The 144,179-nt window shown below is 39.6% G+C and overlaps 3 protein-coding genes across 3 annotated transcripts; all 3 read right to left on the bottom strand.

Annotated features, from left to right (window-relative positions):
* Positions 1-12,722: 12,722 nt before the first annotated feature.
* Positions 12,723-19,238, bottom strand: LOC127576147 (homeobox protein CDX-1-like). Its single transcript, XM_052026534.1, has 3 exons — positions 18,812-19,238; positions 14,054-14,199; positions 12,723-12,917 (listed from the first exon to the last, which is right to left on the bottom strand). The coding sequence occupies exons 1-3, from the start codon at positions 19,236-19,238 to the stop codon at positions 12,723-12,725; spliced, it is 768 nt and encodes a 255-aa protein (XP_051882494.1).
* A 19,419-nt stretch (positions 19,239-38,657) lies between these two features.
* urad (ureidoimidazoline (2-oxo-4-hydroxy-4-carboxy-5-) decarboxylase) lies at positions 38,658-49,278 on the bottom strand. The gene is made up of 2 exons (XM_052026627.1): positions 49,104-49,278; positions 38,658-39,010 (listed from the first exon to the last, which is right to left on the bottom strand). Exons 1-2 carry the CDS (start codon positions 49,276-49,278, stop codon positions 38,658-38,660), a joined length of 528 nt encoding a protein of 175 aa, XP_051882587.1.
* A 19,431-nt stretch (positions 49,279-68,709) lies between these two features.
* On the bottom strand, positions 68,710-142,744 carry flt3 (fms related receptor tyrosine kinase 3). Its single transcript, XM_052026213.1, has 25 exons — positions 142,630-142,744; positions 127,037-127,149; positions 125,150-125,240; positions 124,843-124,987; positions 122,041-122,156; positions 110,355-110,469; positions 109,286-109,446; positions 105,356-105,507; positions 105,111-105,258; positions 100,920-101,085; positions 96,278-96,384; positions 92,283-92,385; positions 87,773-87,957; positions 87,442-87,539; positions 85,000-85,132; positions 81,712-81,816; positions 80,098-80,208; positions 79,860-80,013; positions 77,092-77,222; positions 75,906-76,024; positions 75,695-75,817; positions 73,101-73,212; positions 72,916-73,015; positions 71,902-72,007; positions 68,710-70,645 (listed from the first exon to the last, which is right to left on the bottom strand). Exons 1-25 carry the CDS (start codon positions 142,679-142,681, stop codon positions 70,508-70,510), a joined length of 3,084 nt encoding a protein of 1,027 aa, XP_051882173.1. The 5' UTR covers positions 142,682-142,744; the 3' UTR covers positions 68,710-70,507.
* Positions 142,745-144,179: the final 1,435 nt, after the last annotated feature.

Genomic DNA, 144,179 nt, shown 5'->3' with positions numbered 1-144,179 from the left:
CAAAAAAAATTTTGCAAGTACAAATAGTGCAAAAAACGGTATATACAGAATACAAAATCAGTGCAGGGTTAGTGCAAAACCAAGTTGGATGAAGAAAATACAGAACTCAGTGTGTTGTACTAAATGTACAAACATGTTCAGCAGCAGTTGTGCACCGTTGTGCAAACCAGGACTTTTGACGCAGCATTTGTCTGAAACTGCTTCCAGGGTATTCAGGAGCCTGACAGGCTGGGGGAAAGAACGGCTGTACAATCTAGTAGTTCTGGCCCAGATGCTCCTGTACCGCTTGCCAGACAGCAGTGGGACAAATAGGTCATGGGAGGGATGAGAAGGGGTCATCTATGATTCTGCAGACCTTGTGTGTGCATCGTGTGTTGTAGATATCCAGGATGGAGGGAGGAGGTACTCCAATGGTCTTTCCAGCTGTATTTGCAATTCTCTGCAAAGTCTTACAGTTTGAGATGTTACAGTTACCGTACCAGATAGAGATGCAGCTGGTCAGGACACTCTCAATGGTACCCCTGTAGAATGTGGTGGGGGTGGAGTGAGGGCAGGTTTGCTCTCTTCAGCCGCCGTAAAAAGTGGAGACGCTGCGGTGCCTTCTAGGTGAGGGAGGAGGTGTTGGTTGACCAGGACAGGTCGACTGCTATATGTATTCCCAAGAACTTATAACAGCTGACTCTCTGTACAATGATGCCACTGATGCACAGGGGTGAGTGTTCAGCCTGGGCCTTTCTAAAATCAACAATCATCTCCCTTGTTTTGTCCACGTTCAAGGAGAGATTGTTGACTGAGCACCAATCCGCCAGCCTCTCCACCTCCTGTATGTAAGCTGTTTCATTGTTCCTGCTGATAAGGCCCACCACTGTTGTATCGTCAGCAAACTTGATGAATGGAATTGAACACTTTGCAAATCATCAACAAGTGTTCCCACTTCTGACCTTATGGTAGAAGGAGGGTCATCAATGAAGCAGCCAGAGATGATTGTATCTAAGATAATGTCCTGAGGCACTCCTGCAGTGATGTCCTAAGACAGAGATGGTTAATCTCTGACAACCACAACCATCTTCCTTTGTGCATGGTATGACTCCAACCATTGGAGCATTTTCCCTTTGATGCCCATTGACATCAGGGAGCCTTGGTGCCACAGTGGGTTGAATGCTACCTTGATGTCAAGGGCATTCACTTTCACCTCATCTCTGGAATTGAGCTCTTTGTCCTCACTTGGATGAAGACTGTGAAGAGGCCTAGAGCTGAGTTGTCTTGGTGAAACCCAATTTGGTCATCAGGTTGGAAGAGTAAGTGAAGATGACACCTTCGATCACTTAGCTGATGACTGAGAATAGACTGCTTCGTAATTAATCAGATTGGATTTGTGCTGCTTTTTGTGAACAGGATAATTTTTCTATTTAGTTGGGTGGCTGCCAGTATTGTGACAGCTTAGCTTGAGATAACGCAGGTTGTAGAGCACAGATTTTCAGTAATAAGGCTGGGATGTTGTCTTGAGCCATAACTTTTGTTGCAGCAGGTGAAATGAACCAAACTGACTGAAGAATGACTTGTGGGATTCTCAGGAAGATCATCCAATCAGGACTCCTGAGTGAACATTGCAATGAATACTCTTGCCTTGTCCTTAGCACTCAAATGCTGGGCCTTGCCATCACTGGAACCTCCTCCCATTCACTGTTCAATTGCCCACTACCAATCACAGCCAGTAGGACTTCAGAGCTGCAATCTGGTCCATTGGCTATAGAGTTACAGAGTCAAGGGTTGTGCCTCTTTTCTGACACCTTACAAAACTGAAATTACGGAAAAAATTTTAGGTCTTAATCCTTATCAGAAGGGCTTGATAGCAATAATCTATGATTGAATTATGAAAATACGTCCAGAATCACTGGACAAAATTAAGAATGAATGGGAAAGTGAACTCCAGACATCTTTACCTACAGAGACATGGAAGAAAATTCTTCATTTAGTTAATACATCTTCAATGTGTGCCAAACATCCTTTAATACAGTTTAAGGTAGTTCACAGGACCCATATGTCAAAAGATAAGCTGGCCTGTTTTTATCACCATATAAATCCTATATGTGACAGATGTAAATCAAATGTGGCTTCTCTGACACAAATGTTTTGGTCCTGTCCTCTTTTGGAAAAATATTGGAAAGACATTTTTAACATTATCCAACTGTATTGAATATTGATTTACAACCTCACCCTATTACTGCAATTTTTGGATTACCAAGGATAGAGTCTGGCCATTTATCTGCTTCCGCTTACCGTATGATTGCCTTTGCTACATTAATGGCCAAACGATCCATTTTGCTTAAATGGAAGGATCCAATACCCCCTACTACTTTTCAATGGTTCTCTCAAACTATATCATGTTTAAACTTGGAAAAAATTAGGAGTGGTACTGTTGATCCTTCACTTAAATTTGAAGCTATTTGGAGTCCATTTATTCAATATTTTCACATGATATAGATCCCTCTTCAATAATTTTCTAATTTAGAGGAACGGAGTTGACGACATAATATTGCTGTGTTTCTACTGAGAAATTTCAGTCCAGTCTTTTTTTTCTTTTTTTTGTTTGTCTTTTTTAAAAAAATTTCTGTTTAGCTTGGTTTGATATATTGTTCATAATTTTTCTTATTGATTTGGGGATTTTTTTTCTTTTCTTTTATATACATAATAAATCTTTTTCTTTCCTTTCTTTTATATTATATTCATTTACTAAGAGATTGTGGGATCTACAGTTTTTTTTTATATTTTGTTGTCCTTTATGATTATCTATGCCATGATTGTTCTCCTGATCTCTTTGTATTACATGTACAAACATCGATATTATATATTAATCTGTATTAATTAGGAAACTAATAAAAAGATTGAAAAAGAAAGAAAGAAAAGGGTTGTACAGCACAGAAGCAGGTTCTTTGGACCACCACAGCCATGCTGACCTTTTTGCCATCAATACTAATCCCATTTGCCTGCACTAGGTTGTGGGATAACTTTGCCCTGTCTATTACTTGCTTTGTTTGCTGTTTTGCGAGCATGTCGTCCTATCCTGCATCTTCACAAGTTGACGCATCTTTCTAGCTATTCCTCATGATGCAGCCAGCATGCCCTTCTGCACTCCTCTTTGGACCAGGGTTGATCCCCTGACTGGATGATAAGTGAGGGATGTGCTGGGACATGAAGTTATGCATTGTGGTCATCTACATTTCTGCTGCTGCTGTTGGACCACCTCATGAAGGCCCAGTGTTGATCTACCAGATGTGTTCTGAGTTTATTCCATTTGGCCCGGTTATAGAGTCGTACAATGTGATGGTTATAGTGTCCTTGGTGTGAAGGTGGGCCGTTTCATCCATAAAGAGTTCTGGTGGCAACATTTATCAATATTCTCAGGTAGGTTGATGACTATGAGTTTGATTGGTTCACACACTACTTGCTGCAGACAGAGTTAGGACTTGGCAGCCCTGCGCTTATCTTATGCATTAAAGGCCCGATACCCGGAGTACATTCTGCGCCTTTGCTACTTTCAATGTTTCTTCCGACTGTTGTTCAATTTAAAGACAGTGACCATCCACAGATCTCTGCGTGAAAGAATTCCCAAGATTCTGAATTATTTGAATAAAGAAATTCTTTTATCTCTCAGTCCCAAATTTACAAATATTTCCCGGTTCTCCGGGATTTCAGTTCAATATTTACAAACTGTATGACACCTGATATACATTTAATGGCTTGTCAAGAAATAAGACTTTCTTTAGTTGTGCTAATTTTAATTATTATGATTGAATGGTGCGAAATACCCTTTAACACCACACGCAGTAACTTGCATCGTCCCATACCGCCACCTGATGGTTAAAATTGATTTGGACAACTGGCGAGAAACTGGAAGCCTGAGAAATTCCCACCTGCGGTTACCTTGCTAGCAAAGCGTTCGGAACAATTTAATGCAACTGCGTAACAATATGAAGCATTTCTAACGCAATCCACACGGCCATGGGTGCACCTGATTTAACCTAAGGAACAAATCCCTTCGCCTAAAAATTGGTCATTACGAATTCTGCGCCCGAAATTTTGAGATTGTTGGGAGTTGCCGATTCAATGACATTTATGCCCTGGAATGTGCACAGAACGTAGCAGTGTCGTGTGTAATGTAACATGGGTGTGTGCAACAGAAGGAGTTGCTGCCTTGCTGATTCTGAGCCAGCTCATTCTCCGAGTCAGCTCCTCAAGAGGGAAACTAGACGCCAGCAACTGCTGACAGTTCGGGAAAAAGTGGAGACTCTTTAATCTCGTGGCGGTCCCTATGAGCAACTGACTTAATATTTTCTAAAATTCACTTCTTTCAGCAAAGAAAAAGTTGAATAGTTAAATGTCAGGGGTGGGAGACGGGACAACACCCATCTAATAACGTCAAAGGAAACGTTTCCTACCAAAACAGTTGCAAGACCTGGGAACACTGGAGACGCAGCACTGGTAAGACAGACATTGGCAAGAAGGACATGATTAGGAGTGGACCTGGGGCAATTTATTTGTAAAACACGAGTGACCTTTAACCAGGAGGTAAACAGAATATGAATTAGGAGATTATAGAGAATTTATGGGAGTTTGAAGAGTTCTGATCATTGTTCTTAAACTGTCAAAAGAGCCCTCTCCGAGGTCATCTTCCAAACAGTTGGTGAAATGTTAAGAAGTATCTTTACACTATCACGTACTTATAAAACTTCTCTCAATATAAAATGATTGTTAAGGATAGACTATAAATTTTGACCTTACCCGAGATGCCCAAATGCTGAAAAATGAATACATTGAAAATAATTACATCTGTGTGTCTACAAAAATATCAAAAAAATCTAATACGTCTTTCATAAACTAAAATATAAAGTAATTGTTTCTGTTTCTACCACAACTTTATTTTGCTTACATTAGAATTAAAATGAAAAAAACATCAAAAATTACAGAACATTCCAATTATTAAGATGGCAAGAACTGCTGCAGGACAGCACCATGTTAGATGAACTGAGGGGAAGGTACCTGTGGAGCTGGCTCACTATGTATTAACCTTTACACAAGTTTAGAAACACAAGTCATTTGAAGTTAAATATTTGATTTTGTTATATCAAATAAGGTATAACTGGTGGGACCATACCTTATAGTATGATGTGATTTTAGAGTCATAGAGTTATATAGAAGGGAAACAGGCCCTTCAGCCCAACTCATCCATGCTGACCAAGATGCCTACCTGAGGTCGTCCTATTTGCCTGCATTTGGCCCATATCCCGCTAAACCTTTCCTATCCATGTACCTGTCTGAATGCCTTTTAAGTGTTGTAATTGTAACTTTCTCTGCCACTTTCTCTGGAAGCTCATTCCACATACACTGCCCTCTGTGTGAAAAAGTTGGTCCCCACTCTGGTACTCAAAACCATGATCAATAAAGGCAAGCATGCCAAATGCCTTCTTCTTAACCCTGTCTATTTGTGTTGCCAGTTTCAGGGAACTGTTTTAAAGACCTTCATATATTTGCCTTCCTCGCAGGGCATTTTAAAGTTTTCTATGTCAAAACCCCCCAAAAAAAGACTCAATGCCTTCTCAAAATCCACATTATATGTCACTATGACAGGGTTTCCTACTCCTATTTGTGTCAACCCATTATTTGTGTCAACTGATTGTATTTTAAAGATTCAATTAATATATTTTCATTTATTGCACTAATAATGTGACCAATTATTAGACATTTCAGCTGCTTTCAGTACTTTAACTATTAGAGGTACTTTCAATGAAAACCTACAGATGTGGGTCAACATGAGCAGGAATAAAATAAAGCTAGAAAAATGCAAAAATAAGAGTTAATTAAAACACTAATCAAATAGACTTGTTTTTAATTATGTTCAAGTAAGTCTTAGTGTGATTCCTGGAAAATGACTTCCATCATGGCTATTCTTTGTTCAGTCTTTGTTATGATCAGTCTGAGGTCATGCCCTGGCTTCGATTGATTCCTGTATTTGCTCTTCAATTATGCCAGAGTTGGGAAAACAGATTCACACAAGCCTTTAAGAACACAAACATAAGGACATAAAAAAGGAGCAGGAGTAGGCCATCCAGCCCCTCAAGCCTGCCCCACCATTTAATATGATCATGGCTGATCTGTCCCAGGTCTCATCTCCTCTTCTGCTCCAGTTCCCCATAGCCCTTAAAAAATCAATCTTTCAAAAAATTATCTATTTCCTCTTTAAATATCCCCAATGAGAATTCCAGAGATTTACCCCTCTTCAGGAGTAGTTCCTATGCATATCAGTTTTAAATGACTAATCTTGTAACTATGTTCCTTGTTTGAGATTCTCCCACTAGTGCAAACATCTCAACCTCTACACTGCCCTGATGACTCCTTGGGATTCTATACGTTTCAATGAGATCACCACTCATTCTTCTACACTCTAAAGCATGTTGATCCAATTTCTTTAGTGAGTACGTATGTTCACAGATTTTTGTAGCCAAGCATGAGAAATCTTCCTGTTGAAAATAGGAAATTCAGGTCCCTGTCATTATCCTTGTTTCAAAAAAATATTGCTACCTGCATTACCTTGTATTGATAGCAATATTTCCATCACAGCCAGGCTTAAATCTAAGTTTCTGAGAATGTTGTCACCAGCAAGATTATTCTTACTCACTAATATTTAACAAGGTTTCCAAGAAGTTCTCCTGCCAACTGGTCACATGCTCCAGTGTATCAAGCTTTACATTATCACAAAAGAAATACAGTCAGAAAATACAGGGAATATGTCTCTCAGTACCAGCCTAGAATGCCAGAATTTCATACATGCTATAAACCATTGAAAGATGTCTTGGAGAGACACCTTTCCCTGCCTAGATTCCCTGCCTAGATTCCCTGCCTTGAATATTCATCTTCATGCACTAAATTTTCTGAAAATGTTCACCAAAGAAGCAGAAAGATCCCCACACTTTAGTCCATTCCAACTTGGCGACTGAGTCCACTCTGTAAATGTCCTTTCCTTTTATGGTCTTGTATGAGCAGTCACAGCAAATAAATTCCTCTTGATCATAGCCATCATTCACAAACCTTGCAAATACCATCAGCTGAGGCAGTCCTGATACTTCTGCTGATTCCTCCAATGAAGAGCAATTTTTCCACAATAACTTTCCAAATATCATGGCTCCCTGAATCCTTTTTGCGACTGTATCATTTGAGAAGGGGATGGAATCCTTTTCTCTGGCAGCTTCTTCACCCAGAATAGTTTTTGGATGTATTTTACACAAGGTTTGATAACATCTTCACTTGCAGTGTGGGGTTTCTTCTCCCTTGATATGCACAAACTAACCTGGTAAGATGTTTTTAAGGCTGACGGGTTTCCTTGGATTGCCTGAAAGAACAGATTACTTCATTATTAAAAGTAAAATAATATAATACAAGCCACAATATTCTGGTATAAGGATAATGAGGAAGTGCTATGTTGATACCACTAATCTGTATGGACTATAGTCGGAGGGTCATACAGCATGGAAACAGGCCATTCAGCCCACCACATCCATGCTGACCAATGGGTACCCATCCATATTAATTCCATATTCCAGCACTTGATCCATGGCCTTCTATGTCTTGGCAATTTAAATGCTTGTCTGGACACTTTTTAAATGCTGTCAATGACTCTGCTTCCACCACTCTCTCCAGCACTGCATTCCAAGTACTCACCACTCTCTGGGGTAGAAAGAACCCCCTCAGATCCCCTTTAAATCTCTTGCTCCTTAACCTAAATCTATATGCTTCTGGTTTATTTGCCTCTAATGAGGGGAAACATTTCCTGCAGTCTATTTCGATTCTAATGGGGGGGGGGGGGTCAATATTCTGTGTTTAGTTCCCATTTTATGAGGTGGTATTTCCAAATACCACCACAAACCAAAAATATAACTCTTTAATCTTAATGTTTCGCAGTCAGAGCACTGCTTTCAGAAGTTCACTGGGAGATTGTTGATAAGACCAAAGATTTTTCTTGATGCTTCATTGCCAAATAAAACCTCCGGTCAATTGTCTTTAAGCTTTCATTTGACAGCACATTACCCAAAACACACATTGTTGACCTCCTTCTGAATTATAAATTGCTTTTATGATGTAAATGTAAAAAATGTAAAAAAAATGTTCACTATACTTAAGCATAATTTTCACTAAACCCAGTATATGAAGCCAGTGGAGTGATTAGGTACTTGACCAAATTCAAACAATTATATTTGATGGTTAGACTTCAGCCAATCAGAGGGAACACAGCCTGTACTGTGACCAGACATACACACTCAATTGCAGACCAGGCTTCACCATCTTCCTCAGTCCTTCTCCCTTGAAGCCCCAACACCCTCAACTCCCTTCCCCTAACCTCACCCCTCCTTCAAACCCCTTCTTCAATATGCAGCCTCCCTCAGTCCCATTCTCCTAACCTCCTCATTCCCTCTAAACATCCTCTAAACTCTCACGCTCCCTCAATCTTCCTCCCCTCCCACCCACCCCCACTCCCTCATTTCCCCTTTCTCTCCCACTTATCCTCAACACCCCTTAGTCCCACTTTCCCACAATCCTCCTCCCCACCCCCACTCTCCCTTAGTCCCGTTCCCCACTTTCCTCTCTGTCCCCCTCCCCAACCCTCACGCTCTCTGTCACACTCCCCAACCCCACTCTCCCCATCCCCTTCCCCACCCCCACTCTCCTTGTCACAGTCCCCTTTCCCACTCTCCCCCAGTCCCTTCCCACCCCAACTCTCCCCAGTCCCTTGCCACACCTACTCCCCCAGACCCTCCCCTAACTCCAATCTCCTCAGTTACCCCTCCCACCCCACTCTCCCACTCCCCACCCCCACTCACCCTGTCCCTCCCCACCTCACTCTCCTCAGTCCCTCCCCCACCCCCACTCTCCCTCTTCCCAACTCCCACTCTCTCTCAGTCCCTTTCACATTCTCCCTCCCTCAGTTCTCTTACCCTAATTTCGATCGTCCTTCAGCCTCCGTCCCCCCAACTCCCGCCTTCCCGTAATCCCCTTCCCATAACCTATTCCCGCCTCCATCCCAGTCCCGCTAAACTCCTTTCATCCTCTCTCCCGCCCTGCCAATAGACCTCTCCACTCTCCCCCGGCCCTCTCCGACCCTGTTGTTCCATTTTCCCACTCCACCTTCCCTGTTCCCCGCCCCGCCGTGGAGTGAGACCGCGCTCCGACTGTCTGTTGTCTTGCCCCTTCCCTTCATCCCCCCTCCAGCAGCTGCGCCATCACCTTGTGTTCGTGGTCAAGATGACGGGACCTTCAGGATGTGTCCGCGCCCAAGATCCGGCAAAGTCGGTGACCCACCCCAAAGGTGCTGGTTAACTACTTTGGGTGCGACCCACAGTGAAGAATCAGTGTACAGACGTGGCTCTGAAGCTGCCGATAGCCAACTGGGCAGGAGCAGTTTTCATTGACTTTCATCATTTTGTCAAATTGTACGTCTCACTCCTGGATATTTCGGTCCCATTACCTATTTCATAGATTATTCAAAGCAATGACCTCTTGAGTATAGTTGTGTTGAGTAGCGTTTCGAATTTATTTGTAATCAATTATCTTGTCACATTCGTGTCATATTTCGAAGTGCAATGAATTTGCGCCCAACCTGTCTGTTGCTGTAAAATTCTAGTTTACATGTTTTTTTTCCCCATTGTAGCTTGTTTCCTTTTACAATGGAAAAAAAACATAATATTGAAAATGCTCACTGGGTGAGCCAACAAATGAGGAAGGGAGCTAACATTTCAGCTTGATAGCCTTTTTTTCAGTGCCTGACATTTTTAAAAGTTTCTCACTGCAGATGCTGCATGCCTTGCTGGCAATCTCCAGCATTTTGTTTTTGGCTCAGATTCCTGGCATCTGCAGCGTTTTAGTTTTGTATCGTTTTCTTTCACCTTTGGGGTGAACCTTAATATTTTCTTCTGCGTCGTATATGTCATGCAAGTACATCATGCCTATGTGTGGTGCCAAACCCCAGCACGGTATAGAGGCGCTTGCTCCAGCTACTGTCCTGTACAGGTAACTCCAGTGCAGCTCAGCCAGGGAAGCCGAGTTGGGCGATATCCTTTGGTTGGATGTAACCGGACTTGACCAAAGGAGAGCTTTATGCGCATCTATGAATATATACTGGCGCAGAATGCCTTACAACAGTTTTTTAAAAAGTGTAAACATTTAGAAAGTAACAGGAGAGTGGCCCTGTTTCAATGCTTGACCTGTCAAGATTCTTTAAAATACCGCATAGGTTCCAACTACTTGAAACAGCGCCTTAAGATGTTAACGCAGCAAACACATTACAGAATTAATTTTAATACGACTGTATAAAGGCACAGGTTGGAGACCCTTCTAAAGGACGCGTGCCACTGCTCACAAACGCTAACTCTAATCTTTCATTGTAGAGCAGTATGGCCCTTGCCACCAACCGTGTTGATGCATAGATTCCATTATTATGACAGTGTGCCGACATTTTTCGCTTCTTCACCATTTTGCCTGGACCTTGAAAATTGTGCGTCTATCATTCATTAGTAAAATGGGGAGCAATGGTTCAGAGTTCTCACTGTGTGTACGGCGTTAAAGCAGGGTCAGGCTTGGTCAGTACTTGGATGGAAAACAAACTGGAAATATCAAATCCAATAAGCTTGTTACCTTGGGGAAAATAGTGATCCCACCAGCAAACTTGATCCAGTGAGGATCTCGGTCGCATTGGGTACACTAAACATGAGTTAGGTTTGCGTGAATTCACTTACTGCATTCCATGGAATAGAACATTATGAGTGGAAGCCAAAACTGGAACAAGTTAAAGTTGTTAGAATTGGTTCCACTTGACCTCAAACCTGACCTATGTTGTACAACTACCCATAAATCTCAATTCATAGGAGATCATCGACAATATAAATGAAGTACAGAAAGACGGATAGAGTGAGTCTTTTTTAAGAAAAAGAAATATTGCCTTCCTTGGGCCTTGTTAAATGGTAATGAGCAATTTTAGGAAGATAAATTGCTCAGAAAAGGGAATCTTTCAATAAAATGTTTATTTCCAACACATTTTCTTTGACATTTGACAATTATGGTAAGTGGGCTTTATATACCACAGCTGCTTTGTATAACTTTCAGCGATCTTTATTGGTATTGTTTTTCTTTCACCTTATTATGCTGGTGTCTCATTACTCAATATGCGCACGACCTAATTGAAGGACTCTTGTGGCACGTTGGATTTCACGCTGTTTTTTTTCCAATTAGAAAGACACTAGCTTCATTGGCACATATTTTGTTGTCTCACTCTTTGCAAACTTTTAATCTCAATGCTGACTTTTGCCCTGAAACCATTGTACAAACAACCGTTCTGCCCGGGTTTGCCACCAAACACAGTTTATGGTCTGCCGTTTCACAGCAACGCATAGCAACCCCAGTAAACTCATGGGCAATAAGATCAATTATCTAGCTCTATTTATTCGATAGCATGTAGGAAGTATCAAAGTACGTTTCCAGCACAATGCACAATGTGATAATGTGACCTATTCCACTCTAGCAAACAATCGACGGATCTTCTCTTGCCAGTCGGCCCAACGGTTAAAGAGACTGAATGTCAGTTTGTATTTAATTATATTTCTCTTGTGGCATTTCGATTTATTCGGAACAGAATTAAAGCAAGAGACGTTGGATGCACACTTGCACATTGTTGATAAGTCCAGTCCTTCGCAATTTACTTTTTGCATTTAATAGAGATTAAGATTGGAGTGTAATATGGCCAAATAATACAGCAATTTGTAAAGTAGTCCCATATTCTAAACACACTGATAATTGCCAGTGCATTATAAATGCAGCTCTCAAAGGGTTCAATATGTGAATATCCTTGTGCAGTAAAGATGAAGTATTACCAGATCGTTAAGCAGTTGTTGGTGATCCCACTATTGTAAAACCAATCCATTAACTTCTGTGAAAGTGCTTTCCCCTCTTTCCAAATGCAACTAAAATAGATGATTTACTACTCAGTACCCTAGAGCATAATAACAGCTACAATCCGAGTCTCTTTCCCCTTCCCGTCAACAAAAAAACTGTGCTGAAAAATTACTATTGACTTCCCCACACTTAATGAGATAAATCAAATTCTGTGATTCGGAATAGAGGCTTCAAAATCTACATTGTAATAAACTAGCCAACTCACAACTAACCCAAAAGATTTACAGAAGTATCTCTAACGGGGAAAATACAGAAATTATTTACATCGAAAGGTGAAAAACAATTAAAATAAGTACAGTACAATTAGGTGCATTTCTGGGGAAGGGAATTCACATTTGAAATGTCAAAATGCATCTGGTAGTGTTTCACAGACTCCGATATAATCTAACTTTTGACAACTATATTAAAATATTTCACTAATATAAAGCCTGAAACACACAGGGGAAAAAAAATCCCAATTACAATTGGTTCACATTGTCAGTAGGTTCGCGGCAATCTTCAGTTTCCTTTAGTGTTGAGACCCTGAATGCTTGCTGCATGAAGTCTGAAACAAAATGCCCAAACAAAATGTTTGATTTAAAACGTCCAACGCTGCCATTATGAATTCGTGGAGTGCTGTAAAATGTCCTCTTGGACACGGAAGAGCCTGGAACTCCTTGCTTGAATAGGCGCCAGTTCAAGCTTTCCCTCCATCCCTTCGAGTATATGTAAACAGCTGTATGTGTTCACTGAGAGACGGTGCCAGGTAAAACCGCACTGCTGGCGGCCCCCATTACTCCGCCGTTGGTAACCGACAGAGAACCGGCTGTCCCGGGAGGAACCGGGCTTAGCTGGGCCGACGCCTGTTGAGACTGCTGTTGTAACTTCTTCTTCGTCATTTTTCGCTCCTTTGCCCTCCTGTTCTGAAACCAGATCTTCACCTAAACGTGAGGAAAAGGAAACCAACTGAATATAGTAGTATCACAAAAAAAGTTTCAATTCATTGTTAAAAGGGTCGTAGCCTCGGATTAGACCAAGTTTAGACTGCACAAATTAAAACAACTGAAAATAACTTAATAATGGGGGGGGGGCATTGCTGTGCATTTGTAAAATATGTTTTATATTTGTTTTCTTTAAGAACATGGCTTCCCCCGAATATCAGCCCAAAACACTCCTGTTAAAACTGATCTTTTACGCGATGGGGAAATATTTCAAACGAAACTGCCTCTGGTTGCTTGACGCTAGATTTCAACACACGTCTGCACAAATCTCTTCAGACACGGACGTTTTGTGAAGAAATCACATAATGAACATCGTCAACAACTCGATCGGAATGACCGAATAGGCTTTAGGAATGTGATACATCACAAATTCGATTATATTAGCTACAACATCTAACCGGAAGATTCTCATTTATTTTCGCGTCACACACATGATTAACCTCTCTCCTGGTAGTTTGACAAGCTGTTATTTGACATTTATTAGAGTCAACCACGAATATCACGGACTTAATTTTAGACTATTAAACGAAGTTTTAATAAAATAATCGTGCAATCAGTGCGGGAGATTACAAGCCACCCGATAGCCACATAGCATAGGATGTGTGATGAATGGAAGTTTAGAATCTCTCTGTCCTTATCTCCCAGTCCCTGGACCTCTCGTATTAAAACACTAACACCGACTCTCCCGATATATTTGGAATTGTAATGAGAATTGTAACTCATTTTATTTTTGAAGGATATTCTGATTTTAGAAGTTACATTTCATGAGTTGTTAACAGTTACAGAGACAGTTCGCTTCACGGCATGCGCCTTACTATGCAATTATCGGGGAACACATTGGTTGAAAGGTGCTCTTAAAACGTAAACCAATTTCGTGATTTATAAATCAATTTCCCCTCAGTCAGAGGTGGAAGAAGATATCGGATTAGATGTCACTGACACTGATTAGAAGTCGTGTGCGTGTCACTCTGCGGATATGCTGTGAGCGACCTAAGGGGCAGCTCTTAGATTTTGTTTAGAGTGTACCGGAGATTAGAGTGTGCCGGAGATGTGTGGTTTTAGCGCCGTCACCCTACCTGCCTCTCGGAAAGTCCCAGGTTGGCAGCCAGCTCGGCTTTTCGCCGAATGGTGATGTAGCGGCTGTAGTGGAACTCTTTCTCCAGTTCCAGTCTCTGGTGATCTGTGTACACCACCCGATATTTGTCCTTTGTTCTCGTTTTATCTATAAAAGAACAAGTAAGGGCGCATACAGTATAATAAAAGCGAATTACATTGTTATGATGTGCATTCTCTCGAATTCCTTAACCGAACGTTTGAAAGATGCAGGATGGAATGATTATTGAGCCACTTAGGTAGTTAAGTATCAGATAAATATTTTATTGAAAGCTCGGCGTTTCAGATTCTTGTCTTGCGGACCAGCTTTTTGAAAGTAATTCCTGTCAACTGTTAATGGTACGTAGACCTCCCGAAATATTTCCTGTCCGTGACATTAATATACAACACGGCAAGATGTACCGAAGTTGACACAAACATGCAGGCGATTTTAGTTTCTCCATGATAACAGAACGGATAAAGATGATTGATTTGGAGGACGTAAAACCACTAAAGACGTGTATTACAAAATTAGAATAAAAGGTTAAATGGGGTTAATCGATAGGTGAACTCAGATGTTTAATCAGGGTGGAAAAGCACAGGAAACGCCCCGTCGAACCTACAGAGTGCTGTAAAGCGACATTCCCCAGGGAACAACCAGAAGAATCTATCTTAAAAGCGTGGCCTGGTTTTATTATGCAATTATGATTATACATTTCCTAATGCTTCCCCACGCTTAGTATATTGTTAACGCTTTACAATTAACTCTCCAAATTTTACATTTCTTCTGCTCTCCAGTACTTCCTCTACATTTTTTTCTGTGATCAGATGAGGTTTCGAGGAGTTCCCAGATCATTGACCTTCCAGAATAAATGCCTCGTTTTCTGGAAGACTTGAAAGTGTTTTGCCTTCTAATCCCAGAAATCTGGGGTCAGAACTGAAACTCTGGACTCATCGCCAATAGATGCATCCTTCCGCCAAGACTTACTGGACAAGTGTAACGTGGCGACCTTTTTCGCGTCAATGGAGGCGAAAAATGTGTGGGAGAGCCTGAAGATTGAGTCAAAACGAGTAAATTTTCTAAGATCAGTTTGGAAAGAAGTTGATCAAAATCCCAATCATTCAGATATTTTTTAGTAACTTAATTTTACAATTACTATAATCTTATTCACTGACCAGCAGCGGAAACTTGGCAATAAGATTTAACTGCTGAAACTGTTTCTGTTAATCGATAATGAATATTCGGGGGGAATATCGATCCTTTGTGTCTTTTGTGGATAATTTAGGTCAAATACTGGCCAGGTTGAGTTTACACCAAGAGTTAATCGAAATAACTCACACAGATGCTGCTAAACTAATGCCAGGAGCTGCCAGTAAAAGGTTTGAAAATATTTAGTGCAAAATTAGTTTGGACGCACATCGAAAGTTTTATTGAGAAATGTAGCATCTGAGTATTTGGGAGTAATTACCATGTCGCAAAATAACACGTGTAAATGAAAACTGCTGGGAAACTGGGCACCTAGTCTCCCACTCATATACCACAAACAGGTGTATTGCATGACGTCCAGCTGTGTTCACGTCTAAGGATGGCAAATGCTTAAAAAATGCCACGCTGATGTAAACGGCGGAGTCAGATTTAATAACCTCGTTTATTTATATGTGCCCCGGAAGCATTTTTAAAGAATGCGGGCACTGTTGGTGCTTCGTGTCGAGAAACACTTCTCTTCCCCTGTATTTAGATGTTGAACGCCAGCAGGCCAACTTTGTTCAGGTAATTCGCTGCAAACCTCAACAAAAGCGCCCCACGTAGAAACAAGCATGATCCAGGGAAAATGTATACAGCTGCTTAAAGGCGAACACGTCTCGAACAATGCAGTACAAGGCGATCTTATCAAAGAGAATTTTTCAGTGGTGGAATAACAAGCGCATTCTGTTTGAATTGCCACTCATGAACAAATGGCGGCAGAACCTTTCATCACAAACCTCGGCACATTTACATTTAAAACCCCATTCCTAAAGACAGAAGAATGCTGAAGAATTTCAATGGGAAATGCTTCAAAGATGAAGTTTGGCTATTGGAGCGAGGGCACATGCGGACATTTTTAGGAGGCAAGAAAATGATCTGACAAATGTACTTAAAAAAACACATTAATCATCTAAAACACATGGCTTATCTCGGGCAGCAAGAATTACACAAATAATCCCCGGGTGCTGATTGGAAGGGTCAGCGAACTCATTGAGAACGGGATCAGATTTTTGATTATATTTTTCTCTTTGAGTTCATCCAAAACGTAACTCTGAATAAACTTGTTAAAGAAAAGGAAACAAAAGCACGCATTTTAAAATGATGTTCTCGCGAACTTCCACACATGCTAAATTGTTAATACTTGGTTCGGGTCATTACGAAAGGAACCTTTTTTTGCCCCCTTATTAAGTAGGATTTCTTTGTAAATGAAAAATACTTATACAAACATTTGCGCTTCCAACTTCTGCGGTTTTAAGACTTCTGTAGCAGATTGTGTTCGCTTTTAGTTATTACGTTGGATTTAGAACAGCGATGCGTTTAAAAATATAACCCTCGCAAGCATAAATTAAGTCACAATTTCACATAAATGTTTTCTTTTGGAGCTCATTGACATGTACGTATGTCACAGATAACACTTCGTTAGTTGGAATAAGTAATATTTATTGTTCCATGATGGCCTGGGAACCGAATGAAAAGGAAGAAAAAGGCGCTGAACGGGATCATGCAGAAACGTCAAAATTCTTTATTTGCTGCGAAACTCGCCACCTTTTCCGGGAGGTGGACGGAACAATGGACTGGGGCCGGTGGAAAAAGGTGTATATCAAAGCACTTCATGTTAAAAGGTCGTGACACATAAGAGACTGACTATCAGACGGAGGGGGGGGGGGGGGGTGATAAAATAAATTAAAAAGATTTGCGCTCCATATAAGTCTTCAATTTACATTACAACCACGGCCGGCGCCTGGTCGTGCTGCCTCTTTAGTTGACATTTTCTGTTGGTATTTCACCTCTACCAAGGGCTGTAATGAAAAGTTCACCTATTATCTTCCACTTCAAACTAAGGACACTGCAAACTTAATTCGTTGTCGTAGCGGCAAGATTTCATTTGTAGCCGCTCGAAGTAGATTTGAGAAATTGTGAACTGTGAGACATGTAAACTGTAGTTCAGGTCTTGTTTTTGTTTTATTTAAGGCCGAGGTACCCCTGATCACCCAGTGGACATTAATATCTACTGCGAAGCGTGCAGATTTGCGAAGTTTATCTATTTCCCAGTGTAGGTCAGACTTTACTTGGCCAGTTTGCTGTAAGGATTTTGAAATAGCGGTTAAAGAGTTATGAGAGAAACTAACTATTGTGTGCACAAAAAGGACTAAAGGAGGCGATCGTACTTCTCTAACTGAAGTGGGGGTATCTGGTGATGGTTAATGTTAGTGAAGGATTCAGAACGCTTGTATTATATCAGGATTTTCAATTGCGAACAGTTCTGGGTAAGCGGGGCGAGGACGTGGTGGAAGCTGACATTCCAAGTTACAGTATACGAGCGGTAAACCAATTTTCAGACTGGCTATTTATAAAAAGAATACAGTTGTTTAGTGCGTGGAAAATAGCGGGTACTAATAAAAGTATTTGCTTAATGACTCAGAAACAATTGTTAGTCGACACTGTTCAGTGATTTATATGGTCGAAATTGGTTATAAAATCTTCGAATGTCGATAACAGGGTTTGGAGTTATTGCAATTAAAGTATATTTCCACAATTCAAGAGGCTTATCAGGATACTAATGAATAAATTAAGGTGAAAAAAGCAAAATAAATAGCCGCCACAAACTGCGTTACCAATTTACTGTCATTCATTTATACATTAATTATGATGTTAGTAAGTTGCTTCATACTGACATTGTTCACATGAGAAGGTACTGACTAACAAGTACTCTAACCATACATGCATGGTAACGGTCTCTTAGACAGCAGTCTAGAAAGCATTCGGACACGGTATTACCTCCTCATTTACTATTATCTGAGCAGGATTTTCTGACAGATTTACAATAAATGAAACATAAATAGAGATTTGGTACATATATTAGGCTGCCACATTACTTCAGAGTTCTGGTGGCTGTCTGGTTAAAAGGAGCAATGGAGGTAAGAAAGTTTCGGTTATTTATACAATAATTTTAACGAAGACCAGATTATCAATTTTTACCTTCATTAAAAAGAATATTATGGTATCCTTTCGGTGTTAAATCTCAGTATTCAAAACATTATTTGCTTTGATTTTGACGAAGGAGAACCCTGAAATTTCAGGGGCCCTTAAAATAAAATCGTGACCAATTCCTCAAAGTAATATTGGGTTTATGGGCGCAATAATCTTTTTATTTTCAAAGTTGCTCCTTCTTCTGGATGAGACAACGAATTATTTTATATTCATATTTTATATACGTAGGGTAGGATGGAAACACCGGGATTATCCGGGAGAAAGCCTCTCTTTTGTCTTTAGTGTTCGGGCTATTCTCTATAGATAATTTACAGAGTGAGCAAACTTTACCACGGGCTACACTGAGGCACGGGAAACTTTGATATAGAAGTGCAATTGTAGTTGTATGAAAGTATTCGGTAGAGGTGGGAAAGCGATTTTGGTAGTAATGTGAAAATGGAGACTTGGCTGCAATCTCTCTATCATGTTCTGCTTTGGAGTGTTGAGGGGGTAACCATAACCTTACCTGTTGCTGTCAGCTGCTGGCTTGGCTTCCTCATCCATTGGTAAGGGTTGCGCCTTTGGCTATTGGGGGAATGCTGTTCCAAAAGATTATTGTTTAAAGGCTGTATCACACCAGATCCCGGGGTCTGAACGGAGTTATAATCTGCAGGGTTGTAAGACAGAGTCCCTGGTGAGGTGTTGATAGCGTGGACCGTGCTTGTAGGTGCTGCGTACGCACTCCAGTCGTCCCGGGGAGGCCCATAAGGTGAAGGCCAGGATCCTGAAGATTGAGGGTGATTGTCCAAGTTTACGCCGGGTACATGATAACCAGCATAGTCCGTGTACTGTGGTGGGTTGACGAAATTCTGAGCGCCCAGGTTGATGCCAGAATGCCGAACGGACCCTGGGTACATGCTCACGTCTTTATCCAGAAGATAGCTCACGTACATGTTGGCGGCTGGGCGCAATCGGCATGCTGCTTTGGAGAAATCCAGATTACTGTAGTTTCAAGACTTTCTTTTTCCTGGTTTGCCACTGTGTCTCCAAAGGCGATCAGGGCGATCCGCCCGTGTCCCACATGATTAACGATTGTTTACAAGCTTCTATTAGTAATGGCAAACTGAAGGCAGGTGACGTCAACTAATTCATACAGCCAAAGATTTGCATTTAAAAAGATAAGGAGACAGGAGCGACTCGATCAAGAGCTGCATATTCAACCAAGTATTGTTCGAAAAGCTTCCTCCCTTACTTCAACCTTCCGCACTTAACCTCGTCGCTCTCGAAAGTAAAATTATTCAGAAACTAAAAAAAAAGCAGATTTGGAAGGTTAACTGGTTCTGCGGGTAGCGAGGATGAGCCGAACAAGAATCGCGGAAGTGACCAGACACGCAAGGTTCAAAAGGCGGCAGATTCGCCCAGTTAGATATCACATCGTGGACACGTTGTCCAGTCTACGTTTTAAGGCAGAGCGAGAAAGAGCGAGCAAATGTCTGGTCCCATAACCGAATGAGCCTGAACACTTTACATCAGTTTTGTAAATTACAAACTCTGAGAACCCAAACTAAAACATCTTTCATACTAAAACCAAGTACTAACGAAATGTGTATGCGGTCTTTGAAAGTCACAATGTAGTTCCTTCTGACGTTTCAACATTCAAAGTGCAGGGGCCATGAATGAAAACTCCCCAGACAGAGGCTTTAAAAGAATGATTTGAGGGTGGGTGAGACGTTAGCCAAACTGTGCGAAGAGTGGGATATGTTAGGTTTACGTGTAGTGCAGAATAGAAATCGGCGTGAATTTATAGTTTGACGCATTTAATTTGTCAAATGCTAAACGTTTAATGGAGTGAAATCAAGTTTGAAGACAATAACAGATGAAAGTGTATTTTTAATGTACAGTTTAGGGGTCATTATTCTCATAACCCGACAGTTTACATCTGGAATATATTTGAGCTCAAACAAAACAAATATAAATGAATAAATAACATTCGTTGGTAATTTAAACCCAATAAACTTTTAAGGAAAATTCCCGGCTGAAAATTCTTAAATGTTGGAAATAATCTGAACGATAATAACTAAAATGTACACAAAAGTACACACATCCCTTCCCTGGGACCTGGCACAATAACTGTAGATTGACAAGTATTTTATAAAAATAGGATTTCGAGTTTCGTTGACTTTATAGTTTCATATGAAAGAAATGCCGTGGCATTTGATATCCAGCATCAGAAGGTGTATCTACAACAAAGGACTGACAAAGCATGAGATTATTACAAATAAGAGCATGCCAGAACACATGGAAATAATTGTCGAAAGGGGGAAAACTGAATATATTCTAAACACCTGGTGTTATACGGAAGGCCGCTTAGTGTATTGAAATCCAAATGGGGGAGGATATAATAAGTGTTTAGTTTTCAAATCGCCACATCTCCATAATCCGAGTCATCATTCTGAATGATGTTCAGACTCGGTGCAGTAAAATACAGGAATCGAACCTGAATATTCTTCACGTTTATAAATACAATCACACAAATAACATCGCAGTTCTTGACTCAACCTATCCAAAACATTTTGAGGATTCCTCGATGTGCGGCACGACGTAAAGTTTACATTTGTGTTTGTATACTGTTATTGTTTTTACCTGTACTACATCAATGCACTCTGTACTAACTCAATGTAACTGCACTGTGTAATGACTTGACCTGTACGATCGGTTTGTAAGACAAGCTTTTCACTGTACCTCGGTACAAGTGACAATAATAAACCAATACCAATATTGTTACTATTCAATACTAAAGCAATGGACGTGGAGTGTTTCCTTAAAAAAAACTTAATTACTATTCATTATTGAACTTGGTCGCATTTCAAAGCAAAGAAATATAAACACGATAATAAATGTCTTAATTACATATAATATTGAATCACACACATAATAATGATGTGCATCATTTTAAACGGAGGACGATGTTGGCAAAGCGATCCTGTATTACGTTACAAAGTATGGTCATATTGAACATTAACCTGCCAATTCCAGCCATATACCTATGGTATTACTCCAATAAATAGTGTTATATCGTTACTTTTCAAAGGGATGTCTGCACGGAACAGAACGGGTTGTGCACGGTGTGTAGTTATATACGGCCTGGCACCAGAAATAATTTGAAAGGGTAGTTTCGTTTCTTGCACGTTACCACCTTCCTAATCGCTAGTGCGTGAACGAATGATAATAGGAGCCGCGGTAATAATGTTCGGGCAATGCCAATAAATTGGCCAAAAAATACATTATACTGTTTTTTTAAATATCGGTGACAAGAGGAAAAAACCGTTTAATATTTTTGAAACTACAACACCCCATTTATTTAATCGCAACGGGCCAGATGCTCACACCTGGTTAGCCTTTAGCATCTATCCCGGAGCGATTCTGAGTGGGCAATCCTCCCCAGAATTGTATTCCCATTCATTCTGGGCTTCAGAAACCATCAAACCTTCTTTACCGGTTTTTGGTAAAGCTGCGACCAAGTCGAAGTCTCCACAACTCCCTTCTGGTCGATGTCAATGACATGTCAATGGCCAATTTTGAATCGCGAATTCGACGAAGCAATAAACTTAAAATACAATTTAAAAAGGCGATAAAACTGACAAAAGTTGCTGTAACTTGAATTATATTGCATAATTGCGCTTCATAAATTTCAACTCCGAGTTGTCTGCCCTGTAAATAGCTTTCAGATTAAGTAATCTCAAAGTGATATATGACCATTAACTAGACGAGTTATAATCATGGCTATTTATTAGACTAACGTGACTCTGGTCTCTGCAGCTTAATCTGCTGTAATTCATTTTGTCAAAACGATGAACGAGTTATATTCATCAAGTAAAGTTCTAAAAAGCGTATTTGAACGACGCTTCTGGGATTGAGTGTTGGCGGATGTCCGTTGTAGGTTAGTGAGATTTAATCAGATTCTGGCTATTTCTAAGAATTTTGTCGTGATTTTACAAAGTAAATCGAATTCCTGACCAAATCCAAAGGCATCTTCGAAAGGTCTTTATGTTCAATAAAGGATAACCACCGGCGCCAATAAAACGAGCATTCTAACATTTGAGAACACGGTAACGTCAATGCACAGATATATTTCCTATGAGTGTAAACCCTAATTAAAACCAACAAACGGAACAAGTTTTCGTCCCGCCACGCTTATTGTTAGTAGTTCACACCATTTATTCGATTGGCGACATTATATTCTGGACTCAAGTATCCCCACATTTCATTCAGAGCGCAATATGGTGTTGTGCCAGAGAATTTATCTCTTGTGTTTGATATTTCCGAAATCTCTAACAATCTCTCCTATTTCATTTGGTGGCCTGGGCTGCGTGGATGAGGGTATTCAAAAGGCGCAAGGGGTAGCTGACTTACGATCCTCGATGTTGATCTTATTCTCTGAATGTTATGAATCCCGCTGACTGGTCGTTGGATAATAGCGTCCCTATAATTCAGCCCGGCGAATATCTTCTTCTAAGAGCATTTACTCCATAACCTGTGGCCCTGGCTCGGACTGAGGACGGATAACACAGCTCGGCCTCTGCTCTCACTGGGGTTCGGGTAATACCTGGTCATGCCCGTCAGGTCAGCACGGAACGGCGGGGGTACCCTCACAGATACAGTTTTCAAAATGCACCTATTTCGACATTGATGGTAAATACTATTCGTTTCGCAGACCTAAGATCTTTCCCGCGAATTAAATCAATAAAGTACATGATACTTATTAATGGGATTCGTGTAAGATTAGTGTAAATGGGTGCGGACTCGGTGGTCGAAGGACTTTTCCGTGTTGTATGATTCTACGGCTGTCCATGACTTAAGCAATCTAAATACGTCACAGGTTTAACTTTAGCAATCAACGAAAACACAGAAAATTATTAGACACTATTGGAGCTCATCAAACTTTAAAAATAGATATAACATGTTCTAAGTAGTAAGAAGCTGGGGATGGGTATGGAAAGAGGGATCGTTAAACCTGATGGAAAGGTGCCGATGGATTACTATATTTTACTCATTATTTCAAAAGGTTTGGAATGCACGTGTATGTACAGTTGTAGAAGTCTCCAGTTGGGCTACATTTGGGCTACTGCTTTCAGTTCTGGACACTGTCCCTTGCATTGACCTTGGAGGTAATGCAGGCAAACTCACTCAGGTGGATTTGGAGCTAAACAGCGAACTATGAAGCTTGAACAGACCAGTCTTGTAATCCCTGGAGTGTATGAGATTAACGAGTGATCTATTTGAAGAGTAAAGCTGGGTAAATGATTTGATATGGTACATAGAAAAAATATTTCATTTAGTGACTGGAACAAAGGGCCATAACCTTAATACTGGAGATAGGCCTTTCAGTGATGAAGTTAGAAAGCACACAAATATTCTCATTAAAAAGTATTGGATATTTGAAAATCATTCCAGTAAAGAAAATACTGAGAGGAGATCAAATGAAACATTCAAAGTAGAAATTGATAGATCTTGGTAATAAAGGAGATAGAATGAAGCTGGTTGAATAACTTACAGGTTGGTCACAATCTAATTTACTGGGAGAACAGGGACACAGCATCCACTCATGTCCCCATGCTTCTACTTCTCCCTCTCTGCCTCTCCCCTTCTCTTTGTCTCCACCTCTCTTTCACGATCTTAGTCTGTCTGACTGTCTCTCTTTCTACCTCTCTGTCCCCCTCTCTCCATTTTTATCTCTTCCCCCCCCCCTCTCTCACTCTCACTCAAATCATTCCACAGCACAAAAGGAGTCTATTTATCTATCTTCCCAGTCCTTCATTTAAACCTATGACTTCTGGTTCACTACCAATTTGCTATGGAAATAATTTTTCCCTGCTTAATCAGTTAGATATAAGATTTGATCTTACGTGAAGGTCAAAAGATATCCTGGAGTCAATGATTCAACCTGTCACCAATATGATTAAGAGCAGCTTTTCCTTTACTAATCTTTATTTCACTATTCCAAAAACAGGGCATCTATGCATTTTTAGTTAGAATGTATTGTAGTCAAAATAAATTCTATATAACTCAATTGTAGGTATACAAATCCATATAGTTCTTTTAATTGCAACTAATTTGCAGAAACTATTTTGTTTATTATCACATTTCCCCAATATTCTATAGTAGTTTTAATTTTGATTCTTCTAAAAGATAATAATTTATTCAACTTTATCTTGATTGGTTCAATATCAGTTTCTCTGTGAAGAATGTGTGATTATTTAGCCAGCTGGCTCTCTGTGTTTAACAATTTCAGGTTGTTCTGTTAAATAACTTGCCTCCAGTTAGATCAGTTCAAAGGTGCAAATTTGCTATGCATTTCTGTATCCAAGCTGTATCAATTTTAACCAATCATAGCTTTCTTTTCCTTGTATAATTTTACAGGTGGCATAAAGTACATGGCATTTTAGGGCTTTCAGTTGACTTTAACCAATAAATCAGTGAGAGTTTTGGGATCTTTACTTATGTCTCCGTTTTCTAATGACAGGTAGTGATTAGGCTCTCAAAATTCAGTTTCCTTAAAGTGCACCTCAAAACACAAACATCTCCAAGAGAAAGTTCTTAGTTATTTATTTTACTGTGATCTCTTTGTGAATTCTACCCAGATAATAACACCCAATTCAAAAACAAATTTTGTAAACTTCCTATTTGGTAGTGTAATATCCTTGTTTATGTTCGAGGATATATAGTATGAATTATCATTTCATCAGGAGCTTTGGAAAAACTTTCATAATACTTAAAGTATTGCTCAGATGTTCCCAATCAGTTCAAGTTTCTTACAATTTTTTTGGTTATTTTGTGGTCATAGAGAGATGCATTTTATGTTACTGACGTATCCTGATATATTGTACTTTTGTACATTCTTTCATTTCAAAATTATCCTAAATCTAAACAGTGTTGGACTGCCAGATTTTGTCATAGTTCAGTTTTATTCACAACTAATAAACAGCAAACTCTCAGACTATCCTTTTCTTTTTTTCTGTTTCACTCAAGATTTCATCATTCATTTAAGCTTCAGCTACATTGTGTATTTTGTATTGGAAAATAACAAGAACGCCTGAACATATTAAGTCCAAGATTCTGACAGCCAAAGTCTTAAATTCAAATTATAACTTGATGCCTGTAAAACAGGTCTTAAATTTTCAAAGCAGTTAGTTCTTTTGCTTTACTCCATCAATGTTCCTGTGGATTTAAAAACTCGTTGTGATTTATTTAGACAAGATGACAAGAATCAATTGTGTGTCTATTTAAGGGCCCAAGAGCACAATTTAAATCTGCTTTTAAATTTACTGTGGGAAAGTGTTCACTTACAGTTAAGACTCTTAAGTTTCATAATATTAAGCATTATTAAAATTTTCATTCAATAGAAGTCCTGCAATGAACTTAAGAAGCTGTCTACAGAAAGGGTTAACTTCTTTGTCAGCTTATAAAATATCATTAGACGTGATTGGATTGTAAAGCATTAGTACATACTGTATATTCTCAATGACACAATCTATTTTTTTGTTGAAGGTGTTTATTTCCTACAGATCCCATTGAAAGAAGGGTTGTTTCCTATATCAGATGATATCCTGGGGTATGCAGGAGATAGTTCATCATAACATGATAAAGTGAGTTCCAAAAAAAATGCTTAATGGGATTGTATTACGAATAGACACATTAGGAACATGTTGGCCCATTGAGTACTATGCTCTGCGCAAAAGTGCTTCAGAAGGTTTATAATTCTTTCCACTACCTCTAATGACTGTACATAATATGGAAAATGGTGAGTTATTTTCAAATCACATTACATTTTATAGATCATTAAATGTTTTCTTGATGAAATTAGAACATTGTCCTTTAGCACTCTGCAACTCACTCAAATACAAGTCAAAGTTAAATATGTATTGACATGATATGTATATGATTATTGCTTTTAATCCATTGGTTTATTGTTACTGTTCCAAAGTCTTTGCATAAATTCTATCCTTAGGGATTGAAAATCTACAACATTAGTCAAAATTACACATGGTTATTGTTGAAATCAGATATTGACAATTTTAATTTAGACCAATGTACAATTAACAGGCAAGAAAATGAAAGAAAAAGTGAACAAGAGAGAGTGTGTGAGAAAGCTTGCAAGGGCTTTGTAAACAAACCCTGGAAAATCACATAAATCATGTTATATTTTCAAGTGTTTTTAGGCTGTGATCATAAAAATATGGAAAAACAAGCAGAAAAGTAACTGACACATTTCCAGAAGAGTTAAAGGAGAAGATGGAGTTTCTCTCAGCTTGTAGATTCTGAGACATTTACACAAGATGTCCTGAAAATAGAAAATAAGTCCTTCAATTTATAACTTTGAAAAGAATGGAATATTTCCTTTATCTCATTTTTTCCCTCTGTCACATTGATTTTCTTCCCTATTTGTCTATAATCTGATCCATTCCCACTCAACAAAATCTCAGAGTGTGGGCGTGGAAGGAGGTAATCAGGTCTCAACTTGTAGTAATCAACTTAAACAGAACTTCAGTCAATGTTTAAGCTAATATTAAACACCACCACTCATTTTAACTTAAACTGCATGAAACATAAATAATTTCTGCCCATAACCCAGTTAAAACAGAATACTTTGGAATGCTCATGAAAAAAATTGCAGAAGATGGAAATCTAAAATAAATATAAAAAATACTGGAAACACTCAGAAATCATAGAGAAAGAGAGTTAATGCTTCAGTTCTTCAAAGGGTCTTCAACCTGGAACATTAACTTTGTTTCTCCTTCCACAGATGCTGTCTGGCTGCCTGAGTTTTTCCAGCATTCTCTATTCTTACTTTGAAATGCTCATTTCATTTGAGACCACATGAAATCTTGTAACTATGATTCTTGATCCAAATATTTAACTTCAAACCTTCTCTTTGAAAAATAGTCCTTTTCTCTGGAATGCAATTAGTCTCCATCAAAATAAGATCCATACTAATGTCTTTAACTTAGAATGTGTGCACATGTCTCTGGGTGCACACACTTAAACAATGAATGACTATTTTCACTTTCATCTGCCTTGGAAACATTGATCTCTAATTGGTTAGGAACTTAAAAGTCTGCTAACTTTCAAGGCATATTCTGGGCTTGTAGGTCCATGAAAAATACATACTTGTTAAATCAGTTCAAAACCAAAAACAAGACTGAAGTATTTCCAACAAATAACATATGTGCATAAATGCAGACTTACCATTTGCAATGATAGAGATTACTGAAGGTCAAATGACTTTTAATTTCTGTGAACAGAACTGTGACTGATACACTTTCAAATAAGGAATTTTGCAACATTTTCGCCTTTCATGGTCAAATTTTCAGACATACTCGCATACAGTGTGAAGTTCCTGTAGCTACTAAAATTAGTTCCACTCACATATTCTTCATGTCTCATCTTTTTCAGTTTCATTGCAGCTTCCAACTTTTTCTATTGCCTTTTGTTTCATGTTTCCTACCAGGCCACTGAAAAGTTATACTAACTCGATCATGTTATCCCGACCTATCTGATCTCCTTCAGTAATACCTGCAATGTCTGCATTTATCACTGCATTCTGCCCTTGCAACATTCCATGAATTGTATTCATTCAGTGTGGTGCACCTCTTTGTAGTTTATCATTTCTCTTAAATTACTTCTTGTGAGTTACAAATTCATTTCTTCATTCTACAATTTCTTGTTTTCTTTTTTTCCTGAGCTCTGTCATCAGTGCAATGGTGTAATGTTATTTCTTAACTGTACTTGTAACATAAAACAAAGATTTTATTCCTTTTTAATATGCCTTGCATCTCGTCCTGACAAATTTCATTATCTATTTGAAATTGTTTTTGTAGCTTTTCTATGTTTTCTTTTGCATTCCATTGTTATTGAGTCATCTCTCTAAGCAGCAAATTGAACTGTGTACATTAACTTATTTGCAGCTTTTAGCAGTTTCGCTATCTTATCTGGTGCTTGTTCCCAGACAAAATTTATTACATTCCCATAACTCATACCTTCAGAGTGTGTAACCCAAGTTTCTGTGACATCCTTTGTAACTGATTTCTCTTTAATTTTTTTTTCCAGCACTGACAACCAGTTTCTCTAGTTGCCATATGGTAATCCTCTAACTATAGTAAGATCAATTATGTCCCACATCCCTTTCTCAAATCTTGGCCTTTTCTCTAGGAACTGAAAATGCTGGAAACACTCAGCAGCTCAGGCAGCATCTGTGGAAAGAGAAAGAAGGATAATCATTCAGCTGGAAGACCCTTCTGGGATGGCTGGCTGGGGGACATAGATGAGTGCGCTGCCTGAGAGGTGGTGGAAGGAGAATTGGTGTCCACATAATGGGGGATATCAGGGCCCTGAACCTGTACAGTGGGCAACCTCTCAGGGGACTGTGTAGACCAGGGTGCAGTGATTTGCTGACACACAGAATGCTCTTTCATTGTTCCAACTTCCCAACCCAGAGTTGAGCCAGTCGACAGATCCTGAACCACAGCTGTCTCGGGCTCTTCTCCTCAGTGTCAGGTCTCTGTGCAAACTGAGCAGGAATCTGCTCGTGATGATGAGGGCTGTGAGTGGAATGTTGTTGCTGCTGCAGAGGGGCAACAAATTCCCGTGCCATATCTCTGTTCTGGTAGGAGAACCATCTGCTGACTTGCACCGTCACCTTGGAGAACAGCAATCTGCCTGATGAGGACACCAGGCTGCTCCTTGGTAGTTTATCACTGTTCCTTTCGTGATTCAAGCTGCTTCCTTTTGGCACAGGTTCATCCTCTAACTGGATCGGGGTGAGATTGCGTGAAAACAGGTAGACTTCATTTCAAAAATTTACATATCCAGTAAATACAATCAATACACACTTTTTATTGTCATTATGTGCATACTCTTTTTTTACAATGCATCAATGCCACTCATGTTTCCTCTTTAAACAATACACCCACAAAGTGTTTGAGGGGCTGCTACACTGGAGCCAGTCCCTCAGTGTCCAGTGATGGCAGGGTCCTAGACTGTGGTCCTTCCTCACAGAGCCTTTGAAGTGGCTGAGTGGAAGCAGAAAGGTATTGTGTAGACTCTATCCTTGGTGCCTGAACCAGGGGTTGTGCTGTGTGATGGGATTGTTGCTGATCCCAAGCAAAGAAGAGCACATTACACTCACAGTGATGGTTATGCTTTCCTGGACAATATCTCCAGTGTCCTGTCCTGCTCCTCTCACTCTTCTTTCTTTTCCTGCTCCATGTCTTCAATGGAAGCAGGTGGTTTATCCTGTTACGTCACAGAGACAAAACAGAAGACAGTTGCATATGTAAGCTGGGACCAAAACACAATTAAGGTGATGCAATGGCACGGATGATAATTAAGGTGCCTGCTTGTGATCAAGCCAAAGGGATGTAGTAGTCACAATGAAACATCGTTAGTGAGTGTACTGGGCAGTTTCCAGGTGACACTTACTCCTCCAGTGGTTTGCAGGCTGATCCTTCTTGAGAGTCCTTCTCTTACAGGTGACCTACTATTTCTCACTGTCTTTGTCTAAATGGAGGCAATGAAAGATATTGAGTAGTCTTTTCATTAATGCATCCTTTGAAGGCTTGAAATGCATATGGATGGTGGAGGGAGTGGAATATCAATGGTGGCGAGCGTACATGTATGACTGTGTGTGTGCATGTGTGTGTGCATGTGTGCGCATGTGTGCGTGTGCATGTGTGTGTGTGCATGTGTGTCTGCATGCATGCGCGCGTGTGTGCATGCGTATGTGTGTGTGCATGTGTGTGTGTGTGCACGTGTGTGTGTGTGTGTGTGTGTGTGTGTGTGTTTGAGAGAGACAGGGGCGCAGGGCATGTGTGCTTTGCTCCATTGTGTGAAGGTGTGAAGTGTCTCACTCCTGTCGGGCTCTTCTGATTAATTCTAATGAGGTCCCTTGCCCCCTCCACCAGCTTGGCCTTTAGCTCCTCCACCAGCACTTCTGTATCATGTTGAGTGAATCTGAGAGCTCTATCCTTCTCTCCGCCATGGCAGCCATTACGAGTGTGATTTTAAGAACCGAAGACCTTCTGCCATTGGTTAGCAGCAGAGTCCCTGTGGCTGCTGTCATTTATCAATGAAATGTGTTCCTGTGGGGAACTGCTGAGATCCTGTTTTACTCCATGTTTCTGGGTGGTTGTTCATTTTTTGGGAAGTGGACACTGCTGGCAAGGCCAGCATTCAGTGACCAATAAGAATGGGATTTACTCCATCGATCATAAGATCATTCATCTTTTCCTCATACCTTCCATTATTTTTCTGGTTAACAGAATTCCATTAATTTCAGACTTAAAATTAACAATTTATCCAGAATCAAATGACACTTGGGGAAAAAGTTCTAAATTTCTGCCATCCTCTTCATGTGGAAATTTATTTCTAAGCACTCCTGAACAGCCTGGCTCTCATTTCTGCAACATCTCCCCTGATCTTAGATTCCCCAACCCATGGAAATAGTTTCAATCTGTTTATCCTGTCACTTGCCCTTAACAGCAAATCACCCCTTCGCCCTAATTTCTACATTTTCCCATAATTCAGTCTGAGGTGTCCAACTGTCCCACTGGGAAAATTACAAAGCGTACAACGCAAATTACAAAGCAAAGCCTGGGTGCGCTCCTTCTGGTTCTGTAGCACACTGGAGAGCTTCACTGGGCATAACTGTCCCTCTCCCCTTCATCATCCTCCCCCACCTCTCCCTCCACATAGATATCCATAGGACGGTCAGAACAAATTGGAATGGATATGGGTAAGCAGCCGCTTGAGGCATGACAGGTAATAGCACCTTGTGTCAAGTATTCACAAGTGGCCCATGGCCTAGTTTCAATCAAGCACGGGGATTGCTCATAAAACACAGTTAAGAATAAATGGGCTCATTCAGAGTTCGATGCAAATAAATCATTGGAATATAATTATAATCTACTCACTAAAAATATAGTGTCATTAAAGTTGTTCAATCATCTATAGGGCTGGTGATACTTAGTCAAAATATTAATGGACAATATTTGCTTAAAATTTGCATACATCATCATTACACTGGGAAAATGGCAGCCTCTTGATGAAAGTCCAGAATTTACTGTAAATGATTTTCTTCTCCTCATCAGAGGGTTAGCTGATGTAATTTTGGTTAAGGCAATCAATGTGGAATCAATGAATCATCATGAATATTTTACTCACTATTTCTTGAATTAAAAGCCTTTGAAAATGTTGCATCTTGTTGAATGCAATAAGTTTTTAAACAGTATCCTAAACCATAATTATTGTTGATAATCTCTGCAGCACCAAAGAACTAATTATATATGTGAGGTATCTACTTTCATCAGCATATTTTTTTTGCAAAATATCTTGGATTTTTTATAAATGGTCATAAAGTTTGTTTATGATAATTTCTATGTCAATCCATTTTGCATGTCCAATTTTTAAATTTTGTTTTCCAGAAATTGTGTAAAACATAAATCAAAGTTAGAGGGATTTTTATGGTGGAAAGCTTGTTTGAATACCACAGTCTAATTGGTTGCTCAGCCAGTTGGATAAGCTCATTGTTGCTGGAAACCATGGAACTCATACAGAAGGCACCAAAAGATTTGCGGTTAGATTTTTTTGACAGCTGTGGCAAGCACCACTCCCTCATTACTGAACAAAGTATCTGGCCAATATATTGGAGACAGCTGACAGAAAGTCAAAACAATTATTCCTTGATTTAAAAATCTAGTTTATGTGGATTTTGTAATGGATTAGTTTACATTATATTTCTGTAAAGTGGATTCAGTTTTAGATTTCATACTGATGAATTTTTCATAAGAAGTTATGCATTGCATCATGGTCTGGTACGGCAATTCGAATGCACAGAAATGTAAGAAGCTGCAGGAAATAGTGGACTCAGCCCAATACGTCCCGGGCACATCCCTTCCCACCATCGGTGGTGTCTACAGGAGGTGCTGCCTCAAGAAGGCAACATCCCTCACCAAACATTCCCATAGCTTCTTGCAGCTACTATCCGGCAGGAGATACAGAAGCCTGAAGTCCCACACCACCAGTTGAAGAACAGCTATTTCCCTTCAACCATTCAGTTCTTGAACCAACCAGAACAACCCTAATCATCACAGTTTAGCAACACTATGACCACTTGGCACTAAAATTATCTTTTTTTTTGTTCTAATGTGTTCTTTCCTGTAAAAATTGTGTATAATTTATGTTTAGTTTATGATTTTCTCGTGAGTGCTGCTTATAAGATGCTGTGTGCCTCTGATGCTGCTGCAAGTAAGTTTTTCATTGCACCTGTGCATACATATGACAATAAACTCAACTTTGACTTTGACTTTGACTTTGAAATTATGAAATCATTTCCTAATCCTAAACATAAAACATCCTTTTCTGCTAATTACTGTTAAACTAGCAACTTTAGGCTGCATCTGTACTACACCACCACATTTGTACTACATTATAATTTAAGACTTCTAGTTCTACAATATGAAGTACAGTCATCAAGAGCTAATTTATAGTGAGGACCGCCTGTTAGGCCATCAGAAGCAGCATAGAACTCTGGATCTCTGTGGTTATACTTTGTGTGAAATTCTTTTCATTATAAAATGTAAAAGGCACAATCCCAAGTTTATCAAGTGCCTAGGAAGTTCAAACCATTTGGACTTCTACTGTGCTGGCCAGGTTAATCAGGACAATTCCTAAGTTATTTTGAAATCTTTGTACTAGTGTGGAGCCAAAACCAATTCAAGATCTTGTGTCGAAATGCCTTAAGCATCTCAGCAAATTCACAAATATTGTTAAAGTCAAAGTGTAAAATTGTTGGAGCATAGAGATGCCACTGAGGTATGGCCTGAGATGATAAAGCTGTGCTATACCTCCTCTTGGGATGCCTGGTGCTGAGTGCTTGAACATAAAAGTGTTCAGCATTTTGATTCTGTCTTAAGCAAAAGTATGTATGGAACCAAACTTACTTTCACTGCAAAATGGAAGATAGTAATTGGGATATGGTGTAATTGTCTAATATAATGAATGATAAACTGGAAGGGAAGAGAAGGATTGAGTGAGGCCAAGGAATGTTTTAAACTTAATGTGGCCAGGGCAAGGGGCCAATGTGGGTCAATGTGATAAAAATACAGGGACTAGGTGTGTAACGTAATATAGACAGCTGAGGTTTGGAGGCAGCAGAAAATGAAAAGCCAGCAAAGAGAATATTGAATAAGTCAAATCTACAGTGAGCAAAGTATGGAAAAGGGTTTCCATTAAGGAGGGGAGGAGCGGGTGGGAGAAAATATCAGAGGAAGATGGCGATCAGTTTTAGAATAGCCTTAGAATAGAAAAGCCTTAGAATAAATGATCTTGACAAAGGTTTGAAACAAGCTCCAGAAAACAGCTGGTTGGGTGAAGAAGGTTGCTATTGGTGATAAAGCAGTAAGTTCATGGTTAATGCTACATAGTATGGCTTTGGTTAGGCAATGCCCAGGTTGCTTGTTCTCTGGCTCACATTCACTGAAGATTACTCCCATCCAATAAGAAAACCCGGTTGCTTGTGCCACATCCTTCCATGCCCTTGGCTCAGGACAGCTCCTGCTCTGCTCTCCCAATGATTTCAGAAGCCATCTCTAGTTTAATCACTACTGTCAGGGTTTAAATGATAGGGCAGTTAACTCATCAGAGCAGAGCTCAAGCCTATTGCAGCTTGCAGCAGCAGCCACTAATTACTTGCCACACAAGCAGCAATCCACGGAACTGCTCTGTAAGAGCACAATTACAATGCTATGCCAAATGGTTCCCGGTGTGCAAGGGGTAGGGGAGAGTGGGGCAAGGTTGACAATCCCCCTCCTCAATAATCATTTAAAAAATTGTGTCACATGAGGCTGTGAATGTGCCTGCACACATGAAACCCATTTAATGTTAAGGAAATGCCTGCTCTTCTGAAAGCTATCAAATTTGAATTCCTGCACGTCGCCCTGGCTCCCAGCAAGTTAAATTCAGTGATTTATGTATGTTGGCTGGTGCCTTCTGGCAGAAAATTTAATGTTTTAGTTAATGACATTTTGGGAATAATTTCAAATAATTAAATTGTATCCTAGTTAAAGTACAATGATAGACTTGCAGTCGATTTTAGTCTATATGGAAGTAGGCTGCTGTAATCCAAAGGCATACAGTGCCACCTACTGACTCTTCTTTCCCAGCTGAGGATAACTTGCTCTCTCTCCTGTTCTCTGGATTCTCGAGAGACAAGGGGACTCTCAGACTGCACCACCGGTAGGCAGGACCTGAAGGCAAGCAGATGGTTTGGGAGGTGGTGGGTTCCTTCTGCTGTCTATGCTGGGCTTCTGTGTGCACCCAACAAATGGACTTCAGGTTCTCAATGCTCTCCTGAATACTAGAACTCTCGCCACCATCAAGGACGTCTTCAAGAGGCAGGCGGCATCCACCACTAAGGAATCTCACCATTTGGGACATGCCCTCTTCTTGTTACTACCATCGGGGAGGAGGTACAGGATCCTGAAAACCCACACTCAATGATTTAGGAAAAGCTTCTTTTCTGAACGGTCCATGAACCCAAGAACACTATTTTGTTATTCTGTTTTTTCGCACTATTTACCTATCTATTTATCTATTTACTATTTATTTATTTATCCATTTCTCTCTCTCTTTCTCTCTCTCTCTCTCCCTCTCTCCCCTTATTTATTTATTTATTTATTTATTTAGTGGTTTGTAGTGATTTCATGTCTTTTCAATGTACTGCTGTTGCAAAACAATAAATTTTACAACATATAAGTCAGTGATAATAAACCTGATTCTGATTTGGATTCTGTTCCTTCTCAATTTTGAGTGGCAATGAGCCAGGGAATCCCATAGGTGGATGGGAATGTTGCACTTCTTCGAGGCTTTGAGAACAGACTTGAAACTTTTCCTCTGTCTACCTGGAAATTTCTTGACACAATGGAGCTTGGGATGGAGAGTCTGGTGTCAGTTATGTGAACAGTGTGGCTCACCTGTCAGAGCTAACTATGTGTGATTGGTGCCTGGGAGATAGGTTGATGTTGGTTCATTAATCCTGCCAGTGGATTTGGAGGATTTTAGACTGTGCTTGTGATCTCTCCAGTGCTTTCAGATGCCATCTGCAGGTAGTCCATGTCTCGGAAACATAGAGGAGGGCAGGGAGGATTTCTGCTGCATGGTAGACCATGTTGGGTCTGAGGCCCTGATCTGTGCACTCTTCACCAGATGCCAAAGGCTGCACTTCAAAGATGGCACATTTAATGACCGATGTCTGCTGTCATTGAGAGGTGACTCCTGAAAGTAGTCATGGATCTTTATCGCTGGGTGGTATTGTGCAGGTTGGTTGAGGACTGTTATCTTGTTGATGTTAAATGAATCAGTCAATGACGAATGGCCATGGATCTGAGACATTAACTCTGTTTCTCTTGTCACAGGTGCCATCTGACCCAGCACCTGCAGTTCTTTGCTCCACAACTGCGACTATGAGCTCGTCCTCTGAGTGAGTGCTTAGCGCCACCTGGGGACCAATTCCTGCATCACAAACTGGATATTTAATTGAAGGAGATGTATTAAACATGCTTAATAACTTAGTAATATGGTTGATTTGAAAGATATTCCAAGTTGCCAATGTGTACTACAACTATAATTAACAGATTATGTTGGCTTCACATAATGGTGTGAGATGTTTTACATACATCTAAAAAGGCTTTGTGCTGTCAGGAGGTCAGTCACTTGCAGTATGACACTCTGCCTCTGATCTGCTGTGTAGCTCCTTCATTTCTGTAGCTGGTTCAGTTGAGTTCCTAGTCAATGGTGACCCACTGGATATTGAAGGTGGGGACTCATTGATGGTAATGCCATTGAAACGGATGGTTGGACTCTTTTGTTGAAAATGGTCATGGCCTGGCACTTTTGTGACGTGAATGTTACTTGGCACTCATCAGTTCTAGAGCACTGGTCTTCTGTCCTATAGCCGGAATGTTGCCTGGTTCTGTATCTTTGCTGTATCCAGTGCTCTCAGTCATTTCTTGATGTCAAAGTGGAGCTAATCCAAGTGGTTCGAGAATGGCTTGTGTGATGGGATCTCAGGAGGAAGCTGAGATGGATCTCACTGAATGTAGTTCTGATTTTCCTCCCCTTGAATGTTTAATTAATAGCATCAATAGCTGTTATAGGACTACAGTGATTCAATCCAATCTGTTGGTTGCGAGGTCAGTTAGCTCCATCTATTTCATCTTGCTTTGCATGCATGTAATTGTGTGTTGAAGCTTCACTTGGCTGGCACCTCATCATTTTTAGGAAAGGCTGGTGCTGCTGCTAGCACGCCCTTCTAAATTCCTCATTAAATTATGGTTGCTCTCCTAGCTTGATAGCAACAGTAGAGTGAGCTGAGCCATGACCTTACAGATGGTGGTGGGGTACCTTTCTTCTGTAGTTGATGGTCCATGTGCTTCACGAATGCCCAGCTTTGAACTGCCAGACTTGTTCTGAACCTGTCTCATTTAGCACCATTACAGTTCCATATGCACGATGGAAGATGGTGGTCACTTCTCCCTGTGCTATGTTGGACAGATGCATCTGTCATAGGTAGTTTAGTGAGGACTAGATCAAATATATCTATCCCTCTTATTCATTCACTCACTACCTGCCACAGACCGGGTCTGAAAGCTACTTTCTTACCTGTTCTGGCCTATATGCTACTCCTGACCCACCATTATTTGGTTGACTCTTAAATATTCTCTGAAATGGCAAATAGGGATGGACAGTAGTTGCTGGTCTTGCCAAGTGGCCAGATGTTGAAAAGTGAATAAGTGAAAAATTGCTAAGCAATAAAACAAGTATTCTAACACTTAAGGAAGTGCTGAAGATAATGTATTATACAGAAACATTTCTAACATGTAAAATCTAATCAAATCAAACAAAGAATATGGCCAAGTTTGCAGATGATACAAAGATAGGTGGAGGGGCAGGTACTTTTGAGGAAGCAGGGAGTCTGCAGAAGGACTTGGACAGGTTGGGAGAATGGGCAAAAAAGCTGCAGGTGGAATACAGTGTAGGGAAGTGTCCGGTCATGCACTTTGGTAGAAGGAATGAAGGCACAGACTATTTTCTAACTGGGGAGCGAATTCAGAAATCAGAGATGCAAAGGGACTTGGGTCCTAGTGCAGGATTCCCTAAAGGTTAACTTGCAGGCTGAGTTGGTAGTAAGGAAGGCAAATGCAATGTTAACATTCACTTTGAGAGGACAAGGATGTAAAAGCAAGGATGTAATGTTGAGGTTTTATAAGGCATTGGCCAGACCACATTTGGAGTATTGTGAGCAGTTTTGGGCCCCATATCTAAGCAAAGATGGGCTGACACTGGACAGGGTCCAGAGGAGGTGGACGAGAATTATCCCGGGAATGAAAGGGTTAATGCATGAGGAGCGTTTGATGGCTCTGAGCCTGTACTCACTGGAGTTTAGAAGGATGAGAGGGGGTCTCATTGAAACCTACTGAATATTGAAAGGCCTGTATAGAGTGAACGTGGAGAGGATGTTTCTAGTAGTGGGAGAGTCTAGGACCAGAGGGCACAGCCTCAGAATTGAAGGACATCCCTTTAGAACAGAGATAGGAGGAATTTCTTTAGCCAGCGGGTGGTGAATCTGTGGAATTCATTGCCACGGATGGCTGTGGAGGCCAAGTCATTGGGTATATTTAAAATGGAGATTGATAGGTTCTTGATTAGTAAGGGTGTCAAAGGTTGGGGGAGAAGGTAAGAGAATGGGATTGAGAGGGAAGATTAATCAGCCATGATTGAATGGTGGAGCAGACTCAATGGGTCAAATGGCCTAATTCTGCTCCTTTGTTTTATTATCTTATGGTCTGAGGTCATTGAATATTTCATTCCAAGTGCAATATTTCAGGGAACTTACTTCCCAGTATTTGTTGTTTTGAACCTTTCTGATACTCCTCCCAATACTCCCTTGAGTTTAGGAGAATGAGACTATGTTATTACAGAGTTAGATAGGATAGATAGGTGGATGGGGTAGGGAAGGGGATATAGAACCAGGAGTTAGAATCTCAGAATAAAGGGTTGGCCATTCAGGACTCAGAAATTTCTTCACAAAGAGGACAATGTATCTTTGGAATTTTCTACCCAAGAAAGAGCTGTGGAGGCATAATTGCTGAGCATATTCATAATGGAGATTGATAACGTTTTGGACTAAGTGAAGCAAGGTATATGGTTGGTGCAGGAAAGTAGCAGTAAGTTAAAACATCAGCCATGATCTTATTGAGTGGTGGAGCAAACAAGAGGCACTAAGTGACCTACTCCTGCTTCCATTTCTCGTGCTGTTGTTAGAGCTTGGTGCCGTGGGGTACTCGATTGAGGATATCCAAAAGACGCAGGTGACAGATTTTTTTAACCTCTGCGATGCTGGTATTAAGCTCATGCTCTGGGCTGTTGTGAATCCTGCTGCTGAGTTGTTTGATTATGGTGTCCTTGTCATTCATCCTGGCACAGATCACAAATGGGAAGTGGAATCTATTCTTGTACGAAGCATTTAATTCACTAAGCTGGGATCTCTGAGCCACGGTGAGATTGGTTAATCCAGCTTGAATCTGCTCACCCTGGGATTCAGACGACAGTGTTCCTCTGAGCAGATCTCTACCAGCCAGGTCAGGATGGCATCGCAAGATTCCCTCCTTCCCTTTCAAACACAAAAGGAGATAGTAGCAAGATTTAACTCTGACATTTATTAAGATAGTATTTTTAAAACTTTATTTGATTTGCAGTCCTACAGCTTTTAACATATATTAGTATCAAATGAATTATCACACCCAGCACTGAAACCAAAATAATTCTATAGCTGAAGTTTCTGATGTGTACCCAGTCACAATGAGCCTTAATACACCATCTGAAAAAGGCAAAGCCTCCTTCAGGCAGCCATAAGAGCTGCTCATCATTTGTTCACAGGTAACATTCCAGAGAATCAGGAATTCTATGCATTATTCTCATCACTGATTTTTATTGATGCATCACTGAAAGCATCCTATCTGGATGCACCATGGCTTACTATTGGCAACTGTTCTGCCTGAGACCGTGAGAAAACACAGCGAGTTGTGGACATAGATCAGCACATCACGGAAACCAGCCTCCCCTCCCATGGACTCCGTCCACACTCCTCACTGCCTCAGCAGAGCAGCCAGCATAATCAAAGACCCACTTGCCCCAGACATTGTCTCTTCTCCCCTCTCCCATTGGGCAGAAGATACAAAATCCTGAAAACACGTACCACCCCACCAGGTTCAAGGACAGCTTCTATCCTGCTGTTATCAGACTATTGAACGATTCCCTAGTACGATAAGATGGACTCTTGACCTCACAATCTACCTCGTCATGACCTTGCACCTTATTGTCTGCCTGCACTGCACTTTCTCTGTAACTGTAAAACTTTATTCTGCATCCTGTTATTGTATTACCTCAATGTACCGATGTGATGAAATGATCTGTATGGATGGCATGCAAAACAACGTTTTTCACTGTACCTGGGCGCATGTGACAATAATAAACCACTTTACCAATTTAAAATTTACCAATTTACCAATTTCATGGTTATTTTTTTCCAAAAATTGGACAAATTTATTGATTTATGTGTTTTGACTTCAATGCCTTTTAGTGGAATATACCAAGTTTTCAAATTATGAAGTAGTTTTTTAACATATTGACAGAGAGATATGATCTAAACTTGTGGAACTTCAACCTATAGCTTCCATTCAGTGGAGTGTCATCAGTAGTTTTCACAGATCAACAAAGGAAGATCACACTTATGTTAGGCTGATCTCCTACGGCCAACTTGTTGAGAAATGCTGGCTTCAAACTCAGTGGCAATACCTTCCATTCTGAATCAAAATAGAAAATGCTGGAAATACTCGGCAGATCAGGCAGCATCTGTGGAGTCAATGATCTTTCATCAGGAAGGACATCACTCTGAAACATTGACTCACTTTTTTTCTCCACAGATGCATTTTTGCTCATTCCCTTGTAAATCCAGTCACATTGCGGGAGGTAAGGGTGGGGGTAGAAAAAAATGGTAATATGGGTGGAGACTTGAGAATAAGGGTGGTGAGGTGAGGGTGGTGAAGAGGTTAGGGTGATTTGGGTAGGGAGAAAGTGTGCAAAGCAAGCCCCAGTTACAAGATGCTGTATACCTTTGATAGCCAGCTAAGCCATGCCCAGCAGCTCAGCTGGTTGTTAAAGAAGACACATGAATATAAATATTTATGAATTCAAAAGTATTCCAAAACATTAAAGAATTCTCCCAAATGATTAAAATTTAAAAATTACACAGACTTAAAACATTTCAACAAAAACTTAAATAATTAAAAACAATGTTAGAAAATCTAATGGAGCCACTTTCCTCCGTTGAAATCAGTGGGGGAGAATTCTCAGTACCAGGTACAACCAGATTGATTGCCCCGTGGACATGCTGGATGTTTGTCATATCTTTGTGCTCCCAAAGTAGGCTCCCTGAATAACCACCTGTAAGTTTGGGACTTCTGCTTGGTGTGCATGTGTGGAAATCCCAAACTTGTTGGCACTTACTTGGGGAAATGTCAGCGGTTATTTTGGAACTGTTAGCATTTTTCTGCAAAATCCAGGCAGCGCAAATCATTTTCAAGTAATAGGAACGTAGCGCCACCTGCTGGCTGATCACCATTTTACAGACAAGACTTTTCTCCAATTTATATTTGCATGCTTAATGAAATCAGGAGAACATATGGTATTGGTATAGGTTTATTATTGTCACTTGTACCGAGTTACAGTGAAAAGCTTGTCTTACAAACCGATGGTACAAGTCAATTCATTACACAGTGCAGTTACATTGAGTTAGTACAGAGTGCATTGATGTAGTACAGGTAAAAACAATAACAGTACAGAGTAAAGTGTCACAGCTACAAAGAAAGTGCAGTGCAATAAGGTGCAAGGTCACAACAAGGTAGATCGTGAGGTCGTAATCCATTTCATTGTATAAGGGAACTGTTCAATAGTCTTATCACAGTGGGGTAGAAGCTGTCCTTAAGTCTGGTGGTACGTGCCTTCAGCCTCCTGTATCTTCTACCCGATGGAAGAGGAGAGAAGAGAGAATGTCCCAGGTGGGTGGGGTCTTTGATTATGCTGGCTGCTTCACCAAGACAACGAGAAGTAAAGACAGAGTCCAAGGAGGGGAGGCTGGTGTCCGTAATGCACTATGTCCACAACTCTCTGCAGTTTCTTGCAGTCCAGGGCAGAGCAGTTGCTGTACCAAGCCGTGATACATCCAGATAGGATGCTTTCTATGGTGTATCTGTAAAAGTTGATGAGAGTCAAAGGGGACAAACCAAATTTCTTTAGCTTCCTGAGGAAGTAGAGGCACTGGTGAGCTTTCTTGGCCATGGCTTCTACGTGATTTGACCAGGACAGGCTGTTGGTGATGTTTACTCCCAGGAACTTGAAGCTCTCAACCCTCTCGACATCAGCACCATTGATGTAGACAGGTGCATGTACACCGCCCCCTTTCCTGAAGTCAATCACGAGCTCTTTTGTTTTGTTGACATTGAGGGAAAGGTTGTTGTCATGGCAAATGGAATGTGGAATGAACTTAAAATATTAAATATATTGGTCTCTCTAATTATCACACTCTGTGACCTAATCCATCTATTGGGTGAGATCAAAAATGAAGCCCAAGTTTCTGCACTGAGGTTGTAGTTGAAACAAATGTTGAAGTAATTCTTGCAGAGAAGAATGTTTTCATGAGCAGAGTGCCAAAGATTGAATATTCCTGGTACAGTTGCATGGTCTTTTCTCAGTAAAGTATTGCAGTCAATAATTATTTTGTGTTAATTCCGCTGCTATTTTTCACTGGGTAATGCTTGGACGGAAATTCAGTTGGATAGCAAAATTCCCAGGCTGATCTCCACAGCTGTTAACCATGCCTCAGATCATTCCAGGAATTGTCGTTTATCTCTTCTCAGGCAGCTCAAAGTTTCATTCACACCCTCAGACTATTTCAGGCTCTGCTTACTTTGTGGTCCTGGTCTCTTCTACCTGGCTTCAACTTATTCCATGCTTTATACTCTTGGCCTCAACTAAATCAACATTCACTGCATGGTCTTGGGCTCTCTCTAGGGAAAGGTTAATCAGACTGACTTCAACTGTCACCATGTGATACCACAATTGATATATTGTTAAACTTTGGTGTTGATTTTCAGCCTTTGTATTACAAGTATAACCATAAAGATAGACCATTTGTTGCAACAGATGGTGCTAGTGATCACGATTCACATAAAGTTCCTTCTATCCTACTGCAGTGAATACTATCAACGTATCAGTCCATTTCCTTTCCCCTCCTGCATTCGCCTAACTTTCATCTGAATGCATTACACTGCTTGCTTTAACTAGTCCTGTGCAGCGAGTTCCACATTCTAGTATTAAAACCAAAAATGCTAGAAACATTTGGGAGGTCAGGCAGCAATTATGGAGAGAGAAACCGAGTAGGTGCTTCAGGTCAAAAACCCTTCATTAAAACTGGTGAAGTGAGAAAACAAGTTGGTTTTAGGTTGTAGGGAGGATGGGAGTGAGATGGATAGGCTGAACAGAATAGGACTGATGAGATGAGGCTGGGTTTGTCCAGGTGATTCCAATATTTTATGGAGCCACTTCATTGGAGAGAATGAAAATAAACAGAGGGACATGTTAAAGCTAAGTAATGAGGTCAGCAACCTGAAACCAGAAGGGGAATGCTGGAAATACCCAACAGATCAGGCAGTGCCTGTGAGAGAGTAACACTGAGTCAATGTTGTCCTCTCTCTCCACAGACAGTGCCTGATCTGCTGGGCATTTCCAGCATTCTCCTTTTGGTTTTAGTTTCAGCAACAGCGCTGACCTGCAATTCACAGTTTTAATTTGTCTTCTCTCTAACTGCCCTCATTAATCTATTAACCAATCTGCTCTGTAAACATGGCCATCATCTGGCCAATCCTGACCTCACCCTGTCATAGGTGATCACCTCAATCCCTTTGTCCTATTCACCCCCCCCCCACCAGCCTCCCCCCCGCCACCATCCAACTTAAAATTAACGTGTTTTCGCACTCTCCCAATTCTTATAGGTGCTTTGATCTGAAATGTTTCCCTTTCCACAGATACTGCCTGACTTCCTGAGTATTTCTAGCATTTTCTGTTTTCACTTCAGATTTCTGCAGTGCTTTGATTTTTCAATCCATATTCTGATAATCCTTTGAGTGTAGAGGTTTCACGTGAAATGAAAACAGAAAATCCTAGAAATATTCAGCAGGCCAAACAATATCTATTGAAAGGAACAAAGTTAACATTTTAGGCCAATGAACTTTATCCAGAACTTTTGTCAGTTCACCTGAATTACTTGTCTTAGACTTTTGAGTTGTAGTTTGTATTTTGCTCTCAGGTGGAATTTCCTATTGGCTACTCATAAAAATCTTTTCATTATTTAAGATATCTATCAGCCTTTTTTTCAGAGAAAGCAGTTCTGCCTAATTATTCATTAATTATTCATTGCTAATAGATATAATCTCTCAGTTCTGGTATTATTCTAGACTGTGCTTTTAGCACACCTTTCAGTGCCTTCATCTTATTTCCAGTTTTGTAATCAGTGCTCCAGGGTTCTGCATGTTTAACATAATTCTTCTGTTTTTCAGTTCATTCCCTTCCTCTAAAAATGAACCAGAATGTTTTGCTTTCTTACGCCTCATTAACCTAAGTTGCTACTTCCAAAGATCCACATATCGGTGTCCCAAGTTTCCCTCTGCTGTGATAAAGCATACTTTTTGAGGAATACGTGGCATCCTTATTGATGCAAAAGGTGGAATTCTGACATTTGATGAAACTGTAAACTTTTGGAAAATATAACCTGAAATGTCCCGATTTTGTAGAAATATGGGGTGCTGGTGTCTTTTAAAATCAGTGGACTGAGGAGATCTGAATGTGGTAATGAAAATCTGATGGGTTAATACTATTATGTTAAATTATTAAATGAAGAAGACAGCAAAACCACAAGCACTGTGTATTGCTCAGATGGAGATGGAACTTCCTGGTTGGTACATGGGATACAAGGTATTGGAACTGGTATTGGTTTATTATTGTCACTTGTACTGAGGTACAGTTAAAAACTTGCCTTGCATACCATTCGTACAGATCAATTCATTACACAGTGTATTGAGGAAGCACAGGGTAAGAACAATAATATAGTACAGAGTAAAGTGTCATAGCTACAGAGAAGTGCATTGCAGGTAGACAATAAGGTGCAAGGTCGATTGTGAGGTCAAGAGTCCAGGGGACACTGGCAGATGAGAATCTTGGACATCCTCTGCTGCCAGATGAACCCATGTTCTCTGAGTCCTTGACATTGTCCTCAAAGGAAGAAATTGAAAAATGTTTAGGATTTTTTCCCAGATTCTAAGAATATTCTTGAAGCATTTTCTCTGATCTCCTGGAAATTCCTTGCTATGATGGAGCTTGGAATAGAGTGCTTGCTCCATGAGTTTGATGCCAAGGATGGGATAATGTTTGCAGCAAAGTTGTTTTAACGTGATTAGATGTTGGCTGGGAGAGAACACAAAGTAGGTTTGCTTATCCTGCCAATGGAGTCGAAGGGTTTTATGGTGGCAGTGGTTAGTGGTACTTTTCTACTGCCACTATTGGTTGACAATGTCTTTGCGGTGTACAGAAGGGGGGACAGTCAGTAGACCATGGGTTTGGTGCCAGGTGCGAGGTCTTGTCTTTGAAAATTCTATTTAGCAGATGGTGGTACTATCACATTGGAGATGGAGTGGATTTCATCATTAATGTCTGCCCTTGCTGCGAATTGGCTCCTGAAATATTGGTAATGATCTGTGTTATCTAGCCATGGATCTTGATTTTCGGGGATGTGGAGCAGTGTTACGTAGTAAGGATAAGCTGGTGAAGAACCATTGTACTACTGATGTTTAGTACAAGACTCATCCTCAGATACACTTCAGTGAAGGAATCACCAATGGTTTGGAGCTCGGCTTTTGAGTGCATGCAAGCATAAATATTGTTTGCATTCTGTAAATTGGTGTTGGTGTGACCTCGGTTCTACAGAGGAGGTGACAAAGGTTGAATAGTTTCTTCCTTATTCACTCCAGCAAGGAGCTTGTTAGAGATGAGGAGAAGTTTTGCAGTGTGGATGACTGGAAAGTGGGTTGATGCAATAACACAGCCTTGTTTGACCCAGTCTACACTTAGAATGGGTCTATACCAGATCTGTTGCTGTGGACCCTGGTTTTCAGGTCAGTATATGGAAGATGGTGGAAGATTTTGGACACAACCAGAACGGTGAGGAATCCTCCATAATCCCTTAAAATCGGTGTCCCATTGATGAAGTAAAAGACATCTGTGAGGTGGAAGAAGTCCATGAGTAATGGTTGATGTTGCACCCTGTGGTTTTCCAGCATTTATCTCGTGGTGAAGATCATACCTATCATGCTTCTTGATGGGCGGAAACTATATTGTGACTCTGTGAGGAGTTCTTCAGCCAGTGCGAAGAGAGGAGATGATTGAGGAGGATTATTGTGATGATTTTCCCTGTGACAGGTAGCAGGGAGACTCCTCTGTAGATGTTGCAATCAAATGTATCTCCTTTCTTGAAGGTGGTCATAATTATGACAATCCTGAGATCTCCTCTCTTCAAAGGAGGGATATGAATTTGCACAGGGAGTACTTAAACCCCATATTTTATTGCTTTTGTCGGGATTTGTACTACTCCAGAGACTTTGAGTTTTTCAGCTTAACGATGACATTTCAAGAACAGGCAGGAAATTTAATACAAAAGAGGCAGTAGAAGTAACTTCGTGGAAGGAGAATAAAACATTTTGATACTGAGAAGGAGCCATGCTGGTTTAGGTCCAACCACTTCCTCACATTGGAGACATAATACTGGAGGGGACATAAGAACATAAGAAATAGGAGCAGGAGTAGGCTATTTGGCCCGTCGAGCCTGCTCCACCATTCAATAAAATCATGGCTGATCTGACTGTGGACTCAGATCCACCTACCTGCCTTTTCCTCATAACCCTTAATTCCCCTACTAAGCAAAAACCTATCTAACTGTGTCTTAAATATATTTAATGAGGTAGCCACTACTGCTTCCCTGGGCAGAGAATTCCACAGATTCACTACTCTCTGCGAAAAGCAGTTTCCCCCGAATCTTGAGGCTATGTCCCTTAGTTCTAGTCTCATCTACTGGTGGAAACAACCTTCCTGCCTCGAAATTATCTATCCCTTTCATAATTTTATAAGATCCCCTCTCATTCTTCTGAATTCCATTGAGCATAGTCCCAGGCGACTCAGTCTCTTGTCATAGGCTAACCCCCTCATCTCTGGAATCAACCTGGTGAACATCCTCTTCACTGCCTCCAAAGCCAGTATAATCCTTCCTCAAGTAAGGAGACCAGAACTGCATGCAGTACTCCAGGTGTGGCCTCACCAGTACCCTGTACAGTTGCAGCATAACCTTCCTACTCTTAAATTCAATCCCTCTAGCAGTGAAGGCCAACATTCCATTTGCCTTCTTGATAACCTGTTGCACCTGTAAAACAATCTTTTGTGATTCATGCATAAGCACTCCCAAGTCCCTCTGCACAACAACATGCTGCAATCTTTCACCATTTCAATAATAATCTGATTTTCTATTTTTCCTTCCAAAGTGGATGACCTCACATTTACCAACATTGTACTCCATCTGCCAGACCCTTGCCCACTCGCTTAACCTATCTATATCTCTCTGCAGACTCTCCGCATCCACTGCACAATTTGCTTTTCCACTCAATTTAATGTCATCAGCCAACTTAGATATGCTACACTCGGACCTCTCTTTCAAATCGTTAGTGTATATCATGAACAGTTGTAGGCTCAGCACCGACTCCTGCAGCACCCCACTCAACCAGAGAAACACCTAATTTATCCCAACTCTCTGCCTTCTATTGGTTAACCAATCCTCTATCCATGCTAATACATTACCCCCAACTCCATGCATCCTTATCTTATGGATAAGTCTTTTATGCAGCACCTTTTCAAACTCCTTCTGGAAATCCAAGTATACAACATCCACCTGTTCCCCTCTATCCACTGCACTCATTGTATCCTCAAAGAACTACAGTAAGTTTGTCAAACAGGAAACTGCCCTTCCTGAATCCATGCTGTGTCTGCCTGATGGAACCATTTCTATCCAGATGTCTCGCTATTTCTTCCTTAATGATAGCTTCAAGCATTTTCCCGACTACAGACGTTAAGCTAACTGGTCTATAGTTATCCGCCTTTTGCCAATATCCTTTTTTAAACAGTGGCATGACATTCTCTGTCTTCCAAACTGCCAGGACCTGCCCAGAGTCCAGAGAATTTTGGTAAATTATCACAAGTGCATCAACTATAACTTCTGCCATTTCTTTCAGTACCTTGGGATGCATCCCATCAGGACCAGGGGACTTGTCTACCTTTAGGCCCACTAGTTTGCTCATCACTACCTCTTTAGTGACAGTGATTGTATTGAGGCCCTCACCTCCCATTGTATCCATAACATGTCTCTTTGGCATGTTAGACATGTCCTCCACCGTGAAGACCAGCACAAAATAGCTGTGCAAGGCCTCGGCCATTTCCACATTACCCAATATTAATTGCTGCTTCTCATCTTCCAAGGGACCTACGTTCACTTTAGCCACCCTTTTCTGCTTAATATAATTATAAAAACTTTTACTATCTGTTTTTATATTTTGTGCTAGTTTACTTTTATAATCAATCTTCCCTTTCCTTATTGCTTCCTTAGTGGTTCTTTGTTGCTTTTTGAAGTTTTCCCAATCTTCCATTTTCCCACTACTCTTGGCGACTTTGTATGCATAAGCTTTTAGCTTGATGCCTTCTTTTATTTCCTTAGTTATCCAAGGCTGACTCTCCCCACTCTTACTGTCTAATGCAATTATCTCTGCCGGACATTGATCAGAATCTGGTCAGCTCATGGATATACTCCCCATCCAGAGTCTAATGAACAAAATAGCATGTGTAGAATATTAATCTGTCAACTTTGTATGGACAAATAAACACATTAAGGAGCCAGGATGAATCAATGTCTCATTGTAAAACATTACAGACTTAAAATTTGAAATCTCAGTTGTGTTACAGCTTGGTCAATACAGGAAGAAGTTATTATTGAAACACACAAAATTACCTTCCTCAAACGTTAACTGTATGAGCTTCATGTTATTCTCCACTCATCAGCTGATACTCTAGCATTAGTGAAAGTTTTTCATTTACAAGCTTAGCACAGAACACTAGCCTCAGAATTAGATAGTCAAGTGTCTACGTCTTCCATGGTAATATAACTGTGGTGATTAAAATTGAAAAAGTGTTTCAGTTCTTCCTGGGTTAGGTTAACTTCAAATTCCATGTAAGTTTTTAGGATTCATGGTTTCTGTCACCTTTAGTCTGAAGTGTTCAACTTTGTGCAATGATACATTCTACATTGATTTGGTTCTGGCTCTTGCCCCAAACAAATGATTACCATGTTCTGAGGCTCTGCTAACTATGTAAATAATGGTATTTTTCCTTTCAGTTTTACTACAGGTTTACATTCTGCTTTTTTTTAGCCCTTGTGATAAAAATAAAACCTTGTGACAGTGTTGTTCAGCTGGAGGTTTGTGCACTTTCTATTTAACATGATCTTACTTGCATACATTCAGTTTTTAACTCAATGAATTCGAGCATTCTTGTTTTCTTACCAGATGGAGGCAATAAATCTATGAAGTCTCCAAACATTTTTTCCAATGCAGCCAAGCTTGTAAAAGGACGATTAGTCCAAACTGCAGCTGCAACCAGTGGGCATTTCTCAATCACATTCCCAAACTTATCAACAAACTCTTCATAATCCATAGAATTAAAGACTTGTATCTCCATGATTGCTGCCTGGCTGTTACACAGAGCAGAATGCAAAGAGTGAGAAATGAATTCTGTTTACTCTCAGTGACTGTGAACGTGAGGCTAGTGCTCCCTTAGATAGCAAATCACCTGCTCATGCTGGGGCTGGCAATGTCTGGACAGTCTGTCATTCCTGAACCTGCACATTTTCAGTTTTGTGAGGTAAGTGGAATTGGGGGTGGTCTGGGTTGGTGAGAAAGTTAGGGGAACAAAACCTGTAGGGGAGGTTGGTCTTTTGTGAGTGGAGGAGCTCTGCAAGACATGGTTATCAGAGAGTGAAGTTAGGGAACTGGAGCTTCTGCTGTAGTTTAGAGGGCTGGGCAGTGCCAAGGAATCATCATTTGCCCAGCAGTCTGAAATTTCCCATGGGGTCTTCCAGTCTCCTACCATAACTTCAGGGGAAGATCTGTGGAAATCCTGAATACGGGCATCAATAACAACAACAATTTGATTAACATTGTGTTTTTAAATTGGTAAAATGTCCGGAGGTACTTTTCACGAGTTATTTCAAACAAAATTTTAGACTTAGCCTTTATTAAGAGATGTTACTGGCCTGGATTTTGCAGTCATAATGACAGATTTTCTGTTGTTACCCCATGAAACTGGCAGCAAAATCAGGATTGTTTTTATCCTTCGTTTCAGCTGGAAGTTCAGTGATTGCTCTGAGTAACCCATTGTGTCTTCACAGACTGCAGTACTCATCGACTTCTTGACCAGAATTAAATTGGAATCACTCACGTTGATGTAAATTGAATTACTTATGAATTAGTCACTCTGTAAAATACCATAAAATTTCATGTTTAGGTACATGAGATCTATGCAAGTTTTTAATGGATTATCAGGAGTTCCCAGGTTATGACAGGGTCCTGAGAACTGTTTGTAACCCGCTTTTTCTGCAAGCACAGGAAGAGCAGTCGCCAGCTGGCCTCACTGACTCAGCGAGTGAGCGACTGAGCACCTCCAGCTCTGCTCAGCTCGATGTAATCTCCCAATTTTTGGGGCTTGGTGCCGGGGGGAGCACTGGGGAGAAAAGCCATGGGGAATGTCCCGGCAGAAGATGCCTGAAGCTCCGCAGCAGCCGGCAAATCCATCCCCATCCATCCCGCTGGTATCCCAAATGCTCATTCATATGTACGGGTGTCCATAAGTTGTATGTTTGTAACCCAAGGAAGCCTGTACCAAGCCATAATTTCTAGTTAGCAAACCATCTGCCTCCAAAAATCCATAAATAGGATCTAGGTTTGCAAGTCCCAAAACAGTAGAGGTGCAATAACCCAATTGGGACTATTCTAAAGGTTGCTGCTAGTGAGAACGTTAAGGATGTAGAGTGGTTGCAGTGATGTGCAAAAGCCAAAGAATGGAAATAATGGAGGAGTTCAACTCTCCAAATATAGACAGGGACAACAATAGCATGAGGGACAAATAGGAGAAGGAGCTTCTCAAGTGTGTGTAGGAGCACCTTATTGATCTTTATTTTTCTGGACAAATGAGAAAAGTGAAATTTCCAGACTTGGGTTCTGGGAAATAGGAGCAAATGTCAGCAGGGGAACATCTAGGAAACAGTGAGCATAACATCATAAGGTTTAGAATAGAAATCGGGACATGAACAGGAAAAGCGATACAAGAGAAAAAGTGCAGCCAATCAGAATCCAATAACAAAATTTACTCAGAGAGACAGAGGGCACAGGTGAGTTAATGAATGAGTACTCTCCATAAGCCTTCACCAAAGAAGATGTTGCTCTCAGCTCAGCAAAGGAAGACGTGGCTGAGATCTGGGGTGGACTAAAAGATAAAGAAGAGCTACTGGAAAGGCTAACTATACTGAAAGTGGATAAATCATCCAGTCCAGGGTTGCTGAGGGAAGTAAGGTAGGAAATTGCAGCAGCTCTGGTCATAATCTTCCAAACATTTTTAAATTCAGGGATGGTGCCTGAGGACAGGAATACTGCAAATGTTGCACCCTCATTCCAAAAAAGGATGTAGGGAAACTCAGTAATCACAAGCCAATCAGTCTAACCTCAGTGACGGGGAAAGTTATGAAAACAAAATCAGGGAGAGAATTGGCTATTACCTGGACAAGCCTTGGTTGATTAGACAAAATCAACAATGATTTATTAAATGCAAATCACATCTAACTAACTTTTTTGATGATGCAACTGAGTGGGTTGATGGGGGAAATGCAGTTGATATAGTACTGTACGTATAAATGGGCATCTGAATTGATATCATATGGGCTTGTCATCAGGATTGAAGGCCATGGAATAAAAGGGACAATAACAGTATGGGCAGAAAATTGACAAAGTAACAGGAATCAGAGACTGGTAGTGAAAGTTTTTTTGGACTGAAAGAAGGTGTACAGGGAGGTCTCCAGGAGTCAGCACGAGGGCCAAAGCTTTCCTGAATCTATATTATTAATTTGGATGGTTGTACTGGTTACAATTTCCAAGTTTTCAGATGACACAAAACTTGTAAGTGTAGTGAACTATGAGGAGAATAGGAATAGACTTTGAAGAGATATAGAGAGTCTGGTGGAATGGTGGACTGGCGATGGCCTAGGGACACAGGATGAAGATGGTAAAAGATCCAAACATGAGATGAGAGCTTTTTCTTCACCTGTGAGTGGTTTGGTCCAGAGTGCACTGCCTGAAGTAGTAGTGGAGCAGATTCAATGGTAATATTCAAAGGCCTGAGAAGTATCTGAAAGGAACGCAATTGTACAAAACATTGGTTCAACCGTGTACAGTTCTGGTCACTGCACTACGGGAATGATTTGGTAACAGTAGAGAGAATGCAGAAGATATTCACCAGTAGGTTGCCTTGAATGAGGGCTGTAGTTATAAGGAGAGATTGGATACGTTGGGTTTATGCTCACAGTAATATCGGGGGCTGAGGGGTGACCTTATGGAGGTTACTAAAATTATGAGGGGCATAGATAAGACAGATAGAATTTTTTTCCAATGCAGCATCTTGGTCAACATGGACCAGTTGGGCCGAAGGGCCTGTTTCTGTGCTGTATAGCTCTATGATTCTTACTGCCTTGGTAAAGCAGCCAACATAACCAAAGACCCCACCCACCCCGGACATTCTCTCTTCTCCCCCCTCCCATCAGGCAGAAGATACAAAAGCCTGAAAGCACGGACCACCAGGTTCAAGGACAGTTTCTATCCCGCTGTTATAAGAAAATTGAGCGGTACGACAAGATGGACTTTTGACCTCACAATCTTCCTCGTTATGGCCTTGCACCTTATTGCCTACCTGCACTGTAATTTCTCTGTAACTGTAATATTTTATTCTGCACTCTGTTATTGTTTTACCTTGTGCTACCTCAGTGCACTGCTGTAATGAATTGATCTGTATGAATGGTATGCAACATGTTTTTCACTGAGCCTCGGTACATGTGACAACAATAAACCAATATACCAAATTTATGGCTCTATGGCTGGGGAGTCTCAAACTAGAGCATACAGGCTGAAGGTGAGAGGGAAGAAATTTAAGGGAGATCTGAGGGGTAAGTTTTTCCTACAGAGGGTGGTGAATATTTGGAATGAGCTGTCAGCGGATCTGGCAGAGGCAGACACAATTAAAACATTTGAAAGGTGTTCAGGCAGGTACTTGGATAGGAAAGACTTGGAGGGATACAGGCCTAATCCAGGCAAGTGGAATTGGTGTACATAGGTATCATAGTTGGCATGGGCTAGGTGGGTTGAGAGGATCCATTTGCAGGATAGTGAGGAAAGGAGGAGGGAGTGGGACTAGCTGGATTTTTCTTACATAGGTCTAATAAGTAAGAAAATGGTGTCCTTCTGAGCTGAAAACATTCTGTGATTCTAATATTCCATAATTTAATCTTACACAAATATTTCAAAATAAAAGAGCTCTTAAAAGATTTTTAAGATTTAATAATGCACAATCTCCATTATTCCATTATTTGAGAGCATTTCCTCATTTGCTGCCCCTGAGAATTCTTCCTTCTATTGACAAGCCTGCTGACATCACCGATGTTGGAAGTTGCTGCCTGGTGGCAGTAGTATCAGGAATAGAGAAGTTCTTGCCACAGAGAACATTATATTTTTCTGGGAAACATTCTGTTTTGACATCAATAGAAACATTGTGATTTTTCCACTGACCACAGATTGCTTAGGGAACTTCGTAAAGGAGAATGGAGAGCAGCAAGATATGGCAGCACAGGTCCCATTCTCCAGAGTTCCTGCTGGTCTTCTGTGCCATCACCATGTGACCAGAAAAAATTTCTGGGACCATTTTACCAGTTGGTGTAGAAAAATAGAGATGGTGCTTTTGGTGTGATTTTTTTTGTTCCCAGAGCCATAGATATACATATTAGTTCCACAAACTACAAGAAATCCATTAACATGTTTGGGAACAAAGCTCACTGAAGTTGAAGAGCTCTGTCATAGCCAGAAACCTCCAGGAGCATAGAATAAATACTTCATGTAGATTCTCAAAGTGTCCCTGAGAAAAGATCCTCCTCATCTCATGGGAACCACTGGCTCATGAGCACTCAAAATGGAGGAGTGTCCTGAAAGGCACTGAGCGCTTCGAATCTCTTCAATGGGAGCACACAGAGGCCAAGAGAAAACAAAAGAAGGAGTACACAATCACCCAAACAGCCCAACCACCCATCCAACCCATCAGCAACCTCCTGCCCTGCTGGTGCCTATGTCTGAATATCACACATAGGACTCTTCAGCCATCCCAGAACCCATAGAACTAGAGTGGAAGCAAGTTATCCTCTAACCCAAATGACTTCCTAAGAAAAAGATGGGACTGCCTAAGAAGACAAAGACATACATTTATGTCTTGGGATAAATAACAGTGAAGACTTTATTGATTCCTGCCTTGGAACAAGCCCCTTCACATTTTAATTCAGGAATTCAATACACACAGATGTCATAAGTTTGTTGGAGGTGCTCCCTTTGAGATAAGGTATGAAGGGGACAACACATGTATAAAGAGCAGTGTTTTCTATAGCCACATCAGTGTTGTATATTCCTCATCAGTCTCTGTGGAATCTTTAGCATTGAGATTCTCACTATTTGCCTCTCATTTGGTGCAATGGCTTTTCTTCCACTTTCCAAATGGAGGCTCTGCTGTGCCTTGATAATTTTTTCATATTTTAAATAATACTCATAAATTATATTCTAGCAAAAGCCTTTTTAGAATCCACAATCCACTCAAGAGCTTTGCATGGTGTTTGTAGCCTTATCTCCAGACACTTTCCATATATTCAGCAATGACATCCAGCTCCATCTCACCAGCTCTGTTGCACTCAGAATGTAGCCTTGAAGGTAAATACCAGGAACACCACAGCTGTCATCAAATTCTATATCCCAGTCACTATCCATCCCCCTTCCAGCTTCTGTCTCAGATCATATCCAAATTTTAATAACTTCAGTGTTGTTTATGACACAAGATGAACTAAAATGACTTTTTGATGTCGTATGCTCTCCAACACAGAGCATACTTCTACAGGAATGTAACACTGTTCATAATTCAGTGCCCCCTATGCTGAAACCTCTCTCTCACCTCTGTCTCCCACGCACTAACTGACTCCAGTGCTCTCCCGGCTGGGCTCCCACCTTTGGCTCTCAGTCCATTCAAAACCCTAACAGGAGTTGACATCCGAACTGATGCTTTTGAGCTTGGGCAGGAGGCCAGAGATGGCAGTGTCTTCCCACAGAACGTGCTGTGGACTAAAGTACTTCTCTGCTGAAGAGTTTCAACAGGGATGAAGAATTCTACATGAAACACATAGGAATGCAAAGCTCCAGGAGAATCCTATTACCTCCCTCCCTTCATCAGTACATTTACCGCCCAACTGACCTCGAATCCAAGTTTCATTCATTTGTGCCTCGGCTGATCTATATCTCTTTCTGGTTTCACAATAATTTGTTTAAAATTCTCAACCTTGATCTTGTGTTCGTTGATGTAAACTGCTTGCTGCTCCCTCTTCCGACACCACCTTCACCTTCCCTGCCTCTGACATTGTTTCCTTTGCTCAATCGCTGGTGACCTTAACTTCCTTGGTCTGCATTCCCCTTATTAATTCCTCCAACTCCCAATTATCATTTAACAACCTCTCCTTAATTTCGAAGTCTTTGATCATGCTTTTGGTTACTTAATATCTTCTCCTTTGTTTCAGCTACAGTTTTTACTCATCTTGGGATTTTCTTTCAAATTAAATATGCTATATAAATGAAAGTTAATGTTATTATAAGTGCCAAACCCATGATTTCTCCACTCCATTCATCTCCAACCATCATGCTAAATGTCTGTGCAATGTTTTAGGAAAGCAAATGAACTGATAAAGCCAGACAAGGTTATAGGAATCACTTAGAGTATCCAGTGTGCATTCCATTTCTTCCTTTGCCATTTGGAGTTCTCCATCCATGTTGAAACTCTTCAACAAAGAAGAGTGCACAGCACATTCTGTGGGAAGAAATAGCTGTCTCCTGTCTCCAGAAAGACCTTCCTGTCCAACCTTAAAAGTATCATTTGGGATGTCCGCTCTGCTTATCATCATTGTTTAATGATATGTGTACATTGTCTGCTTCCTAACAGCAATAAACAAGTCACTGAGGGCGAGTCACCCAATCTCAGATATCTGACCTTTGTTGAGGAGCAAGATCTTCTGGTTCAGGGGAAGACTGGATACCTAAGGTTTTGTCTTGAGAGGAAACAAGTCTGTCAAGAAGTCTTCACCTTCTGTCAAGAGGAAGAAGAAGCAAGAATGAGGAGAGGCAAAAGGGGAGGGAGGTTACCATTCTGTAGGGACAGAGAAACCTAAGGGTACAGATCATTGAAAGTGGCTGGGCAGGTTGAGAAGGTGATTAATGAGGCCTACACAATTCTGGGCTTTATCAAGAGTGGCATAGAGAGTAAATACAGGGAGGTCATGCTGGATCTTTATAAAATTGGTCTGGCATCACTAATATGCTTGATTCCGGTCCAGTCACCAAGTTTTAGGAAGGATGTAACAACATTCTAGGGTCCAGAAAAGATTTATAAGAAAGGTTCCTCAAATAAGGGACTACAGTTACAAGAATCGATTAGAAAGGCTGGGATTGTTTTCTTCAGAAATGAGAAGTCTGAAGGGAGAGTTAATGGAACTACATAAAATAACAAGGTGTCTGGACAGTATGGATAGAGGGAAGCTGTTCCCTTTGATGAAAGAACCAAGGACTAGCGGTCACAGGTAGTCAGGTAAAACAAAGGGGAAGAGAATTAATAGTGACACGAGGAAGAATTTTTTTTTACATATTCTGCGGTTGGAATGTAGAATATGCTGCTTGCAGATGTGGTGGAGGCAGTATCCTGGGTGGCCTTCAAGAGGAAACTGTGTAGATATATGTTGAAGGAACATTTGTAAGGCTATGGGGGAAGGAACTAGAGAGTGGCTTTGGAAGAGAGTCGGTGCAGACATGATGGGCTGAAAGGCCTACTTCTGTGCTCTAACCATGCTGTGATTCTGTGAGGAGCATTCTGGGTGGGGATTTATACCTGAGGCCTAATTCCATATGGGCTTCGTCACTGGGTGAAGGTGTGAAGGAACAGTGAGGTATAGACCCGTTGCCGGAAGAGGTTGTGGGAGCAGGAAGGGCCTGTACTGTGCTGTAGTGTTCTATGTTCGTCTATGTACAACTGACCTGGGTAAGTGGGACATTTGGGGACTGTGGGTGATGATTGCAAGCAGTGGCTCTGGCCCTTTGTTTGCCTGGAGAGCTTAGAACCAGGTGTCCTTGACTTAGAATAACAAACTGAAAGAAGACATTTCTTCCCCTAGAGCTTTGTGAATCACAGATGATGTATTTCTCTAACCCAGTAAACTCTGGATGTCCATTGATGAGTAAATTCAAGACTGAAACTGATTTTAATTGGGCCACTATGGAAATCAAGGGGTTAGGGGATGAAAATGGAGCAAATGCAAAATGTTTGGTCATAATCTGAATGAATTTCAAGGGGCTCTCTTGCTTACTCCTTCACCTATTCCTTATTTTCATATAAAATATAAGATAATCGTTAATAAACCCAATAGGAAAATTTAGGACAACACTCTTCACCCAAAAAAGCCATTAGAGTGAGGAATTATCACATGGAATAATTGAGGCAACTGTATAAAGTTACTTAGAGAGAGGATAAATAAATGCACAAAAGAAATACATAGACATTTTGATAGAATTAGATGCAACAAAGTAAGTGCATGAAACAGACTTTTTGGCAAACTCCCTTGGTCCAATGCATTTTTTCTGTCCTGTATATTTTACATAATTCTGCCTTTAGCAGGGTTGCAGAAGTAGTTATAAAGAAGACTGGGAGAGGAGACTCATTGCTGACAATGTCTACTTTCATTCCAGTCAAGAGTCATGGTGAGGCAATTGCTCTTAGTAGCAGGAATGGGCACATAAGAATAAAAGAAGTGGAAGCAGGAGAGGGATACCTGCTTCTCCTTTCCCCATTTCCCCTAACCCACCCAATACCGTGTGCCTGCTTCGGTGTTCATTAAGTTCATGGTTGATCTTTTACTTCAGCACCACTTTCCTGCACTACTCCATATGTCCCCATTCTCTAAAATACTGAGCAACAGAGTCCCTACAGCTCTCTTGGGTTGAAAGATTCACTATCAGCTTGAAGAAATTTCTCATCTCAGTCCTGAATGCCCAACCCCTTAGTTTTGAGACTGTGACTACTGATTCTGGACGTCTCAGACAGGAGAAACATTATGCCTGAATCTACCCTGTCAAGCCCCTGAAGCATTTTGCTTGATTCAATCAAATGGCCTTTTGGCACAGATTAGGATGCCATCTTTCAAGCTATCCATGTTTCCAGACTCTATCAAGCAAAGCAGGTGTGATCAGACTGCACGCACGGTGCTGTTAATGGACAGAAAATCCTGGTAACTGCAAAAGTTTGGCTTCACTGTCTGATAGTTGCCAATCCACCATTCAAAATAAGGGAGCTTAGGGAATATAAATAAATTACAAAAGCTGGCTAAAAATAGTCTTGTGTCCTGCTTGTCTTCACTTCACTGCTGTGAGGCAGCACCAAGTGGAAGCGAGACACCTTCCTGTGGTGGATAGTAAAACAGCAAGCAAGCTCATTTCAGGCCACTCTCTGTTGCCATTGAGGGTCAGGCTCAGACCGTTAGGCATCTGGCCCCAGGTAATTCATCCATTGTCAGTTCATGGCCCAGTGAAACTGGAGAGTCAATTGAAACAATTCACATCCTTACAAAAAAAATACAATTTATCAGTTCAACAAAGATACGGTACAAAATGTGCTTCTCCCTATTTTCATCTGACGTGCATAACTCCATCCATCGCACACAGGTGTTTCCTTAGTACAATCTCTTAGAACCTTTCTAGGTTTAACTGGTTAGCAGAACTTCAGTGAGTTCCTTCTTTATGTTCTCACTTTCCTCTTCATGTTTCCCCATATGGTCAAACAACTTTTTATGAGTCAGCATACCTTTACCACATCCCTTGCTGCAGTTCCTGACTGCCCCTTGCTCTTTATTTGCTTGCCTCTAACCTGATGGTATTTAACTTTTATTCACTCTCATTTCTCTAAGAGATCCTCCTTTACCATTCCTGTAAAATGACTTTTTTTCTCTTTTGTTGTTGTCTCAGTTTTTAGCTTTCTGTCCTGGTCTTGGTTGGCAATTGGGAAAATTGAAATGTGTCTTGCAGTGTTTTTAACTATCAATGGAGTAAATTTGGGCAGGAGAGCCACATGCGGACAATTTTGGAATTGCTGTGTCCTGCTTAAATGTGGAAACAGGATGGCAGTGGGATCAAAATCATTTGTTAACTTACTGGGGATTGACCATCAAGTGGACCCAGGTTTAGGTGGCAACATTTCTGTTGGATACTGGCTAGAAATCTTGGAAATTATTTCTTCTATGAATTGCAATTCTTTATTACTTATGCTATGCCCTACCAGCAGCAAGTGTACATGTTTCCAGTCCTGAAGAGACTTTAGGAAACCCATGCTTTCTTTTCATTTCATTCTGACAAGAGAACAAGATGTCGGCGAAGGAGCACAGGAGAAAATACAGGTCCAGCTCCAGTGAGAGTGAAATGATCGGAGCAAGTTTTGGAGAGGCAGGGTAGGATTGTGCTGGAGAGAGGAGATGGGAGCATGTTGATAATACGATCAGTGGGGTACTTGCCAAGCAGGTGTCTGGAGAGGAATTCAGGAAATGTAAGAACGTAAGAAATAGGAGCAGGTGTAGACCATACAACCCTTCATCCAGGCCTACTCTTCAGTAAGATCATAGCTGATCCGATGTTGACCTCAGTGCCATTTTCCTGCCTGTTCCTACCATAACCCTTGACTCCCTTATTGTACAAAAATCTATCTTTGCTTTGAATACATTCAATGACTCTACCACCATAGCTATCTAGAGTAGGAAATTCTAAATCCTCCTCACCTCTGTCCTAAGTGGCAGACATTTACTCTGAAACTATGTCCCCTAGTTTTAGATTTCCTCAAGATGGGAGATATCTTCTCAGCATCCATCCTGTCAAACTCCAACAGAATTTTATGTGGTTATTAATGTAGGACTATTGTAAACGGGTGATTGATGATCAGTGCAGACTCAGTGCTGGAAAGGACTGTTTCTGTGCTGCATCTCTCTAGGACATGTACATAAAACTGATGGCACAGTGGTGTAGCTGGTAGCGCAGCTGCCTCACAGAGCCAGAGACCCGGGATCAATCCTGACCTTGGGTTCTTGTTTTTAATTTTAAAAGTTCAATTTTTCAATGCTGTGTGGTTTGTATGTTCTTCCTGTGACCGAGTGAGTTTCCTCCTGAAGTTCTGGTTTCCTCCCACAGCCTAAAGGTGTGCAGGTTGTTAAGTTAATTGTCCACTGTGAATTGCCCCTGATGTGTGAGTGGTAGAATCTGGAGGGAGTTGATGGAAGTGTGGGAAGAATAAAAAAAACTGAGATTAGTGTAGGATTGGTATAAATGTGTCAGAACAGGTTTGGTGGGCTGAAGGGCCTCTCCCTGCTGTATCTCTCTATGACTGTATTACTCCATGAAAGTCACCTTTCATTCTGCTAAACCTCAACGAATAGAGGCCCAAACTGTCAACTTCTCCTTATAAGGCAACCCCTTCATCCTAGAAAACCACCTAATAAACCTTCTCTAAACTGTCTCTAATGCTAAGTCAGCCCCCTTAAGTAGGGAGACCAAAACTATATACAGAACTCCAGGTGTGGTCTCACCAGCACTGTACACCGTACACGGTTGTAGCAAGTCTTCCCGTTTACATATTTCATCTCACTTGTAATAAAGGCCAATTTTCTGCTTCCCTTCCTAATTATTAGCTGTATCCACATGATAATTGCATGTGTGTTATGTGCTAGGATACCCAGAACCCACTGTACCACGATATTCTTTAGTCTCTCTCCAATTAAACAATATTCTATTTTTCTGTTCTTCCTACAAAAGTTGATAACCTCATATTTCCCCAAACTACCTGCCATCTACCAGATCTTTACCTACTTACTTAATCTCGTCAATGCATCTTTGCAGACTCCTTACACCTTCTTTACAACTTGCTTTCCCACCTCTCTTTGCATACATTTGGCTACAAAACACTCAATCCTTTCATCTAATTCATTAATATAGGTTGTACATACTTGAGGTCTCAGCACTGATCCCTATAGTACTCCCACAAATCACAGGGAAGAGATCCAAATGGCCATGAACATGTTGTTAGGAGGGGGGATCAAACGTAATAGCATAGGAATAGAAGCATGAGTAAGCCACTCAGCCCTTGTGTCTGCTCACCATTCGAAGTCATGGCTGATCTTTCACCTCAGTGCTACTTCCCCACACTAACCATATATTCCTTGAATTCCTTAATATTTAAAAATCTGTATTGAATATACTCAGCAACTGAGCCTCCACAGTCCTCTTGGGTAGAGAATTCCAATGAGCCATTATGATTTGGGTGAAGAAATTTCTTTTTATCTCTCCCCTGAATGGGCAACTTTTTATTTTGAGACAATGACCCCTGGTTCTAGCCACCCCAGCCCGGGAAAAACATCATCCCTATATCTCCCCTGTCAATCCGACTCCAATGTTTAAGGTCCATGTGTTTGAACAACATATTTGAACTTAAGATCGAGAGATATCAAATTACAACTCAATTTTAATATCAAACTTTAAAGAAAAAAGGTTCCAGGGTTCTTTCCTTAGAGTTTCTGTGTATTGATCAATCCTTTTGTGAAGAAACTGGTCTGTACCCTTTTCACCAAAGTTTAATACTTGTGGTTCACTTTAAAGTGATATTCACTGCAAACCATTTCCATACCCTTAACAATCTTGTTACATTACATAAAATTTCCCTGTTATGACAGTAAGTTACAAGCACTTCAGAAATACTTCAGGACATCCTAAGGTTATGAAAGTACTAGATAAATGCAAGGCCCTCTTTTCTCTTATCATCTCTATAATGCCTCAGCCCCAGGTTGAAAACTTTATATTCATCATTTCTTTGCTCATCCCTGATGCTCTATACAGCATCCACTCCTTGAGTATCTTTCTTATTTTTTGTGTGCCAGAGCTGGATGCAATAGACAAGATGCTGTCAGAAGACAGTACTATGACGTCCCCATATAAAGTTCCAGCACCTCCCAAGTGTCCAGTTACTTCCTCAAAATTGTTGCCAGTGGACTACAAATTTTATTGGCAGTCTCTTTCAGCACAGTAAGTTAGGGGCTATCTATCATTTAGATTTTTTTGTGCTTCTTTTACTGTCTTGGGCTTTCAGCCTATTCATAATAAAGATACTGATTACAGACAAAAAGTTTTATCTGAAGCGGGTACAATGCTCATATGGAGCACAGAAACAGGCCCTTCGTCACACCGTCCGCACCAACCATCAGCCACCCAAGTATAGAATTACACTGACCCCACATTAACCCCTTTTTTATATTCTCCCCACATTTTCATCATCTCCCTTCACATTCTACCACTCATATACACACTAGAGGCAATTTACAGTGGCCAATTAACCTACCAATCTGCACATTTTTGGGATGTGAAAGAAACCAGAGCATCCAGAGGAAACCTGCACGGTCACGGGGAAGACATGCAAACTCCACATTGACAGCACCTGAGGTCAAGGTTGAACCCAGGTTTCTGGTGCTGTGAGGTTCTACTAGCTGCGCCACCATGCCACCCATGTCATAAATAAATGGACAAAGTGTTCATTCGGAATATTTTATCATCTGTTTCAAGAGATAAAAGTTACACAATTTTATGATTTTAACTGATCTAAGTGTTCTGATGCTTTTATTTGTTCACCCCAGTCACCATGTCAATCATTCTTTTAAGGTGTATTTTAGCATATTCACTCCAATGAAACATTTCCTTTACTGGTGGGAATTTATAGGAGGACATTTTTCCTCTTTATCTTAATCTGACAGTTGCCTGGTTATTGATAGAGGATTGCGTTTGCTTATTTTAAGGCCACTGGTCTGGGAATAAATTTGTCTTCTGTGATCAATAATAAAATGGAGAATTTTCTTGCCCTTTTTTCCACCATTTGACATCTTATTTTCTTAGAGTTTCTTAAGGTTTGTCTTAAGGATTGCAACCATTTCCAGCAATGGAATATTTTAACATACAATGGTATGCAACCTCCTTCAATTTAAATGTTTAATCAAATTTAGACTTTTGAAGATATGTACAATGCATGTTCCATCTTTTCATTATTCTGAACCCATTTAAATTCTTCCATTGTGTTCAATGTTTTTACAGTATTTTGATGACTTTTTTAGCCACATGAAATTCAGCTGATTTAATTGGTTGACTTAATCTAAATCAGTTGTTTGTACCTTGCACATAAACTTATGGTTTGCTTCCTGAGAATATATTTGTTTGTAGTTCTTAACTTAAGCCCTGCTAAATGAAATGTCAAAAAGCCGAAAAGGGAACTGGAAGCAAATGGAATGCAAGGGCGATGTCTGTTGTCCCTTGAGCTGGTTACTGAGGCACTGTGCCAAAAGTCAGTAGGCTACAAAGATGAACAGCAGGCAAGTTGTTCACTGGCTCTCTCGTTGGAGGTTTTTGGTCAGAAAAACAATTGTGGAATTATCAAAAAAGTTTAAGCATCCAGAAAATACACCCATAGAAAGCACTTTGGCCCTTCTTATTCCCAGCAAGTCTCATATTATTTTTATATAATTACTACAGCACAGTAAGCCCTTTGGCTCATTAAGTCAATTCCAGATAGGTGGCATTTTACAGAAGGTAAAATTGTGTGTGTGTGTGTGTGTGTGTGTGTGTGTGTGTGTGTGTGTGTGTGTGTGTGTGTGTGTGTGTGTGTGTGTGTGTGTGTGTGTGTGTGTGTGAAGATCAAGGTAAAGGAATTAGCCCTCACCTTATCTTTGCTATCTTGTTTCGTTTTGCATATTCATATTTTGGGATCTTGACACTGCTATCAAGACCATAATTTATTGACCAACTGGTGATGAAGGGTTGGCAATATATTTCGGGATGGTGTGAGATTTTAAAGGTTGCATGTAGGTGGTGGTGTTCTCATGTGCCTGCTGCCTTTATCCTTTCTGGAGATAGAGGTCACGAGTTTGGAGTAGCCCCAGCAAGTAAATGCACAACATGTCGTAGATGGTACACACAGCGGCCTCTGTGCACCAGTAGTGGAGGGAATGAATGTTTAGGTTGATGAATGAGGAACCCAACAAGCAGGCTGCTTTGTCCTGGATGTTGTTGAGCTTTTTGGAAGTTAGAGCTGCACACATCCAGGCAAGTGAAAAGCATTCCATCACAAACCTGACTTGTACCCTGTACAATGTATAAGGTACAATGTAATGGAATGTAATGTACTGTTGTCCATTATATCTGCACCAACCATCAAGCATCCATCTACATAAATATCACTTTTCCTCTCACATCCCCATCAATTTCCCCTCACCCTGATCCTCCTGCTAGCCACTCTCACTAGGGGAAAATTACAGTGGACAATTGACCTACCAACCAGCACATCTTTGGGCTGTAAGAGGAAACCCACGTAGTCACAGAATGAACATACAAACTCCACACAGACGGTACCCAAGGTCAAGGTCAAACTTGGATTCCTCAAACTATGAGACAGCAGTACAATTCTGTGCCACAGTGTGGCCTGGATGTTAGTTGCCACTTGTCAATCCATGCATGAACATTCTCTAGGTCTTGTTGCATGCAAGCTTGGATTAATTTATTTGCTGAAGAGTTGTGAATAGAATTGAACACTGTGTAATCATCAGCAAACATCTCCACTTCTGACCTTAAGATCACTGATGGCTGGGCCTAGGACACTACATCAAGGGACCCTTGCAGTGATGTGTTGGGGCTGGGACAATTGGCCCCTAACAACCAGAACCATCTTCCTGTGTGCCAGGTATGTCTTCAAGCATTGGAGTGTTTTCCCCTTGATACTTTGGTTCAGTTTAACAATGTAATTTTGCTAGTTTCTAACAATGCCTAGCAAAGCTTCGCTCTGAGGCACCCATATGTAAAATCACACCACAGACTGTAGCTAAGCCATTTGTACAATTGCTGCCAAAAATGTGCTGATGGAAATAACAGTAGAAACGAAAGGCATATTTAAAGATCCAAAAACTCATTAAAGGTGTTTTACTTTAGAGTTTTACTTTGCAGATTGTAAATAAAACAAATGCATTAAAAAGAGAGATGAAGTTTAACATCAAATTTTATTCAAATGTAATATAACGAGAAGTGCTCTATTAAAAATACAATTTTCAGTAGTCATTAGTATAAATACAATAATGAATAAGAAGATGGAAATGTGGTCATGAAAAGCTATTTTCAAGATATTACAGCAGTAGTATATCATGTTATAGCTTCTAATCATCCTTGCAGCTATGATGTGTAGGTAAGTATGCTTTTTGCATGTTCAAGATGAGTTTACATCAAGCTGAGGAATGCCTGAATAATTATTTCCCCATTTCACACTTAGCAATTACAGCATAATACGTTCCAAAAATATGGCACAGATCAACTGTGATGCAAATCTCCAAGTTATCCCAATAATGTATTCCTTTTACTTTAGTGCCCAAGCAGTACATTGCACATTCATATCCATAAGCATTCATCATACAGGCTACTCATGCTGGTTGGTAGCCAGCTGCTCAGATGTGCACGGAAGCAGCATTGATATTTTTCTCCCTTCGGTTTCCTTCCCCTTTCTACAGAAGAGAATTTGGGTGCACATTGAACAATCTTTCCATGAGCTCAGAATACAGAGAACTTGCCATGTATTTCAAATATAATGAGGCACAAGCTCAAAATGAGGAAGTTAGCAGTAAGGAAAACCAGCAGCACTTTTTAAATACAAACAATACGAAAGCTAAAGTGTTGGTTGAGAGGTATTGGAAACAAACTGTACAAATTTCAAGAGGTAATTCTTGAAAAAGAAAGAATTAAAGTGGAATAGCAGGTAGGCAAATGATTAAAATGAATGATTATTTTCAACTGAGAGTCTACTGTATAATGCTTATTTTTTAAGCAAATCAGATACATAAATCAATAATCACCTGTGCAAAATTGTCATGTTCCTCATATATATGTTTTGAACTCAGATGCAAATCTGGGATCAAAACTCCTGGCAAATTTGCCATGTCCATTTCTTTCAAAATCTTCAAAATCAGTAAACTACTGACCAGCTTGATAAAATATTGGGAACTACCAGTGATACAAATAATCCAAAGTTGTTTTTCTTTAAACCACATCACATTCACCTCAACAATGGTGCCACTGCGCTAGCCTTGACTACAATTGTTTGGTGTTATTCTGTAAACCTGTAATGAAGCATACTGAATGAATGCTGCTGATACATACTGCAGACATACTCGAATAGTTAAGTGCTTCCAGAGAACATGGATGTCATTGTTTGCATAGTAATATAAATACAATTTTAACCAATTCTAAAATACAGAAGCAAAAATCCAAAAATGAAGAATATTAGTAAATATAGAGTCATAGAGCTTGTCAGCATGGAAACAGGCTCTTTGGCACAATTAGTCCATGGTGACCTACGTAGATGCCTAAATACACTAATCCCATTTTCCTGCATTTGGCCCATATCCCTCTATTACTTTCTTATCCATGTACCTGTCCAAATGCTTTTTAAATGTTATGATTGTACCTGCCTCTACCACCTCTTCTGGCTGCTTGTTTCATATATCCACCGCCCTTAGTGAGAAAAACTTGCCTCTCCAATCTTCAGAATCAGAATCAGGTTTATTATCACTGACATATGTCGTGAAATTTGTTGTTTTGTGGCAGCAGTACAGTGCAAGACATAAAGACTCCTTTAAATCTTTCCCCTCTCATCCTAAACCCAAGTCCTCTAGTTTTAAGCTTCCCTGCCCTTGGAAAAAGACCATGACTATTTACTCTACCTACGCCCTTCATAATTTTATAATGGTCTATGAGATCACCCCTCAGCCTCCTGTGCTCCAGTAAGAACAATCTCAGCCACTCTCTCACTGTAATTTGTTTCTAAATCCCTCAATTCAGGCAACGTTCTGGTGAATCTCTTCTGCACTCTTTCTAGCGTTACCACGTCCTTCCTATACACACAATATTCCAAGTATGGTCTACCCAATGTCTGGTACTGATGCAAAGTATTCATTCAGGACACCACACATATCTCCTGGCTCCACAGAAAGACTTCCCTTTTAGTCCCTGAGGAGATGTATTCTTTCCCTAGCTACCCTCTTGCTTCTAATGTATTTATAATATATTAGAAGCTCTTCAATTCTGTTGACTAGGTGCATTTCATGTCCCCTTTTTGTACTCCCAGACTCTCCTGTACAAACCTCAAAGGACTCACTTGATAACAATTTCCTATACTTGACAAATGCTTCCTTCTTTTTCCTGATCAAACCCTCAGTTTCCTTTGTTAACCAAGGTTCCCTAATCTGAGAATCTTTGCTTCCTACCCTTAAAGAGACATGCTTACTATTTCACTTTTAAATGCCTCCCACTCATCAAAAGTTGTTTTTCCTTCTAGCTGCTGCCCCCAATCTACTTTTGCCAGGTCATGTCTTACACTATTGAAGTCAGCTCTTCTCCAATTTAAGACCTTAACTCCAGGTCCAACCTTATCCTTTCCCATGACTACTTGAAAACTAATTGAATTGTCATCATTGTTTGCAAAGGGTTCCTCCACAGACACTTCCACCACTTGCCCATCCTCATTCCCTATAATAAGGTCAAGTACAACTCCCTCACTATAGGACTCTCTACATTCTGCTTTAAAATCCCTTCTTAGATGCACTTAACAAATTCCACCCCATCTTGGCTCCTTCCGCTAGGGCAATCCCAAGTTAAAATCACACAAGCCTATTGCTTTTACATTCTACTGCTATTTGTCTACATATTTGTTTTTCCTAATTCCATTGACTATTTGGAAGTCCATAGTATAATCCCCTCAAAGTGCTATCCCCTTTCTTATTTTGAAATTCTATACATATAGCTTGATTTCCGATCTTTCCAGGGTAGCCTCCCTGAGTAATGCACTGATCAACAGTCCAACACCTCCTCCCCTTTTGGAAACCACCCCCCCCCCCACCTCCATCACAGCTGAAAACTCTATGCCCATGAACAATGAGCTGTCATCCCTGCCCTTCCCTCAACCACATTTCTGTGATTGCCACAATATCATAATCCCAAGTGCCGATCCACACCCTCAGCTCATCCGTCAATATATGTTGCAGCAATCCAATATTTCTGAACAACCATCTATTAGACCCATTTTTAAGATATAGTGTGTGATGGAGTTGATTCACTAACACAATGCTCATTAGGTTATATAAATATCCTCAATCTTACAAATGAACTAAGAGTCAGGAAAGCAGCATGGTGGTGCCATGGCTTGCCACATGGCTGTTTCACCTGCAGATTCCCTACACAATGTGTACCTGATATTGGCTCTGTCATTAGAGAAGGGTGTCGCCTGAAGATCAGCTATTTCCTGCAAGGAAAATGAGGGACTCTGAGCTTCTTTTACCTTCAGTGGCTTACTCAATAGGTGTTGATTGATCACCTAGCTGCTCGCTTGGCTGGGTAATGTTAGAAAATGTTGGAAAAGATATAAAAATGAAAAATTTAAAGAATGCATGAGGGAAAGTAACCATCAAACCTAATTTAACAATACAGAGGATGGACTCACAGTTTGGAGACCTAATTTACATTGACCTGAAATTTCTGCATTTTGTCTTTCCCAACACTACAGTGTAAAGCTTGCAAAATTTGCAGCATATTACTTGCTATCACTACCCAACCCCCGGCACCCCCCCCCCCCCAGATCACACTTAGCAATTTTAACAGCTCTGAATATAATCAGCTGACTCAACCTGCCTTTTGTTAAACAAATAGTCAAGAGTTAAATGCTTCAGAATAATTGGTTGTATACATGACAAGATACTGTTATAGTTCTATGAGCCAACTAAGCTGTTAAAGTCAATTGTTGGAGACACACAAAACTGATTTGATGGTGAGACTCCATAACATTGCCAGTTTCAGAATGTGATTTACCATGGCAGAAAAAAGTGCCAGCCCTTTCTGCTTACATAAGGGAAGGATTTGCTTGTTTCCCTCTGGAATACAGTTGCACATATCCTAGTGGTTGGGTAAGATGATGTTGAGTAAGATGGTGAAGTGTTTGCAAATTGGGCAGATATAAGAACCTGATTTGACATGTCCTATTTTGTTCATATTTTAACATACATGAAAAATAGAGTTTTGGGACATTGTGCACAGTCACCAGACTGGCAATTCAAAGTCCTGGATACATAATCTGGAGGCATGCACTAAAATCCCACCATCATATCTTAGATATTTTAATTCAGTTACTTAAATAACTCTGGAATAAATGGTGATAAGAAACTGCTGGATTGTCATGAATACTCAACTGGCCACCTAAAACACCAAGAACAAACTGCTGGAGGAAGTCCAGGTGAAGGGTCTCGACCCAAAATGTCGACTGTCCATTTCCCTCCACAGATACTGTCTGACCCCCCCGAGTTCCTCCAGCAGTTTTTTTTTGCTTCCGGCTCTGGCGTCTCTCTAAAACACCAAAAAATGGAAATCTCCCATTGTTTTCTGTGCTAGCCGAGCTGTGACTTCAGATCCACAACAAAGTGTTTGACTTTCAACTTACTTCTGAATTAGTCTAGCAAGCCCCACTGCTGAAAGGTAATTGATGAGGATTAATTGGTGCATCTTTCAACAAAACCAATATCTCATGACTGAATTTTAAAAAATGCCCAATATGATAAAGTGAGCAAGACTTACATTACCCTGGTTATAACACAAGAACATAAGATTTATTACTCAAATTTGTCCCACAGAACATGCAAAATATTCCCTAATATGCATTTTACTCAATTCAATTAATTTCTGGGGAAAGGAAACAAAAAGTTATTCTATGTGCTCTAGTAGTGTTTTTATTTTCACAAATTCCTCCATACCCTTGTCTCTTTCTAATCTCTGTAACTTCTTCCAGCCTTATAACATATCAGGGGTTCTGCATTCCTGCAGCCTGTCCTTTTCTGCATAGCCCACTCCACCCAACCCTTCAATGGCACCTGTACCTTCAGTCATCCATGCTGTAAATTAAAATCAGAGGGTCTGATGAAGAGTCTTCGACCTGAAACACTAACTCTGTTTCTCTTCCCACAGATGTGGTCTGACCTGCTGAGTCTTTCCAGAATTTTGTGTCTTTATATCTGCACAATAAACCATGAAAATTCTTTGTTCATCCTTTCTGCCTTTCCACCTCTTTCTTCTCTCTCTCTGTCTTCAAAATGTTCTTTAAAACCTACCTCTTTAACTAAGCAGATCAAAAGACTCTCAGCTTCCAGTTTTCCATTATAAATTCAGTCAACTTTCATGATTTAAGATCCACATGGCTTAATTTTGGTAGACCTATTAAATATACCAGTTTGTAAAATAAACATACAAATTTGTGACAGCTCTGACTTCCAGAACAATTTAACTGCAACACAAGAAAAATCAAATAGCTTGAAGCATTACATCTTTCTAGATGTTAACAGCTTTGAAATTCATTGATTAGTTTAAAGGTAAAAATAAAACATTCAGAGTCCGGTGAAGCTATTCGTGTCTTATTGATCAGTACAGCAGAAAAATTATGTTTTGATGTCTTCATCCAGTAGAATGTTTTCATTCAGTGATGATGCAGACTGGCTCAGGGCACTCTTCTGAGAATTAATGGGTAGGTTTTTATAGTCTGAATTGCATTTGTACTCCATATTGTTGTGGTAAAGCTGAACATTAATAAAGCAAAAGTATAAATTAGTGTAAAAGTATACTGCCAACAGAATCTATTATGTATAAGAATGAATCTCAATTCATAATAAATGTGTGAGGAGATAATATTTCACAATACCAGATTGGGAGATCAATAATTCACCTTTAGTGTATGAAAGGTGATTAAAATTGGTGTGCAAGAAAAAATGAAAAGCACAACAAATAAAATTAAGATGAACTAACAATAACTCAGAACAAGCCCCATTCACACTAAACTAAATACACAACATTATAAATTATGAATCTATTGGGGAAATAATATGGCAATTTAATAACAGCAAGATTTTAGGTCTTGATCTAATAAAATCACTGGCCACTTTGGAGAAAAATTGTTGTGCGTCCCCAACAGGGATTGAAAATATTATTTTGACTAACACTTTCACAGAGTACTAGTGCCCCCTCCATTGACTCTATCTACACTTGCCACTGCCTCAGGAAAGCAGCCAACATAATCACAGACCCTTCTCTTCCCGGTCATTCTTTCTTCTTCCCTCTCCAGTCAGGCAGAAGATATAAAAGATTCAGAGAACCTACCACCAGGCTCAAGGACAGCTTCTGTCTTGCTGTTATAAAATTCTTGAACTGATCTCTCATACGTTAAAGATGAATTCTTAATCTCAAAATTTACCTCGTCATGGTCCTTGCGTTTTATTTGTCTACCTGCACTGCAATTTCTCTGTAACTGCAACACTATATTCTGCATTCTGTTTTTCTTTTTACTACCTCTATGTACTATGTACTATGGCATGATCTGTCTGGATGGCACATAAACAAAAGCTTTTCACTGTTTCTCTGTACATGTGATAATAATAAACCAATAAAGGATGTGATCTTGTTATACCTTGTGTCTTTCAGAACAGATATTAAGCTAAAGCCTATGATGATGGACATAAATTATTTCATGGCACTTATTTCGAAAAGAACAGGCAAGTTCCATTGGTGTCCCGGTCAAATTTATCTCTCAACCAACATCAAAGTTAAATCAACAGGCCACTTATCACTGACCATAAATGAGACCTTACCATGGACAAATTGGTTGCAAGTTTGTCTAGGTAAAAACAGTGACTAATTAACTTGTTAGTTACTGACTAGTAAGATGACCACTGATGTTCTGGGGCTATATAAATAGATTATTTTGTATGATTACAAGACCCTCCTTATCAAATACTATAACTATGCCAAGAGCTGCCCCAGTAGGTCTATGTTCACTTACAGCTACTTCAGCATCCGCAAGATGCTTTTCAAAAATGGAAACCAAGTCTGAAAATGCAAGTCTTTTTCCGGGATCAAGAGCCCAGCAGGATTGTATCACATTGTAGCTGCGGAAACATGGAAAAGGATGTCAGGAAATGGGAAAAAAATACATTGTACCAAAATAAATTAACCCCTTGAATCATTATAAAATATTCAAATCAAAGTGTTTGCTTAAAATGATTGTATTTGCAGCTTTGTTCCAACTGAGTGGTTAATAATTACTGATGGTCATGGTAGAATGACCACTGCTACACATTGCAATACAACACTTATTTATTGATTTCCTTCCTCTGAAAGGTACTTAACTTTCTTTAGATTGGTCCTGCAGTATTCACTAAAGCATGACAAACAGCTGGAGTTGCTTGAACAGCTTAACTTGTAAGGAAATGCTTCAATTACATCTTGTACCAACCAACATTCCAGATTCAGAGTCATGGGCATGAACACATAACCACAAATCTATGGGACATTATATTGAACCAGTGTGCTCGCTAACATTAAATATTTACACTTTTCACTTAATTGATCAAGAGGCTAGAATTGATGAAGAACATAGATCTCAGAAAATGAGTCTGGAGGAAATTACATGGATATTGAGAGATGGGTATCCAAAAACAGGAGTGGACAATTTTAAAATGAGCTATTGCTTAACAAGCGGCCAATTTAGCTCAGGGTTTGGGCAATAGATCCTATGTAGGCTTAAGGTGTAGAGGGTACAACAAAGGATGTTAGACAAGAATGTATTGGAATTGTCAAGGTTGTTGGCAACAAAGATAGAAGGAAGGTTTCAACTGCAGGTAAGCTGAGGCATTGTTACAGAGGTGGAAATAGGAAGCCCTAATGATCATGCATAAAGCTTACTCTCCTTTAGCTCTTCAACTTGCTGAGATCTTCTCACTCTTCCAGATGTATCTGGCTAGGATGATTCCTGCAAATTAAATTCTTCTACAAAACTGAGTATAGGAAAACTTACATTTCTTCTGTTGCATAAAATGGTTGGTCCATCTTAAATCCACTCTTAATTAACTTGTAAAAGTTTGTATCTACTTGGATTCCAGGATATGGATTGACACCTGAAGACATTCAATATGTGACATTAGGCAAGACAATTAAGCAGAAATCATGGGATAACATTTGGACAAAAAAATCCATCATTACCGAGTGAGAATATTTCCCATAATAAGATTCCATATGACCAGACATCACTACGAATTGTGTAACTGCCTTCAAACAAGCTTTCAGGAGCCATCCACTTGACAGGTAATCGTGCCTACATTTAATAGGGAAACAAAATAAAATAATTAAAGATGTGATAACATGGTAATAGGCTACCTTAGTAACTTTTTCTCAGTATAATGGAAGGTGCAAAAATGAGATCCTTCTGCTTAGCACATCAATATTTTCTTTAATAAAAGCAGAAAATACTGCAGTGACTCAGTAGGTCAGGCAGCCTCTGTGGAAAAGGGAACAAGAATTAATGTATCAGGGTGAAGACCCTTCATCAGATGGGAAAAGTGAGACAACAAATATATTTTCAGTTGGAGAGAGGGGAAGGGTGTACAAAGCAGAAGGAATACCTATGATAGGATGCAGACCAAGGTTGCCTAGGTAACAGACAGTCCTACCTAGAAGAGGGAAATGAGTGTGGGGAGGAGAGTAAATAGAGGGAGATGAATGATGGTAACGGAGAGAGGACAGACGCGCTGGAACTGTGATGCATAGAATGGAGCAGCTGCTGGAAATCTGCAATAAAAGAGAACGTTAGAAATATTCAGTAGCTCAGGTAACATCTGTGGAGAGAGGAAAAAATGAATTAATATTACAGGTGGATTATCCTGGAAGGCTGTCAACACACAAAGCAGGTGCTGCCAGTTCCCATCAATGGCTCACACACTGTACTGGCAAGGTTGTACCCCTGAAACCCTCATCTCAGTGTTAAATGGCCACTGCACTTGTCCTAGCCTGCCCAGTACCAATATTTCCATTGGCAAGATTACATATTGTGTAATTTAAAAGAGGTACGTGATAAATAGGGAGAGTATTTTAATAATGCCATATATGTCATATTAGCTTATGCTTCCAAGGTCAACATTTAAATGGAAACTGTCTTTGTTAATTGGTCATATAAATTATATCCTTCCCCAGTACTTGCACCATAATGGACCAATTTTCAACTTCCTCAGTTTATGCTGGAAAGAAGTTGCTAACCTTCACATGTCAGCTTCCCAGATTGCTATTTTATTGTATTAATTTTATTTAATCAAGGGCAGAAATAAAACATGTTAAAAAGAGATTATTATGTCTAAAATGCCATCCTTCTAGCACCTCTTCATCTGAATACTACAGATCTCTACTCCTCATGTCTAACATTGTGGTGGATCAGATACACGTGAAAGTAACCGTAGAGACACATAGAGGAAGCTTGTGGAAAGAAGTAGGGCAGTTGATGGCAGACATTAGAAAGCGCAGAGCAGCTGTGAGGTATGATGTACAATAAGTACGGAAGGAACTTGCATTTGCATGATGCCTTTCACATTTTCCGAATGTCCCAGTGCTCTTCATAGTACCTTGGACTGCACTCGATGTTCTGATGACCAAAGTGAACACAGCAAGATTCCATAAATATCAATGAGATAAATGACATTAGTATGCATTTTTTTGGCGTTAGCTGAGAGATGAATGTTGCATTCCTGCTCATCTCCAAGTTGTGTCATGAGATGTTTTATGTCCACTTAAAAAGGTAGACAAGAGTGGTAAGAGATAAGATAAAACATCAAGGGTGAGACCAATCAAAAGAAATCATAAAGGGATCAAGATACCTACATGAACAAAAGAGAGATCAATGCAAAGAAGAAAACAGAAACATGGACAGACAGAGAGTCATGTCAGAAATGCTGCATATCATGCAGACAAACCATGAGGAGATGAAGAGTTTGGAGCAGAACCAGAAACCGTAGACAAACAAAAGAAAAGGCATGAAACCAGAGAAAGGCAGAAACAGGCTTAGCAGAGGGATAGAATGTGAGAGACACACATAGATCACAGGAGATATAAAGTCTCACAACAGGACTAATAAAATAAATTCTGTAAAGAACCGATACTTGCAATAGATATAATGCTTTGAGGTTGCCTAGCAAATGATAAGCAATTTATATAATTCCTTGAAAGCTTAACAGAACTGATGAAGAGTCACATCAGTGCCATTAATTTATGTGTTCTTTCACTGAAATTGATGGATCCAGTATGCATTTGCAGTATTTTCTATACTTACCAGATATCCAAACATTTGCATGAATTCTTTAAAAATGTGCATTAGTAAATACATTTCCCCAGAAATATTCATTAATTATATCTCTGAAAAAGCTGAGCAAGCCAGAAAGCCGAGCTTGTGCTGAGTTAGCTCATCTTATCAACAGTAGCCAAGACAATGATTAACATTTCAGGTTTGTTATGGAGTGGAAAATTACGGTTTTTGCTCCCAATTGCTAACTAGCAACTGCTGCTGGAAGAGAGTAAAAACGTTTTTAAATTTTGCCACTTGTTCAAGAAGGGCAACTGCAGATTAGCTCTCCATTAAACAGCTCCTGATCTTCTTTTGGGCTAAGGTGAAAATGGGAAGGAGAATTGTAAGGGAGGTATACAGGCAGATGACTCCCTCTTGACTGATATACACTCGTCAAATACTAAAATCACTCCCAGCAGGTGTGAATGTCAGATTGGGAAAAGAACAAAGAACATAAACATAGACTTACATTGCCTCTAATGACATAGTTGGAATCTTGCATGATGTCCCTCGCCAATCCAAAGTCACATATTTTTGCTACTTTCCCATGTGTCACTAGCACATTCCTAGCTGCCAGATCCCTGTGAATACACTAAAAAGAACCAGTGATTAATTTACTGCAGTAATTCAGTCTGGCAAACTTTAAATACTCGACATAAAGACTGTTTTAGTAAGCTTACACTTTGTGAAGTGAGGAATTCCATCCCTTTGGCAACTTGGTATGAAAAGCTGAGAAGATCTTCAAATGTAAGGACGTGTAGATCATCATCTTCATATTTACTGGTATTTTGATAGTCAACTACACATAAAAAAATCCCAAAATTGTAATGATGGTATAATCATGAGTAAGTGGAGTATTTGTAGAGTCCCTTAAATGCTCCTTCCTAGACACAACACTATATTTGTGCTTCTTTGAAAATTCATACTAAATTTATTATTTACCATAACTACTTGTATTGTAAAACAGATAAAATTACATCATTCAGCTATTTGAGAAAATTGGCTCTTCCTCTCTTGTTTGGACTAGGGTTAGTTGATAAAAATTGCTTTTTAAAAAAATTGCACCTGCAGTTGATATTGAAATGTTTATAGTATTAGAGGAAAAGTTACTGAATTTAGAATGCATTCTCTGATATTTGTACAGAGATTGAGTATAAATTAATTCCATGTAAGGAGCTGGGATCTCCTGTCAAAATTTTGTTTCACATTAAGATTTATTATAATGTAAGAATAAAGTCACAGTAGCCACAAATTGATTATAATTAGTTTAAGACAGTAAGAATGATCAATGGAAAACTGTTTATCATTATCAGCTTCTTCAATATTTACTAGCCTTTCCACATTATCATATTTGCAACCTTATAGAATTATTAAAAGTAAATCTACAAGCATTATACATGTAAATATAGGTTATTTCTGAGGGTAAATAAAGCACTCCATTTTTTATTTCATAACAAGGTCTTCCTTATTCATGAATTATGCTGCATATGTCACTGCTTTACATTAGGTATTCCTGAGTATCATTCACCACACACCTAAAGAACTTGCTTCAGTGTCACTACATTCTCCAACAGCTCAGCCGTGGAATAAAAACAGCTGGAATGTGATTTATTCCTTGGCTGAACATCTTTAGTGAATTGCAGTCAAATGTGTAGTGTATGTATATCGTTACACATGAACATCTAGCAATAGAGAACTTAATGCCTTTTATAACATGCAGAGCACTGACCTTAACAATGTTTTTATTCCATCTGCTCCAAATTGAGATACTATTCACATACATTCTAATTCTCTATATTTTACACAAGTGCCAAAGAATCAGATGCTCAAGAACTCTGCCTGTTTTCTGCATACAAAACTTCTTACCTGTATTGATTGGGCAAGTTAGTTCATTCTCAATGAATAATAAATCACAATCACTTATATGTGAGAAGGTACCAGTCTTTCTGTTCATCGGTATATACGATTCATTTTGCAGAAAATTTCTGCCATTGTACCTAATCAAAATATGAAATAAATATATTATCATAATACCCAGAGAGGTGCGTTGATCACCATTTGCAGGAGGGATATCCTGTATTCAAAGGGGCTATATAGACCCTCCAGGCTTTATCTGAAAGTAACACTGGCAAGTGGTTGCTAGGGAGGTCTCCATTAGAAGCAACATTGTTCATGGTGCTAACCAGTATTGTAAACAACACACGATCTCACAAGTTTGGGCAAAGTGATTTCACACAGCTTCATTATACTTACAGCGCTTTCCTTCCCCACATTTCATATTCTACTAATACCTTTCTTTACAATGTACTCACACTCTCTCATACACAAACACACACATGAGCACACACAGATGCACGAAAGCACGCATGCACGCATGCGTGCACACACACACACAAGCTGCTTCTTCTCCCTTTTCTCTCCATCTCTCTCTGATATCACATTGCTGCTAATCTATTTGCCTTTCTCTCTTTCCCTGCTACTCTCCATGTGTGTGTGTCTCTCTCTCTGTACCAATCCCCCACTGCCCCCACCCTGCTTCTCTATCATTCCCATATCTCTCTCCCTCCTTCCCAATAAGCCTGTGTTCAACTCCTTTTGTTGCTCTTAGACTTGTTGCTAGTTGAGTGATCTCAGGGCCCATCCTCTACACGCAGCAGAGATGTTTCTAATAAAAGTGATTGTGGGAGAACAGAAGCCACACAGCAGTCGCATGTTATATAGGAATTAGATGGTTGCACAGTACTGAGCTGGGGAGGTTTTGCAAAGGTTAGTGCTGAGGTCCATTAGGCAGGGTTGTGAAGGGGGTCCTCCTGCTGCTCCCTGTGTCCCTGTAAATTGCACACAGACAGACAGACAGACAGACAGACAGACAGACACACACACACACACACACACACACACACACACACACACACACACACACACACACACACACACACACACACACACACACTAACAGTGTCAGACTCTCCTCATGCAAATCCCAGCCTCACTGTCTCAAGAACATACAATGACCATGACTCTATCACTACACTCCCCCATTAACTCAGAATACCCTTCAGCCTCACTCCCCCAGCACCTGCATTCACTTCATGACTCTTCCACACACTTATCCAAGAAGGCATGACTAATATAATGCCCACTCAACCACCAATTATTATCTATTTCAGGTGAGGGTTGCCAGGAGCAGACAGCTGGCACAACTTGGAGAGTGCGGGTTGACAGCTCTACAGGAGTGAACACTAGATTGAATGACAATCCTCAGAGACTACAAGAGGTGGAGCCAGTTCAAGGCCTGCTGGGTATGTACTGATCACATCACTTCACTTATTGGTACAGGGGTCTATCAGTGACTGCATCTATATCCAGGTGGGATCATTTTCAAGCACTTTCAACGAATGGAGCATATTGACATTAGGAGGATATTAAATTGGTGGATTAGTCAGGTGAAAACAATGTCCCACAGGATGCATATAACAGAGCTGCACTTGGATTGGCAAACACCTCAACAGAATCAGAGGTTTACGCATTACTCCCTTCACAATCCAGTATGACATGTCAGGGGAAAGCACCATACCAACATCAACACATATCTGCATCAAAGATATGTGACTAAGGTTTCAAATCAGTTTCAGCCTTCATTGAAAACATTTGTCTCCTGAACACATTTTCAGTAATGGCAGCTAATTCTGGGTCATTATTTTCAGTTTAAGCTCATCTCACAAGTGACACAAATAACAAATGTCACCCTCAAATTATCTCTAAGTCATTATTTCCTGAAAGGTGCTGGCTGTGGTTTACTGCATGTGTTCTATTGCAGCTTGGAGGTATGCTCAATGATGGCATATTATATTTGCTGGTGAATGTTGCTGGAGTAACCAGTAATCTTCTGTGGGCTTCTGCAAAGAGGCAGAAAGAGAGCCCCGAGATACTGTTTGTAGCCACAGAGGAGTCATACACTGGCTCCTGACCATGGGGTACCAATTGGTATGCCTGCAGTCTGATAAAGCAAGCTTGGGTACATTGGCGAGAACAGTGCCTGAGAGCAAAATGCCACAGGAGAGATCCTGACATCCACAGAGAGGACCTGCAGTGAAAACTGGACTCCCACAGTCCTAGGCAGAAAATAGTGTCCACAAGTGATGGTGCCCTGAGTGTACAATTGTCATCACAGCTTCCAGAACTATGTCAAGGCCAGCAAATAGACTGCGAAACATCGTTGTTTGTTCCTTGATATCCTGCAATCCGTGGAAATTATTTTTCCCTTCCCCTTAGTTGCAAAACTCTTTGCAAAATCTTTTTGAGTAGACTGGTTTACTATAATCAAATACAAGCTATATTTACTGATATCTTAAAGAAATGACTTGAATTTGTATAATGCTTTCATGTTCTGAGAATATGTCAAAATGCTTCATAATCAATTAATAAATTTCATACAGAACAGAGTCATACAGCAAAAAAACAGGCCCTTTGGCACATCATGTCCAGCCAACCACCACTCATAGATTACATCTATTTTAAATATTTTTATAAGCATGTACGACACTTGTTGATTAACAGACATTACAGAAATTTATAACAATTGTAGAAAATAACAATATTAATCAGATAATTTCAGTAAAAATGCATTTTACCTTAACTGTTGGTCATTGTGAAGGTTGTGATAGAAGCTGAAGTTATTATGTGCAAAGACATCTGTTAACGTCCTATGAAATTTCTCCCGGTTATTTCTTAAGTAATTAAGAAGGTCTCCATAGCAACAATATTCAAAGATTAAATAAACTGGACCTAAAACAGCACAAATTAAAGCATACATAAATAGCATGATTTAGATACGAGGATAGTGTCAATATTTAGGGTGCAGTTACTTACCTGAGTGAGTGCAAGCTCCTAAAAGGTTCACAATATTTTCATGGTTCCCCATGTGAATCATCATTTTCAACTCAGACATCAAGGCATCTTTTTCAGAAGGTTCATATTTTTCTTTTCAATGGAGAATGAAAAAAATCATCAGTCTATTGTTTTAATTTAAATCATGAAGTGTGTGTGTGTGTGTGTGTGTGTGTATGTGTTTGTGTGTTAAATGCTTCAAGGACTTTTACAAACCCTCCTTGAAAAATTGTGACATTGTCATCAGTACATGGGAATCACTGACCTATGATTGCTCATAGAGATATCTAGAAATGCAGAGAACCTCAAGAGCACATGGGCTCCAAGCAAAATGGCAGAAGGAGCACAGAACCTTACAAGTGACTCACTAGCCAAGCATCTCCTGCTCCACCTGGAAGAATATGAAGATCCCACATCATTGGCCACTTCAAAACCCACAGAAATGGAGTCGTTCTCAGCCCCAAGGGACTGTCAACAAGAACAGACCAAATGGTAGGTAATGAACTCAGAGAAAGGCAGGTTTCAAAACTTGCTTTAGTACAGTTGTAGCCTCCAACTATCAAAGTTTCAATACATCATTTATACCATTATTATTTATGAGTTATCCAATCAGTTGGACAAATGTATTATTACTTATTTTGATTAAATTGTATCATTATGATAACTAATCTGTAATGTTGGGAAATAACTCATTTCTTTCTACCTTCTATTTAAATGATCTTTTAATTACAATACAACATGGGCACATCCCTCCCCACCTTTCGTAGTATCTAGAGGCGGCGCTGGCTCAAGAAGACAACATCTATCATCAAAGATCCCCACCATCTAGTCCATGCCATATTTTCGCAGCTACCATCAGGCAGGAGGTACAGAAGCCTGATGTCCCACACCACCAAGTTCAAGAACAGCTACTTCCCTTCAACCATCCAGTTCTTGAACCAACTGGCAAAACCCTAATCACTGCAGTTTAGCAACACTATGACCACTTTGACCACTTTGCACTACAATGGAGCTACAATGGACTTCTTTTATTCTATTTGTGTTCTTTCTTGTAAAAATTGTGTATAGCTTATGTTTAATTTATGCTTTTCTTGTGAATGCTGCTTATATGATGCTATGTGCCTGTGATGCTGCTGCAAGTAAGTTTTTCATTGCACCTGTGCATACATGTACTTGTGCATATGACAATAAACTCGACTTTGACTTTGAATCATTGCTTCTTCTGAAACCTTTAAAGTAAAGCTGTGTTATGTTGAATGACATACTGTGTAGATATGTCAGAACCATTCAGTTTTAATCATAACTTTATAAAATCATCTTGGCAAATATTATTATGATAAATTAAATAATATTCCAAATGCAAGATACAAAAACAACAGAAAGTTAACAATAACTTGCAATCAGCAAAATGCTTTTCTCAAAGGTCATGTGTTGTCGCTTTTATTTTTTATTAAATGAACAGATATAAACTAAAAATCTTTCAATAAATTTAATAAATTAATGCATGTGAATAGACAATTCCATGCACTATTCCTATTTGAATGGTTTCTTGAGCATAAATATCTTATTTAAAAGAAAATCATAAACTGAACATACCCTTTAACATCTTCACAGCTACCTTGACAGGAACATCTACTTTACTAATTCCATATGCTGTAGCTTCAACTACTTTTCCAAATGCACCAGAGCCAAGTACATTCCCTGCAGGACAAAACCAATTAGCAAAGAACTGGACCAAATTTTATTTACAGTTCATACATATACTAGACAATGATATCAAATCAAGAATGATTATTTTTGTATATGAGAAAAGAAATTGCATGTAGTTTTAAATGGCAGTTAAGTAGATACCAAAAATTTCATATACTGTTTTTTGTTTCTTTTTAAAATCCTATTTGACCTGCTGTATATCTCCAGCATTTTATTTTGGATGACACCAATTCAGTATTAAAAGTAAACACATTTTCAATAAATTATCACCAAGAATTGCATAGGAAGTTCTTTCAGTGACATACAACAGAAAATTGACACTTTTTTAGAAGAATGAAACACAATGACAATCATTTTCATGTTGCTTTATGACAATCAAAATTCCCACACTAGAAGTGCAAATGATGGGGTACTGAAAGGCAACATGGACCATGTTGTCCATCTTTGGGCACAACCAGGACAACATGGTCTTACCAACACAATGCCAGACTAGGGTAATCATTAGGTAAGTACATTACTTATCTTTATTCTTGCCCCATCACCTCCACAATCAATTCCACTCGAGCAAGCACTGATCTCCAGCCTGATTCTCCAATCTGCACTGCCCAATCCCGTTTTTCTCCGTAATCCCAGCCACCATGTGCTGCTGGTCCACTCTTAACCCTTTGTCTCACTCCTGTCAATGACCTCTTCCTCCTGGCCCATTGACATCAAGGAAGACATCTCGGAAGTAATTGGTAATTGGTTCATTATTGTCACATGAACCAAGGTACAGTGAAAAGCTTTTGTTTGCATGCCATCTAGACAGATCATTCCATATGTCAAGGTAATACAACAGAAAAAAAAAACAGAATGCAGAATATAGTGTTATAGTTACAGAGAAAGTGCAGTGAAGGTAGACAAATAAAGTACAAGGGCCATGATGAGGCAGATTGAGAGATCAAGAGTTCCTCTTTAGTGTATAAGATGGGAGGGGCAGGAGAGAGCATGACTGGGGTGGGAGGGGTCCTTGATTATGTTGGCTGCTTTCCCAAGGCGGCAGGAAGTGTAGACATGTCATCAGAACAGATACGGTAGATATGGAGAAACTGAGAGACGTGAGTGCTCACAGGAAGCTGAGTGGGAAGAAGTATAATCAATACTATATCAGTGCTTCTGGGTTGTCATCCTTTTTCCTTAACCAAGGCTTCCCCTCATTCATAGTAGATAGGGTTCTCAATTGTCTCTCTATTTCCTACATGTCTACTTTCGTCCCTCTCCACTCAGCCCTAACACGGATAAGGTTCCCTTTGCTGTCATCTTCCATCCCACCAGCCTCCACATTCAACAGAATAGTCTCCATAATTTCCACCGCCTTCAATGAGGTTCCACCAGCCAACACATTTTCCCCTCCCCTCTCCCTTCAGCAGCCCATAGGTGTTGCTCCCCTTGCAACTCCCTGGTGTGCTCTTTCATCTCCAACAATCACTCCTTCTCATGGTATTTTCCTACACAACCTCCACTTGCTTTTTTACCTCTCCCTCCCCACCATCCAGGGAGCCAAACAATTCTTGCAGGTGAAGCAGCAATTCACTCACCCCCTCTTCCAACTGAATATATTGCATTTGGTGTTCAAAGTGTGGACTCTCTATATTTAAGAAGCCAAATGTAAATTGGGTTATCGCTTGGCTGAACACCTCCGCTCAGACAGCAAGAACAAATCTGAGCTTCCAATTACTCATCACTTTAATTCACCATCCCACTTCTACTCAGACCTCTCTGGATTTTGCCTCCTATGTTGTTCCAATGAGGCCCAATGTAAGATCAAGGAACAGCACCTCATCTTTTCTCTAGACACATCTCAGCCTCTGGGACTTCATACTACTTTCAACAACCTCAGATACCCAACCTTTCCTGGTACAGCTTTTAACATTAACCCAAGTTGTCCTCCTATTTCAGATTTCCAGCAACTGTTGTGTTCTGTGTCTCACAGTTCCACTATGTTTATTCTCGCTCTAAAGCCCTCATTCATCTCACTCTATTAACCCTCTTCCAGACAGATCAGCTCTCATTAATTTGCATTCATTTTCCTCTTTTAGATGTCCCCAAAACCAGTTTTGTTACCTGGACAACCTTGGTCTCCACAAAATCACCAGACTATCCTCTCTCCAATCCTACCCCACTTTGCAACTTAAAACACATTTGTTTTATCACTTTTCTAGTTCTACTAAAGAGTCACTGACCTGAAATAGAGTCATATAGTACGACAGCACAGAAACAGGCCCTTCGGCCCATCTAGTCCATGCTGACCTGTCCCATTTACCTGCAGCCGGACCATATTCATCCAAACCCCTCCCTCCGTGTACCTATCCAAACATCCCTTAATTGTTACAATTGAACCCACATCTACCACTTCCGCTGCCAGCTCGTTCCACCCTCTGAATGAAGAAGTTTCCCCTCAGATTCCCCTTAAATATTTCACCTTTCACCCTAAACTTATGACCTCTAGTTCTAGTCTCACCCAACCTGAGGGGAAAAAGCTTATATGCATTTACCTTATTTATACCCCTCATAATTTTGTATACCTCTATAAGATCTCCCCTCATTCTCCTGCGCTCCAGGGCGTAAAGTCCTAACTTATTCAACCTTTCCCCATAACTCAGGTCCTCAATTCCCAGCAACATCCTTGTAAATTTTCTCTGCACTCTTTCAAGCTTATTAATATCTTTCCTGTAGGTTAGTGACTCTGTTTCTCTCTCCACAGATGCTGCATGACCTGCTGAGTATCCCCAGCTCTTTCTGTTTTTTTAATGAATTACCAGTAAGGTTTATTGTTCTTCTCCTTTTAAAAATCAATTTTCAAATTATAAACAAATATGACTCTCATAACGCAAATTCATCCATACAAATCCCATCAATACTGCTAAGCAAGTTCAATAGTATATCCTGTTAGTCTTAGATTGTCAATACTGTGGAATTATATTTTGAATATAAACAAGTTTAGTTTTCTAATAACTAATATTTTGAAAGATAAAGTGATTTGCTCCTTTTAATGTATGCTTCCAACAAGATACCAAGAAATAGATTGTGTCACATTGAAGATATTAAATATAATAAGTTGCTCACTTTATGCTTATCTATGGTATTCTAGTGGAAGTATATATTTTGTTTTAGACTTTGGAATTGATCACTCACCCAGTTCTAAGTTTTCTCGAGGAAATTCCCATTTTACATCATACGGAATTTGGCTAAAGTCAACATAATTATATTCATTCTCAGAAGATCCAATGAGCTGTATCATCTGAAGTTGTCGTTCATAACCAGGTTGCTTAAATGAAGACCAGAATAATCATTATTTCAATTACAAATTTCTGTTGGATCATCAGTTATTACTAAGAGCAGTTATACTGAAGAAGAAAAGGATTGATTATGGAAGTAAAGAAATTTAAACACTGTTGGGGCACTAGATTGGAACTTTCGGTTCTAATTTCATTTCCTATTTAGAAAGAGCATACACTGAAAAGAATATTAATCTGTTTTAGTTAGAATAGGATTGCTCTTTATTTTCTTCTTTTGTTATTTTGGCTCTTGCTTCTCTAGAGTTCACTTGTTCCATGTGATGTATTTATGCCTGAAGATACAGAGACAATGACTGTCCTGCTGATTTTGCCTTTTCCAATATAAGGCAGTGTGCGGTCTGCACTCAACACTCCCCTCCAGTGACACACATAGGAATTTAATCATTTGGAAAGTACATTCTTGATTTTTCAGACAAGCGCCAGACAGATTTATACAGATGCAGATCCTATTATGCCATAAGTCATATTCTTAACCAGGAGGTCAATATATAATTCAGGGTGGCCTCTCTTGCACCAAAAATAGCTTCCCAGGTAAGTTTAAAACCTTTTCATGGGATCAGAGGAATGGTTCAAATGAACAAGTGACCCACCAACCCTAGAATTACCACCAGGCTCACTTCTTCATGAAATGTTGGCTAGCTCTGAACATTCAAGCCTGGCTTTCCCTCAAGTCTATGGATGGTTTCTGAGACATGTGACTTTTCCTCTTGTGCTGGGTGCAATGTTAGTTGGGATATGCTACTTCCAGATAGGCTGGCTTCTTACTAAGCTGCTTTCTTGCCCTTGGAGTTAAAATCACTCTGCAAGAGTGTTTGGAATCTGAGTATTTGTAAAGATAATTACTTAAAAAGAAAACAAAAACATAAAAGGACAAAGAAAGAGGGCAGAAAAATAGGATCCCTCTTGGAAGAAATCAGAAAAATTACTCTCTAAGTTTGTCTAAATCCATTGCAGGCAAACAAAGTCAGACGGTCTCACCTATGCTAAAATGCATGTTTCTAACATGCCTATTAAAAAAATTATCAAATAAAAAATACTTCAGAGATTCTCATCATATATAAATATTCTTACTGAATTATTATATATTATATACAATAAAAATACATGAAATTATTTTCTTTTGCATGTCTGTGAATCTATTAAGCTTGTGTGTCATAAAGAGCTCCTGTAGTTTTCTATTGATATTAATTCTTTTTCCTTTGGGCTTTTTTCGATAGTTCTTGTCATTTAAAAATCCAGATTGATAAAAATCATTTCAATAAGCCAGTTAGTGGCATTTATTGTGTTTAAAGCTGTAATTCAGCTTCCGTTTAATTATTAACATTTGGTTTAATATTAAGCATACTCGAGGATGAAAAACATGATGATGCTGGAGGAACTCAGCAGGCCAGGCAGCATCCGTGGAGAAAAGCAGGCGGTCAATGTTTGGGTCAGGACCCTTCTTCAGGACTGAAGATAGGAAAAGGGGAAGCCCAATATATAGGAGGGAAAAGCAGAGCAGTGATAGGTGGACAAAAGAGGGAAGGTGGGGTGGGCACTGGGTGGTGGTCAGTAGATGCAGGTAAGAGATAGTGACAGGCAGGTGTGGGGGAGGAGGGGAGAGCAGATCCACCGGGGGATGGGTAAATGGTAAAAAGAGAGAGTGAAAAAAATAGGGACGCTAGGAAAGGGAAGAAAAGAAGCATGGTGGGGGGAAGGGGGGGGCTGTTGTGGGGATTACTTAACGTGGGAGGATTCAATATTCATGCCATTAGGCTGCAAGGTTCCAAGACGGAAAATGAGGTGCTGTTCCTCCAGTTTTAATATCGGGGGCAGGCGTGACCTGGCAAAGGATTGAAATGTGGCAAACCAGATCCGTCATCAAGTCCCAGATATTCAGGCTTCATAGCACATCCATGGTAGTCCAGGATTTACTACAGTTTCAATGTTTAAAAGCTGTCAGTTCCAATTGGTGCTTCTAGCAAATGTCAACATGGTCTGGCCCACATTTTTTTAACTCCCTTGAAGCCCCATTTTGAAAATAATATGTAATTTTCACTTTTGCCATTTTATGAACCAGCAAATGGAAACCACTTGACATACATTTTGAGACAGATCTCTTAAAACCCCCAGATCAGCCTGTCAAGTTGATTTAAACTGTCTGTGATATGAACAGCCTTTTCAGAATGCATGTGAAACAACAATATCTTGCTCAGTGAGCACAATTTTTGGCTTGATCATATTATATGCATAAAATATTTAATACATATTGATTATTAATAATATGCTGATTATTTACCTTCTTATATCTGTAGAATATGAAAGCAATTAACAGAACTGTAGCTGGAATAAAGATTCCAGATGTGATGTAGAAATGAGACTGCAAGAATTTCACATCTGGAAGAAAAAGAAGAGGTATTTATTTGTATTTGGGTATTAAATTAATATCAACTCAATGGGCTGAATGACCTACTTCTGAGCCATACAATTCCAATAATCCCATGATGAAAGCAATATAGTGCAGTACCAATATTATCATTCTTTATACATTCTACAATACTTTTGCATCATAATCCCTTCAAAATGTTACTACTAACCTCACTTAAAGAATGATAAAACCTCAACATTACCTTGCTTTGGGAGAAAGATTTCCTTGCAGATTGAACCTATGGTATTTTCTGCACAGCACTTCATTGAAAACCCACCCACCATGTTGCTTGTGTCCAGTACACTTGTTGTAGTATTGGAGCCAAATTCTTTTCCTTCTGACAGCTCAATCTGAATACCTTCAGTGACAGGCTCTCCTTCGGTACAACTTAAACACAACAAATAAATGCCAGGTTAGAAACCTGCATTACTGAATCATATACACACTTAATAGCTTTAGTTATACTGATTTATCAGCTTCACACATCATCGGAGTGCCTTGGACAGAAGGCATTCGATCACATGATTACTCCTTAAAGCATTTTTATTTAGTTTGTTTCAGTATTGTGTTACGAGTCATAAGAATTTAAAATAAATTTGCCAAAAATAGAAGAAACATGCTACATGGGTAATCTTAAGATTTAATTGCAGTATTTGATTTCTTCATTGACTAACATTAAAACAATATTCAGAAAAATTACATCAACTTTTTCCAGTGGCTTGTTCGTAATGCATAAGAGTATCAGTACATTTGGTTAGAGGATGTTCCTCTCCAACTCAAATGTACAAAGATAAGTGAGAGCACCTGATAAAATGGAACCCAAATGATTTAACTGGTAGGATAAATAACCCGACAAAAGAATATTTCCCAGCGGTACAGCAACAGAACATCAGAGAATAAGATAGAATTAAGAATAAGTAAAGTAATTATTAGAAATACTCAGTGATTCTCGATGATAGGAATAAGGCTGACATTTTTAAAAAATATGTCAGGAGGTAAAAGTCAACTTGTCAAGGCACAAGATGCTAGCAAAGGACATGAAAGGAAAAAAGTGGTGATATGAGAAAACAGGTAGTTGCTCAGTTATAATCCTTTTTCACACTCCTACAGATGCTGAATTTTATCTTATCAGTAAGAAATTTTGGCTTCTGGTTGCCCACTGAATATGTTTGACAAGCATTGAAACTTTTTTGGTCATGTGTCCAATAATATATATATTAACAGAAAAGCTGATAGGTTTGTTATATACTCTGTTCCATCTGATCATAGAAATGTTGTTTTGGTGGCTAATATTAGAGGGAAGCTGATTCTTAATTAATCTGGTGAACATTTGTTAAACTCCCTCTTTGGCAAGTACATCCTTCATTAGATAAGGATTCCAGGCCCTTACATAATATTTACTTGGGCCCTACATAATATCAGTAGCATGTCTCCTACACTAAAATCACCTTGCAATAAATCCAAAATATTCTTTGCCTTCTAATTGCTTGCTGAAACTGCACATCAACTTAGTGATGTGCAAACAAGGACACCCAGATCCCTTTGAACACAAACACTGTTCCAACTTTTACGATTTAAAAATACTCTACTTTTCTATTTTTTTCCAACAAAGTGGGTGACCTCACATTTTTCCACAATGTATTCCATCTGCCATGTCCCCACTCAATCACTTAGACTATGTATATCTGCCCAAAGTCCCTTTGTAGCCTCCTCACAACCCACACTGCTACCCTACCTTGTAACATCAGCAAACGTGCATATATTACATTTTATAAGATTTCTTTATTAGTCACATGTACGTCGAAACACACAGTGAAATGCATCTTTGCATAGAATGTTCTGGGGGCAGCCCACAAGTGTCGCCACGCATCCAGCGCCAACATAGAATGCCCACAACTTCCTAACCCGTATGTCTTTGAAATGTGGGAGGAAACTGGAACAACCAGAGGAAACCCATGCAGTCATGGGGAGAACATACAAACTCCTTACAGACAGCGGCGGGAATTGAACCTGGGTCGCTGGCGCTGTAATAGCGTTATGCTAACTGTTACACTACTGTCCCCGCCCTGCATTTGGTCCCCTCATCCAAATCATTGATACAGATTGTAATGATCTAGAGCATCAACAATGATCACTGCAACAGCCTCTCAACCTATTAACCAATCTTCAATTCATGCAAGTACATTACCCCCAATCTCTTGTACGCTAATGTTGTTTAATATCCTCATATAGCACCTCATCAAAGGCCTTCTGCAAATCCAGACATACTGTACCCCCAGTTTCTTTTATCTTTTCTGCTAGTTACAACCTCAAAAAAATCTAACAGATGTGTCAAACATAATTATCTCTTCATAAATCTATGTTGACACAACTAAGTGAGCAGTCACCACTTCCTAAATAGACTCTAGCTACTGATTTCAGACTATATAGTCTGTAGTTCCCTATCTGTAAGGATTTAAGATTCTAGTTTTAGATTGAACAAAATCTCTTTCAATATTTATATAAATGTTATCATTTTATGAATATACTTCTCTAAAAGCCTCTTATTTACAAAATTATAGATTACCCCTTCCTCACTACAGAATCTAAAATAACTGTTCCCTTGTTGGTTCCTGAACATAAAGATCAAGAAAACCATCTGATATAAACCATATGATTTCCTCCTCCACGCAATTTTCCAAGCTAAGATTACTTCTCTCAACTGCCCCTATCACAACCTTTATTATCAGGGTTTCCCCTCCTTCTCTTCTATTTTGCATATCTCTTCTAAAATATGAATACCCTGAAATATTTAATTCCAAATCTTGGTTGTTCTGCAAATATTCTGTAACGGCTTTATTTCTATTTGTTCCATTAATTCACTTACTTTGCTCAGAATACTGCGTTCATTCAGAAAAAGCAGCTTCAATTTTGTCTTTGTATCATTTTCTCTTCTCAGACTATTTATAAATGCATTGTTATAGAACATAGAACAGTACAGCACAATACAGGCCCTTCGGCCCACCATGTTGTGCCGACCTTTAAACCTCGCCTAAGACTATCTAACCCCTTCCTCCGACATATCCCTCTATTTTAAATTCCTCCATATGCTTATCTAGTAACCTCTTGAATTTGACCAATGTACCTGCCTCCACCACCGCCCCAGGCAGCGCATTCCATGCCCCAACCACTCTCTGGGTAAAAAACCTTCCTCTGATATCTCCCTTGAACTTCCCACCCATTACTTTAAAGCCATGCCTTCTTATATTGAGCATTGGTGCCCTGGGAAAGAGGCGCTGGCTTTATCTATTCCTCTTAATATTTTGTACACCTCTATCATATCTCCTCTCATCCTCCTCCTCTCCAAAGAGTAAAGCCCTAGCTCCCTTAGTCCCTCCTCATAATGCATACTCTCTAAACCAGGCAGCATCCTGGTAAATCTCCTCTGCACCCTTTCCAATGCTTCCACATCCTTCCTATAATGAGGCAACCAGAACTGGACACAGGATTCTAAGTGTGGTCTAACCAGAATTTTATAGAGCTGCATCATTACCTCTGTTAGAATGCTTTGTCCCTTCTAAACACACTCTGGCTATCATTACTCATTTTGATGCTTTGCACCTTCACATTGTCCTTTCTTTTCAATTTGCTAAATTTTCCCTCACTGAGGCTACAACCATCTCCCCTTATCCCATCCCACTGCCCTCTTCCTCTCCCACCCTCCACTGCTCCCAGCTTGAAGCCCGTCCCATAGAATATCTCTTTCTTTCCCCACTGTTGATCCCTGTGACCCTTGAACTGAAACCCACTGTTCCCACACCAAATAAGGAACCACACATTCAACTCTCTGATCTTATTGACCCAATACCAATTTTCCTGCTGCTCTGGTGATAGGCCAGATATTACTACCTTTGTGGAACTGGTTTTCAGTTTGTGTTCATATCCCTCAGCAGGCCCTCCTTCTTAGTCCTATCAACGTCATTAGTTCCCATGTGGCCCATGACAACTGGATCTTTCCCTTCCCACTGCAAGTTCTTCTCTGGCCCCAAGGAAGTGCCATTAATCTTGGTATAAAGCAAGCAACACATCTTTGGAACAAATGCTGAGAAAATTATCTATCTTCCTTTCACTGCTACATTTCCTTTTCACTCCCTCAGCATAAATAATCCCTTGTCCTACAATCTGGTCAGTTTCCTCATTTTACCTGCAGTTTCTGTTCTCATCCATTTGGGTTGCAAGGACTTCATACCTGCTTGAAATCTGAAATGGTTGAGGCTTCTCTGATGCGACAGACTTTTATATCTGCCCTGCTCCTGGATCTCTTGTTTGATTAATTTTGTGGTACATAATCTAAAAGGCCTGACTACTTCCTAGATCAAGTAACTCTCCCTCCCTGATTCAATGCACATCTTGGACTCCAGCACATCAACTTGGAGCTGAAGTCTCTCAAGCTAGAGACACTGCTGTAGATGTGGTCACCCACCATAAATCTCCATCAGCATCCACATGCTGGAGCTGCAACATGTCATCTGTCCTGCATTGCCTATCCTCATTTAATTAAGTCATTTAATTCCATGTGTGTGTATATGTGTGTGTGTATAGATACACAGTATATATATACTTTGGGAAGTTAATAGAAATTATCAGGTTTGAAATGACTTCAGTCAATGGAATAATTTCCATTTTGTTATTTTAATAGTAGCATCGGGTGGTTATTATTTTTTTTTACTTACAGCTCTCCATTGCATTTTATCCAATTTAATCTGGCTGAAGGATAACTTGTAGACATGCATGAAATATGGCTTTTGGCCATTGAAAGCTCCAGAGATGGCCTTGCTGTGAAAAGTTTATAAATTTAGTCATATTTATGAACATATTAAGTTATCAGATTCATTTGAACTACCCATATTAATAATAACCTATCTTACAGATATAATTGCTGTTCTACATATTTCTATTAGTTGAATACAGATATCATAGTGTAACGCACAAACAAATTGTATAGATTTGAATAACAGTAAAAGTGACCTTTTGAATTGAGATAAAGCTCAATTGGGCCTTAAAACAGGCATAGTCTGGCTCACATGGTCACAAGAATTAAGTCAGCTTGTTGCCACTAGCTCATTATAGTGATTCAGGTGTGCAGAATTTATTACATAATGATTAGGGCACTGAGCAAATTAATTTTACTAAAGGGTTCAATGTTCGTTGTAACTCTTTTGCTGACTCTGGTGCTCACTCTGGCCACCTGTACAGTAGACCCCTAACAAATATGGAGACACTTCCACAGCAGGTATTATAACACATGCAATTAAATATAACATTCCAAAAGTAAGTGAATATTGTCATTAATTTATTTTTCCACAATAAAGTGTTTTGATAATTAAAAATAATTATTTCCTTTATAACACCGAATATCATACAATTTTTAATTGGAAAATAGAAATGCTAAAAGTCTAGTTAACTCCATTAGCTGCTTCAGTAATTCAAAAAGATCATAGCTGATCCTTTCTTTCCATATTGCTTAATACAATTGTTTAACAAAAACCTATCAATCCCAGACACAAAATTTACAAATGACCAACATTAATCACCAGTTGTGGAAGATGGTTTCAATTTTACCACTGTCAATGTATTAAAATGTTTCCTAGATTCACTTCTGAAAATCTAGCAATAACTTTAGATGATGCCAGCCTAGCATTTGACTCCCAATCAGCAGAAATCTTCTTATCAGGTCCCTCTCAAAATCTTGAAATCAAAATTTCAATCAAAATATAGAATCACAGAAATGTTATGACACAGAGGAGCCTTTCAATCCACAGGGTCCACAAAATCTTAACTTCTTAATTTTCTGAATTATGGAGGATACATACATAAGAACACAAGAGCACAAGAGAGTAGGAGCAAGAGTAGCCTACCCCACCATGCAATATGATCACAGCTTATTTATGCCGGCCTCTCCTCCTCTTCTGTGCTAGTTCCCCACATCCCTCAATTCCCTAATCTTTCAAATATTTATCTAAATCCACCTGAACACCACCTGCAGTGACAGAAAATTCCAGAGGTTCAGAGAGAATAAATTTCTATGCACCTCAGTTTTAAGTGACCAACCCCTTATTTTGTAGATATGTCCCCTTGTTTCTGATTCTCCCAATAGTGAAAACATTTCAACATTTACCCTGTCAAACTCCTTTAAGATCTTATATGTTTGAATAAGATCACCCCTCATCATTCTAAACTCCAAGGAATACAAACCCAAACTGTCCAGCGTCTCTTGATAGGACAACTGTCTCATCCCAGAAATTAGCCTGGTGAATTTCCTTTGGACTAATTCCAACATTACTATATCCATTTTTAGATAAGGGGGTCAAAACTGTGTACAGTATTCCAGGTACAACACCCCTGTACAGCTGTAACAAATCTTCCCCATTCTTAAACTCCAACCCCTTCACAATAAAGAAGAGCATGCTGTTTGACTTCTTAACTACTTGTTGAACTTGTTAACTTTTATTTATTTGTTAACTTCTTATGATACATCCATTAGAACACTGAGATCCCTCTGAACTTTACACATTTGCAGTTTCTCTCCATTTAGGTAATAATCTACCTTTTGATTCCTTTTACCAAAGTTAATGACATCCAACTTCACCACATTAAACTCCATTTGACGGTTTTGGCCAATTACTCAATCTATCTATATTGTGCTGCAGAATCACAATGTCCTCATCACAATATGCCCCTCCACTTAATTTTTGCATTATCAGAGAACTTGCAAACCTTATATTTCATTCTGTTTTCCAGATCTTTAATATAAATAATAAACAATTGTGGGCCAAGAACCAACCCATGAGGTACTCCACCAGTCACATCCCTCCAGCCTGAAAATGACCCATTTATTCCAGATCTTTGTTTTCTATGTTATAGCCAGCTTTCAGTTCATGCTAACACACTTCTCCCAATACCTTGGCTCTTAATTTATGTAGCAGGCTCTAAAATGGCACCTTATCAAATGCCTTTTGGAAATCTAAATACACTACATCTACAAGTTTCCATTTATCAATTTCCCCTGTCACATTCTCAAAGAATTTCAGCAAATTTGTCTGACATGATTTACTTTTCATAAAGCCGTTTTGACCAGATTTGATTATATTCATTTTTCCTAATTGATTAGTTATTTCCTCTTTGATTAGTGACTCCATAGATGTGATATTGCCAACAACAGATGTTAAACTAACTGGCCTATAGTTCCCTGTCTTCTGTCTTCCTCCCTTCTTGAACAAGGAGCGACATTGGATATTTTCCATTTTCTGGTACCCTCCTGGAATTTAGCAAGTTTTGGAAAATTTTGACTAATGGGCCCACTATCTCTGCAGCCATTTTATTAAAATCCTTGCGTGTAGGCCATCAGGTCCCAGCGATCTGTCCACCTTAAGCCCTGTAAGTTCCTCTAATACTTTATCGTTTGTGATTGGGACTTTTACAAATTCCTCCCTGTTATTTGAAATTAGCCCAGCTGTTATTTTAGGGATAATTGCAGTGTCGTCCATTTGAAGACTGATGCAAACAATTGATTTAACATATCTGCCATTTCTTTGTGTCCTGTGATTAATTCACCAGCCTTGTTCCCTGGAGGTCCCACATCTGCCTCTGTCACTTTCTTCCCATTTATATATCCATAGAAATTCTTACTGTTTGTTTTGGTTATTCCATATAAGTTTTCTCTCAAAATCAATTTTCTCCATTCTTATTAGCTTTCTGGTCTTTCGCTGCTGAATCCTAAAAGCTTCCCAGTCCTCTGATCAACCACTAGCCCTTGCCACTTTGAATGCCCTACTTTTCCATTTAACATTATCCTTGACCTCCTTTGTTAACCACAGATTATGTCTCTTTCTTATTGAATCCCTCTTTCTAATTGGGATAAATACCTGCTGAGAGCTATGGACCAGCTGTTTGAATGGACCAGCTATGGACCAGCTGTCTGACACTGTTCATCTACTGACCTGTCTCTTAGTTTATTTTCCTGGTCCACCTGAGACAACTCCACCTTCATACCATTATAATTGCCAAATCTTAGGTTAAAACCACAGAGTCATGGAGAGTCACAACATAAAACCAGGCCTTTTGGCCCATCAAGTATCCACCAACCACCAATGGCCCATTTTATACTAGTCTATTCTCCACACATTCTCTTCACTCCCCCCAATATTCTACCACTCACCTATAAACTAAGGGCAATTTACAGTGGCAAATTAACCTACCAACCCACGTCTTTTGTGGTGTGGGAGGAAACCAGAACACCCAGACGAAACCCACGTAGTCGCAGGGAGAACATGCAAACCACACAGTGACAGCACCCAGTGTCAGGGTTGAGCTCATGTCTCTGGTGCTGTCAGGCAGTGGCTCTACTAGCTGTGCCACTGTGGTGTAGCCTAGCTTATCTAACCTCTCCTCATAAGACAACCTACTGAAATAAGATCGATACTGTACACAGTATTCCAAATGTGGCCTCACCAACAACCTATATAACTAAAACATAACATTCCTACTTGTGCATTCAATTTCCCTAGCAATAAACAATAACAATCTCTTAACAAAAATCTGCATATTATGACACATTTCATCCAGTGCTTTTGGTGATCACAAAGGTTGTCCGAAATATCAGATTATTCTTTCATCTTGTCATCTCATGAATAAAATTTATGCATTTGGCTCTGTAGTTTTAACTTACTCTTCACATATAAAGTAAAAGACGTCTGAAATTCTGCTTCCTCATTTTCTGCAAATAATTCGTAGATTCCAGGTTTATGTCCATGATCACAAAATGATGCAGAAAAGCTAGGAAACAGTGAAAAGAAAGAGAATGAGAAGATTGCAATGTACAAGCAGCAGATTCTAAGCAGGAAAAAAAAAACCAAAAATTAAAAAGTTTAAAACAAGTTAGAAATTTAGAGCTGTACAAATTCAACTCATATATCAAAATTAGTATGACACCATTTTAGATTTTCAGTTGTCCTTATACTCTTTAACCTGTGAAAACAATGAATCTGCGGCCACATCGCTATCAATGCTATTATATAAATAGGTGCTTAATGACAAAGGCCTGGTGTAATTCACTCCCAAAATTCAATATAAACTCTTTCTTCCCTAATGGTGCAATAGAGTGTTCTGGCCTATTAACAGACATCTGTATTCTATGACACATTTCATGCAATGCATCTAGTGCTCTCTGTCTGAAAGGTTGCTTATATACCAGGTTTTAAAATTTCATCTTTATTGTACTAATGATGTGGATTCCTGTTTATGCTAATAATAACATGCTAATAATAACATTACAATTATCAAAAGTTAACTTTGGACACTTTGGGGAATGTTAATAAGCAGAAACCAGCTGTTTTCAGATAGTTTTCCAGCTGATTCCACACAGTAGCACTGACCCATTGTGAGGAACATTCAGGGGATGTATACTGAAATGTATGGCACACATTTTCTGACCTGTCAGACAAAATGCACAAAGAGGAGTTTATCTTAACACATCTTGCAGGAGGTCATGCAGAGTGAAGGCACCATTACTTTTCCCTGGAGGTGTTATGCAATTCTACTCAGGCCACAGTTGGCAACACTGGAGGTGATGGATCCATGGAGGCACAAACCAAGGCCATACAAAGTCTTAGTGCCACTCCAGTCCATCACAGAATCCCAAAGATTACAGCACAAAGGGAAGCCATTTGTCTCATTAAGTCAGTGTTAGCTCTATGCAAGAGTAATCAAAAAGAAACTCACACCCCTGTCCCCTCTCCATAGCCCTTCAATTTCTTTTCATGTCAGAGCTCTCTTAACTGGGAGCCAGTAGCAGGTCAAACTGCAGTGTGAACAGATTGCTGCAGTGTTGTACAGTGTTCCTCACTATACAACACTGCAGGCTGCCACTGGGGAGCAGACAGGTGCTTTGTGAGAGATGTCATTGGGACTGGAAGATGTTTGGAAGTGATTGCAACAATAGTGCAACCTATGTCAAAACAGATGCACACACTGTTGTCTGCCTGGGGTCTTGAAACCCTCATGACATTGTAGTGCTTGGAAATTCTGTCCTTCCTGACAGAATTTCTCCTCCCACATAGGCTCCCAGTAATGCCCTCACCTAGAATGAAGCCTATCTTGTTGAAACACAACAGTCACAAACAACCCTTCATGGACATCCAGCATTCACATCTGCGTCCTCATGATGGAGTGGGGGCAGCCTTCCAGCAGTCTGGTGGCAGCCACATGGAGAACTTTACAATCAGACTGTTAATTATATAGCAAGTTTAATTAATTGATTATCATTTTGTTAAACTTATCCAGAAGTAAATGGCTTTATGTTGACATCTTTAAAAGATTAATATTATTTTTAGTGCTCAATAAAGCATTTTCATTTAAGCTCTAAATTCCACATGAAATTGTGCATAACAGTGAGTGGCCATGGTCAAATCTTCAATGTAAGTAGGAAGACCAACAATGTAATCTAAAGTTAAGGACGGACTGTGTGTGGGACTTGTTGCAGCTGCATTTTATCGGTAAGGCATTTCCTTCAGGGAAGGAAATCTGCCATCCTTATCGTGGCCTGGCAGAAAATTTGACTCTGACCCACCTAGAAATGGCCCAGCAAGGCATTCAGTTGTACCATTACCAATATGTTCAAACAGTGAATGAATAAAACCAGGTGAATGACCTGGCATTCTCCATATTTGACATTGTCCTCACTAATTTATTTGAGGCAGATGCCTCTGTCCATGACATGTAAATTTTATATTTAATATCTGTCCACCCACACTACAAGTCTACTAAATGCGATAATCTCATAACAGTTCTGGGAGATCAAAACTAGGCATGGGGTGTTGTAGACCATCAAAAGTAGCAGAAGCATACACCACAATCTGCCATCATGTGGATCAGCACATCTCTCACTCTACTATTACTATCAAACCAGGTGATTAACCATGGTTCAATGAGAAATGAAGATGGAAGCATACCATGCATACCTAGCAACACCAAATTATATGTGCGCAAAACAAAAACGTTTGAGTTTCACCAGGACCTTCCGCTTGACATCTCATCACAGCAATGGTCCAGACATTGACTAATGAACCGAATTCTCAAGATAAAGTGAGAGTGGCTGTCTTTGACATGAAGGCAGCATTTGACTACATGGTATCAAGGAGCCCTGGTAAGACAGGCTTCAAAGGGAAAACACTTCAGTGGCTGGAGTAATACATTACTCAAAGGAAGATGGTTGTTGTTGTTGGAGGTGATTCATACCAGACCCAGGACATCACTGCAGGAGATCCTCAGTATCCCATGCATAACCATCCACAGCTGCTTCATCAATGACCTTCCTTTCATCATAAGGTCAGAAGTGGGATGTTTGCTGATGACTGTACAATGTTCAATTCTATTTGCAGCTCTTCAGCAAATGAAGCAGTTCAGGCTTGCATGCAGCAAGACTTTGTCAACATTCAGGCACAAACTGTTAAGTGGCAGGTAACAATCACGCCACAAAAGTGCCAGGCAATAACCATTAACAACAAGAGGGAATCTAACACCTATCCTTGATATTCAATGGTATTACTGTCACCAAGACCCCCATGATCAATATTTCAGAGGTGAGGTGAAAGCAGCTGACCAGAAACTCATCTGCACCAGCCACATAAGTACTGTGGCTAATGGGTAGTTCTGAGGTTAGTTGTTCAGTAGTGAGTGACTCACCTCCTGACACTGCAAAGCCTTTTCACCATCCACAAGGCATAAGTCAGGAGCATGATGAAATATTTTCTACCTGCCTAGATGAGTACAGTTCCAACGGCATTCTTGAAATGATCCAAGATCACAGTCCGCTTGTCTGGCATCTCATTCACCATCCTAAGCTTTCATTCCTTCCACTACAAACACAGAGTCGCTGCAGAGTGCACCATCTACAAGATTCACTGCAGTTACTCACACAGACTATTCCAATAGCACCCCAAATCTGTGACTTCTACCACAAAGAAGGATGAGGACGGCAGATGCATGGTTACACCATCACCTGTAGGCTTCCCTCTAAATTGCAAACTATCCTTAAAATTATATTGTTCTTCCTTCATCATCAGTGGTTTTAAAACCTAAGACCCCCTACCCAACAGCATTGTTAGGGTAAGACTGCAGCAGTGCAAGAAGGTGGCTCACCTATGTCATTCTGAGGGCTTCAGGAGTAGGCAGTAAATGCTAGCCCTGCCATTGACACCTAGATCTCAAAACAAAAATAATGCTGTGGGTAGGGCCACAATTCCCAGTGACACCTAGATCTCAAAACAAAAATAATGTTGTGGGTAGAGCCACAATGAACCCCAATATATACGAGAAGGTACTGGGAGCAGCACAGACTTGTTTACTTATTATGACACAAAAGAGGCCATTCAGCCCTTTGGCTCCCAGCAGAACTGCATCGGTCTCATTCTCCCTTTTCTTATTTCCCTGTAGTCCTGCAACCTTTTACCTCCCATATGCCCATCATTTCCTCTTTGATTCATTTGCCATTTACCTACACTGAGGGTTAATTTGCAGTCACTGATGTCTTTGGGATATAGAGGCAAGTGGAGCACTTGAGGGAAATCCATGCAGTCACAGGGAGAAAGTCAAACTTCATACAGAGCAGGATTGAACCCAGGAGCTACTAGGCAGCAGTATAACTACTGCACCACCATGCCACCCACTCAATAGGCACGGCAATGGATGTTGTATCAAAGTACTTTTAAACCTTGACCTGTGCTAAGGTTGCTCTTTGGAGAGGTTGAGATAGGAATATATTCTGGAGATAAGGACATTGGTAGACTTTTTATGTCTCCTCACTTGGGGTCCTGTCTATGCCTGTTAGATGTGCACAGAATGTGTCAATCTTTATTTAAGGCTGTTTTAATGTTGCTGCCTGATATTCAGTGATGTTTTTCTGAACCTCATCATTCACAAATCATCCAGGCTGTTGCTCAACAGTTGTGCAATTTAAAAGGCCACTGCCTCACTCACTTGCAGCTTCTGCACTCAGACACTGGTGGCCCAATTCCTAGTCTTCTTGCAAAAGTAGCAGGAGCACAATGCATGCCCCATTGTAGGTAGTTTCCAAGAGCTTAAATGGCAGTGCTGATTAGCAGTAGTTCTAGCATGAACAAGCGTCACCTAGACTGTTCTGAAGCAGAGTGTAGAAGCTGCAGAGAGAGAGGGAGTGGCCTTTTAAATGTCATTTGCAAGACTTGAATTAGGACCTGTTTTAACACAGAATACTATTAAAGACCATATATATGGTAATACACTGTTTTTGAAAACATTAACTTCCTGTAAATCTGTAATTCAAAAAACTGTACCTGTTTCCAGATAAATTTGTGAGTTCACACGGGAAGATTGTTTTGGAAAAATACCACTGGCATCTTATAAGTGGATGTGCATTAAGTTTGGCTTCAAAGCAGAAGTATTCATTTTCACTGACACTATACACTTCATTTAGAGTTGATGAATTTATAAATCCTTTCTCTGCAAAAAGAAAAGAACCAGAGGACAAATTTATTGCTTTATCACAGCTTATTTTATGAAGCCTCTACATATATTAACCTATAAAAATGGAAATAAAATGTATTCACTCACTGTTAACATCAGTAGCATATATTAAATAATTAAACTACAAATATTTACAGTACAATTTAGGGGAAAATATGCATCCTCTGACTAGAGTACTGAATTTCCATTTCTGATGAAACCACTCCTGTGCTTCAGTTGAGCATGTCCTCTAATTTGACCGGACCACACATAAACACAAAACAAGGAAAGTTACTTGGCATTGTCCTTCCTCAGAATACTTATTTTAGTTTGGCTCATTAATAGTATTCGCACCTCTGCCAGAGATTAATCTTAACTCCTGTAACTGATGTATATGGTTTAGCTTAAACATTGTAGTATTGTTGCCATACAGAAGTGTTAAAATGAAGCATATTTGCCTGTCAAATGGATGGAAGTGATCTCGTGATACTATTTAAAGAAAAGGTTGACAGTTTGAGTTGTCCTACCAAATATTTATACTATAGCCAACACCTAAATGTCATTTATCAAGTTTTTTTACATAGCTCTTCCACATTTTAATATCACTAAAATATAGAAGAGGCACTATCTGGCAAACATGCAGGCAAATTGTTTTATTAGAATCCTAAAATTACACAAGGGAAGTTCATTCACTCTTCTGATTCTGGGGGTAAGGTAAATGAGTAGTGTTTTAACTGATTACCAAATACATTGTGTGATGTGTTATAAAACATGAAATCAGTACAGATTTTTATTAATTAAAATACAATACTAAAATACCAATAATACAAAACTACCAGAAGTAAAATAAAAATAAAGCAATTGTAATTAAAATGATCAGACAAATTTATGGAATAATAAAAAAAAGTGGCAATAACATTTAAGTCTGTGAAGGACTGTGGAAGATGGTCTGATTGTTGTGGGATGGGCGGGAGACCATTGTGAGAAGTTGAATGATAACTTGGGAGGTGGTCCAATTAAACTGAATGGATCGAATTGTAGATGGTAGGAGATCCATTGGCTGTTGGACCACTCATTGGCGGATGGAGAAGATAGTAGTCTATAGGACTAGAAAATGGTGATTTGCATTCAGGAATGAGCAGGGAATCACATATTGACAAGTGGGTGCAGAGAGATTGTTTTAGGGCAGTGTAGCTAATTGTCTGATCAGCCAATGGTAAGCATTCTTGCCCCTCCTTCTCAGCAAAGAGAGTGACTAATGCTCTCACTGCACAGAATCAGCCCTTCTTACTTTTGTTCAGCCACTTGTTGTTAAAAATAGAATGTTACAGTCAGTGTCATTATGACATTATAAGTACTTTCCACAAATCAGCTGGTCACCTGCCCCTCATTCTGCCTATATTAAAACCAGAAGTGGGTAGCCTTGAGGCAAGTGTAGTTCCTGTTCCAGATTTTTTTTGCATTGTAACTTCTGTTATGGCCTCCATCAATCTTGATCTCTATCACTTGATACAGTATCTAGGTACAATTTTCCAAAGCCCAAGAGATGCAACTTCAAATATTTTTGGCTGAAAATTAGTTTAACCACCAACTGCAAGACTTGGCTAAGCCACATTAAGCACAACTGGGTCCTGTTCTCCCAGCTAATACTGATCATTATTCAAATATTGTCTAGTAATCCAAAGTTAACCCCTAATTTGTCTTCCTCACCACAGGCTGCCTTCTTAAACAGCAATCTAGTCTTCTCCATCGTTACCAGCAACAAGCATGTTTGGCACAAGGAACAAGTCTACCCATTCCACTACACAATTGCCTGCATTCTTTCCCTTGACCCTCTGCTGAACTAAAATCACATCTTTCTCTTGTTTCCATCCCATTTGCTGCAAATTCTCTTTGAGCTCATCTCGTTCATTCAACCCACCTCCAGTTCATTTAACCCTATAGTGATCAAACTATTGACTGCTAAAGAGAAAGATGGAGTATTTTATTATCTGGTGAGAGACTGAAAGGTCTTGGTATTCAGAAGGAGCTAAGTGTCATTTTACATGAATTGCTGAGAGTAAATGTCCAGGTTCAGCAAGCAAACAGGGAGGCAAAATGATGTTGGACTTTAATGCAAGAGTAGAGATATCCCATTTGAATTATATAGAGATCTGATGAAACCAAGGTTGTTGAATTCAGTATCAAGTCCAAATTCAATCACTTTCTCTGTCTGCATCAGAATTGCCTATTTCTGCTGAAAGTCATTAACCCATCACCACTGCTTATTCCCATGGCAACCCTGGCCTTGCTCATCCTCAAGCATTCCTTTTTCCCTATCTATCCCTTCCCCCACCTTCTCCGTAAGCTAACTTGTTTTTTTTACTTTTCCAGTTCTGCTGAAGGGTTTTTGATCTGAAATGTAAACACTATTTCTGCTTCCGCGGATGCTGCCTGACTTGCTGAGTATTTCCAGCACTTTCTACTTCAAATATCCAGTCTTTTTTTTATTTTCATAGAGTCATAGCAGCACGGAAACAGGCCCAATAGCCCAACTGGTCCATGCTGACCAAATGCCCATTCTATTTTCTTGTGATTGGCCCACATCCTTCTAAACCTTTCCTATCCATGTACCAACTATCTTTCATGTTAATTTACTATAATTATATAAGTCCTTGGTGAGAATAAAGCTGGAGTATTTTGTTCAGTTTTAGTCTCCTTCCTTAAAAAAGGATATTTTTGCTATAGAGAGGGAAAAATAAAGATTTACCAAAACTTTTTCTGCATGGTGGGTTTATTGTATCATTGATGACCCTTAAATTCTCAAGGAATTGGATGAATGAGAGAAGATATCATGGAAACAACCTTGGTAGGGTGAATGTCTGGAGAACGTTTGCCCTGGCTGAAGATTAGAACGAAGTACACAATCTCAGACTGAAGTGCAGGCCACATAGGATTGAGATGAGGAGAAATTCCTTTCCTCATAAGAATCTTTGGAATTCTCTCCCCCTGGAGCACTGTGTGGATTCAGTCATTGAATTCATTCAAAGCAAAGATTGATAGATTTCTGGACATTAAGGAAATGAAATTATATGGGGATAGTGCAGCAAAACAGAATTGAGGTAGATCAACCACAAGCTTGATAGGTGGCAGAGAAGGCTGAAAAGGCCTATTCCTGCTCTTAATTTTTGTGTTCTTACCCCTCAGGGTTGTGGAGGCTCAGTTGCTTAGTATATTCATGACAGGAAGCAGCATAATGGTGCAGTTAGTAGAGCCTCTATCTCACAGCTCCAGCAAACTAGGTTCAATTCTGACATCTGGTGCTGTCTGAGTGGAACTTACACTTCTCCCTTTGACTGTGTGGGTTTTCGTCTGTGTGGTCTGCTTCTTCCCACATCCCAAAAATGTGCAGGTTGGTAGGTTAAATGGCCACTGTAAACTGTCCATAGTGTAGGTGGATGGTAGAATCTGGTTGGAGTTAATGGGAATGTGAGAAGCATAAAATGAGATTAGTGTAGGATTTGAGTAAATGGGTACTTAATGGTCAGTATGAACTCAAAGGGCTGAGGGGCCTATGTCAACGATGTATGACTATATGGCTCTGTGACAGAGATCTGTAGATTTTTGTACATTAATGGAATCAAGAGATGTGTAAAACATCAGTCGTGATCTTATTGAACAACCAGGTAGACAAGAAGGCCTGATCGGTCTACTCCTGCTTCTATCACTTATGTTCTTACATCCAATTATTAGCTCCTCTGCTGCTGAAACCCTTATCTACATCGTTATTATCTCTGAACCACCCTTCTTTTCAGATGTTCTTTAAATGATACTTCTTCGACTAAGTCTTTGGATATCTGCACTGATAGATCTTTCTGTCACTCAGTAATATATTTTGTCAATTTTGTTTGATGGTCCTCCTGCTAAGCATCTTGGGATATTTCATTGCATTGGAGATGCTTGCTGCTGTTGTTAAAATTTAGCCCATTGTATCACTTTACAACTCCAATTATCAAATGCTCAACTGTGAAACATAAACTTACCAAATACCATTAAGTTGATCGTCTTGTTTGAATGCTTTGTAGAAGTACATGTATATGATCCACTGTCTTTCAAACTTACTGAATTAACAAACAGGAACTTATGCCTGTCAAATCCAGCTGTTCGAAATGCTTCACTATATTCCAGGACCTGTATCATTGTTAAAACAATAATAATAGTGCTGAACTTTATTGAGTAAAACATAACACATACTAAAGCAATAACCAATTTCAAGTCAATGTCATACCTTTGTTGTATTTCCTGCTTTTGTGTCAATAATCCAGTCTATCCTGAATTTGTAATTGACATATAAGGCTCTACACCTTATCAGAAATGGATCACCAACTTTGAGGTAAACATGCAGGACTGAACTTTCTTTGTCTGCTTTGATATTAAGATCTACAATTCAAAGGCAGAAAACAATATCAAATTTACTATAAGCCATGCAACTCAAACATTACATAACTGAATTAAGTACTACATACATAGTTCACCAACAGGCTTCCCCTCCCCTATCTGGTTCTGGTTTCATTTGCCATTCCCTCTCCCCTAATGGTTCCCATTATCACCTCCTTTACTTAATCGAGTCCAGCACAGGTAGCCCTTTGTGTTTCTGCTTATCCTCCTCCAGCTGCTGTCTCCAACCTTCACCCTCCCCTCTCCCACTTTGCTCAACCTGTCTTTCATTTTTTTTGTCTCTTTGTCAGCTGCCATCCATCATCCACCTGCCACTGTCTCCCAGCTCCACCCACCGCTGCCCTCCCCTCCCTTATCTGGAGTAACCTGCCTGTCACCTTTCATCCGTCCTCAGTCTACCAATCACCTCAGGCCCCTGTCTCACCACTCTCCCTCTCCTCTTTATATTGGCCATCTCCCCTCTCAGTCCTGATGCAGAGTTTCAACCCGAAACATCAACAATTCCTTACCCCCCTTCCCCCAGATGCTGCTCAACCCACTGAGTTCCTCCAGCAGATTGTTTGTTGCTCCAGATTACAGCATCTGCGGTCATTTATGCCTCCACTGAATTACAATGATTTAGTTTCAGGTAGGAAAGTACATTTCTGTGACTAATGTTCAGATAGAAATATATGGATTGAAACTGATAAACTTTCCATGGATTAACATCCATGGAAAGAGATTATTTTGGCCATTAAATCTATGCTGGCTCACAGAGCCATCTCATTCCCTACTAATTGCACCTGAGATCTATTCTCCCCATATCCCCATCAATACCCTCCACATTTTACCACTTACATGCATACTAAGGGCAATTTACCATGACCAATTAACTTACCAAAGTCAAAGTCGAGTTTATTGTCATATACACAAGTACATGTATTCATAGGTGCAATGAAAAACTTACTTGCAGCAGCATCACAGGCACATAGCATCATATAAGCAGCATTCACAAGAAAACTTATACATAAATTATTCCCAATTTTTACAAGAAAGAACACAATTAGAACAAAAAAAAGTTCATTTTAGTGCGTAGTGATCTAATTCATCAGAATGGCTTAAAAGCATGTTATTTACTGCAGTTGTTTCCATTGCAGGTCAGATCTCGAGTATGAAACTATGTTGCTGTTAGCTGCCAGCAAAGTGTTGCCTCTCTCCGGTACCATCTTGAACCAATCTGCACATCTTTATGATGTGCAAGGAGCATCCAGGAGAAACCTGCGAGGTCACAGGCAGAATGTACAAACTCCATACAAGCAGCACTGGAGGTTAGGATTGAACCAAGGTTGCTACAGCTGTGAGGCAGCAGCTCTACCAGCTGCACCATGGTGTACTGCCCCTTTTCAAGTATTGTTGGTGTGTCAGTCAGTGTTTTGAAAGTTAACTGGTTGGTTACTTTGTACTAGTATGAAATTGTTCAAACAGTTGCTGTAACTGTGATGGGAATAGCTGTTCAGTAAAGGAGGAATATGCTTGTCCTCTCACGGAGAGCAGGAGGGTAACCTCCAGGAGGGAAAGCAGCGTTGCCTTAAGAGACAGAAGTGGGGGCAGTCTCAGAAAAGAGAAGCGGATGCAAAAAGGGAAGTGATTATGATTTTAGAGAGGGAAGTGGTTGGAAAGTAGTAGATGGTACAAGGAAAAGATATATATATATAAAATGATCAGGGTTCAGATTACTAGCACTTGGAAATATCAATTTAAAATTATCTTTTGCAAGATTCTGATAAGATTATAAATTACATATCATGTTATATTTTTCGTAAAATATGGTAATCATCTTTTATGACCAGAAGAAACTGTTCAGAAATAAAGACCATTGGTTAAAAATTTGACCATGTTTAGTATTGATAAATGCAAGCTTTTTGAATCAATCACCACATTCTGAATATCAGTAATAGGTGTACAGACTGCAAAATTTTTATAATCACCAGCCTCACAGGGACTTTCTGTTGAGCAGTCAGAATGCAACCTATTTGACGCAATAGTCCTTTTCATCAGATTTTGATGCACAACTTGATATAATTTGAAAATTTTGCTCCGTGTTTCAGCAGAAAAGACACTGATATTTGAAATGAGTTTGTGGTGGCCAAGAAAAGCAGCCACCTTGAACAACCTCACTGCCCAGTCTCTAGACCTGTTAACTCAGTTAGGCTCAGGGCATTGGATATTCCCAACGGTGGAGCTGGCAACTTACTCAGGGGTAATAGTCTGAAGTCTGTAACTTCTGTACTGAATGACAATGAGGCCAAACCCTCAAAATAAACCAGGACCCCTGCTAGCAGAATTGAAATGCTATGCCTCTGCATCATTAGCCAGAGTATGTGTACTTAATTAAAGTTTTCCAAGTTACAATAATCTCCAATTTGAATATATTAATTTGATTGACAAGATTTGTTGAAATGTGAGCACTGAATTTCTGTTTAAATATGTCAGGGAATTACACAGTGCTATTTAGCTATGATAAAGACATACTTGAAACATTAGCCTGTCTACTTTTGCTGATAGTAAATCTGCTGTGATTGTCCAGCATTTTTCTGTTGCTATCACTCTGGGCTCATAATGCCAGGTTAACCAAATAAATAATGAGTAGTTCATAGACAGTCAACTGTTAGATGTTGAAATACAAAAGTGAGATTCTTGCTTTATTAATAAAGCAGCATTCATACACTGGAATTCTAAAGCACAGCTGTGTAACCAATTACTATTGACAGTCATTGACAGTTTGTTAACATTATTATTCAGTAGCATTGTTCAATAATCATAATCGCTCTGCAATTTTTCTTCTAATTTTTCCATCTCAAAGTAACAACGTGAATTAATCTTTAAAACTTAACTTGATGTAATTTTGTAACTTTTTTATTACAGAACTAAGATACATGTCAGAAGTTTAATAAAGTATCTGTGAAATGTGCACTTCCTCTACTTTATGGCTGACATTTTATACTTTGGCAGAATAATTTGGCAACTTTGCAGGGCCAAAGTTCATACTGGGAGCCTATGCAACCACTGCTGAATTTCCAGGGTTGTGATAATTGAAGCATGTAAGATAATATTGCAACAGGATTCCTATTTGTTTCTAACCTACCATTTATTGTAATATTCCCTTGTTTTGCTTCTCCTCCCCAAATGCATTACCTTACATTTCTCTGATTGAATTATGGAAATAGGAAAGGTTTGGGAGTATATAAATACAATGATGAGAATTTTAAATTTGAGGCAATGAGACACCAGTGCACAAAAATTAAAATTTGAAAATTTTTTGGAGGTGGATATTAAACATATGCATCCTTAATGATTATTCAAGGGTTAGGGTCTCAGTCCCTGCCAAATCCTACTGTGCGAGCTCCTGCTGACCTACTACCTTGATCTCGTGATGTGGGAAGAAGATCTACAAAAGAGCTCAACCCCGATTCCATACCTAACCACCAGAGTTTAAAATGTCAGAATATATGGGATGGAATTTCAAGTAATTGAGTTCTATCCTAAATTCCAAGTTCACTCCTGTCAGCAATTGTTTTTTTGGCATTTCCAGTCCCAAGGATTTTAGGCACATGAACATGCTGAACATAAGATAAAACACCAAAAAGAAAGAGACAGTTATTTTCATTGCAAGTTCTTTAAAATATTATGTCTTCATCTGAATGGTTCTTAGAATTATCAAACAGAATCCATTCTTCAACATCTGTTACTGATGTGGGCTATTGTTTATAATTATAATTACCTAGTGTGTGAAGACTCGAACACTCTGATCCCTGGATATTACTTGCACAACAACATTCATTACCATGATTGAATTTCTTTATAGAAACCTCATTCCTAAGTCTTGTCACTCCAAATGATCCGGTGGATTCAATACGTTTATCATTGTCCATACGTGAAGAACTGTAAATTCAAAATATATTGTTAATGCAGAGAACTGCCAAATACTTCCAGGGTTTATGAGAGCATTGTATTATACCAAATTGACCAATTATGGAACTATGTTACAGCATTTTATCTTATTAAATTTTTCTAATAAGTGAAATTTATTGAACAGTTGAGACTCTTAAATCACTTTGTCACCCACCCATAGAAGTAGCTTTTATGTCTTTTTGAAGTGTTTCTGTCTGACTCTTACAGCCAACGTGAATGGTTTCTGTAGGGATCAGTCCACCAAGTTATCCTCAGTAACTCTGGTGGAAGAGCAAAGAAACTTCAGAAAATGACCATGGGAGATAATTTCTGAAGGAATTCTCTCCATTGTGAGTTGTAATGTAAGCAGAAGGGCTGTTGAAATCCTGGACAAAGCAGCAACTGTAATGCCATGGCAGGAGAGTAGGAAAACATGTTGGAATTTTACCTTCCTAATATTTGGCTAAACCAAGCTGAAAAGCTGTATGAACATATTGTGGTATATATGAGTGGTAACTGTTCCCTTTGTGCACTCTGATCTGCTTGAAATTTACTATATTTAAATGTTTAATAAAATACAAGTTTCATAAACAAAAGTTCCTGCAAAAGACTTAGGGCACAATTGGATTAGTGTACTCCACAGCCGAACCACAAAGTGGGAAGGTGTGTGCTTGCACCATAATTTTGTCACGTAAACTACCTGGTCCTTATTTAGTTATTAGGAAATGCTACATGGTGAATTGCACATTTTATCCCAACTCAATCTCTTCTTATATCACCATTCTTTTTCTTGAAACACAAGTAAATAGAGGCCTGGTACCTTTTAAGTTGAGAAATAATGCATATCACAAAGTGATCAATTGGAGATGGCAAGAGCTAAACACGAAGGAGAAGCATACCTTGTACAATTACGTCTCCAAGTAAGCTCAGGGACAAAGTAATTTTCTGTTGTGCAATCCAATATAGTATTGCCTTCCACTTCTTTCATAGTCAACTTTGGCTTCCTGGGTTTTGCTGTCAAATTAGATTACAGGACTTTAGAAACATTTAAAACTATACTACTCAAACTAATGAAGGATGTTTCTCCTGTTACCTCTAATGATAGTTTACTCAAATTATCGAACTCTTAGTTCCCAAATAAATGATTGTGAAACAGAAGTGTTGGCTTCTCAAAAACTTCAATGTATCCTTCAAAATTAGATGAGTTATTATAAATGCAATTTATAAATATTAATACAGTTATAGAGCAATTAAGAACAAGCATTTTTAACATTGCAAATTGTTGCAAAAATTTACACCAATATACAAGTATACAAGTATATTACAAGTATATACAATTTACAAGTATACTTAATAGCACTGTTGACAAGATTCACACAGGAAACAAATAAAACAGAGGAACCATAAGAACAGCCGCAACCCACTTAGCTCCTTGAGCCTTTTCTGCCATTTAATGAGGTCAAAGCTGATCTGTGATCTAATTTCATATACAAGCTTTTCCCCATATTCATCATTTCCATATTTAAAATAAACACCTCACCTGTATCATTTGACATGTGGACAATAGCAGTAACCCTCTCACATAGAAGTAACTTTATTGCTGAAGGACGGGTTAAAAATTCTGGACAATGCCCCTAGTTATACATTCCCAAACCTACTAGTATAGATGGGTAGTTGATGATTGACATGGACTTCATATTTCTGTGCTGTATGACTCTATGACTCTATCACGTTAACATAAAACATAGAACATAGAACAAGACAGCACAGAAACAGGCCCCTTGGCCCACAATGTCTATGCCAACCATTATGCAAACCAAAAATATCCCATCTGCCTGCATGTGGTCCATATCCCTCTATTCCCTGCCAATACTTCTCAGGCATTGCTGTCATATCTGCCTCCACACTTCCCCTGGCAGTGTGTTCCAGGCACCTACCACTCTCTGTGTAAAAACCTTGCCACGTTACTCTCCTTTGAACTATCCCCTTCTCACCTTAAAGCTATGCCCTCCAGTATTTGACATTTCCACCCTTGAAAACAAACTCAGACTATCCGTGCCTGTCATTATTTTATATACTTCTATCAGGTCACACCTCAGTCTCCAACACTCCAAAGAAAACAATCCAAGTCTGTCTAACCTCTCCTTAAAGGTAATACTCTCTAATCCAAGCAAATTGTTGGTGAACCTCTTCTGTACCCCTCCAAAACCTCCACATCCTTCCTGTAATATGGTGACCAGAACTGCACACAATACTCCAAATGTGGCTTAACCAAATTTTTAGACAGCTGCAACATGACTTCCTGGCTTTTATACTCAACACCCTGACCAATGAAGGCAAGTATGCTGTATGCTTTCTTTACCAACCTTTTTACCTGTGTTGCTGTTTTCAGGGAGCTATGGATTTGCACCACAAGATCCCTCTGTACATCAATGCTCTTAAGTATCCTGCCATTCACTGTTTACTTTCCTCTTGCATTTGACCTCCCAAAGTGCAACACCTCACACTTGCCCAAACTAAACTCCATCTGCCATTTCTCTGCTCATATTTCCAGCTGGTCTATATCCTGCTGAATCCTTTGATAACCTTCCTCACTCCACCAACTCCACCAATTTTTGTGTTGTCTGCAAACTTACTAATCATCCCACCTACATTATTATCCAAATCATTTATATAACAAAGGTCTCAGCACTCATCCCTGCGGAATAATACTTGTCACAGACCTCCAGTAAGAATAACGCCCCTCCACCACTACCCTCTGACTTCTATGGCCAAGCCAATTTTGAAACCAATCTACCGTCTCCATGGCTCCCATGCACCTTAATTTTCTGGATCAGCCTACCATGAGGGACCTTATCAAAAGCTTTACTCACAGAAATACTTTTTCTCTATCTTTCCTACCAGTTCCCCTTAATATCTTGCACACCTTAATTGTCCGTCTTTAAACCCCTAAATTCCAGGGAAAACCATAATTCATGTAAGCTTTCCTAAAAATGTAATAACTAGACGTTAAATAACATTTAACGTTAAATGTAATGCTATGAAAATGACAGTGAAGAAGGTTATCAAAAATTGGGGGGGGGGGGGGGCTTAATTAGTTAGGTAAGTGGGCCTAGGAATGGTAAATGGCATTCAATTCAGATAAGTGCGAGGTTTTGTATTTTGGGTAATCAGACCAGGGTAGGACTTTCACAGTGAACAGTAGGGCCCTGGGAAGTGTTGTAGAACAGAGAGACCTAAGAGTACAAGTACATAGTTCCCTAAAAGTGTTGTCACAGGTAGACAGGGTGGCGAAGAAGGCATTTGACATGCTGGCCTTCATCAGCCAGGGCATTGAGTATAGGAGTCGGGATGTTATGTTGCATTTGTACAAGACATTGGTGAGGTCACACCTAGAGTATTGTGAACAGTTTTGGTTACCCTGTTATAGGAAATACATCATTGAGCTGGAAAGAGTGCAAAGAAGATTTATGAGAATGTTGCTAGGACTTGAGGGTCTGAGTTATAGGGAAAGGTTGGGCAGGCTAGGACTTTATATAGACTACCTCTCTATAAAATCATAAGGGGAATAAATAGGGTGAATGTGCACAGTCTTTTTTCCCACGAAAGGGAATCAAAAACTGGAGGCCATAGGTTTAAGGTGAGAGGGGAAAGATTTAAAAGAGACCTGAGGGGCAACTTCTTCGTATAGGTGCAAGTATGGCACAAGTTGCCAGAGGAAGTGGTTGAGGCAGGTACAGTAACAACACTTAAAAGAAATTTGGACAGCTACATGGATAGGAAACATTTAGAGGGATATGGGCCAAACATGGGCAAATGGGAAAAAAATTAGATAGGCATCTTGGTCAGCATGGACCAGTTTACTGGCTGTATTACTCTCTGTCTCTATGAATCTATTGGAAATGCTCACCAGGCCTTTGACCCTACATTAATTCTCAATTATGAAAACAATATTTCAAATTTCTATGAACCTCTGCATCTAGAAGTAACTTCACTCCCATGAAAACCATTAGAGTTCAGCTCTCATATTGGTAAATCCATGCTCCTTTATTTCAATACCAATACAGTACAATGCTCAGAACTGCTTACATTGCTTCTGATGTGATCTGTCAAGAACTTCATGTAACTACAGCATAATCACTCTTCTATTTCTGTCCTCTGAATATATTTATGTACATGGGCCCACATTATCAGCTTTGATATTGTTTCTTGCTTTTCACATTTTAGAAAGTACTTTACTTTTTAGATTCAGAGTGAATGGCTTCATTTGCTAAGACAGCTTTGTCTACTTATTCATCCTTTGCTGGGGCAGGCACGCTAGTGTAGCAGTTAGCATAAAGCTATTACAGCGCCAGCGACCCAGGTTCAATTCCAGCCACTGTCTGTAAGGAGTTTGTATGTTCTCCCCATGTCTGCATGGGTTTCCTCCGGGTGCTCCGGTTTCCTCTCACATTCCAAAGACGTACGGGTTAGGAAGTTGTGGGCATGCTATGTTGGCACCGGAAGTGTGGCGACACTTGCGGGCTGCCGCCAGAACATTCTACACAAAAGGTGCATTTCACTGTGTGTTTCGATGTACATGTGACTAATAAAGATATCTTTTCTTATCTTATCTTAAATTGGGAATTATAGTTAATTCAGAGGTCTACAACAAGATACAGGAAATATTAATACTCTTGTAAAATGGGCAGTGGAAAATAAGTTTGAGGAGGTACATTTTGCTGGGAAGAATAAAGAGGTCAAATACTCCTCAGAAAGTAAGTGTCTGCATCGGGTAAAATAATCAGGGGATCTGCCAGTACATATATAACTAACACTGCTTGTCATTCCCATCCTTCTTGAAGAAAGCAGGGAAATAATTTTAAGATTGTTTTAAGTAGTATATCAGGAAAGATTGGACAGGCAACATCTCTGTTCTCTAGAAAGGAGAATGCTGAATGATTACCTGATTAAAGTATTTAAGTTGATGAAAAGGTTTTGTAAGATAGATGTGAGATATTTCAACTTGTGAGGAAGACCAGAATTAAAGTAGTTAAATATCAAACAGTCAATAAAAAAATCTTATAGGAAATACAAAACAAAACTTTCTTAATCAGAAAGTGGGAAGAATCTGGAACTTGCTGGATCTGAGGCAAAGAGCAAAACATGTTTACACTGTACACATTGAGTTTCTAGATATTGGATGTCTATAGTACATTAACCCAATGCTATCCTTTTGTTTTCTTCCCCTTCCATGATCTTTCCCCTTAAAGTGCAATTTATTCCTCTGTTGGAAGAAACTGCTGTGACTTGGTCTACTCAGCCCATTTACATTTTACCATATAAAGTAGTTATCTTTGACTCAGAGCATCCTGTCACACCAGCTATGGAGTTGTGTATGATGTTTGTTAGAAACCTACATGAACATAAAACTGTCTGGAGACATAGATTAAAATGAATTTAAACAATAGGTTAACAATTAAAGCATTAAATTCAAAACCAATTTAATCATCATTTAAGGGCTTTTTTCTATTCTTCCCCATGCTAATAGTTCTTAATATACGACCTTATTTTATAAAATATAATTGTACTATAATCTGATATTAAACTGCATTAAGAATGAAAGAACCTACATCCAGAAGAACCCCTTCAGATAAAGTTAATTAAAGCTAATGATTGAGAAGTGCATCAGCCAATATGCCACAGCACAAACCAAATTGTAAAATGACCAGTGAATCTGCTTTTGATTGTCATGGTTGATGTATAGGTGTAATCCTGTCCTTGTTTAAAGTGTGACATAGTGGGGATTAAAAATGATAACATCAGATAATGAGCACAGAGATCATGATGGGTGATTAATCTGCGTTCATTCATTGTAAAGCAGGCATAGTACCAAATTCAAGTTGTATGTTCATTTGAATGATTGTAACTGCCAGTACTAATTGCGGTGTTCATTAGCCATACATTTCAGCTGGACACCAATTCCTTGAGCAACCAGCAATCACTAAAACTAGCCTGCAATGCATTAAACTAGAATGTAGCAATGGGGGAACTATTTTGACTGGAGTATGAGCTGGCAGATATTCTGTAACTGGACCTGCACTAAAAACTAAAGAATAGTTAATGGATACTTGTTGTGTGGCAGGACAGAGCTGATTCCAGGAATTGTAGACATTGAACTTGAGGCTTTGGTGATTGAGGTGGAAAGAAGTTCAGATACTCTGCATTCATAAGGGCCAGGAATCCAGACCTACGGACCTGGATTAGGTGCTGCAAGATGTTGAATAACCTCACATTTGTGGTTAAAATGAGTGAAAACATCCTCTTGTCAAACACACCACTGGCCACAGACACTCTTCAAATCATTACAACACTTCAGCTGTCATTTAACAACAATAACTATCAATCAGGATTCATAACTAAATGCATATGCTCCATACCATCCTCACTCACTTAAAACTGCTTCAATACTCAAGGCAAACCCTTCCACTTGCACACACTGCTAGCTATTCAACCTACACTACTGTATCACCCAAACACATTACACAACTTTCACAAGCATACTTCTGTCGCTTTTGCAAGACATAGTGATGAATAAATGAGTGCCTCACCAACAAACAGAAGAGGGAGAAGTATGCAAACATGCCCACATACTCTTATGGAGAAGGCAGTGCTGACCAGAACTAGGAAAGCCATTAGTGGAACCATGACCACTGTAAACTTGAAAACATTGAAGATGATAGTCTAACCTAATCTTAATCCTCTTTCTCACATCCCATTTCTCCTTCAACCACAACCTCTTTTTATTTCCAACCTGCAGAGGGTGTGAACAAGGACCTCTCAATTTCCCTTCCTCCTTTTCACTCCCGTCTCCAAGTCACAATCTTATCCTAGTGTCATTTTCATTTTATATCATCAAGAATTGAAACTTGGCCAGGGAGTGACGGAAGATCAGGAAGGCAGTGAAAATGAAGACAGTGATCAGGAAGAAGTAGAGTCACCCAATTTCACATGCAGCCACTTGTCACTTAATGAGGCAGATCTGCACATGATTAGTTCCAACTAAGGAGAGGGAGAGGGAAAGAGGGAGAGAGAGGGGGAGAGGGAGAGAGAGGGGGAGAGGGAGAGAGAGAGAGAGAGATCAAAGTAAGTGAGATTCCAAATATGTCTCTCTGAACAAGACTGAGATGAGAACTTTGATGGTAAACTTGACAGGTATGTATAATCAAATTGGTGCAATGCTGTCTGAAAACATACATTCCCTATCAAGGGCCATTGTAGATTCTGCACCATCTTGGAATTGAGCTTTGAGCAGAGGTTTGAGACCAAAATTTTCAGCATGAATGTGACGGTCAACTCTGTTTGCACACCTGTAACCCAATTACAGTGCTACATCTTAAGGCCTCATAGCCCCCATTGCAGCACAACTGCAGGCACCAGTATCTGAATTCTGCAGCACCAGCTCAGACTGTTGCCATCTTTGCTATAAACTAAGAGGACTTTGAAAGTGTCTCAGCAATCGAGCAACAAGTCCCCCATAGGTTATCAGAATTATTAAGGTGCTGCCTGGGTGAGCTGTGGTGATTTTTTTTTGCACAGCACAAATCTTCTGACTTCTCTGTGGAATGCAGCATTTGTCCTCACACTCCTGCTACAGTGTCAGTGCTTTTGCTTGTGCCTGCTTGCTGGCCAGCACAGTGCCGCTGGCCATTCCAGGATGCTGCACTCCATAGCCTGGCTATAGAAATTAAGATGGTTGCCTTCACTTTTGAGAGTCAACAGCCATCTATAAGGTGTGTTGCAGTGAGTGTGAAAGTCAAAGAATCAGAGAAGAGAGTCCCAGACTAAATCTACAGGGTGATGTTTGCATGCAATTTGGCATAACTTATTTTGTGTTGCACTTTATTTTGGCATTACTGTCAAGCAGATATTGTGATGGTCAGGGATTATTGGTAAGTGGTGAATTGGGGCTGTGGTTACCTGTTTAGTACTCAGATGAGTTCTCTGCAGGAAGTACCACTCTACGTTGCCCTTTGTCTTTCTCCAGTACCTTCCCTTCTTCTTCCTTTCCCAGTTGCTCACTGTATAGCTGGTGGTTGTGCCTTTGTGTGGGTAACATTGCATACCACACAGCTGTCCACCATTAATCTTGTTGCCTGCTCTGTCAAATACAGCAGGGTTTCTTGGTCCAGGCAATGCTGACATATGTACAGGTTGCACAACAAACACAGCCATTTCATCTGTGCACTGCCCTTGACAAACAATAGTTAGCTGGCAGCTAAACATCCAAGGATACACATCCTATCGAAAGACAGGCAGGTGGGCAGAGGGGGTGGGGTGGCTCTGTTGGTAAAAAATGAAATCAAATCCTTAGAAAGAAGTGACATGGGATCAGAAGATGTAGAATCCTTGTGGGTAGAGTTAAGAAACTGCAACGGTAAAAAGACCCTGTTGAGAGTTATATGCAGGCCTCCAAATGGTAGCCGAGATGTGGGGTACAAATTACAACAGGAGATAGAAAAGGCATGTAAAAAGGGCAATGTTAAGGTGGTCATGGGGGATTTCAATATGCAGGTAGATTGGGGAAAATCAGGCTGGTACTGGATTCCAAAAGAAGGAATTTGTAGAATACCTAAGAGATAGCTTTTTAGAGCAGCTTGTGGTCGAGCCCACTACGAAAAAGGCAATTCTGGATTTGGTGTTGTGCAATGAACCAGACTTGATTAGGGAGCTTAAGGTAAAGGAACCCTTAGGAGGCAGTGATCATAATATGATAGAATTCACCCTGCAACTTGAGAGGGAGAAGCTAAAATCAGATGTATTGGTATTATAATTGAGTAAAAGTAGCTACAGTGGCATGAGAGAGGAACTGGCCAAAGGTGATTGTAAGGGGTCCCTAGCAGGGATGATGGTACAGCAGCAATGGCAGCAGTTTCTGGGAGTAATTCAGAACATGCAGGATCAGTTCATCCCAAAGAAGAAGCAGCATTCTAAAGGGAGGATGAGGCAACCATGGCTGACATGGGAAGTCAAAGGCAGCATAAAAGCAAAAGAGAAGGCATACAATATTGGAAAAATTAGTGGGAAGCTAGAGGATCTGGAAGCTTTTAAAAACCAACAGAAGGCAACTAAAAAAGCAATAAGGGGCGAAAAGATGAAATATGAAGGTAAGCTAGCTAATGATATAAAAGAGGATACCAAAAGTTTTTTTCAGATATATAAAGAGTAAAAGAGAGGCAAGAGTGGACATCGGACCTCTGGAAAATGATGCTGGAGAGATAGTAATGGGGAACAAAGAAATGGTGGATGAACTGAATAAGTATTTTGCGTCAGTCTTCACTGTGGAAGAGACCAGCAACATGCCAGAAATTTGAGAGAGTCAGGGGGCAGAAGTGAGTGTAGTCACTATTACTAAGGAGAAGGTGCTTGGGAAGCTGAAAGGTCTGAAGGTGGATAAGTCGTGTGGACTGGATGGACTACACCGCAGGGTTCTGAAAGAGGTAGCTGAAGAGATTGTGGAGACATTAGTAGTGACCTTTCAAGAATCACTAGATTCAGGAATGGTTCCGGAAAGTTGCAAATGTCACTCCACTCTTTAAGAAGGGAGAGAGGCAAAAGACAGGAAATTATAGGCCAGTTAGCCTGACTTCAGTGGTTGGTAAGATGTTAGAGTCCATTATTAAGGATGTGGTTTCAGGGTACTTGGAAGCACATGATAAAATAGGCTGAAGTCAGCATGGTTTCCTTAAAAGGAAATCTTGCCTGACAAATCCGTTGGAATTCTTTGAGGAAGTTACAGGCAGGATAGACAAAGGAGAGTCAGTGGATGTTGTTTACTTGGATTTTCAGAAGGCCTTTGACAAGGTGCCACACATAAGGCTGCCAAACAAGATAGGAGCCCATGGTATTACAGGAAATATACTAGCATGGATAGTAGATTGGCTGACTGGCAGAGGGCAAAGAGTGGGAATAAAGGGGGCCTTTTCTGGTTGGCTGGCGGTGACCAGTGGTGTTCTGCAGCGGTCAGTGCTGAGTCCGCTACTTTTCATGTTACATGTTAATAATCTGAATGACAGAATTGATGGCTTTGTGGCCAAGTTTGTGGATGATACAAAGATAGGTGGAGGGGCAAGTAGTGTTGAGGAAGCAGGGAGTCTGCAGAAGGACTTGGACAGGTTGGGAGAATGGGCAAAGAAGTGGCAGATGAAATACAGTGTAGGGAAGTGTATGGTCATGCACTTTGGTAGAAGGAATAAAGGCACAGACTATTTTCTAAACGGGGAGTGAATTCAGAAATCAGAGGTGCAAAGGGACTTGGGAGTTCTAGTGCAGGATTCCCTAAAGGTTAACTTTAAGGTTGAGTTGGTAGTAAGGAAGGTAAATGCAATGTTAGCATTCATTTCTAGAGAATTAGAATATAAAAGCAAGGATGTAATGCTGAGGCTTTATAAGATGTTGGTCAGACCATATTTGGAGTATTGTGAGCAGTTTTGGGCCACATATCTGAGGAAGGATGTGCTGGCATTGGAGAGGGTCCAAAGGAGGTTTACAAGAATGATCCTGGGAATGAAAGGGTTAATGCACAAGGACCGTTTGATGGCTCTGGGCCAGCACTCGCTGGAGTTTAGAAGGACGAGGAGGGAGCTCGTTGAAACCTACTGAATATTGAAAGGCCTGGATAGAGTGGACGTGGAGAGGATGTTTCCAGTAGTGGGAGAGTCCAGGACCGGAGGGCACAGCCTCAGAACAGAAGGATGTCCCTTTAGAACAGAGATGAGGAGGAATTTCTTTAGCCAGAGGGTGGTGAATCTGTAGAATTCATTGCCACAGATGGCTGTTGAGGCCAAGTCATTGGATATATTTAAAGCGGAGGTTGATAGGTTCTTGATTAGTATGAGCATCAAAGGTTACAGGGAGAAGGCAGGAAAAGAGAGTTGAGAGGGAAAAACAAATCAGCAATGATCGAATGCCGGTGCAGACTCAATGGGCTGAAATGCCTCATTCTGCTCCTATATCTTATGGACATTGCTCAAATGCAGCTGATGCAGTTGACAATTGCAGAACGAAGGCATCATGACTGTTGCCTGCTGACCTGCATAGTTCACTGCCTACAGTCACACACTGACAGGAAGCTGAGGAAATGGAACCACTTTTGATTCCAGTTAAAGGGCTGGATTGATATGCATCAACCTCAAAGCAATGTACATGAAATCAACGGTGCCCTGCACCATGGAGAAGCCTGAAATCCTGTCAAAGCCATGCGCTCTGTCTACTTGATAGTAACTGAAGGAAAGAATGAAATAAAATGGAATAGAAAGTGTCAGTTGCCTTCCTTTTGCAATAGTTGAAGGTGATTCTATTGGTAGTGTCATTGGTAATGCAATACCTGCTCTGAGGTTGTTTCTTTTTGCTCCAGCACAGATTTCAGTAAGAACATTCTTATAGAAGTACAGACATCTCACACACATTGTTCCTCTCCAAAGTTTGGGTAAAATATTTGACCCCTGAACATCCTGAGTTGATACAACCTCCTAACTTTTTCCTTATCCCACTTCCCCTTCTAGCAGCTTGTCACACTCTGTGTGCCCCTTATTTGTGCTTGTAGTCATGCTGCATTTCAAGCAGAATGTTTAGTCTAATGGACTAATGTCTAATGTTTAGTCTAATGTCTTATGGACCATGCCTGAAAGCAATTTCTCCAAAAGCCTTATCTGCAAAAGCATCTTTCAGTACATGCCATACCATCCCTTGTAAACCTCTACAACTTGGGCACCAAACACCAGTAGCAGTGGAACAACAGAAAGAAGAAATCCACCAACAACAAACCTGTACCTGAATGATTATTCCCCAGGGTAAAATTGCTGAGAATTCCTTCCTTCTGTTGAATGTATATTCAGATGTTCCAGTTTAAAATAGCACGTGACCTGCAGTACTGAGCTCCAAAATAGCAGTTCTTCTGTCATGTCATATCGTGATTCTCTGATTATGCATATCACCAGCAAGCATTTGTATGCCTGAGCTAATGTCTTCATCAATATGGCATCTGCCATGACTCACATCACAGGTGCAGAGAGCTCTCATCATACCCAATGAAGATCCAACTTCATTCCCCATTATCTGCTTCTTGAACAATCATATCAAACCTCAATTCATGCCACATCCAAAGGCGAAACATCCAATAATGTAGCACTCTTTCGGTATCGAACTGAAGTGTTATCTTAGGTGAAGTGCTCAAACCCAGGAATGGGCCTTTAAGTCACAACTTTCTTACAACAAATATATTAATATATTTGTGATGCTTTCCCTTCTCTAATAGTCCAGGCAGTGAAAGCACTGTTTAAGAATGTTGCTAATCTTCTCAGTTACATTTCGAGTACTGAACAAAAATGTCACTTTAGGATTTGTGTTCAAATCCTAAGGTGGGACTTCAAGTTCACACCTTCTTATCACAGATATGTTAGTAACTTCCCTTCTCAATTGTACCCTAAAATTAGGGAAAAAAAATCAGAGAAGTTGAACACCATTGATCTGGGTCTGTGGATGAACAGTAGCCATTAGTTCTTCACACATTGGAAATTATATTTAATTATTTCATTACTTACTTACCTCTAACAACAATTGTAAAGCTAATTGTATAGTTTGTGCTTCCACTTCCAACTGTGAGGGTATATATACCAGCATGCCTTTCCCTGATTCGAGTAATTGTGAAACTCGTAACTTGCCTGTAAAGAAAAATAAGAATTAGATCAAATTATCAACTGGCAATGTAATCAGTGGATCTGTTCTTTGTTGTGAATTATTATTCCTGGATGTACTTCTCTTCTCTTCAGATAATAACGTGAAACCAGAGAATTAGTCAGTTCCCATTGAAAAACAATACAATGGTAAATATGGCCGAGCAAGTTAGCTTATCCTTTTAAATTCCAAAAGACAGGTGCAACAACTACATAGTGAATGAATATAAATAACCAAAACTGCGAACAGGACCACACATATTAAATGCTTTGATTTCAGAGAACTGTTTTATATGCTATTCCATTTTCTCAACAAACTTTATTCTTTTTGATCATAAAATCTACTTCCTGTCAAGTATTTGGTTTCTTTCAATGAACAAATGCAGCAAAGATTTAATATGCACTAACAATAGAGAAACCTGTCCTCTATAGATTACTGGAATCACTGAGAAACTGCCGAGTAGGAATGACAGTGGTTCTGTGGACACAAATTTGCCATTCCCTCTCAGGAATACTATTCATCTTGTTGTACCACACTGCCAACATCTCTCCTCTTGCAGATCCCCTAGGCAACCCAGGTTTCCCATTTCCCATGGTTAAATACTCCAGTCCATACTGAGGCTTTCTAAGTCCAATTCTAATCAGATTGTCTTCCAAAGCCATCAGTAGTATCTGCAACCTAAAGGCAGCAGTCTTTCATGAACCATATTGCAACTAATAGGATAGCACTGGCAGAACCTCTGGAATAGGCAAAGAATGAGGGCAAGCCTTACTGAATTGTACAAGAGTGATTAGTTAGTGTTGGTATGCTATTCTGCGCATTTTGCTGGAATTTTAATTTTGTGTTGGGTCTTATTTCAGCATATTGGCCAAGCAGATGTTGTGATATGTCCATGACAGAGGAAACAGAGCATGGGACTATTGGTGAATGGGGAATTGGGGTTGTGGTTGATGGAATTACACTTAGATGGTACCTTTGCAGACATACTGAACAGATAATCTGTATAGATGTTGTTTTTTCTCCTCCACTACTTTCTCCTCCTTCACCTGCTCATATCAGCAAAGTTGTATAGTACATCCCAATCAGTCTCAAGTCTCAGTACTTGTCCTGCTTAATACTGTGGGTTCCTATGGAGAAGTCCTAGAAATGGAAGTTTAATGTCAGCAGGCCAATGATCTGCTTCATCACAATTTTTTGCTTCAGCATGGCTTTCCATGTATGTATTCTCCCCACATTTGCATATGATATGCCTTGGGCTCATCAGTCACGTCATCATTGGATTGCCCTTATTAATCAATGGCTCAAGTGCAACTGGGACAGTACTTGAGTGCAGCACAAATGTATCATGATGACATTTATTTAAAGAAAAACAGAAATTTTAGAGCAACACACACAAAGAGTGGTGGAGGGACACAGCAGATCAGGCAGCATCTATGGAGACAAATAAACAGTTGACGTTTCAGGTCGAGATCCTTCATCAGGACTGTTTATTTCTCTCCATAGATGCTACCTGACCTACTGAGTTCCTCCAGCACTTCTTGTGTGTGTTGCTCCAGATTCCAGCATCTGCAGAATCTCTTGTGTCAGAAATTTTATAATCATAGAATTATAGAATTGTTACAGCATGGGAGGATTTTCAACCCATCAAGTCTGCAGCAGTTCTTTCCAAAAAAACCCTATATTCATTTTTCTTCCAATATCTATCAAATCTCCCTTTGAAGTTAACAAGTGAAGTTGTTTCCACCATCCTGTCAGTGATTTACAGATCATAACTACACAGTGCAAGAAAAAGTTTCTTGTCATGAGACCTGTGTTAAAGATAACTTGAGATCTGAATTCTGTTATTTTCTGTGTATTTATGTAGCTTGATTACAAAGAAAATTGTTTAAATCTGCAAATCTAGAGATGCAGTGAATGATGGCATGAAAGATAGGGATGAGGTAACAATATCAGGAATTGGTGAGAGATTATGTAAATGGACCCTATTCCCATGTTCATTCTGGAATTTGGATGGAGGAAGAATCAGGTGTGGAAGCAGCAGGATCTGTGTGCAAATGTTGACAAAATCCATTTGGTATACTGTGAGAGGTTTGAGCATTGGGAAGGGTGATTATGGTATTTACCTGACATTAATAAGGTGGTTCAGCTTCAAAATGGGATAGGAAACCACCAGAAATATATCCAGCTACTTAAAAAAACATAAAACTGTGTACAAATGGTGAGGAGTTCGTGGCTACCTTTGGTGGGAACAGCAGCACAACTAAGCATAGGCCCATTAACTTACACTCAAGTCACCCTCCATGCATTGGCACTTCACATGAATGGAGACCTCCAAATCAGTTTCCCATTATGTACCAAGCATGGGTGAGAAGTGCCTTTTGCATTTTAAATCAATTGTATAACAGAAAAAAATATGCACTGAGATAGTTAAATTTTTATGAGGTAATAACATTAAAGACAATGAAACTAAGACAACTTTGCAGACTTGGGTCATGGATCAACTATAATCACATTAAATGGGAGAAGAGGCTCAAAGGAATGAATGGCTTATTCCTATTTCTCTGAATCATGTTGTTAGAAGAAATCCTTCTTCTAACTTTTGCTTAGTGCATTTTCAAATGAAGAATACCATATAACAATATTTAATGCATAAAAGCAAATTAAGGAAAATACCTGTACAATGTGCAGTTCTTCACATCATGTTGAATACTGCTGTTCTTAAAGCTCCAGTGACAAGATATATTCCCAGAAATATTCATGATGACTTTCAGAGTTATGGCATCCAAAACATTAACTTCTACAGTATTAACCTGAAATTCTAAACCATATCACACATTAAAGTAACTTGTAGAAAGAAAATAAATGGCAAATTTGAAAAAAATTAATTTAGTTAAAATATGTGATAAAAGAAACATATTGATGTGTACTATAAATATTACTAGTTCAATGTTGTTCAAAGAAAATCATTCTGAATTCATACCACTGGCTTCATTCATCAAAGATTTTCTTCTTGTCGAATTTTTGCCATCCAAACAGGATTGATTTTGGATTTGGTTTTCATCAGTAAATATCTACAAAAAAAGTTGAATGCTTTATATATACTTTTAATCATATATACACACACATACAATTTCCTAGTGTTACTTCAGTGAATTTGGAACATTAAAGACAGTTGAAATTACAGCACGTAGGATGGGCTTACAAGCAGGAAATGAAAAAAACAAAGTAAGGATTTAGTTCAGAAATAGCAGGATTTTTTTCTGATGAGGCTTTACGATTTCTTCTGGAGGAATGATTTCAGATCGGCCGAATTGCTTTCTCCACCCATAAAATCTTGTGATTTGGACTGTATGGTTTCCATTTGATTGAACATATAACCATTTGATAACACATAGATTGTTGTTCTTATGATTGCATCATAAATATTATACGAAAACATTAGATTGGAAAAGGCCATCTCTCAAAATTTCCTATACTTGTGATGTCTGGAGCGTCAGAAGACATAACTCCTTCCTCCTGCAGCCAAGTAATCTCCTGGAAGATGCAAAAAAAAACAAAGAAAGCGGGACAAGTAAGGCAAAAAAAAAACATTTTTCTTTGCTGTTTCAACCATATTCCCCCAAACCACTGACCAGGCTGATCCATAACTGTTGACTCCAATGTTTTGTCTTCCACAATGGACCCATTCATGTTCTAGGATATCATCAGATAGATTCAATTGCCTTCTGAAGATTGATGGTATTATTGGGGTTGCTTTAGCCATTGTTGTGCTGACTTAATGAAATCAGCTGTGGAAGATTTGAGACCTTTGAGATATATTGATAAACTTTTTCAGCCTTTTATTTACTTAGCAGCATGAAAATGAAATCCAAGAACAAAATCAAAGAATTACTCTTTTTGTATATATGATTATATAAAATCCAGCAGCTTCTTTAATAAGGTGGCCATTTGAAAAGTAAAATTAAAACATATTTTTTGTTGGAAGGGTCCTTGATATTAACCTCAGCAAGGGAAAGGTGTCCCCTCCCCCAACAACCCCCCTCCACCCCCACAGTTGTGCTCGTTTCATCAAGTGACTTGTCCTCTTGTCAGTTCCTTCTCAGGATCATGAGTATAATGGCTGACTATGTAAAGTCTCCACAAATCCAAGTCCTATATTTGGATAGTACCTGACCAAGAGATCTATTTCTGCCAAGGTCATTGCAGAAATGTACAGGCAAGGCAAGGGCACAAAGAGTTTTGTTTCAAAAATAATTTGCAATATCCATATGAGATCTGAACCTTTACCATTGTTTGGAAAAATTAAGTGGTTACTGGTAGCAGGCTTTCAAAGCATCAGTAGTCAGCGGCATCTTTGATTTCAAGTAATCACATTATTTAATTCCAATTTTTAAGATTACATTGGGTTTCCTTGATAGTCTGGTTTATAAATGAATTGTCAATGTGGGATAATAATCTGAATTGTGCTCAGTTTCATCACTAGTTGGAGGACAATGCTCGCATTTGCTTGGGCAGTAATGAAGATTCTACTTTTGGCCTCATTGCCCTGGGCTACTGAATCAAAACTTAATCAATATTCACATCTTGATTGACAGCTTCTGATCACTATTGTAAAATGTCTGCAATGATATTGGTTGAGCATAAAATTTAGAATTACCTGTGATGCCTCATGCCTCAACTGTTTAATTGATAACTTGCATTGAATGTAGGTTTACTTTAGAAAAAAATGGCCATTTTTAGGAGCTAAATAGAGGGCTATTGTCATCTGTGATACAATGCACTTCAGAAGTTAGAAAGAAAATTATATTTAAAGCAGAAGAAAAATAAATTAACTGCGACGAGAACAAAGACTTAACTTGTTTAATACCTGTGATGATTCTAGACGATCCATATTGGTAAGACAGATCAAAATTTTTTCTGTTTGAGGTGATTGTTTCTTCATTGTTTGTTCAGAAACCACAGGGAGTGCAGCATTAATAACTGTGGAAAGTAAAATTGTTCATAAGTGCTTTCCCACATTTACCCCTTGGAAAGTTTCCATGATCTCAGTTCAGTGAAATTAAATCTGATCTGATTCTGATTCTGAACTATTTATTTAAGCTCCATTTTGGGATTTTTTTTCTCCATTGGTCATCAAAACTCCATAAAAGATGATGTGGAAATCATTACCTTAATTGGTTCAAAAATTCCAAAGACACAAACAAATATTAGGGAAATATTCCTTCCCCTAACCAACATCTACCACAACTCTCCCATCCCCGCCTTCTCCAAACCTGGATGACAAAGTATACACAAACCAAGTGAGTTACCATGGATTTGAAGCTGTAAGTGGTAATTGTGATAAATCTAGAATTTTCAGCTCAGTAAATTAGGTGAGTGAAGCCAGTGTCTGCCTTCAGTACATAAATTAATATGTATTCCGAACCCCACCAGAGTTGGGTGGCAATTGGCAATTAATTGAGATTAATTCATTCATTGACAACATTATTTACAATTACAATTAGGGATTAGGATCCCACATTATCATTTGATATGCTTCACTGGCACTGGTCGATTCAGAGATACTAAGCAACATAAGTAGCAAATTTGCACTGGGGATCCTGGTGCAAATAAGTTTCCACATTAATAATTACCAAGTCCCCTAATGCTAGGTGATTTTGTGTAGCTTTGGAAGATTTACTCCAGAATGGGTAACAACACTGAAAGTAATTGCCAAATTTGATTTTGGTCAAAATCAAGTAGCTTTGAGACTTGGTTTGAATTTCAGTGCTCCTGATATCAGAGTTTCTGATCTGAAAAACAAATTGTGACATAAACTATCTCTATACTTATGACCTATACCAAATCTGCAAGATGAATTTAGTCAGCTCTGTCATACAATTTCATCCATTGATAACTAATAGGAGATATATTCAATAATCTTTTTTTTTGGTTCCAGGATGTTGAGATTTGCCATTTGATAGCAACCACCAGAATGGAATAAGAAGGATAATTTACTTAAAAGTCACCAAGAAGTGATCCAAAGACATCACAGCAATCCCACAGTGAATGATCCACAGGTAAAACATATATGCAGAAGCACAGGGACAAACACATGATTCAGGGTATCATTAGGTCTATGTCAGCAATTATCACCAAGGAAGTGACAACATGAGGCTTCCTAAAAGGAAAAGGACAGTGTCTTCATAGCAGAGAGGTAAAACCATTTGTTTGCAGCATACTGAGGTTAATTACCAACAGCATTACTAGCAAATCCACTGTATAACCCAAAAGGAGTTGCTCCACATTCCTTCCAGTGGTCCATCATGAATCAATATACAAAACAAATGTCTATTATGTTAAGACATTTACAGGACCATAACCAGTCAAGTATTACCAATGAGCAAAAGGAAAGATTAGGACAGGTAACATGGCCATGCATAAAAATAGCTACTATCCACATTAATTCTAAACTTTGGAATTCTCTCCCTAAACATGTCTGCCTCTTTACTTCACTTTCCAACTCTTCAGCACAATGTAAACTGTACCAGTTTGTTCCAACTTTTGGAGATCTGCCTTAAAACCTCCTTTTGTGTAACAGTGTCAAATGTGATTGATAGTGTTCTAGTTAGGTATCTTGGGATGTTTTATAACATTAAAGATGCTAAATTAATTCAAATGTATAATTCCATTACATCACTACTCCATCAAGCACCCTCGCAATGAGTCTCCCAGTTATGACAGAGATGAGGCATTTTCAAGGCAAGAAAGGAATGTATGATTGAAGTTACAAGATTATCTATGGTCTTAGTTAAATGGCAGGGCAGACTTTAGGTGCCAAGTGGCTTACTCCTGCTAGTATCTCATATGTTCATATGGATTCTGTCAAAGATCTGTTCCAGTACAAATCTCTGATGGTTTACAAGTTGCCGATAGCATTGGTAAAATGAAAAGTTCTCCACCTAGAATGAAAATGTGTCCACCTTTCACAACTGGCCAAATCAGAGGAATGCAAAAGAGGGACATAGATTCCAACAGTAGGCAACCAAAATGCTTGCCGTGGTTCTAAGGCCAGTTTATAACCTATCAGAAGATGAGCGGGCAGTAGAACCACAGCACAGAATCATAGTATTGGCAGAGAAAACCAGTCAATCCATTCTCCAGCTTCTTTCCTGCAACCCTGCATTTTTTCTTTCTGAGCCAATTTCCCTTCGAAAGCAACAATTAAATCTGTTTCCAGCACCTTTACAGCAAGTGACTTCCAGATCAAGACTACTCACTGAAGTGATTTTTATCAAGATTTTTCTCACGTCACACCTGATTCTTTTGGCAATCACCTTAAATCTATGTTCTTTGTTTCTTGATCTATGTCAAACATATCATGTGATTCTCATTCCCAAATAGCATGTAACCACACTTGCTTCTCCTATTGAGGCAGCACTTAGAAATGGCAGATTAGAACACACACCCCATATTATCATGAAGAACTCCCAAGAACCAAAACATTGGTTAAGATGCAGCGGAAAAAATAACTTGGAGTGGCTAGCAATGATTGATTGGCCCAATGAAACAAATAATCACTGGCAATTGAGGCAAATGTAGGGACAGGAGTACAGATAATGGAGAATTTACCCAGTCTGCAGATCCTATGTGAATTTAAAGAAACCAATAGGATTACATTAAAAACAGCAAAAACTGGACTTACTCATTATGTCAGACTTCATCTGTAGAGTGAGAAACAAAATTAATATTTCAGATTAATGCAGATACTGCTTGACTTACTGAGCACTTCCAGTAGGTTTTGTTTGAGTTTCACTTTCCAGCATCTATGATTTTCGCTGTTGTGGCAGCAGATCATTAACAGAAGTTTTAACAGATTTTGGTCAATGCCATGCCAATCTTTCTCCTATTTCATTAGCTCCTCCACAATGCTTTCTGATTCTGTGTTTCCTCTCATATTACTCTATTTTGCAAAACACAGATGATTCAATTTAACATCAGAAATACAGCTTTGACATCTCAAAGTAATGCTCAAGTAAAATTGTTGGTGATGCCATATGTCCCACCACATTTTCGTTTTGAATTAGTTAGAGGGATTTGATGTAGCCTTAACCACCAAAGCTTCAAAGGGTATGCCTGGTTTCCCAACAGCCATCTGTCTATATGCCCTGCCCCAATGGTTATTGTCAGACAAGATAATTGTGCATGGGAATCTTGCAGTGACGAGCCTTGTTTTGTATCAATAGTCAGCGGCCTTATGTATTGATTGAATAATATTCTCTATCATTCTGTTCTTTCTGCAGCACTTGCATTCTCTGCACATCTTTAACATTAACCTCAAACCAAGATGAAACTATACTGCATGCAGAGCCTAAAATATTTAACCAAAAAACAGAAGTGTTCCTGAAGCTAACATCTATCCACACATTTCTTATAAATAGATAGGTTTTGGGCTTCTGAAGTAAAAATGGTGCAAACATTCAGCAAGTCAGGCAGCATCTGCAGCATCTGTGGAAGGAGAAACAAAGGTAATATTTCAAATCCGTGATCCTTCATTGGAACTGGGAAAGTGAGAAAACAAGTTAGTTTTAAGTTGCAGAGAGAGTGGGGTGACATCTATAGGTCAAAGGGAATATATTTGATAGGTTGAGGCTAAGGTTGCCGTGGTGATAAGCTGTAGATGAAGCCATCTGGTTGATAGGTTAATGAGGAAAGTTAGAGAGAGAGAAAAAAAGGATACGTAAAAGTTGTGAAATGAAGGTTATAGCAGTAGGAAATGCCCAACAGATGAGGCAGAGCTAGTGGGGAGAGATAAACTGTGTTAATACTTATAGATACATAACCTGTAACAAAACGGGCCAACTCTGATACAAACATAGAAAGGAAGTTATTGGAAACTGTTGAATAATATAGTGAATCTGGAAGGCTGCAACATGTTCATATGGAAGATGAGGCATTGTTCCTCAAACTTACTTTGGGCCTCTTTAGATCAGTGCAGGAGGCTACAGATAGATAGATCAGAGTGGGAGTGGGATAGAGAATTGAAGTAACAGCCAACTGGAAAAGGTTCATTAAGAAAAGGGAGTGGGCTAGTAGGGACCGAAAAGGGAACCTGTTTGTGTAGGTATAAGGTATAGATACATTCTTAATAATATGTTGCAGCTGCCTTCACAAAAGAGGGGGTTGATGCAGCTGAGGAAAGGTATATTAGATCCAAACTTGGTTTAGTGACAGAAAGGAAAGGGTAATTGTTGAAGGTTTTATTTTGCAACTGGAATGGTATTATTAGTGGGGTATAGGGCTCAGGACTCCTTTCCTTGCTTTTTCTATTACCTGTAAATGACTTCGACTTAAATGTAGAGGACATAAGAGGAAAGTTTGCTTATTATATAAAAACTGGTCTTGTAAAGGGGGAAAGCTTTAGCTTGAAGAAAGAAAAAGATGGGCTGCTTAGGTGAGTAGAAAAATAAGAAATGAATGCAGTCCACAGAAGTAAGAGCTATTTCATTTGGGGAGGTGTAAAAGGCAGTAGAATACTCAATAAATAAGAGTAAACTGAGAGCTAGAGGAACAGAGCCTTTAAAGTAACAAGACAGGTTGATTAGATGGCCGGAGGGAACTCAGGTTGTTTTCCTTTATTAGCCAATGCGTGGAAAATAAGAGCAGGGAGGTTTGGCAAGAACTGTAAGCAACATGGTTAGTTGAGTACAGCTTGTGGTCACCACATTACAAGAATTATGTGTTTGCACCAAAGAGGGTGCAGAGGAGATTTACGAGGATGTCACAGGGACTGGAAAATCTTAGTTCATGAGAAAAGATTGGAAAGTCTAGATCTGTTTTGCTTTGAACAGAGGAGGCTGACAGGAAACTGAATTAAGATGTAGAAAAATGAGGGGTCTGGATGCATTAAATAGGAAAGACCAATTCCCTTTAGCAAGGGAGCCAAAAACCATGGGGCATAGATTTAAAGTAATTGGTAAAAGGATTAGAGGGGAAGTGAGTAGATTCTTATAACCCAGAGGATGGTAAGGTCTCAGAGGGTGTTCAAGGCTGAAAACATCATCATGTCTAAAAAGTACTTGAATGCGCATTTGAAGAACCATGATCTGCAGGCTATGGACCTAATGTTGAAAGGTGGGTTTAGTCTCGGAAGTTCTGATATGACCTGCATGGATATAATAAGCTGAATGGTCTCCTCCTGTGTCAGAACTTTTTTTGATTCTAATGCAACAATGGCCTACTACTGACTCCAGGCTGACTGATAACTGCAGCCTTTTAATTAATTTCTTTAAAACTGTTTCAGATTTTAGGTTGGAGGTTCTTGCCTTGATGGGTCAGCTTCAGAAATCATGAACATCCTGGGTAAAACAAGCAGAGTCCTAGCATTAGAGGCATCCCCTTTGAAGTTAAATATATGACTTAAATCAGGAGTCAACGTTAAGGAAAGTTTTTTAACACAGCAACCAGATACAATGGTGTAGCACCTAAAAACTGGTGTTGGGTGGTGAGTGAAACAGCTGCCTTTGCTCATTTCAACAGCTAAAATATTGCATGAGAATGAACTTGTGTTTGTTTTTAAAATTCATACTTTTTTCCCATGAAAATTCATGGAGATGCAGACACTGCATCAAGTACACACTCAATGGAAACTGAAGTTTATTTTGTATTTCTTTTTTTTGTCTAACCCTTTAGGTCAAGGGTAGCTCGCTTCCACTCCAGCCTCAGGTTCCAAGGTGATTGAGGAGGTCAGTAGAACCCAGAGACTCAGACATAGATGGGGCAGGAGGTATTGATGAAAGAGGCAGGTGAGTAGTTTGGGATGCGGCATTCTCTTTCTCTGAGCTTTGTGAGCTCCAGGTGAAAGGGTGCAAGGTTCATAGTATCATGACAAATGATCCTTCTCCACTTTTAACAATCATGGAACCAAGGATTCCCACAAGCCAGTGGGGATGTTACACTTTTTCAGGGGAATTTTAGAATATCCTTGAATTATTTCTCTTGTCCTTCTGATAACTACTTGTCATGCTGGAGCTGGGTGTGTTGTGCCAATTTTGCATGTCTGGTGTCATCCATGCAAATGACCTGGCTTGCTCATCCAAGGCAGCAACCTTGGGCTGGGAGGAGATGTTGGTAATGGCGCCTGTCAAAGAATATGAAGGTTATTTGTTGAGAAAGCATTGGTGGTACATCTCCTGGGCTTTGAAGTGTCTTTTGAAGGTAGTCCATGCATCAAAAGCGTACAAGAGGACAGGATCATTGCTATCTGATAGACCATGAGCCTTGTACCATGCCTGAGATCTTGATCTTCAAACATTCTTTTCCTCAGACAGCCAAAGGCTTTGGTGACAGAATGAAGGTGATTGTAGCTTTCACTATCAATGTCTGCCTTCACTGACAGGTAGCTTCTGAGAAATGGAAATTGGTCCATGTTTCTTCATTATGGATATTTATTATCGGGGACAGTGTTGTGCAAGGACCTTTGCTTTGTGGATGTTTATTGCAAGGCTCAATCTCTCATTTGTCTCAGTGAACTTGTGGATGACAACTTGGAACTTAGCCTCCAAATGTGCGCAATTGCCATCTTCATCCTCCAGCTGAGTGACCAAGGTTGGAGTGGCTTTGGATTTAGAATGAAGGTAAGTAAATTGAACAGTTTCCTTTTTGTTCTGTTGATTGAGGTGCAAAATTGCAGCAAGACAGACTGAGGAAGGCTTTAGAGTGATGAAGCAGTTTTGCTTGATACCAGTCTACACTGAGATTGGGTGTGCCCTGGATCCATTGGTTAAAGTTATAACTTCAACATCATAATGTAGGGGATAGGGGATGAAGAGAAGGATACTGCACAAACAATCACAACTGAGGGAGTCAAAGACTTTTGTGAGGTCAGAAAATGGACACATAGATACTGCTCTTTACACTTCTCTAGGAATTGTGGTGCAGTGCAGATATGTCCATATATCTCTGGAAGGATGGAATCCACAAAGTCATTCAGGAGGTACTTCTTCAGCCTCTGGGAATAAATTCAGATGAAGCTTGGCCAAGACTTTCCCTGTGGCAGAAAGCAGGGAAACCCCTCTGTAGTTACTGCATTTGAATTCATCTTCTTTCTTGTAGAAGCTCACAATTATTGTCTCCCGAGTGTCCCCTGGCATGTCCTCCCCTCCCAGATGTGGGACATGAGGCTGTGAATTTGTCTGGCAAGATTTAGAACTTCAGTAGGGATACTGTTTGATCTTGTTGTTTGTCAGTTGATGTACATCCTTCTCAATCTCTCTGGTTTAGGGTAGAGGCAAGACTGGATCAGATAGTTTGTGTGGAATGGAGTCAAAAACATATGAACCAAGGACTGAGTTCTTCAAAGGGCTCTTTCCAGCAGACACTAACTGCCTCCCTATGGTTGAGAAGCTTTCCTCCATTGTTGGCTCTCAGCAGAATTGGCCTTAGGCCCATAGATGGTCTTGACAGTACTGAAGAATCCACGGATATTATGATTATTTGTAAGTTGCAAGATGTCCTGTGCTCTTTCTACCAACCATCTTTCTTTTGGGTCACAGGTTTTCTGTTGCAATTCAGCCTTCATGTGTCTGTAGTCTGTTTCATTTCCTTTAAGGCATGGATGAGTTTCTAATCCAAGAATCACTCTTTTTGTGTGATTAAGTAGCTCCTGCACCTTCTGGTCATTCTCATTAAACCAATCCTGGAGCTTTCTGGAAATGAGGTCAAAATTCTCTTCATGGAGAATGTCTACAGCTTTTGTCAGAATCTCTGTTCCTTCTTTCAGTCTAGATTTCTGGTTCAAACCACTTTCAATTATTACTTATGTTAGGATAGTCCTTCAAACATCTTAAAGAATAGCTGGGACACATACTTAGAAAAGCTAGTTTATCTCTGCAGACTTAGGAGGAGGAAAATAGACTGGGCTTTTGATTATGATTAACTTCCAATCTCTACTGTACACTTGTTCAGGTAATAACAAAAAAAAACTGGAAACAAACAGAAAATGCTGGAAATACTCAGCTGGTCGGCAGCATCTAGAAACAGAGAAACAGTTATTGTTTCAGGTTGGCAAGCTTTCATCAGATCTGAGGATAGGTAAAGCAAGCTTTAAGATGCAGAGAAAGTGGGAGAGGATAGTGAAAGGGGGAAATCTGTGACATTTCCCCCTCCTGAATTGTTAGCTGAGAGGCCCAATTACTTTCTCCTGAACACATGCATACTGGGAAATGGAATACAGGTGAGAGGCTGTTGAAACAAGATGTGGTCTGGAAGAGGGGAAAGGTAGCATGCTTGAACATGGCTAGGTTCTTCTCCAGTCAAAACATTTTAATAACACTTACATGCTTTCAGTGTCCAGATAGCTGACTGCATTTGTACTGTAATTACTAGCCTCTCTTTATTAAATATAGTATTGTTTCTATCCAGACAGCACCCTTTTGATACAACCTGGCTGAAAATCCAATTCACTTCTCAAATGGTGAACTACTTAAATACACATGGACAGTGTTGTCTCAGTATTTACATTTAACTGTTTAAATAAAGAGGTGAAAGTGCACTCTCTAATAATTTACATTAATTCCGAGTATACTTAACAAATATATAACAGATCTAAAGGGGCCCATTGCTCATTTTTTAACTTATTATTGAAGATGTCAAACAACAATAAGCACCGTATGACCATTAACTACACTATTTCTGGAGACAGTTCACATCCTAGCTCCAGTTAAACTGCATCTGCATAGTAATGCCACTTCGCAGTCATCACATTGATTTGACTTCACAGTTACTATTTGCCACATCAATACTATTCTCCTTAAATGAAATGTTGCCTTATTCTTTACATCCAAAGCAGAGCATTGATTATAAGGTACCTGATGACTAAAGGTTATCTTTAAGTATGTTGTTATTAATTTGTTCTGCACTATTTAAAGATATGTTTGAATGTCACCCGTAGATGTCATTTGGTTTACGTTGCAGGAGATTTTGGGGCTGGATGCCAAACTAGTGTGATGTTGGTGTAACACCCTCCTGAATTGTTAGCTGAGAGGCCCAATTACTTTCTCCTGAACATGCGCATACTGGGAAATGAAATACAGGGCATGACCACCTTTGATTTTGATCAATGGAAGTTCAGTTGGTACTGTGTATGCCAACATAAAAACATAGTAACTTGGTGGAAGTGAAGACCACACTCCCCTTGAGCCCATTCAATAAGATGTTGGTTCCACTTTTTTACCTAATCCCTATTATCCTGGTTTTCAAAAATCTATCTGTCTTAGCCTTGAGTATCCATAATGACTGAACCTCTGTAGCCATCTGGGATAGAGAATTCCAAAGATTTGCAATACTCCTTTTGGAGAAATTCCTCCTGTCCTAATTGTATACAGTAAGAACATGCACTCCAATTCTAAACCTTCCAGCCTCTCTCACCATCCACCCTTTCACAATCTTTCAGTGAGATTGTTTCTCCTTCTTTTAATGAGTGTAAGCCTGTTATACTCAAGATACTCATAAGACAACCACCTTATGCCAGGAATAAATCTAGTAAGCTTATGTTGCACTGTCTCTAATGCAAATATAAACTTACTGACATAAGGAATCCAAAACAGCCAATGGTATTCCCATTGTAGTCTCACCAAAAGCCCAGAACAATTGTAGGGAGATTTGTTAAATGTACATCCAATCTCCCTGCCATAAAAGATAACATGGCCTAACTGTTATAAAAATTTTTATAAGAAGAGAAAATGCTGGAAACATTTATTTCAGGTTCCCATCAGCTGCAGTGTTTTGATATTCCTGCTGGTTGCGTCACCCTAACTTTCTGTAATTCATGTACAAGGACATGAATCCAACAACAAAGTAGTTAATATCCATTTAAAATTTCTTTTTATATTATATCCATTTACAAAGAGATCATGGGATTTACAGATTTTTTAAATATTTTATTGTTCTTTGTGATTATCTATGCCATGATTGTTCTCCTGATCTCTTTGTATTACATGTACAAACATTGATGTTATATATTAATCTGTATTAATTTGAAAACTAATAAAAATATTGAAAAAGAAAAAATATTTTTTTCTACAGTTTTGCCTAAGTAAATTATCTCACATTTCTACATATTATGACCATTCTGTCACCTCCTTGACCCCTCACACAGCCTGCATATATCATTTTACAACTTGCGTCTTTCTCATGATTTAATCAGTAAGGATATGCGGCAGCACCGCAGCAACACCTCTGCCACAATTATCCTCGACACTGGTGCCCCACAAGGCTGCCTCCTCAGCCCCCTACTTCACTCCCTATACACTCACGACTGTGTGGCCAGATCCTACTTTAACTCCATTTACAAGTGACATGACCGGATCTCAAACAACGACAAGACAGAGTACAAGGAGGAGAAAGAGAGCCTAGTGGCATGGTGTCAAGACAACAACCTTCCCTCAATGTCAGCAAAACAAAAGAGCTAGTAATTGACTCCAGGAAGCGGGGCAGTTTACACACACCTGTCCGTATCAGTGATGGTGAGGTGGAGATGGCTGAGAGCTTCAAGTTCCTGGGTGTAAATATCACCAATAGCTTGCCCTGGTCCAGCCATGCAGAAGCTATGGTCAAGAATGCACACCAGCATCTCTACTTCCTCAGAAGGCTAAGGAAATTCAGCATGTCCCCAATGATCCACACCAATTTTTAGAGATACACCATAGAAAGCATCCTATCTGGATGCATCACAACTTGATATGGCAACTGCTCTGTCCAAGACTGCAAAAAACTGCAGGGAGTTGTGAATGCAGCCCAGTCTGTCACAGAAACCAGCCTCCCCTCCATTGACTCTGTCTACACTTACCGCTGCCTTGGGAAAGCAACCAACATAATGAAGGATCTCTCCCACCCCAGTCATTTTCTTTTTCTCCCCCTTCCATCGATACAAAAGATGCAAAAGCTTGAGAAACGTACCACCAGGCTCAAGGACAGCCTCTATCCCAATGTTATAAGACTCTTAAACAGACCTTTGATACGATAAAGAAGAACTCTTGATCCCTCAATCTACCTTGTCAGGGCCATTGCACCTTATTTGTTTACCTGCACTGCTCTTTCTCTGTAACTGTAACACTGTATTCTGCATTCTGTTATTGTTTTCTTTTTGTTCTACCTCAATGTACTTATGTACGAAATGATCTGTCTGGATGGCACGCAAACAAAGGCTTTTCACTGTATCTCGGTACATATGACAATAATAAACCCATTACCAATTACTTTCCCACCTATCTTGGTGTCATCAGCTCTGTTTGTTGTAATCCAATCCTTTATAAACAGAAATATCCACAACCACCACTGCCCCACCCTGTCTCAATGAGCTTTTATCACGTGTAACCTTCTATGTGGCACCTTATTGAATGCCTTTCAATCATCAAAATATTCTACCTACTCCAGTTTCCTGCATGCGTTTTTCTGCATGCATTTTATGAAGACAAATATACCACTAATGGTGACAAATAGAAGAAACATGAGTAGGCCGTTCGGCCGTTCGTATCTGGTCCATTATTGGATAATTTCGTGGCTGATCCTTCAGTACCACTTCCCTACACTAACTCCATATCCCCGATTCCTTTAATAGCTACAAATCGGCAAATCTCTAATGGATGAGTCACTAATGCCAAAAAAAGGGAGTATACGTTTAAGAGCTGCCAATATACATTCCAGAATATCGAAGGAGGTTGTAGGGGAAGGAGCAAAGCACTAACTATAACTTGTCAATCACATCTCAAAAAATTCTAATAACTTTGTGAAGCAGTTTTCCTTTCATTCTTACTAATCATATTATGTTTTCCTAGGCACCTTATTATCACTTCCTTAAAATAATTGACCAATAATTTTTCCCAACTACTGACATTAGACCAACAAGCCACCACCCCCCCCCCCCGCCCCCCCATCTTTGAGTCTAAGGAATTTTGGTAAATCACAGCCAACATCCACCAGCTTTGCCGTATCTCTTCCAAAATCCTTCAATAAATTACACATGCATAAGTCTCTATCTGATTAACACTCCTTAGTGACAATGCACGCTTGAAATGGGAAGAGTTTGATACACTGTAGTACACCCCTCACAAACCAAGAATAATAAGAAAACAAGATATGCTGATTTCAAGGATAAAGAAACTGTATTGAGAATCAGCTTAGATTTTTACATATATCAGATTCGGGGTTTGGTCAAAAATCCTCTAATTTTCTGAGCTAACCATTGTCCCATCTTGAACAAGAGTGCAATGTGCTGTTTTCGCACAACTTGCTTTGGAAATATATAGTTAGTGCCTTTGCTCCTTCCCCTACAACCTCCTTCAATATTCTGGAATGTATATTGGCAGCTCTTAAACGTATACTCCCTTTTTTGACATTAGTGACTCATCCATTAGAGATTTGCCGATTTGTAGATATTAAAGGAATCAGGGGATATGGAGTTAGTGTAGGGAAGTGGTACTGAAGGATCAGCCACGAAATTATCCAATAATGGACCAGATACGAACGGCCGAACGGCCTACTCATGTTTCTTCTATTTGTCACCATTAGCGGTATATTTGTCTTCATAAAACGCATGAAGAATTAGATTGCTATGCCACCAAATGCATACCTTAGTCTTGTGGCAATTATGGTCATTTGTACAGTTATCACTTGATGGCAGGGGAGACCTGGTTCACACCAGGCTACCGAGGTGGCGTTAAAGATTCTGTTCCGAACATACAGGTCTTAGGTGCGTCCGATACTGGGCCTCAGACCTTATTTAAATGGAACCACTGAGCTGCAAATGTGTTTGGGGATCCTCGGCACAGCTCACGGTGGCAGCTGGGTAAAGGGTTTCAGACAGCTATATTCGCCGGCAGCAGTCCTCACATGGGTCTGGGAAAGAGAAGGCGCGATCAGGAGTGAGAAGGCAACCGGGAAGGAGAGCAATTGGAGGGGGCAGTCGGCAGAGGGGTAAACGTCAGTGGGTGAAAATTGGAGCCGATCTGCTGCCCGATCATTTTAACAAATTCACCGTGCTCAAGGCGGCTGTCAGGGGTCGCCTTAACCAGCGTTGGCAGCGACAACGATGTTCCAGGGCATCTCAATTTTGCAAAGTTGACCCAAAATATCCGCTAGGCTTCTTACTTTGCATTTGTCAAACAAGGATTCAGGACTCCTGTTTTGTGCCTTTACCAGCTGGGCATTGGCGGGAGCGGGGGTTGTGACGAGCAATGCGTGCATGCATACCGCCCGCTGGCATGGATGCTTTGGTTTCCATGTTAGGCGTGTAAAATAGGCACATAGGAACACAGACATTCCAGACGTATGTTTCTGGTTGGAAATATTGTTAGGCCTATCTAAATCTCTAGATTATTGTGGCAGGGCCCTTTAAAAATACGTTTAAATAGAAAGTTAGACTTACTATTTGCTAAAGTACTCCATTTTTGTCTTTAGAATTTCCACAAGAATGTTTAACCCTTTGAGTAGTTTGCTTTTCATTGATGCTATTGATAACTGAACATTTTGATTTATAGTGGTTTTCGCTTGTATGAAGATTGGCGGTGACGTTTTGTCTGCTCCTTGGTAGTTCCCTGTTTGCGAAATTATGATTTGATGTTGTTTTATATATGAAATACCGAAGTAAAATTGGTGTTCTAAAGATAAACAGAGAGTAACAGCTGTCCTACGCCATGGTGTTCAGAAAGGATCGGGTTCCAATATATTAATTCAGGATCTAGGGTATATACTTAGACTAAAAATACAGGATAATGGAAGAATTTTCCTATCAAAAGATGGGTATTCAAACCAGAGAAGTTAGTTATTAATTTTGTTTTATTGCCAGCGGAATATAACAGAATGCCTAACCATATAATATGGTTATAACCATATAATGACATAACCATATAATATTCAACTGCGTATTTCAATTCAAATTTGACTGCGGTTTACTTACACGATGGCAGATGTTTGCATTATTACAATAGCACCGAAAACGCAATCGTCTGTTTCTCTAGAGAGTTAAATACTGCGATTGGTTAGCAAAAGCTAAAGGTGGGGTTTGCGTATTTTTGTTTTACTGTTTTGTACTGTTTTCCGGATCACTGCACAGACAAGGGACAGTTTAAGGACGAGGGGGAAAATATCACTTGTACTTTCGAGTGTATTTATGTCTTCTTTCCGCTTCTCTCCCACGTGTCTGATTGCAAGCAAAACACCCAGGAGTACATTGGGTCAAATAATCAGAAAACGCTCACCGAGTCTCTATCCTGCGCGCAGCTCTGCATGCTAGAGATGTAACTTTACAGCATGCTGTCTGCTTTGATCCCCTTACCTTATTAATCGAAATTGCAACTCTGAAGTCAATTGAAGTGCTTGATATTATGAAGCAACTTCGATGTACGTACAGATTTCGGTTCCAAACCAACACAAGGTCGCATTGTAAATTTGTTCCGGAAATACATTCTCTTTAAATCCAATACAGATAATTTAAACGGACGTGAACATATTAAACTGACAGAAGTGGTGTCTGCGGGACCACATTTAAACTACCAACTCAGTGTAAATCAAATTCTGTCGCTCCTTCAAGATTGGAAACTTCGCGCCCATAAACTTATCTCCCGAAGTCTGTAGGCATGGAAATAAAATGCCCATCCAAATGAAAATGCCTGGTTACAATACAGCAAGATGAAAACACTGACCAGCCTTACTTTTAGTTGCACTACCTTCATATTAGCTCATCTTTGCAAAACAATTATAAAATACAACCGGTGCACAAATGGAACTAAATCGATGATGTACTTCATATTGAAACGTGCTCAATAACATGTTCTCCAAACATATGAGTACTCGTCCGGGGTTTTTGATTTTTTTTATGGTTTTTATTTTGCGAATTCTGGTCTGATTATGAATCTAATAAAGGGACTATTAGAAATAATTTCCCAGGGACTATTAGAGATAATTTCCACACAAAGTCTGTAACACGGTTGGTTTCGTGGAAGTTTAACAAATATTACAATTTCTTTGTCTGAGTATGATTTTGTGTTTTAGAATGCTGAAAATTAACTTTAAGTAATCAAGGCGATACTTGTTTGAACAAAGGTAATCCAACGTAACTCTAACATATCTGTGTATAGTGGCTTAACTGTGGCGAAAACGTTTGTTGTAACTCAAATGCCACTGAAGTTCTCTCATGGTGAAGAGCTGCCTGCACGCACGTGGGTTTCGTGGGCTAGTGGCTTATTTACATAAACCAGCAATACACAAATTCAATAAAAATTAAGGGTTCGTGTTATTTTTATGCTTGTGATACTTGCAATTTGAACTAATTTGAACTAACAGCATTTAACCTCGTTAACATTACAAGCTGAGAAGAATTGCTAAACAATTTTAAAATGTGCAAATCAAATGTATTCGCGAGCCGAAAAGATATTTCAAAGGAGTTCAAATATCTAAATATAGATATAATAAGTTTATACATACTCAGAATAAGAAGAACGCTTGACTTGATTGGTGTCTCAGATATTAATTCCATATTACTTGTATTTCTACCACTTCATAAAAATTATGGAAACAAGACATAAGAGGATTATTGTGTTCCATATACTCCACGGTTACAAGTGCACTGTACGAGAAATAATATTGCCGTGGCTTAAGCCTGGTAATACGTCACTAACAGGAACTTGCATACCACTTCACCCATTGTCTTTGCGATACTGCAATGCGCGATCTATTAATTAATTTGCAATCTTGAAAAACGTTAACAGTCAAACGTCACTTTTAATTTTGCAACCTCGCACCTGGCAATATATCTAACCCGGTGAAAATGAATATTCTTATGCTAAATAAGTTTCATAATATAGTTAATTTCATAAAACGTATCAGTCATAGTTTATAAACACATGTTCAGAATCCTCTGAACCAAAATTTTCAATAATTATATTAAAATGAAAAGTTCATTTTTATAATTCATCCATTTACGACTTATATGAAGTACCAAGATAGTGGTAGTGACCTAGCATTGCAGGCGATCCAGCTGAGTACCTCGATAAACCAGAAGGCAGTTAAGTCATGGCATGGAGCTGGAGAAATATAGAGCATAAGCCAGAGAAGTTAAAGATGCCAGGTTTCCTTACTTGGAGGATACTTAATGTACTGACTAGTTTATAGTAAAAAAAGCATAAAAACCCAAAGTTAAGCAGTCGAACACAATACTGACTTTTGATCAAGATTTCCTGGGTTAACAAGCCAGTAACAAAACAACGATGCAAATAACGAACACAAAATACTGGAGGAACTCAGCAGATCAGGCAACATCTACGGAGGGAAATGAACAGTCGATGTTTAGGGCTGAGACCCTTCATCAGGACTGAATTGCACTATGGAAATAAACCTAGGATGCAAATAAATATGAGGCAATTTCCATCAGTGAAAGTGGCTTCACTTTTAAACTAATCCAAACTGCGCAGCAACAAGGTTGAAGTTAGTCACATGGAATGCAGGTTAGTACTTTGAACTCACTAAAATAATTTCACACTGTTTCAGCTGTTAACACACAATAGAACATTTCAAGAGGACTTGCTTTCGAATATATTTGATGGGTGCAAGTTCTAATATAGCATATTAAGCTTCAATTTTCAACTATTTAAAGTTTGCAACTAAAATCTGCCCAAATGGGAGTATTGCCAATGTTAAATTTGAGCCAGCAATTCATTGCTAACAAATATATTTATACATATCTCAAAACGAAAAAAAAAAAGTGCAAACCACAGTATTAGCCAATTCTGACATTTTATTACCCCTCCAAGCAGATACTGCTATTGAAAAGACATATTCAAAGTTAATATTTTTCATTTCACATAATGTTATCAATGGAAGAAATTAGATCAAACAAACTTATACAAAATTTATGAAGATAAGTTTAAATAACACACTGGGGAAGACATTTATTAAAAGCATATAATTCTTTTTCAATTCATTTAATATCACTTGGATGAAATGCACCCCAGATCAAGCATTTGAGTTTATAGAAC

This window comes from Pristis pectinata, chromosome 11, assembly GCF_009764475.1.
Source record: "Pristis pectinata isolate sPriPec2 chromosome 11, sPriPec2.1.pri, whole genome shotgun sequence".
In the NCBI taxonomy this organism is placed as follows: Eukaryota; Metazoa; Chordata; class Chondrichthyes; order Rhinopristiformes; family Pristidae; genus Pristis; species Pristis pectinata.
This window is presented reverse-complemented; position numbering and strand designations above follow the sequence as displayed.

What these genes read in the sequence shown, in the direction of transcription:
- flt3 (XM_052026213.1), bottom strand. Translation starts at nt 142,681, where the DNA reads ATGGAATTAATATCTGAGACACCAATCAAGTCAAGCGTTCTTCTTATT. An exon ending in AAGCAGGAAATACAACAAAG is followed by an intron (nt 105,259 to 105,355) that starts GTATGACATTGA and finishes ACAATGATACAG; the next exon opens with GTCCTGGAATATAGTGAAGC. An exon ending in TATTCTACAGATATAAGAAG is followed by an intron (nt 85,133 to 87,441) that starts GTAAATAATCAG and finishes TCTTCATTTAAG; the next exon opens with CAACCTGGTTATGAACGACA.
- LOC127576147 (XM_052026534.1), bottom strand. Translation starts at nt 19,238, where the DNA reads ATGTACGTGAGCTATCTTCTGGATAAAGACGTGAGCATGTACCCAGGG. An exon ending in CCAGCAGCTGACAGCAACAG is followed by an intron (nt 14,200 to 18,811) that starts GTAAGGTTATGG and finishes GTTCTTTTATAG; the next exon opens with ATAAAACGAGAACAAAGGAC. An exon ending in TGGGACTTTCCGAGAGGCAG is followed by an intron (nt 12,918 to 14,053) that starts GTAGGGTGACGG and finishes CCTCACGTTTAG; the next exon opens with GTGAAGATCTGGTTTCAGAA.
- urad (XM_052026627.1), bottom strand. Translation starts at nt 49,278, where the DNA reads ATGGAGATACAAGTCTTTAATTCTATGGATTATGAAGAGTTTGTTGAT. An exon ending in AGATTTATTGCCTCCATCTG is followed by an intron (nt 39,011 to 49,103) that starts GTAAGAAAACAA and finishes TGTGTTTGAAAG; the next exon opens with GGAAGGAGGGAATCTTGCGA.